The sequence below is a fragment of the Brachyhypopomus gauderio genome, chromosome 1, assembly GCF_052324685.1.
Source record: "Brachyhypopomus gauderio isolate BG-103 chromosome 1, BGAUD_0.2, whole genome shotgun sequence".
Taxonomy (NCBI): Eukaryota; Metazoa; Chordata; class Actinopteri; order Gymnotiformes; family Hypopomidae; genus Brachyhypopomus; species Brachyhypopomus gauderio.
This window is the reverse complement of record NC_135211.1, coordinates 29,073,949-29,210,081: the sequence shown is the minus strand read 5'-3', so window position 1 is coordinate 29,210,081 and position 136,133 is coordinate 29,073,949. Positions and strand designations below refer to the sequence as shown.

Genomic DNA, 136,133 nt, shown 5'->3' with positions numbered 1-136,133 from the left:
AACTGCAGTATTTGTGCTGAGACAGACTGAGGCAAAAGCCGCTCATAGGCACAGGCTGAGGGCACAGAAACATGAGCAGGGTCATCAGACGGACGACTGGCATGTCCCACTGAGAGCAGACAGGCAACACAGCAGACTGCAGAAAGATCTTTGATCCTCCCTCTCTCTCCTGCATTCTAAAATATCCCTTTCTTTTTTTACTTCTTCCTTTCTCACTCTATAACTTTTTTGAAACAGGAAAAGTGCAGCCTTGTGCATTTTTAATCATCGATATCACAGAAATCATAAAAGCACACTGTTATACTGACAACATGGCTGAGCATTTGACTGTGTGGTGTGTAAACAATGATACAATGACTTGTTGAAAACAGTTCTGAAACACAAAGATGTGTGACGGGCAGGGAGTGCGAAATAAAATGGAAGCGATCACTCCAAGTCTCAGGGAAAAAGGATGGTTTAATGGAGAAAGTGCGCAAACCAAAAACCCGTGACTCGATCCAAATTAAGGATATAATGACCAACTGGTACAAAGACAAGACATATATAGACAAACAAACAACCCTCAGGTGAGACGGATCGCGGGCCCCGCCTACCTGAGGGAGGACTACAACACATCAATAACAAGACAACTGCCGCTGTAGACGGAGGCAACCAGTAGGGGGCCCGCCATACTGTGACAGTCCCCCCCACCAAGCCACACTCCCCTCCACTGGGTGTGTGGCACACAGCGGCAGCACACAAACCTTGATGGAGCAGGAAGGCAGGGACACACCCCCTGCAGTCCAGGAGCTGTAACACAGAACACAAAACACAGATTAGCTCACCTCCCTGTGCGGGACCCTGGACCGACTGGGCCGTCAACAAGACAAAACCCCTAAAAGTCCCTAAAACTTAAAAAAAAAAAAAGAAGTTTAAAGTTTGTGTTTGAAGCTTACTGCATCCGAGGGAATGCATCCTGATTAAAGAAAAGTGTTTACTTTAGGAATTTATCAGGAGTCATTAAAATTGTGCCCTCCATTGTCTTTTAAGTGTACATGTGTGCGTGTATATGTGTCACACCCCCCAAACACAAACTTTCATACCTTAGGCTCTTTAAAGATTATCGCTTCCGTGGGAATGTTTCATCTGCTCAAAGAAAAGGTTATAGAAAGTTTTATCGATGACCCTCTTGTCTTTAAGAGTTCATCAGGAGTCACTAAAACTGTTTAACTATTTGAAGTGTAGAGTACATGACCTGTTTTTAAGCTAAAAGAAAGATTATGCTATTAGTACTTCAGGTTTACCTAACAAATGTTCACCTCCACCTGCCTGTGTTTTCTGACATATGTAAGACCCAACCAACCATTCACCCACCACACCCCACCTACCTGCTAAAACTTTCACACTTAGTTGTTCTCTGAAGTGAGGATAGCACATGGGCTATCCTGATTTTAGGTTATAATAGTCCATTTTCTCCGATGTGTTAAAATTCTCAAGCTTAAAGAACCTTAAAGAAAAGTTATTATATTACAACATTAACTAACCTGACATTAGAAAATTATTAGATCTCTCTAAAATCTTTATGATTTTTCACACTTCAATTGTTTTTGAAGTGTAGGGTACAAGTCCTAACCTTAATCTTAAAGCTTGTGTTTTTGTCACATCCACGTCCACCCACATTTCCTAACACAAGGAAATCCCCCAAATGATTTGACCTGGCTCACCACCTTCCCGCTCCTGCCCCATCCGGTGACGACATGTGCATGGTATTTGACAGTTAAGAGCTAATAAACCGCTCTTTGATTTGAGTGCATATATGTACATATAAATCTCTTTACTTCATAATTTTCTTCCACGTTTCTCTTCATCCTTGCTGTTATACCCTGCATCCTAGACCGGGGCATAACACACATAAAGGTTTTGAATTGTTTTATGATAAAGGCTCGATGTTTGCCACAATCGCATTGGGTCATAAGTTACCATAGAATATACATACATTGCTTTTCTGTGTAGCTAAGCTTGTCCCATGAAATGAAGCTCGTCACTGTGCCAACAATTCCTTCTGTCGACTGCATTTCTAACCATAAAGAAGCAGTTTGATTATAAGTGAGCAAACAAATGCGGCAGCTGCAATGTGTTTAGTGGATTCCTGTGCAAACAGTTTTGCAAATGCGGTGTGTGCAAAAATAGGTGAATAGGAAAAGGGTAGAGTTTGACTGAACCAGAGTTCTTAACTTTGATTATATATTTGATTATATTTTATGTGAAACCATGAAGAGCAAAAAGGTATAAAGTTATTTAGATGTGAAACCCCAATCTCAAGAAACAAAAAGATAACAGTGATCAAGATACAGGTAGAAGTAGAAAGTGTTTTCCATCTTACGGCAATTTGATACGTGATTCGTTAATACATTTGAAATAATTAATTTGACACTTGTTTTTGGTACATTTACCTATGGAAGCCCATTCCTGTCCATATAGTATCTATAATTAAATTAATATCTTACTTACAATCTCATAATTATGACTTACTTTCTCATAATAATGACTTGCAATCTCTTATGACTTAGTATCTCATATTTATGACTTAATATCTCATAATTATGATACCAAGTCATAATTATGAGACACCAAGATTGTAAGTCATTATTATGAGATATTAAGTCATAATTATGAGATACTATATATATTATGTAAATTAAAAAATGTGTATTTTTGTCAATTGTGATTTTTACTCCGCAGTCGAAATTTGTCCTCCGCTTTTAACCCATCTGTGCAGTTAGAACACACACACACTAGTGATTACTAGGGGGCTGTGGATCACACGTGCCCAGAGCGGTGGGCAGCCCTAGGCCAGCACCTGGGAGCAGTTGGGATTAGGTGCCTTGCTCAAGGGCACCTCAGTCATGGCCTCAGGTCTGGGAATTGAACCCACGACCCTCTGATCACAAGACCAGTTCCCTACCACCAGGCCATGACTGCATGACTAATATATTCTTATTGTCACGGTGGGTCGGCCTGGACGCCACAAGAGGGCGCGAACACGCACCCCCTCTCTCACACACACGTCCACAACCACACAGAGCACACCCTCTCATTCCCGGTCACTCCTCCTGTCTCAGTCACCTGAATACTGACACCTGCGCCTAATCAGTTCAGGGTTGTATTTATTCTCACAGGTCGCGCTGTCCAGTGCTGCGCATTCAGCCTGCATCCTCGCCTCTCGTCGTGGGACACCTTGCCCTGTCTTCTGACTCATCCGTGCCTGTTGGCTTCTCGTTTGCATCGTTTCTGCCTTGTGGCCTGAGTTTTTCTGTTTGTTCATTATCATGGATAGTAAAACCAGTCCTTCTCAGCCCCTGCCTCCTGCTGCTTCTGTCCCGGCGTCACAGACGTCACACTTATACTAAGTGTTACAACATTTGTTTAACTGATTCTCTTATACTGGCACAACAGGCCAACTTGTATGGATTAAATGGAATGTCATTAATTCCTTTTTTAACCCATTTGACATTTTAATCTAATATTAAAATGTATAACACTGTGCTTTGTAATAGACCCTAGATTGGTGTTGTAAGCTTAAAGAATGTACAATTTGTAACTTTTATAAATCAAAAATAAAATAGAATGAATTTAAAACATTAATGTTTAGGACGTGTTTTTACACAGATGTACAATGTATCATTCAGATTAAAATTTCCCGCACGTGTGGACACAACTATGGACAGCAGAGCTTTGGGGTTAGGTTAGGTCAAAAAGATAGAACAAGCACGTGTCCGGACTATGTACGTTAAGGAAGGTTTCGGCTGTCTGCAGGAGTGGGAGTGTAAGGTTAATGCATCACAGCTACAGTTCTATCATGCATGCAAACTATGTGTTTATGTGTTTTAAATATGTCGAACATCAAAAAAGGGTTTAGGAAGCTAAAATGTTTATGAAGGTTTTATTTGCACTTTATTAAATAACCAAATAAAACAAAAAAGTGTAAACAGATGTGCACTTAAACAACTTTTTTTGGAAGAGATGTAAAGTTTATTTTAGTTTTTAAAGTAAAGTATATTTTAAAGTAAAACTTTAGTCAGCATCAAAATATGTTTATAACCGGAAGGAAGAAGTTTTTCACTTGTTTACATCAGTACAACAAATGTTTTACATGTAAAATGAATGGTTGTACGAGATGTTGAAATGCCACTGTGTGACGGGCAGGGAGTGCGAACAAAAAGGAAGCGATCACGCCAAGTCTCAGGGAAAAATGATGGTTTAATGAAGAAGTGCGCAAACTAAAAACCCATGAGTAGATCCGAATTAAGGATATAATGACCAGCGGTCAACTGGTAAAAAGGCAAGACATATATAGGCAAACAATCACGGGCTCCGCCCACCTGAGGGACGCGCACGACGTAACAAAACAACAACAGCCGCTGTGGACGGAGGCGACCGGTAGGGGGCCGCCTCACCGTGACAGACCCCCCCCCACCAAGCCGCCCTCCCCTCCACTGGGTGTGTGGCACACAGCGGCTGCACACAAAACATGAAGGGGCAGGAAGGCATGGACAAGGCAGGGACACACCCCCTGCAGTCCAGGAGCTGAAACACAAAACATGAAACATTAATTAGCTCACCTCCCTAGGTGGGACCCTGGACCGACTGGGCCATTAACAACACAAAACCACGCCCCGGTCGGTCACAGGGCCCTCACGCCCTAACCGGTCTTCGGCCGCTGAGCCCTACAGGTATGAGGACGAGGAGCTACGGCTCCTTTCGCGTCCTTAGTGTATGTGTGTGTGTGCAGGTTACCTCCCCGAGGTGTGGCTACTTCACCTCCTGGACCTACCTCCTCCCAGAGCTAACCCCTGCCTTCTGCTAGGGGTCACCCCAGCCTCCTGGGGAGCCAACCCCTCCCGGGGCCCCTCATCGCAAGGTGGACTCCTCCACCCAACCCAGGAGTGCCAGAGACCGAGGCCCAGAGCACCCCCGTCGCGGGCTGGGGAGCAGCCCCAAGGGCCTCCTGGTCACCCTGGGCAGGAGGGAGGTTCTCCATCTTCAGCAGGAGCTTCTCAGACCGGAGACCGGACGGGCTACAGCTCCTTGTCCGTCCGGGGTGTATGTGTGCAGGTTACCTCCCTGGGGCATGGCTACGTCACCCCCAGGACCCCGTGGAAGGGTCTCCGTCTTGTGCAGGAGCTCTTCAGACCGGAGCCCCATGGTCCCCAAACATCCGGGGGCCCCAGCCCTCTAGGGAGGGGCTCTTTATGACCAGGCTCCGGTCACCCCACAACATAAGGGGGCTCCTGCCAGGTGGAGACCCCCACAAGGTCCAGGAACACCACGACACCGCCAGGGGGAAGCACCTGCACAGAAAACACACACACACACCCAACCACACACCAACATAAAACACAAATGCGCCCCTCAGACGCCCTCCGTGCCATACCACGTGGCACGAGACCACAGCCGGTCTTCCCCCCAAACACACATTTAAGGGGAGGAGCAAGCGTGGAATTACATATAACAACAACATTTCACGAGCACGCTAGGACACAACGAACACGCAAAGACTAGACAAACAAAAAACCATGTACAAAACGATGAACGAACGAGACCCACACATGCGCGCTCGATACGTTTGTGACGTGCCGCTCAGGTTCGCAGTTGCTCCACCACATAAAATACAAGACGAAAGGGGAGCAAGGTGACAGTAACAAGTGGCACCAACGTCACACACAAAACACAGAACACAACCGAGAGACGGACACTGATCTACGTTGCCGTTCGCGCGTACACACTAACACCACACAAGACGAAGAGTGTTCCCAGGAAGACTGCCCTGGTCCTCGCCGTGCCACAACCACAACACATAGGCACAGCGGATCTCTTCAAACAAACAAACAACAAACACGAAGAGTGTTCCCAGGGCAGACAGCCCTGGTCCTCGCCGTGCCACAAACACAACACATAGGCACGGCGGATCTCTTCACGAAACACTACGCAGACAAACACTTACCACAAGACATGACCACGAACGAAGGAGAAAGTAAAGGAGACTGGCGGCTTCCGAAAGTGGCTGGTCATTCTGTGACGGGCAGGGAGTGCGAACAAAAAGGAAGCGATCACGCCAAGTCTCAGGGAAAAAGGATGGTTTAATGAAGAAGTGCGCAAACCAAAAACCCGTGAGTAGATCCGAATTAAGGATATAATGACCAGCAGTCAACTGGTACAAAGGCAAGACATATATAGGCAAACAAACGACCCTCAGGTGAGACGGATCACGGGCTCCACCCACCTGAGCGATGCACACGACGTAACAAAACAACAACAAAAGCCGGTGTGGACGGAGGCGACCGGTAGGGGGCCGCCTCACCGTGACACACTATCATTTGTGACATCAAATGTAACGTCAACCGTTAAAAGCAAATGTTTAGATAGAAATATTTAGGATGGCGGTTTATTAGCTCTTAACTGTCAAATACCATTCACATGTTGTCACTGGATGGGGCAGGAACGGGTAGGAGGTTAGCCAGGGCAAATCATTTGGGGGTTTTCCTTGTGTCAGGAAACGTAGGTGGACGTGGATGTGACAAAAACACAAGCTGTAAGATTAAGGTTAGGACAGGTACCCTACACTTCAAAGACAATTGAAGTGTAAAAATGGTAAAGATTTTTTTTTCTTTCTAATGTCAGGTTCATTAATGTTGTAATATAATAACCTTTCTTTAAGTTTCTTTAAACTTGAAAGTTTTAACACATCAGAGAAAATGGACTGTTATAACCTAAAGTTAGGCTAGCCCATGTGCTATTCTCGCTTCAGATAACAATAAAATGTGAATGTTTTAGCAGGTAGGTGGGGTGTGGTGGGTGAATGGTTGGTTGGGTCTTCCAATGGATGGGTAAAAGTTTTAGTGACTCCTGATAAACTCCTAAAGACAAGAGGGTCATCGATAAAACTTTCCATAATCTTTTCTTTAAATCAGCTGATGCCCCCATCGCCTGTTAGTCATGATACATTCCCATGGATGCCGTAAGCTTTAAAGGCAAGGCAAGTTTTTTTATATAGTACCTTTCCTATAAACTGGCAATTCAAAGTGCTTTACACAAGAAAAGAAAGATTATTACGACCCGAGGTCTATGACCTTGGGAAGGTGTTGCCCATAAAATATAAAAATTAAAAACAAGATTTTAAAGGAAATCAAATAGAAATTAAAATGATTACAATATAGAAAAATAAATGATAAAATGATTAAAAGAATTAAAGAAGATAATAATAAAAAACAATAAAACTGGAAACAGAAAAAATAAGAAAATAAGAATAAGTAAAAGATAAATAAAATAATTAAAATAGGCTACATTTACGGTACCTTCACTAACCAAAAACCAGTTCAAATATGTTTTTACCTTGGATTAAAAAACTTCTAGTATCTTCCTACAGCATAATAGCTAAAAGCTGCCTCTCCTTGCTTCGTTCTGACCTTTGGCAGGACTAACTGATTAGTTCCTAGTGACCTAAGATTTCTGCCTGGCTCATCGCTCTGCAGCATGAGAACATAAGGTATGAAAGTTTGTGTTTGGGAAGTGTGACACACATACACGCACACACCTGCGCACAAACACGCACACATTTACACTTAAATGACAATGGAGGGAACAATTTCAGTGACTCCTGATATATTCCTAAAGTAATAACACTTCTTTAATCAGGATGCATTCCCTCGGATGCAGTAAGCTTCAAAAACAAGCTTTAAACTTGAGATTAGGTCTTGTGACCAGACATTGAAGCAGGCACAAGTTCTAGGGACTCCTGATGAATCCCTAAACTAGTTCAAATTAGGGGGGGGGGGGGGGGGGGGGGGGGGGGGGGGGGGGAATGCTTGCTGCAGGTATGTGTGTGCGTGCGTGCGTGCATATATCCATGTGTCTGAGACATGACATTGCAGGTTCCAGAAACATGTTTTCAGTTCAAGTCATGCAAATAATTCATAAATAAAGTGATCCTCCAAAGTTTGCATGTTTATTAGAATTGTGCCCAAAAAATCAACATCTTGTAATATAACAGAAGAGACATGAGTAGTTGACATGTAAATAAACAGTAAAATTAAGAAAATAATATTTTAAATCATTTTTAAAATAATACTAATCATCCTAAAATACAGACCACATACCTTAAAAATGGAATACATTTCTGTAAAAAACATTTCTACAAATTTTATGAGCAGACAAACCTCGAAATTTGAATACAGAAGACGTGATAAACACCTTTTTAATTTAAGTAGTAGTGATATTCCATAAGACAGCAAATACTGTAACTAGTAGCCTATGATTTCACATCATAAACTTAGCCACCTATACTCAAATGTCTCAAAACTTCATTTATTTTTGGTATTAGCTGGTTCCCAAAGTCCAAAAGCCTGTAATCCAGTGTAAGGTTTTCCTTTCCCCAGCCTCTATATTCCACATCACTGAACTGCAGAACCCTAGCCATACTGTTAGGAACATGCAACGTTTCACCATACTTGTCCAGGGCATAAAAGACAGCTGTTTGCGTAATCGCTCTTGGGTTCACAATCATCTTGGTAGATGTAAACTCATCTGGCCCAACAGGAATTTTGTGAACATGCTTAAAGATGTTAACTCCAGGTACAGATGTCCATTCTGGACAATGAAAACTATCTTCATCGTTTGAAACTGATGTGGGTAGAATGTTGGTCTCAAAACGAAATTCGGTCACGTCAGAGTGCTGATTCTGAAGTTCTTTCAGAAGCGATGGCAAGGTAGCATGTTTGTAAGGCACAATGATCTGCTCCAGGTCAGCCAGCAACACATAACGGGACTGATCCATGTTTCTGTAGATGCAGTCATCCATGATCGTTAGCTGGCCAGAGTTGTGAACCTCACCCTTAAAAGACCAGTCAATGCCACTCACAATATACTGATTTATTGGCCATGATATAACATCTAGAGAATGTTCTTTTTGGTAGTGTTGTAGGACCATCTCCACTTCAGGGCTACAACTGTTGTTGTAGACCACCATCTTCTGTACACCCAGAAGCTTATAGATCTCCATGCTCTGGATTAATTGAAGAACGTTGGTGTTGGCGCAACCAAGCACATTGGAAAAACAGACAGTGATGTCAGAAGGGAAGCCTTGCGCTGTGATCTGTTTGTTTTGAATTGGCAAATAGAGCAGTGCTGGATTTCTATCTTGCAAATATGGGATAACGTTAACATGTGTTGCATTGCATGATGGGTGATCTGGGCAAATGACATGGGCATCAGTATAGGAAAATCCATAATACACACTATGAAAAATGACCTTGGCTTTTATAGCTTGAACAGTTTCTTGAGCACAACAGAAAGTGCAGTAAAGTGGAATCTGGTGGTCTCGATTTATAATGCTTAAGACACGAATAAATCCTCCTTCTCTGTGGTCTCTGTAAGCCGAAACTACGAAATATTTCGCCTCCCTTCTGAAAGTTAGAGTTTCAGTAGATGTATGCATTGAGCATTTCTTGTTGTAATGGGGGTTGTTCATATGTAGAAAAAAATAACTACTTAGAATGTACCATACAATAGCCATGTTCAGAAAGCCCATAACAAAACATTTCCAATGTCTGCTTGGAATTTGATTTACTTGGATCATTTCCTGCCTTCGTTGTTGTGATGCTTCCTGTCTGTGGTGGTATAAAGACAAACAAAAAAAAAAGAGTAGCACATTAAAATGTAATACTTATTTTCGTAAATCACAAATCCACAAGTTATAATCAACAATGTGATGTGGTGATGTGGACAAGGAATACTGCGCCGAGCATTGAAATCTAAATAAAAGTCACTTCACACACTTGTCTTCACACTGTACACATCTCTCTTACATTTTCTATGTTCCTGTGGCCAAAGAAGAAACTAGAACCAGACATCCTGAGACAGCCAGGTGTCCCAGAAATGAGACACCGAGATCAACAAGCCAACCTCCTGATAGCCAGGATCCTGATAACCAAGATCATGAAATTGTATCTTCTGTTGCTAGCAGGTGTTATATTGTGCTTCAGTTTTTGCTATGTTTTTCATTGCCAGAGATATTGTTTCATTATCATATCTGACTGCCTGTGTCTAAAAGGTGGTCTTACACTGGTTTGAAAAGTTGATATACAAGCATGTGTGATCACTGCATCTGTAATGTCTACACATTCACGCACATGGGTATTCATACACATTTGGGTTTATTAATATTAGACTCAGGTTTATTATTATATATATTGACAAATGTGAGCCACCACTATTAATCTCTAAAACATTTACATAGTTGATACAACACTGCATCAGGAAGAGTTTCAACCATCAGTTCTATTAGTTAATGTCTAACCAGGATGTTCACTGACTTGATCACTCATTGATCAAACATTAAATATGTAAGTAAAACAGTTTGATCAAATCAGCTACCTTCTTAAACTTTGCTAATTTTCTCATGTGTGATTTTTTGATGAAAAGATTATTCTGGTGTTTAGATATAAGCAGAATTAATTCATTAATTTACTCCTTTCTTGTTTGGCAAACTTCTAAAGCAGTAGTCAGAGGCAAGATTATTTTTGTGTCATTACAACATTTACAAAAATAATTACTCAGTCCAATGAAATTTTGGACATGTATTTGAAATATTCCATGTCATATTCTAGGGCTTCATAAACAAATAAGGTTAAACCAACATGGTCAAACTATTTGCTCGGCAGAAATTAGAAGTAGAAGTAGTTTATAACGCACTTAATGTTATATTTTCTCAGTCATTAAAAATATTACTCAGACCTGCACTCAATTTTAACATCACATTATAAATATTAAAATAAAAGCAAAACAAACTGCATACCTCATTTCATCCTCGCGACCATCCATTGTAATACTTGTTTTGACTGCTAGTGCGCTGGGTTTCAGAGTGCTCTATGCCAAAAGCTACACACCAATCAGGACAAGGGCCTCCATTGTTAGTAGTTACCATAAACATAAACACACACACACACACACACACACACACACACACACACACACACACACACACACACCTAAATTTTTTATTTCTCTTTATTTAATGTTACTTACGTCCTGTGGCATTTATTTGCAGAGCCTTAAGAGTGCTGTTTCATCATTATACAACTGCCTGTCATCTTTTTGTCACTTACCTTTATATACCCACTGCTCAGTGGGTGGAGCTAATGTTAAGATTGCCAAAGGATTTCTATAGAAGTTTGTCAATATCTAGAGGACAAGAGTTCAAAATGAATGGGGATCTGGATCCCATCTGGATCATAGATACATTTATAAATGTAATTCCATATCAAACAGTATCTTGTTATTGTCTCTGATATAATAATAATAATAATAATAATAATAATAATAGTAGTAATAATAATAATAAAATATTTATAAGCACCTTTCACAACACTAAAGGACACTTTACAAGAAATAGATCAAACAAATTATATTATTATAGACCTTATATTCTGAAACTTTGGTTATTGCAACATAGGTAATGTGATATAGGTAATGTGATATAGGCTTTTTATTTATTAATCTATGAAAGCTGCCATTTCCTAGACATGACATTTTCATTCATATTGATAAATTTTTCTTTTGAAATGTTACTTCTGTGATTTATAAAATCTTAATTCACAGAACAGTACTGCATGTCCTAATTTGAAAACAGGGAGTGTAACCATTGCACATTAACTGATGTTTCGTGGGGTTGCTTTGGGTCACTGGCCCAAGCATGTTCAAGATGAACATCACTGACTGGGTTCTTTTCAAGTTAAAAGGGTCAAAACGCACTGATGCTGAGTTCGAAGAAGATGTTGCTGATTGAGCAGATGCATCTACAAACTCAAAAGCATGCAGTGAGGTACAAATTGCATGGATGAAGTGCGTCCTCAGCAGTATATACGTCCCCAGCTGGACGGGTCCAGCAGCCAATGAGGAAGTTCAGCAAGTGGAGCTTGGCTGGTGCCCAGCAACAGGCATTAGGACTGGACGGCAATGTCACACGACACAGCTGAGGGAAAAGTGCTACTGATGACAGTCGATCTACTGCTGAAGCAACGGTAAGAACCCTGATAGTTTATTTATTACATTAAAAAATGTACACTATTAAATGGCAGATTTGGGTGGGATTGTTGGCCCAGCTAGGTCACGTCTTTTTCTAGTTTATTAGTGTATAGAAATGGTGTTTTGCATTTTGTATACACTAGACTTTTTATATCCTTCCCTCATCCACTTCTACGGCCATGTTTATTCTATTGCAACTAATAAAATAGACAGACAGAGAACCTGGAAATGGGAATGAGTGATTTTAACGGTAAACAAATTAATAATGGATAATGGAGTAATGACATGACAAAAAAATACCCCGCAAATGCCCCCAAAATACACCAGGTACAAAGAGATTGTCATCTGTCTTTTGTCGTGTACTGAACATAAAACAGAAATCATATAAATGGAATGCTGGTGTGTTTAGCTTCGGGGCTGACCCAGGCCAAAGCCCCTGAAGAGAAAATACCCAATAACTGACCCTGTCCAAAAGAAACATATGTTTGTAAGACACGTTAACAGAATACAAATCCAACGAAAATGCCAGCCACTCCCTACATTACCAGCACTCACGCAAACATACACAACGCTATTCACAATACTGCATTGTTATAATCTTTCTATTTTTACGAGATAGCGAAACTGCTGCCACCACCTTTGTTAAACCGGGAAGGTCCGGTCCCTGAAGCTGGATATAACCACACATACCACCGAGATAGTTTTACATCACTTTATTAATTATAACAAAAACATATAGGTCAGGTCAGGCAATCGCTGTGTCCGTAGAGTCAGAGGCCACGCTATCTTTAAGGTATCACACCACACCACCGCAATCCTCGATACCACTGCCACCGCAAACAGCCAACCCAATAAACCACTTAAATAGCACACCATAAAATGGGCAAACACCATCACATCACACAGGCTTTAAGCCTGCTTTATACCTCCGGACACGGACGAATTTCGTCCGTCCGTACCAAACGTAGCCTCCGTAGGGGGCCACTATACCTCTTTCCGTTTCCAACGTTGTTATGATTTTTTTAAATACATCCTCTAGAGGGCAGTATAGTCAAATTTCCGGCACCAGCGCACCAGCAATCTCCTCCCAGCTGTTTTTGCATCGCTGTTTATCGCGATGACCTGGCACCGTAGCAGAATGTAGCCTCTAACCAACTCGCAAAGTTTCTCTTCTAACTCGAGCGTCATTTTTTTAAGTCCAGTACTCTTCTTCATTGATTTTCCCGAATTGGTGTACGCCCGATGCTTCTGACTCTCTACTGCCCCCTGATTTGCGGTTTATATTGCTCCGTTACTACGGATTCGTAAGCGCTCTGGCAACGGACCCACTGACGGATGAAACGACCTCCGGAACCGGACGAAAGGGTCCGTATCCGTAATTACCGTAGGGTGTGAATGGGCCTTAAAGGACCCCCTAATCCACCCCACAGCCACCCGCCTTCCCGATCCTTTAATCTAGAACACTAAAAACAAGCAACAATACAATTGTTTCTAAAACCGCTACTTATCTCGCCGGTGAATAAGACCCTCCCCCGGGGTCTGAGATTACGGCGTTGTTTAGTTCTTTCACAGGCTAGGCTCCACAGTGGCACAGGCAAGTCCTACACTAATTCTCCCGGCTATCTTGCTACAGGAAGTAATTACTCCTCCCCTCCTACCGCAGGAACATCTAGGCCGGCTACTAGCTATCTTTATCGCCAGCTGCTCTAACCGCAGCGAACGATACCCTCCCGCACCACGCTAAGCACCGATGCAGTCTCGCCAAAGTTTGCCCAAACAAAAACTTGTCTTCCTCACATCGCCCATCCCCTTATCTAGCTCACCCTCATCAGTCCCCAATTACTCACAGGTGCACTCAATGCGCTCTCTGCCCTGAACCCACCCCTTCACAGCTCACTACAGTATGTTCAACAGCATACTGTAGTGAGCTGGTAGTCAAGTGGGAAATACAGTCTTGCAGGCTTAGAACAAAAGAAACAGCCACACAAAAAAAAGTAAATATCTCCAATTATACATGAATGCAGCACAAGCTGCCCAAACAATCTCTCCATCTCTATCTCTGCCCTTCCGATCCCCCCTATCCTCCTAATGTCTTCCACAAGAAGTCTTTGGGTCTTTTTGTAGCGAAGGAGGGCAACCCAGGCATCTCTTGATTGGACAAAGCACTGGATCTGAAATCAGACAAACAGCTCCACACACATAGATGGACACGTATATGGATATGTACAGGGACACAACACCCCCATAGGTGCAGACATCTGGGAGGTAGTTCCACAAAAAATTCAACAAGCTTCAAAATCTCAAAAGTGCAACCTGACGTCACCCAGCACGAGAGCCTAACTGAAACTGTAACGGGCAGAGATGTTGCTAAGTAACTGCCTCGCTGGGGAACATGAAGTAGTGTGTCGGCAGGGGAGATAAGACACACTTGAGTGTGTCCTCCCGTTAAACAGGCTGTCCGCAAGTTTTTGAATGAACAGTCCACTACTGTTGTCTTTCTTTTCTTCTGAAGTGCTTGTTAGTTTCATAGTTTCACCGGTCTATGGTGTCAATGTCAAGTGTTTGCAAGTGTGTATTGCTAGTGTCGGTGTGTTGTGTACGGTTGTTGTGAGTTGTCTGGCTTTATGAACCTTCGAGTCTCGTGCTGCGTGCTTGCTTGTTTAATTTTAAAACCGCAAAGTTTCAGGGTTGCCAACTCTTACGCATTGAGCGTGAGCCACACGCATTTGACCGTCTTCACACGCTCTCACGCCACACTTCCAATTTCTCACGCCGGAAAAAAAATCTAGTTTATTTACCTCTGATCCACATCTATGATTCAATGAGTTACTAGTTTGCTCTGGCGCCAACCACTAACAATCAATCGATTTACGTTCGCCAACGATTTACGTTGGCAGTGGGCGATCTGTGACTAGGGATGTTGCAAATCACGGTCATTAAAAATATCTTTAAAAAGGCCAAATTCCAGTGCATACAAACCCTGCCTGAATATTTGATGGTGTTGTGGCCAGGGGAAGGGCACTCTTCACAATACTTGGCAGATCATAAATGGTCATTGTCACTGACTACTTGGTTCAGGGACGGTTGTAACAAGGCGTTACAATCGTCCCAGTATCACCAGTTATGTTTTCAGCTCATGTGAACGAGCCTGACTGCTAGTAATTCTAATAATTGTGACGTTCAGCTCAACTGGAAGGACGAGGCAGAAATCCTCCTCAACAATACAGATGTCACTTTATTTAACGAATAAACACAGCGCAGACAGCGCACACAAAACGGCTTTCACACAAACATGAAAGACTCAGACAACGACGAGCACAGGACACTGCGCGAACGCACATTAAGTAGACAAACCACATCAACCCCACGTGGTGATGAGACGAGCTACAGGTGAGACGGATTATCACAAGACGTAACCGCACCCACGGAGACACACAGACGCAGACGAGCAGACGCAAACGATGTAAACACGCCCAAACGGAGGGGTCGGGGAGCTCAACGTGACAGACTCCCCCACCAAGGGCACTCCCCATCCCGGGGTGCCAACAGGACCCAGTGCCCGAACCCACAACGACGGGCGGATCCGACGCGCTCAGTCCTGCGTCTGGGAGGTGACCACCCTCGGTGGAGAGTCCGCCACGAAAAGCCTAGAACACCCTCCCTGGGAAGACCGGGGAAAACACGTTAGACAAACACACAGGCACATTAACAAACACACAAACAGGTACATTTACACACAGAGGCATGAAAGGGAAAAGGGGATTCGGCAGACACACGGGAATACATACGAACACTGGAACACATAGACATGCAAGAGGCACCAGGCTACGCGCCAGTAGGAGAGCGGCCAGCGGGGAGAACCCGGGAGCTGCGGGAGCTGCAGTGGGCGGTCCTCCTCCCACCCTCGCCGCAAACCCTCCACCGGGTGCAGCGTGGCTAGCGAACGTGGCAGGTGCAGCACGGGTAGCAGACGCGGAAGGTGCAGCGTGGCTGGCGGACACGTCAGGTGCAGCGCGCCTGGTTCCTCCAGAAGCCCCCGAGGGGCGCGTCGCAGGATGACTCCGCCCACGCTCTCTCTCTCCTCTTGGCGGGGGCTGCTGGGAAGACTCCCTCCCTCTGGGTGTGAACCTTCCTAACCTAACAGTGGGGGCACTGTTGGTGACTTCCATCTCCTCCTCCTCCTCACTGCCCAGGCTCCAGCTCATAGGCTCTGCCAGACTCTCACCCCGAGAGCAGTCTATACCGCTCCCCTCGGAGTGGTCGGGGGAAGTGCTCACCTCTGGGGTATTCCTCCCCTTCACGGTCCTCGCAGAGTGCTCCGAAGCAGCCGAACTACCCTCATCCTCCGTATACAGATCGCTGTCCGTGCACACGGACGGAGGATAGTCTTCTTCGCCCTCACCGTAGTATTCGGTGGGGGCGAAGTATACGGAGAGGGAATAGCCGTCGCCCACTTCGCTTTCGCCGTGGTCTTCCGCGGGGGCAGAGCCTACGGAGGGAGGATAGTCGTTCTCCTCCTCCTCTACCTCCTCATCCCCACTGCACTCCGCGGTGGGGGAGGAACACACAGAGAGGGGTGAATCCTCTTCCTCCTCTTCATCCCGCCCGTAATCCACGGTGGGGGCGGAACACACAGAGGGAGCAGGTTCTTCCCCCTCCTCATCTTCCTCGCCCTCTGAGTCCTCCTCCTCGAACTCGCTCTCGGGGGTCTTCTCTGTGGAGCGGAGTTCGAGGAATCCTACCCTCAGGGGCGAGAGGTCTTGGGAATGAGGAGGATGCAGTTGTTTCCACCTCTGTTCCGCGGCAGCTTTCCGCCAGCTCGGCGTTGCAAGCTTCTCGAGCCTGACGCAGCATGATCCTGCAAAACGGGTCCTGCTCCAGCAGCTCGAGGGGTATGGAGGTGTTGTGGTGCTGTGCAGGGGAAGAGCCATGGTGGTGCTTGCTGGGTCTCTTCCCCTTCTTCGCACGGGTGGTGTAGCCTGGCATTCTTCGGTGTCTTGGTGGCTCGTCGTTCTGTGATGTTCAGCTCGACTGGAAGGACGAGGCAGAAATCCTCCTCAACGATACAGACGTCACTTTATTTAACGAATAAACACAGCGCAGACAGCGCACACAAAATGGCTTTCACACAAACATGAAAGACTCAGACAAAGACGAGCACAGGACACTGCGCGAACGCACATTAAGAAGACAAACAACATCAACCCCACGTGATGACGAGACGAGCCACAGGTGAGACGGATTATCACAAGATGTAACCGCACCCATGGAGATACACAGACGGAGACGAGCAGACACAGACGACGTAAACACACGCCCAAACGGAGGGGTCGGGGAGCTCAACGTGATAATAATACTTGTTTGGATTCATAGATATTTGATCTCAGGACAGTATCCAAAAAATACCTCTGATAGAAAAGTAAAATTTTTACCTCAAAAAAATACTTTTGGTGATTACCTTCTCTGGGTGGCTCCTTTTTTGATAGCAAGAAGACAGTCTAACTGAGCATGTGCACAGTGAGTGTAATCACTCTAGCTTGATTCTGTTTGGAGGAATTTGCGGTGTTACAACCGTTCCCTGTTACAACTGTCCCTGGTCTCCCCTACATTCTATGCTAGGTATAATAGCATGATAATAGGTGTCTCAGCACAGAAAGAGATGAGAAACGAGTGAAGAATCTTTTTTTTTTGCAATGTTTTATTTTTTTTCTCAATGTTTTAATCCCCTTCCCTCCCACTCCCAGTGAAGCAAGTTCCCTGTCCCTGGGCCTAGACGCTTGTGACTCTGGCAGAGTTGGTCACGTTTTTCTGAGCGGCTTCTTTAGCCTGGTGAGCCTGGAGCACTGCGACGGCCTCATCAACCTTGGAGCGCAAAAACTCGGGCGACTCCAGCATGTGCAGCAGCTCAGAGTTGTCTATCTCTAATAGCATGCCCGTGATCTTGCCCGCCAGGGTGGGATGCATGTTCTGGATCAGAGGGAACAGCCGCTCCCTCAGCATCTGCTTCTGCTCCTGCGGGGGGGCGGCCGCCAGAATGGAGACCATCAGAGGCTCCTGGCCCTGCACATGCACGGTGGACTGCTGCATGGAGACCTGGGGCTGACCGCTCAGGTGCTGCTCGGTGTTGTGCACACCTGCGGCATATTTGTACTGCGGCACGTTGCGCACTGGGGCGGTGGGGGCCGCGGCGGCCGCCGAAGCCACGAGAGGGCCCATGGTCTGCGGGGCGACACGCTGGCTGGACATCATGCAGGGCACCTGGGAGGTCGGCCGGACGGCGCTGAACGTCTGTGGTCTGGCGCAGACGGCCTCATGGTGGCAGGCATGTTCTGGAAGTGCTGAGGTCTAACGCCCTGCGTGGTCCAGCGTGGACTGGGGCGGAGCTGGGCCAGCTGGTTAGTCGGGTAGTACGCAGCTCTGTTCTGGGCCTGCGAGATGGCGACCATGAAGTATCCGGAGGGCGGGGCGTGCTGGTAGGGGTTGAGCACGGGGTTGGGCACGGCGCACACGCTGGCCAGACACTGCATGTACTGGTTGCTGAGGTGGGCCTGACGCTCTTCCTTGCGCTGTGCCAGGGCCACGTAGAGCCAAAGCCCTTGCTGCAGCTGCCGTCCATCATCACCTTGGCACTGGTGATGGTTCCAAAGGGTGAGAACTCTTTGCGCAGGCGTTCATCATCGATACCGTCGTCCAGGTTCTTCACATAGAGATTAGTGCCCTGGTAGCGTGTCATGCGATCCTGCTTCATCTGCTCAAATTTCTGCTTCTGCTCCGTCTGCCGCTCCACTTTTCTTCTGAGCGCGGCCTACGTAGATGAGCTTACCATTGAGCTCCTTCCCATTCATCCCGTCTACGGCCTTCTGAGCATCCTCATGCCTCTCGAAGCTGACAAAACCGAAGCCTCTAGATTTGCCGCTGTCGTCTGTCATAACACGGATGCTCATCGCGTTGCCATATTTGCTGAAGACCTCCTTCAGTTTTTCATCGTCCATGTCTTCGCCAAAGTTTTTGATGTATACATTGGTGAAGTCCTTGGCCCTGGCCCCGTGTTCTGCCTCGCGCTCTTTGCGAGATTTGAAACGCCCCATAAACTTTTCTGTCATTGAGCAACATGCTGTTAATTTTCTCAATGGCTCTGTCGGCTGCCTCCTGCATCTCCAAGTGTACAAATCCGTACCCTTTTGAACCATTCTCATCACAAACCACCTTGCAGGACAAGATGTTGTCAAAAGCAGAGAAGGTGTCATAAAGGGCCATGTTGTCAATTGACTTGTCCAGGTTCTTGATGAAAACGTTGCCCACACCACTCTTCCTCAGCGACGGGTCGCGCTGAGACCACATGATGCGCACAGGTCTCCCCTTGATCACATCAAAGTTCGTGGTGTCCCACGCACGCTCGGCATCCGCGGGTTGTTCGAAGTTAACGTAGGCGTTGCCCAGTGAGCACTGGGTGATCTTGTCCCGGCACTTGTCCTGAATGGAGACGATGTTTCCGGCGGGGCTGAACAGCATGGCCTCGGTCACCTCCTGGTGGAGATCGCCGATGTACAGCGAGGCCATCTGATCATTCCTGCCCAAACTATTTCATACCACATAGAGCACATATGTCAAAGTCAAGGCCCGCGGGCCAGATCCGACCCGCGAATTGATTATCTATGGCCCCCTGGATGATATTTAATTACTATTAGAACCGGCCCCCAGGCCACAGCCGCCCGATGGTGTTTTGCACGCACAAACACTACATTCCCCACAATGTAACGGTAGCCCGCGAAGTCACTGCAGCGCACGCAAGCGGCGAGGGTCTGAGATAGTTTATAAAGTTTATAAGTTTAAACTTTAAACTGAGATAAAGTTTAAAGTCAGAGATAAAGTTTATTTATCTCTGATCCATATCTATGAGTTACTAGTTCGCTCTGGCGATCTCGATATAATACTTAATTTGTGTCCATTTTACAGGCTGCCCGGTAACAACTTACGTTCGCTAACCCCCCCGCTAACGTTCGCTAACCCCCCCCGTCAACAATTAATGTTCGCCACCCCCTCCAGGTTCAAATCTCACTCCAAGCGATCTTGAAAAGTTGGCAACCCTGAATAAATAGGTAAATAGGTAATTAGTAATTAAAATGGACTACGAAATAGAGGAAACCATACAACATTTACTCCCTATTGCAATGTACTCACAAAAAAGCAAAAACACACCGCAACTTCCATCGCAATTTTTTTGAAAAACACCCGCAACATCAAACATTTTAGCCCGCAACAATCACAAAAAAAGCCCACGAAATCCTGGTGGGACTGAAATAAACTAGATTTTTTTTTCGGCGTGAGAAATCGGATGTGTGGCGTGTGAAGACAGTAAAATGCGTGTGTCTCACGCTCAATGCGTAAGAGTTGGCAACCCTGTGATGTGTTTTCTTTCCTAATCTACCCTATATTGAGAGTAATTGCTTACTACACCAGCAGAGGGCGCTAATTGGATTAGGGAGGAGGGACGCAGGAGGGACCTTCCCAACACACGCACTGGTCAAGGTCTTCCATTTCTCATAATGCATCTTCTCATCTCACATATGTGGACACCCCTCCCAATTACCGAGATCTGTGAAGAAGTAGAACCATGTGCCTCTCCCATTGCAAATAAAAGACTGAAATATTTTCTCTTAAAAACATAGCAAGAACTAAATGATTAATGTCAAGACATAAACAAACCTAAGCATGCTTTCATCTCCAGCAAGGTTTGAGTACTGGACCCTTAAGCAGGCTTTCCAAAAAGATCAGACAAGATCTACGTTTCCGGAAAGCTGTTGAGAGGTTTTTTCAAACCGAAGATGACGGTGCATGTTACTCACATTAAAACATACACTGAGTTTCATATTCAGAAGAGGCTTTTCTTTTGTAGTATAGACTTGAAGTTTAGAAAGAACTGAATGGAGTAGACTCACAATACACTTCCCACATGCTTAAGAGTATAAAATCAGGTTATCCAAAATAGATACAGGTTATCCAAACAACTGGAACCTCCAGAAGAACTTAGATATGCACCAAATGTAGCTATTTATAAAACAGACTACAAACATTTCTATTCTTTAGTGCCTATAATTGAGTTCCAAGATTGCATTGCACTGCATTTTAATACATTTTAGTTCAATTGTGCAATAGAAATGTGTATTAAAACCTAAAATACACTTGTCAGCATATGACATGGGTTAAAGCAAGAAATTTTCATTTGACTGAAAATTTTTCCTGGCAAAAGACAATGCCAGCAATTACTGAAAATGTGGTGTAGCCTCTTTTGTCTAATTCTACACAATAAACACATTTATAAAGTATATTTATCTAAACAGCCTGTGTAATGAGAGAAGAGAGAATCTATGAAGCGACAAAATGCAACACCTGAGCTATAAATGTACATAAATGTTTTTATAATGGAGTTATCTGGGGGTCCTCTTCCAGAACATTGTTTAAAGATCAAGTCAAATTTAGTGAATCCTGGTGAGTTTTAAAATGGTATGAAGCTCTCTTGTTTTTATCAGATTCACTATCGCAAAAACATAAGCAGTAAGATTCTGGTTTATCTTACAAAAAAATTTTATGTCCAAAAATGGCAAATTAAATCGCACCACTGGATGGAGCTTTTAAATACAAACAGAACAACACCATCCATGTTAAACTGGCTTAGAAATAAAAAAGTTGACATTTCAAATGGAAGAAATGCGCCTTTTTTCTTCGACTATTAAAGCTAAACGAAGAAAAGTCTGTGATCGGTGGAGAGATTCTTCAGTATAAATAACCATAACTTCTATATTTCACTACAAATTCAAATAAAATTTGAAATGTAGTCACTTTATAGTATGGACATGACAGTATAATATTCAAAATGAATGAACAAATGAATATTTAATGATTAATCTTTAAATTAATTAATAAATAAGTCAGGTAATCATTATGGTGAAATAAAAAAAACTACATTTCTATTAATATTCTGAGAAAACGCTGTAACCTAAAGATTCTGTTAACACAATTAAGACACAATATGATAAAAACAGGCGTGTAGGCATGATTAATTCATTATTTATTTATTTATTACTGTTATTAAAATTATCTGATACAAGACAACTCAAAGAAATTATGTCAATAAAGTTTAAAAGTATTGCAACTATTATGATTATAGTTAGTTTAAATATATAAAATATTTTATAAATATTTCGTGTTGGTTTATTAGGACATAAATTATGTGATTTTGTATTACGCCTTACGGTCTGACCACCTGTACCGGCTCAAAAAAAAACACTCTTATATTTCTGATAAAAATTTTACTTTATCAGAATAAGGATAAAATACTGAATTTATCTTACATCTACCTCTGAAGCTCTTCGGATGTCTGAAATACAGGCGGTCCCCGGGTTATTACGACGTCGTGCGTCGTACACGGAACTTGGTGTTTGGTGTGCGCGGCTCGAGACCGAGGACCCCTCAGGAGGACGGCGTCAGGATAGGATAACTGCGTGCAGTACGTTATTCGCGTACAGTATGTACCTTTGTTCCGACAAAACCTGGTTAAAGCAAACACCCACACTACGCAAAGTAAAGCCTGTATCCGGAGGCTTTAAGATGGCGGAGTGAGAGGAGGGTTTTTAGCAGGCTCTGTTGAAACTTACTTTTTTTTTACTATTTAGCCAAATCTCTTGACATTTTGCCTTAGCAGTAGATCTGTGCTAAACATACTTTTTTTGATAGTCCGTTTGAAAGCCTTTTTGGTTACTACTTCACTTGCTACAGCTCCAAATTGTTAGAAGTTTGTCGGTATCATGTCGGATCATGAATACAGCCTGACTGCCCTACGGGAGCAGCACAACGAGGATGACTCTGATGCAATTGAAGTTGATGTCGATGCTACAAATTTTGATCCAAACATGTCTACCGGTAAAGCTGATAAAGTAAACCGAGACCACACTCCATTAAAAAACAGAGCGGCGAAGAAGTTGAGGACGACTGGAACTGATCTCGGGGGAGATTCCGCAACAGCCATTTTACATGCGATACAGCTGTTAAACAATAAGATGGACTTTCAGACGGACATCTTAACGGGAATCGAAAAGCGCATCGAGGCGAATACTGTGGCAATCCAAGACAATAAAAAAGAAATTTCCGAGCTTCAGTCCCAGGTAAACAATCTCCGGATCGAGAATCAGAAGCTGAAAAGTTCCTGTGCTGAACATGCCCGGTATAAGAGGCGGTGGAATCTAAGAGTGATCGGTCTGCCGGAAAAGGAGGGGGAAAACTTGCGTGAAACTATCATCGGGATTCTCACAAGAGTCATCCCGGTATCAGTGGACCGGTTGCGTGACACAGTGGACACTGTACATCGGCTGGGGAGGAGAACCAGCGCCGCCACTTCTGATAACGTCCATCGAGCTGTTATTATACAGTTCAGTATGCGCACTGTTCGGGACGAGGTCTGGCTAAAATCCAAGGACGCTAAAGTTTGCAGAGATCTGCATATTCGATTTAAGGAGGACTTTTCTATGGAGGACAGAATTGCCCGAAACAAACTTTGGCCTTTGGTTCAGGAGGCCAGGAGCAGGGGGAAGCGTGCGTACTTGAAGGAAGGGTATGCGCTGATAGATAATGAAAGAGTGTTTTCTGAATAACCATTTTCTGTTTATGCTGAAGGATTCTTTGTTTTTTCGGTTAAAGGCTTACTGCAAGGCTAACTCTGATGTTTAACGGCTAAGTCACTTTATACGTTCCTGCTTACCGTCATCTTTTGGTGAATTTATTCACGGTTTGTTTTATGTTTTCTTTATTAACGTTAAATTCTAGGGGACTAAGAAACAATGTTAAACGTAAGGCTATTTTTCTTTATTGCAAGGAGCAAAAAGCAAACTGTTTTTTTCTGCAGGAAACTCACTCTTTAAGGGAGGATGTTCCTTTCTGGCATACGCAATGGGGAGATCTCACCTATTTTAGTCATGGCACATCTCATTCAGCTGGTGTGATGATCATGTTCCACAAGTTTCCGGGATCCATTTTGGGTCACTCAGGGGATACGGATGGTCATTGGTTAATGGTAGCAGTGGAAATTGACAGAGTTAAATTCATTCTAGTTTGTGTGTATGGGTATAACAGCAAAGTAATTAACAACATTTTTTATTCAGATCTATGTGAGAAGATAAAACAGTGGAAAATAACGTACTCGACAGAGGAGGTGATTATAGGAGGTGATTTTAATGTAGTTTTAGACAGTTCGGTTGACCGTCTTCCCTCTCGAGGGCGGCATAATCTCATTGATGATAACTTCAACAACTTAGTTTCCAACGCTAATGTGACTGACTGTTGGAGGTCAAGAAACCCTAATTCCAGACAATACACCTGGTTTAATGCTTCAAACAACGGTCAGTGTTCAAGATTAGACTACTGGTTAATCCCTCGTAATAGGTTGGATGGAGTTGTGAAATGTGAAATCTCTGCATCTCCCTTAACTGACCACTGTGCTGTTTCATTACTCCTCTCCTTGAACAATCGTAAATTGCACACAAATTCAATTTGGAAATTCAATAGCAAGCTTTTGTTAAATGAGAACTTTTGTACAGAAGTTAGAAAACTCTTGGAGGAAATTTCACTGATGGAAACTTCATCATTGAGCAAATGGGAGTGGTTTAAATTTAGCGTTAAATCTCTTGCAATTAAAATAGGTAAGCACACTGCCAATGATATGAGAGCAAAACAATCACAAATTATAAATAACATAAATTCTATGTGTGCTAAACCTCTGTTAACATCGGAGGAGAGAGGCCATTTAGATGATCTCAAATCTCAACTTGATGATTTATTTTTAGAAAAGGCAAAGGGCGCGTTTATTCGCTCCAGGGCTCGTTGGATTGAGGAGGGTGAAAGAAATTCCGCATATTTCTATGGTCTTGAGAGGCAGAGACAGTCCAAAAAGAGAATCTCCAAATTATATGTTAATGGCAGTGTTACTGAAGATTCGGATTCAATATGTGACAAGATTAGTGCCTTTTATAGCAATTTGTACAGTTCCAAATTTTCCAAATTTAAGTGCCAGTCCTTTTTTGAGGAAATTAATGATTCCATTGAATTAGTTGACTCTCAATTTAAGGAAGCAATGGAGAAAGATTTGACCATTGATGAGTTGGATTGTCACGGTGAGGCGGCCCCCTACCGGCCGTCTCTGTCCACAGCGGCTGTTGTTGTTGTTGTTTGGTGACGTCATGTGCGTTCCTCAGGTGGGCGGAGCCCGTGATCCGTCTCACCTGAGGGTCGTTTGTTTGCCTATATATGTCTTGTCTTTGTACCAGTTGACCGCTGGTCATTATATCCTTAATTTGGATCTATTGCACGGGTTTTAGGTTTTGCACACTTTATATTAAACCACCCTTTTTCCCTGAGACTTGGCGTGATCGCTTCCTTTTTGTTGCTCACACCTGCCCGTCACAGAATGACCAGCCACCCTTCGGAAGCCGCCGAGTCTCTTTTACTTTCTCCTTCGTTCGTGGTCATGTCTCGTGGTAAGTGTTTGTCTACGTGGTGTTTTGTTTGAAGAGCTCCGCCGTGCTTTTGTGTTTTGTGTGTGTGTGTGTATGTGTAGCACGGCGAGGACCAGGGCAGTCTGCCCTGGGAAAGCCCTTCGTGTCCGTTGTGTGTTGAGAGAGTTCCGCCGTGCGTTTGTTTGTGTGTGGCCGGTGAGGACCAGGGTGTCTGCCTGGGAAAACTCTCGTGTATGTGTGTGTGATAAGTGTGTACGGGTAACGGACCGGAGGATCAGTGTGCGTGCGCGTCGTTATGTGTTTAGTGTTTAATGTGTGTGACGCGGTCGCCGCTCGTCACGGTCGCCTCGCTCCCCGTGTGTCTTGTGTTTAATGTGGGGAGCGACTGCGACTCTGAGCGGCGCGTCACTATTGTGTTTATGTAGAGCACGCACGTTTTGAACCCGTTCGTTTACTGTTTGTACACCGTTTTTTGTTTGTCTAGTATTTGCGTGTGTGTTTTGTCCTAGCGTGTTGTCTAATGTTTACATGTAATTCCACGCATGCTCCTCCCCTTAAATGTGTGTTTGGGGGGGGACCGGCTGTGGTCCCGTGCCATGGGGTGTGGCACGGAGGGCGTCTCTCCCAAGGGAGGCCCTGAATAGGGTAAGGCGCGTTTGTGTTTCCTGTTTGTATGTGTGTGTGTGTGTGTGTGGTTGTGTTCTTTGTGCAGGTGCTTCTCCTTGGCAGTGTTCCTGGACCTTGTGGGGGTCTCCACCTGGCAGGAGCCCCCTTGTGTTGTGGGGTGACCGGAGCCCGGTCGTGAAGAGCCCCTCCCTAGAGGGCTGGGGCCCCCGGATGTTTGGGGACCATGGGGCTCCGGTCTGAAAAGCTCCTGCTGGGGATGGAGATCCTCCCTCCTGCCCGGGGTGACCAGGAGGCCCTTGGGGCTGCTCCCTAGCCCGCGTCGGGGGTGCTCTGGGCCTCGGTCTCTGGCGCTCCTGGGTTGGGTGGAGGAGTCCACCTTGAGATGAGAGGCCCCGGGAGGGGTTGGCTCCCCAGGAGGCTGGGGTGACCCCTAGCAGAAGGCAGGGGTCAGCTCTGGGAGGAGGTAGGTCCAGGAGGTGAAGTAGCCACGCCTTGGAGAGGTAGCCTGCACACCCACACACACACGAGGGACGAGAGAGGAGCCGTAGCCCCTCGTCCTCACACCCATGGGGCTTACCAGCTGAATGCCGGTTAGGGCGTGAGGGCCCTGTGACCGACCGGGGCGTGGTTTTGTGTTGTTAACGGCCCGGTCGGTCCAGGGTCCCGCCCGGGGAGGTGAGTTGAGTAATGTTTTGTGTTTTATGTTTCAGCTCCCGGACGGCAGGAGGTGTGTTCCTGCCTGTCTCTGCCTTCCTGCCCCTTCATGTTTTGTGTGCAGCCGCTGTGTGCCACACACCCAGTGGAGGGGAGTGCGGCTTGGTGGGGGGGGTCTGTCACGGTGAGGCGGCCCCCTACCGGCCGTCTCTGTCCACAGCGGCTGTTGTTGTTGTTGTTTGGTGACGTCATGTGCGTTCCTCAGGTGGGCGGAGCCCGTGATCCGTCTCACCTGAGGGTCGTTTGTTTGCCTATATATGTCTTGTCTTTGTACCAGTTGACCGCTGGTCATTATATCCTTAATTTGGATCTATTGCACGGGTTTTAGGTTTTGCACACTTTATATTAAACCACCCTTTTTCCCTGAGACTTGGCGTGATCGCTTCCTTTTTGTTGCTCACACCTGCCCGTCACATGGATGATGTAATCCAGCGAATGGCTAAGGGGAAATCACCAGGCCTGGATGGTCTGACAGTTGAATTCTATCTTTTCTTTTGGGAAGATATTCGGTTGTTATTATTCAATGGCCTTGTAGACTGCATCTCTAACAAATCTCTCTCTCCCACCATGAAGCGAGGACTCATCACCCTGATTCCTAAGGTCAACAAGGACCCTTTATCCCTGGAAAATTGGAGACCTATCACTTTATTATGTATAGACTATAAAATGCTAGCGTTTGTGTATGCAAATCGCTTAAATAAGGGCTTGGCTTCTGTAATTAGTGAATGTCAGTCTGCCTTCATGAAAGGAAGGAATATACATTTTCATACCAGATTGATTCTAGACATGCTGGACTATAGAGAATTTATTAATAATGACAGTTTTATTTTATTCCTTGATTTCTACAAGGCGTTCGACTCTTTGGAACATTGTTTCATTGCCGAAACCCTGGAACGCATGGGTTTTGGGGAGAAATTTCGTAGTATAATCGAGATGTTTTATACTGATATAAGTAGTTCAGTATCCCTTGGTAATGGTATGACCCCAAGCTTTAGTGTGTCACGAGGCATTCGTCAAGGATGTCCGATTTCTCCTAAATTATTCATCTTGGCAACTCAAATGTTTACGCTATCAATTTATAGGAATTCAAATTTGCATGGCATTAATATTTTGGGTAAGGAATTTAAATTAAGTCAATTTGCCGATGATACTGCTATTTTTCTAAAAGATAAAACCATGGTGGAAGTGGCTCTAAATCTGGTTTCGTCTTTTTCTGGTGCTTCAGGTCTGCTTCTCAATATCCAAAAATGTGATCTGCTCCCGATCCATTCTTGCTCTGAGGAATCTGTTGCTTCTATTTCCGTTAAGTCTGAAGTGAAATATCTGGGCATTACGATTTCTAAGGACCCTGTTAGGAGAGAAGAGATCAATGTTGATAAAAGGGTGATTGATATGAAGAAATCCCTGGGTCACTGGTTAACTAGAGATCTTACAATTTTCGGTCGTGTTCTTCTTTCTAAAACTGAAGGAGTGTCTAAATTGATTTATCCTTGCCAGGCGGTTTTTACTTCTAAGAAATCTATTCAAAAGGCAAATTCAATATTTTTTCATTTCCTTTGGAAGAATAAAACTCACTACTTGAGGAGATCTCAATTGATTAAAGATTATAATAAGGGTGGTATCAAAGCCTTAGATTTTGAAGCATTACTTGGTTCTTGTAGAATTAATTGGTTAAGGTCCCTCCTGTCTTCTCCGAACTCTATGTGGTTTCACATTCCTAGAGCTTTAATTAAAATGATTGGTGGTATGGATTTTTTCCTACGGTGTGATTTTGAGATTAGTAAGATTCCGGTTAAGTTATCTAAATTCCACGCGCAAGTCTTGCACTACTGGAAAATGATTTTCTCTCACAACTTTTCACCACATGGTTCTTTATTGTGGAATAATAGAACAATACTGGTCAACAGGAAATCAGTTTTTAAAGCTGATTGGTACGAGAAGGGTGTTTTGTTTGTAACTGATTTGATGGATGCCAGTGGTTGTCTGTTGGACCACAGGGATTTTATGGACAAATATAATTTGGTTTGTAATCGTAAAGATTATTTGAAAATGTGTAAAGCTATTCCAGATGCTCTGGTCTGTCTCATACAAAACACCCTTCTGTATGCTAAAGTCTCTTCAACCCTTCCTAATTTGGTAATAAGTACTTGCAACGTAATGGACGAAAGGTGTAATACTGCTGTTCTTACGTCTGCCTTTAAATCTAAATTGTTTTATGATTATAACATAAGGACATCAGTCCTGGCAGACTCAGCTACAGCATTAAAGTCCAACTCTAAATATCTGAGATATCCTGTCTCACCTAAGGTGAAAGAAACTCATTTTAAAATTTGTCATAACTTTTATCCAGTTGCAGATTTTCTACAAAGACGGTTTAAATTCGAAGTGGAAGGTTGTTCTTTTTGTGATAGTCCAGGTGAATCCTTAGAACATCTGTTCTTCACTTGCCCCATCACTAAAATTTTTTGGAGTGACATGAGAAATTGGTTATCATTAAAACTTGAGAACATTCCGGTCTTTAATCTTAATCATGTGTTGTACTTTTTCAGCGATCTTGATCACAGAATATCTGATTTGGTGAATATTGTTTTCTTGCTTGCTAAATACCACATACACTGCTGTAAATGGAGACGCTCAGCCCCATGCTTTGCAGGCTTCCTAGTTGACTTTAAGCGGTACTTCTCCTCATTAAAATGTGTAAGATCTGAGTATGCCAAAAAAGTGGCTCTTGATGTTTCTAAATTTCTTTTGTTCTAGTGTTTTTAGTGTTTAGAGTTTTTTTTTTCTTGGCCCCCTAGTCCCTCTTTGTTTTCTTGACGTTTCTGTACCTTGTTTTCTCCTACCTTTACGAGTGATGTGTATGTACTTGTTATTCTTCAATAAAAAAAAAAAAGTTTAAAAAAAAAAAAAAAAAAAAAAAAAAAAAGCGCCGAAAATGGCGTAATCGCGGTGGCTCCACCCGTGCGCGAGAGCCTCGCGCGCTGGCGATTCGCGAGGTCGTGCACCTCTCGAATTTTGTAACTTCACTTCGCCCGCGCCGCGCTTCAGCGCAATGAGCTAAGTCATGTTTGCAGGGTTCATACACCTTTACAAGGTGGAATTAAAACACTTGTACGTCACTTTCAAGGTCCATTTCAATATTTCCCAGCACGTTAAACTTAATAAAGTTAAATATTTATACATATACTCGAAACGATTCGAAATAATTCGCGTTTTATTCACATTATTTAGGGGTTGTTTATTTTCAAAACGCCCGATCTTAACGTCTTCTCTCATGTTTCGTCCTGGAATTACAAGAGGCTCGTATTTGTTAACGTAATACAAGAGAATTGTTCAGTCAGATAGCTATTTGTTGTGAAACGAAGTAGATACAATTTCAAGCATGTTCATTTAGCCTAAATTCCAGCACTTATTGTCCTGAAACACAAAGCAACATTAAAATTGGTCAGGTGAATGTTCCCTCCCCAGTTTTTGAGGGCTGTTTCTTTATACTACCACATATCGTTTCGGACAACACTGCAAAGAATGCGACGCGCCAAGTAGCCACCGCCGTCATCCATCCAGCGCTGACGATCCAGTGAGAGGATCATATTTCGGACACAAAACAGATAGCACGCCTGTGTGGTTTATTATGATTTGACGGATTTTTTCCCCAAAAAATTCAAATGACGGAAATCCGTCGTAGTGACGGAGAACTTTAACCCATGGCATATGATGTATCACAACAAAGTATAAAACATGTAATATTGAGATATTTGTCATGAGTGTGATTATGATTTTAGAAGTACAAGAATGAGGGAACTCCTAAGATCTAATAGATTATCTTTCTCTTTTATCTTTATACTTAGAAGCTAAAAGGTTCAGAGAAAATTCGCCCAGCTTCAATGTCAGCTTCGAAACAAAAGGATAATGCAGACTGTTCAATATAATGAAAACATAGTAAAATTTAATCAACCATATAAGCCAGAATATCTTTTGCCAAAACACACTAGAAGCAGTAGAGGAAATATAGTACAATAAAGTTAAACTTCAAGAGACTAGAAACCATTCTGCATTTTACCCATTGGTTCCACTATAAAAATGCCTATAATCTTACACGTGTTTAAAAAAAAAACAAACAAAAAAAAAAAAAATCTGAATTGGTATTACCATGTGTTATGGGTACTACAAAAGCCATGTGACCAAATACAAAATGATGAAGTTAGGGGTGAGTCTGGCTCAAAACATCCATGAATGATGAAAGTGGAAAATAGTTATACACAGCTAATGAATCTCAGACTAGAAAACATCCACACAACCAATGTTAAGAATGGAGTTCAACGTTTGAGCGACAACACTTTCATTTACAACATCTACACTTATAAACGTGTGATCATGCTGTATTCCATTAGGGTACCTATAATCAAACCATTGTCCTTCTTACTCAAATGAGCTGTACTGGAGATAAATACTGCTGAAATCACTCCTACACATTCGTCAGCCGTTCTCTCTAGAACACCACATGGCATCACTGCAAAGTTCTGAGCTCGGCTGGAACTAAGAGAAATTATTTTCATGTTTAGTGAAGTTCAGTTCACTGCTGAAAGAGCGCTATGGTACCAAAGTACGGGGCTCTGTCCCAGTCTCATGTGCCTTTAAAAGTCCTTCCTCAGCCCTCTGGAGAATTCAGTAGGACTCATCGCCTTTTACTCTCTGTTTTGCAAACACCTTTTGAAAGAATTGATTCCAGAGTGGTTGGACGTTTATGATTAAATTTTCCCATGGTTCTCTAAATGAAAAATACTGTGTTTTTGTTTGGTTTTATGGTTGACATTTTACTTAACATTCCTGAGCAATACTGAATAGTTCTACTCAGGCTCAGGTAAATGAAGCTTTCTCCTCAGATTTTCTGGAATCAAACAGACGACAGTCTCCTTTCCTCTCTCGCTCTCCCCTTCTCTGCCTTGGCTTTCTTCAACTCCATAATTCATCTGGTCCATAGCTTCACTCACTGAGGATGGCGTTGCTGGTACACTCCACACGGGGTTACAGTTCTTCATTACAGCATTCTGCAGCTGGACGACGCAATCAATCAACAGCAACACATCAAGAATCAAATGACAAAGAAATGTAATGGCAAAAAGCACTTTCAAAAGATCTAGAACTTTGTATTATATACATTGAAAACATTATTTTGTTTTCACTATGCAATTGCTGCCACCTACTGGACATTACAGGAATCTGTCCCTGTATGCCAAGACTTTTGCATCTACAAGATCTCCACATATGAAGTGCTACATTTGCCTTAGGCAACTGCCAGAGACATTTGAAATGGCACACATCATAATTTGCAGCGCATCAAAAAGATTAATGTCAGTAGCACATACATAGAGGAAAACACCATCCACCCCCACTATCCAGATCAGCACCATTATGAAAACTCAACCACCAATGAAACTGTGAAACACCTGCAGGTTTGGTCTGGCGGGTGCAGAAGGAGTGGTGAAGTGCAGTGGAAGGTGAGTGTACCTTGCTCAGAGCTGCTGTGAGGAAGAGGCCTCTACAGGAGCACACAGTTGGATTTCTTTCTCGCCTTCTTCTTTTCCACAGGCGTTTTTCTATTTATCTGTCTGACCAAGTCATAAAAGATCTACAGGAGGGGGGGGGGGGACAACACAGACCAACCTATGGTTACAAAATGGACAAAACAAAAAGCTGTCTCTGTAACCCTGGTGCCCATCAGTAGTAGAGGAAAGTGCACCAATGCGCTCTTACGTCCAGCACGTTGATTTTCGACTTGGCTGAGGACTCGAGGAAAGCACAGTGGCTCCATTGGCGGGCCAGGTTCTGTCCCTGCTCCTTCCCCACGACCCGCTCATCCTCCAGATCACACTTATTACCAACCAGGATCATCGGCACCTGAGACACGCACACGGGGACACAGACACAGTGAAGGTGGCAGCGTGGTACGAGTCAACCAGCCTGTAGGATCATGCTGCAGACAACTAACACAGCTACACAATTATTAGTTATTAGCGAGCTTCACTTATTATAAAAACATATGTAACATTAGACCAAGGACATAATGCTACTCAAGACTAAACAGTTCCAACCAGTACTGGCTGTGCAAGTGATTTCCATTGTCTACGCACGTCATGACTTCACTAACACTACCGTCATAGTGTAAACATGTGCCTCCAGCTGCTGAGTGCTCCACGCCTCATAGCACAGATCAGCGAAGCAAGTTCACTGGAACAGATGCACACACGCGGCCCGAAGATGATTTACAGATCAATACAGTGACACGTAGGGGCACATCAACAGCCTGCTTTTCCTGCTTAGACTTAAGAAAGCAGGCCAGGCCAACACTGCCTCTGAAGAGCAGGGGGGACAGCATTAGCCATCAGCCAACTGCATCAATACATACCGCTCTACAAATCAGGCTGAGAAATAGTTTATAAGATAATGTACATTCATTTAAAATCTTGATTCTGATCTGGCTCATGTTTTAAGGAACTGTATATTGTGTCGGGCCAAGTGTGAAAAATGTAAAAGAAATGTTTAGAAGCAAAAAGGAAACACTTGCAGGTCCACCCATACAGGATAACATCTACTTCCTGTCTGCATGTTAGCTGTCATGTGCCCACATGATGGGGATGGAAAAGAAAGAAGGAAAAAAGTGTGTGTGTGTGTGTGTATATATATATACACTTCTTTCGGCAATTCCCGCTTAGGGGTCGCCACAGTGGATCAAACTCCTCCATCTGGCTCCATCATGGTGTGTGTGTGTGTGTGTGTGTGTGTGTATATATACGTAGGGCTACGCCCCCCTCTCCCGTGTCGGTGTTGTTCCTTGCCCGGTTATCCCGCCCTGCGTATCTGTTGCCCTGGTTTCCCTCTGTCTGCCACGCCCGTGTCGTCATTGTGTTCAGCTGTGTCTAGTTTAGTCCTGTGTACTTGTACCTCTGTGTTTTGCCCGTTGTCGGTTATTTGTGGTTTGTTCGGTTTTGTGGATTATCTGTCATCGCTGTTCTGGTATTTTCCGTCTCCGTTGTGTTTCTCCGTTGTGAATGGCTCTCCTGTTACGACTCCTGCCTGTCCTGTTTACCATTTGGATGGCTCTCCCATTTTGAACCGTGCCTGTACAAACGACTTCGCCTATGGAACTCCCCTTATTAAATCTCGCTCTTCTCAGCGTTTGTGTCCGCCTCCTCGCTCCGCAGCGCTACGCGTTACAGTTCTTTGATATGAAGGAGTTCAAATTCCTTTTTGCACTTTTTTATTAAGCAAATGTTTGGTCTTTGTTGCTTATTAAGGACATGTTAATGCATTTATATGCAGAAAATAGATGTATGTTGGTGCAATAAACATACAGATCTGAATTCATTTAAAATGTGTTCTTATTGAGAATAATTTGTAGTGTCTTTCATATCCAATTATTTGAAGTGCGTGGTCATGTGACCCTCCAATAATAGTGCTGAAAAAAATTTGGCCCTCTTTATCATGGAAGTTGCCCATCCCTGATATACACACACACACACACACACGCGTGCGTGTGTGTGTGTGTGTGTGTGTGTGTGTATAGTCAGCAGAAGCTTGGTTCATGTATAGAAATATTTCCTTCCACATTCTGTAGCCTCACAGGAGTCACAAGCGAAGCGACTCTGCTCCCCCACCACTGTTGAAGCATCAGACGAGCTAGAGGCTGCCATGTTTGGACTGGCTACATGGAGAATGTTTGAAATCCAAACAGGCCAGGGGCAGGAAGCCCAGCAGTAACCCAGGGGAGCCACAGGTATTATAACAGAGGCTTCCTTAGAGCAGTCAGGGAGGAATGCCCCGACTCGGTTACAAACCTCACAGCACCAACCTGTAAGGTGATGGTGGTGGTGGGGCGCTTTACTAGATGTTTTCACACAACATAGCTCCACCCAGATGCCCCTTAGTGGTAGGTGGTTATAACTAAACAAATCTAGATATGAACACAAGAGTACAGTTGATACTTTTGACTGGAGGTACATAAGTAGTGTATCCTTTCACTGGTTGAAATAATAATATAAATATACTAGCCAGCCCCCATTAGTGGGTTTGGATCATTCCTGCGGGGGGAATGGGACGCGGCTCCAGCACTAGCATGGGGGGAGAGAGAAAGCACTGCAGGTGGTGAAATGGCCAATAATAACAAAGGCCAGTTCTGTTCACTGCTATAGCTGCGTGCTCCTACAGGCCAGGGGTTTACCCTCGTCTCAAAGGGCTTTCCATCCACACACAGCCAAAAAAGGCATCCTTCGTCTACTCAGACCGAATCAGTGTGGGGACAGAGAGGACATTTGCCTCAGCCGCTGGACTGGGAAGACACATACACACACACAGGAAGACAGACAGATACACACACACAGACAGACACTCACATCCTCAGTGTCCTTCACACGCAGGATCTGCTCACGGAGGTCCTGCAGGTCATTGAATGTAGACTGTGCTGTGATGGAGTACACAAGGGCAAATCCCTGACCGTTCTTCATGTACAGGTCTCTCATCGCTGTGAACTGCTCCTGTGAGAAGAAATCAAAGATGGCTACTTTTCTTTGTTCGTTTACCAAGACAGAAGATTAAGCAGTAAACGGTGATTAATTATCAGTACTGTGAAAACATGACTGGCAGTTTCATTATGTTTTTCCTTTGTAGCTGTCTTTAATAATGAAGACTTGGTTTTGAAACAATACCAGTCATAAAGTAGCCATCCAGTGAGTCATCCGTTATGTGCCCATATATAGGCACACGCATGTACAAACAGAAACCTAAATGTTCTTGACAGGTTCAAAAGGACAGAACCAAAATTGTACTCTGTAACTTCTACATTTCTACTGATGCATAGAAATTACACTCAGAATTGAGTTTTGCCATGTTTGCTAGTCACATGTCAGCATTTCACCAGTTATCACTAGGAAATGGCTGATAAAGATATAAACACTGACTGCTATACATGCTGTTTGGAGTTTATCTGCTGCAGTTACTGTGCACATCATGTTCTCAGAAGGCTAAGATGGTTCAGAGCCTTTACACACAATCTACCAATAAGCAGTGGAAACATACAATAGATCATTCGTTATGTAGCTGTGCAGTTGGTACACTTGGTATAAAGATCCGCAATGTGCCCTGCCCCGCCCCCACCCACCTTGCCCCGCCCCCACCCACCGTGCCTGCCGTGTCCAGGATTTCCAGCATGCACTGCTGTCCATCTACTTCCACTTGCTGAAAGAAAAGAGAAATGAGAGAGGAAGAATGAGAGAGAAGTGGGAGTAGGAGGTGGGCTGAATGAAACCGTGAGGGGGCGGGACCTGGGCCATGTTCTTCATATGCAAAAACGAAATGCGTCAGATATGCTAATGGTGATTAATCTAAACAGGATCGTTTTGGAATTTTGGTTCTTCAACAACTGTGCATGCAAACTAGCCGGATTGAGTTGTTTGAGACAACGGCACACTCCTGCGTTGCTGAGAAAGTGCATGCACACTGGGACTTGAAAGTACAACAGATCAATGGTTGGCCAATGAGAATGCTGAGAGAAAGTGCTCAATTCTTGAAGCTTCTTCCTCCCACCTTCTGACTAGACAGGGCTTTAATGTGTTTATGTGTAATCCATTGCTCCCATTACATTAGGGACCCATGAGAAGGGGGGGGGGGGGGTTATTACATTGTACCTCATCAAAAATCATATGTAACTACCTGCAATTGATAAAAAACAAACTCAGTAAAGACAATAAAAATTGGAAAATTCTTCTTGAGAACCAAGAATACTTTTATGACAGCAAAACATTGTGGTATTAAATTTCATAACCCGTTTTAAGTCTTGAAGAACTGCAAAGAAATACATTTTTGGCACCGTTTTCAATGTGTAAATGTATTGTATTGCTGTTATGTCCTCATTAGACCTCAGAGCATAAACGATTCCATCGTAACCAGAATGGTGCCTTCAATGAGAAAAAACTATTGAGGTCTGCCAGAGGGTTTTGGCCAGCTCACAACACACATACTGCAAACACTCTTATTTTTGTTACCTCTATTTGAATGGGCTCCTCCCAAAGGAATAGTGAAGCTGTGGTTAGGGCAGACATCTTTTACAGAAAACACGATTTAATCTCGTTTACATTAAACAAGACCAAGATTGCTCTTGAGCAGATTTGAGATCATGATGTGGTTGTGTTGTCAACAAGACCAACAGCAGCTTGTTAGTCAACAATTGAATACAAGGCAATAATCTACATATGACGAACAGGGTCTGATGTTCAAAATGGACACGAAGCAGAACACTGAAGCATCTTCTACCTTTCTGTATGAGTCTTCTATTGTAGGGTCGTACTTTTCCACAAAGATTCCCTGGACAAACTGTACTGTCTGCAAGAGAACCACATAGCATAGGAGACACAGAAAGATTACAGAAAACCTTTAGATGATACAGCACAACATGAAATATTAGGGGTGTGGATTTTTCAATTCAAATCGATCTTCATTTCAATGATTCAATATCGATTTATTAAACCTGAGATCGATCTTTAGAATCGATCTTGTGAATCGGAATCGAATCGAACTGGGAAATCAGTGGTGATACCCACCCCTATGAAATATACACGCATCCAATTTAGAATGTTGGAATAAATATTATATATAATAGAAGAATCACTGGTCTTGTTACACACAGTGCCCCCATTTCAGGATTCCATAATTAACTGGCCAAATTTGTCTTAAACACATTCATGTTTTGCACACGGTCCTAATCATGCAACAACTTGACATCTACAAGCCATAAGTATCACTGCTCATGACTCACCATTTAAGAATTTTTGATAACTAGCTACAGACTTCAGATGCAAATTACACATCTAGAATCAAGCACAGACCTCCTTTAAGCTCTCTGCAGGAATTAAATGATGCTGTTAGCTCTTTGCATGAACTGTGCATGAACCAATAACCAATGATGCAATCCACACAGCTTTCCAAGAATCAACAATCACAAGCCTGATTACAGAGCATCATAAAATGGAGGGGAATTATGGATACCAAGAAGTGATCCCACACTTTCACGAAAATCATACCTATGTGTCTTCAGCCCAACCAGTCAGTTTTTTTAATTATAAACATGTCATGTCAGAGTTCAGAATCTGAACAACTCCCCCCCCCCCCCCCCTCCCCCCTCGGCCAAGGGCACAGACTGCTGAATGCACTACTCACCAGAGCGGATTTGCCCACCCCTCCAGAGCCCAACACAACCAGCTTATATTCACGCATTGTGCAGTGGCTTCCCCACACAGCTCAGCAACCTGTAAGAGAGAACGTGAGAAGAAGTCATCAGGGACTGAGATCAAGGGAATAAGGGAAACAGATCCTCTACTTCTGCACACATCAGGCCTGCATGAATGAGTTAGGGCAAAACTGCTACGATGTCGGGAGTCACCCTGGAGCAGGGCCCATGGGTGGGGGAGAGAAGGGAGCATGAGCCCTTAAAGCAGCTGGGGCTTGGATTGCAGGTGCGTAGTCAGGAGGCAAACCCTCTTTATGACATCAGCCATTTCAACATCTCATGTCACAGCACCCTAAACTGTCTGAGGACATGTGAGGAGATGTCATAGGCAAGGTGGCAGAAGAAGTGTAAAGAGAGGCAAAAAGCAGGTTGGCGTACCCATTTGCATGTGTGGGTGCAGGAAATGCAGAAATGATTAACCACCAGTCCGCCTCAGAACCACTACACTGGTGCTGTGAAGAATGCTACAACAGCAGAGTGCCAGATACGATCAATGAGGCATTCCGCATGGCAGCACTAAGGTGTTGCGCGTGTAGGCATGTGTGTGTCTGGGAGGGGGTGTGTGGGAGGGGGTGGGTGGGTTTACAGCAAAGCCAGAAAAGCTCCAGCCTACACTCTACTTTTACTTTCTCAACACTGGTCAGTCACACAGGTCTCTACTGATGCTTTCAGGACTTCCTGGCTAATGCTGTGGAACATCAGCATCATCAAGAATACACAGGCTCACTGGATAGAATGAGAAATGGTCTAGACACTATAACTTGCCAATAAAAACAAACAAACAACAAAATACCCCAAAGAAAAACAACCTTCAAGTATCTGTCAAAGACTCTTAAGACTAGATTTGCACAATAATCAAAAATCATTATTATGGCCTCTGCAATTACTCCAGCATGGATGTCTATATCTGTTGTAGTTTCAAAAAATCGATTTGTTTTTGGGTGCGGGTGTGCCGTCTCAGCCACCGTAGTGCTAGGCAAAACAAGGAAACAGCTTTGACTATGTACAGGCATGCGAGCCTAGGCTACAGAGCGTTGTGTAGTGTACGGTATTTGTTGTTGCGCCGTTAAAGTATGGAGGATGAAGAAAAAAAATCCAACCGGCTCCACGGTCTTTGAAAGCAACCATTTGGAAACACTGGATTTTACCGTCAACCCGGCCCGGGTAAAAATGGGCTTGACATGACTCATGCGATTTGCAGAAATTGCAACGGTAAAGTACTTCAGAGCATGTAGATCAGCTTATTTTCCTGCAGAAGAACGTACAGATTTGATTACTGCCAATTTAATTGTGTCAAGCATTTTTGTGATTTGCTGTTAAGAAAAAAAAGAACAGTATTTATTTAATTTCATTTTGCATGCTCTCAGAAATCTAAAAGCAATGCCTATTTCTTTATAGAGGCTGCTATAAACCTTTTGTTTTGTAGTTTTTACACAAAGAAGGGTTACAGTATATATGTATTATATATATAGTTCTGGCAGCTAACGTAAGCCTACCCATTTTATTAATGTAACAGCACTTTTATTTTTGGAAGCACTTTGATACATTTTTATATTTTTGTGATTTATTAAGGGAAAAAAGTGTAAATTTGTTTCTGGAAGTGGCATGTTCTCAAAAATAGGCAGCTAACCTAAGCCTAATTCTTGTACGAAGCAATTTGGTTTTTTTATTTATTTTTTTTTTTTTTACAGAAAGAGCAGTATTTTTGTATAATTTAATTTTGGAGTAGTGGCAAGTTCTGGCAGCTAGCCTAAGCCTAACTATTTTATTTATTTTACTACAGTTTTATTAGTTTAATGTAGTGTTCTAATAACTGTGAGCAGTTCAAGTAGCTTGAGTGTCAGCCTCAAAGATATTGTGTTGTGTTTGTACAAGTAAAAAAAAAAATGTGTGCAAAAATAAATAAATCAGACATGGATTTACCTTTGTGTTTCCATCATTGCAATATGTTGATAAGACCTTTACAATTATAATATCTTTATAAATGTACTCTGCTTTCATGCAAGCAGACCGGAGTAGCTCCTGAGACCTGAGAATCGTTTCGAATCGGAACATTTTTGTTTTTGAATCGGAAAATAATCGTTTTTGAATCGAATCGTTGGGATCTGAAAGAATCTGGAAAAAAATTTAAAATTGAATCGTGACCCCAAGATTCGATTCTGAATCGAATTGTGGGATTCCCAAAGATTCACAGCCCTAATCAAAACGCGTGTAAGACTATTAACCACAATAACATGCAATTCATAATAATTATTACATTACCAATTTGGCCAACAACGACATAGGCTAAGCTACCCCTTCCCACTAGGGATGCAAATTATCGATTAATTCATTAATCATTAGTTGATTGATCTTATCGATCGACTTTCGATTAATCGATAAGCAGCGTTTTCCACCTGAATTTCAGTGTTTCAATAGGGCCTTTAAAAATATCAGCTAAATAGTTAAAACACTTTGTTCAAAAAGTATATATTATATTATATTATGATAATTATATTGTATTATATGATATATTGCTCAAGTAATTATGCATTAGGAAATTTTTATGGTATAACACAACACATTCTTTCATTTAAAAAAAAGGAATAAATTAAGGACTGGCTCCATTTGAAACATTAGACATAAAAAAAAAAATTTTAAGAAGAAATTAAATAGAGAGCCAAACAGAATATTATTGAGCCCATGCTTGGACAATGTTTCTAGCGTTGTAGTGAACACACGCTGTAACGCGACCGGAGAGTCCCCAAGTCTCCACAACATCATAGAGCTTGTCAGCTAAATTGTCAGCGGTGTGTCTATCCGACATGTTCGTCGTAATCAGCACTGCAGATTTTAGCTGCCAGTTCTCGTCAGTGTAGTGGCACGTCACGGTAATGTAACTTTCTGTTGTTAGAGCCGTCCAACAATCTGTTGTAAGTGCTACAGCAGTAGCAGTAGCTAGCTTTGTTTTTAGCTCACTCTTCTTTTTTCGTAGCGAGCTTCGAAAACGCTCGCCTTCCCAGTGTAGCTGTGATTTTAGGTTGACCAGGTGCACTGGTGATATGCAGGACAGCTGCATGCACAGTGTTCAAATGATAATTGAGTGAACTAGTGGAACTGTTGTACTTCAATACCGCATTACACAGAGAACATCTGACTTCTTTGCCTAAATTAACAATGTTGAAATGGTCCCACACCGCACGTCTTTTCGCCCGCTTCATTTTGTTTTCCACTCTGGTCTTTCGCGACACGTGTTCGCCTCTCGTTCTTACGCTCTGTTCAAGTTACTACAGGAGCGCTCTCTAACGATTAATCGTGATTAATACATTTTGATCGAGTAACCTCTTGATCGACAATTAATCGAAAGTCGATTAATCATTTGCATCCCTACTTCCCACAAAACTAAAGTAACTTAATATTTGATATAATTAAGTAATCTGATAACCAAGTAACATTGCAGTTTCCCCAATGTATCACTCCAACACCTCACTGCACAAACTCAAATTCTCACCATTATTATTACCTAAGTAAATTCATGAGGGAGCATTGAGAAATACTTTTTCCATTTATGGTTGGAGAGAAGGGAGAGGCAGGCAGCGCTCCAGAATCACACTGAATGAAATCTCCCTTTAGGGAGACCACTACCACCACAAGCTGCATTGCAGCTGATTATATGACCATCTCCTTCTCAGACGTGATTTGGTACAACCCCATGTAAACCCACTAACAGCAAGCATGGGAGTTACAGAAGGTGAGGGAGTTTGACTGGTAAACTAAGTCTTTGGCAAGTAAAGACACCCAGCTTACACACTAACTGTTAACTTTCAATCTAAACTAATCCTGGGCCCAAATCATGCACACATACTCAGCAAACTACACAAAGCCACAAAAAACATATGAAGCACATCCAGGAGAACTGCCAAAGACAATAATGAATTTCACCAGGACACAAGCTAATCTTTGGGGGGAAAACCACAGCACATGAAGGAGAAAACTGTATTATAAAACATCCATGCCTTTTGAGACTTGATTTCCCCATTTATGGGGGACTAGTGATGGGGCTTCAGTTTCACAAAGGCAGAAGACTGGGCAGAGACCGCGTCAGTCTACAGGCCACCTGGATGTTGTCCAACAGATCAACTGCCTCTTAAATCCACATAATCTAATGACATCCAGCCCCTCAAAAATGACTTGTGATTTCCAGACTGAATGTATGTAAAACCTTCCTCTCTACTCATGGTAATCCAGCAAGCTCATGAAAAACTATAGCTAAATTCAAATTAATGTAGAATAGACTCAATATAAATAGAAGTTGGAATAACACAATTAAACCACCAGAACACCTTAATTTTCACCAGGGAGTGGTTTTAACAGTCTGGCTGAGAGAGACCGAAATGAATGTGTTCTCAGTCAATGCACAGAAGCGTGGCGTGTCTCCTGAGAATGTGACAATAGGTTTTATAAATGACCAGGCTAAGATTAGAAACAACTTCACACAGTTATAACAGGGTCCTAAAGAAAGTCATTATATTCAGCTTATAGCAAGTAATGAGAAATTCTGTTATATATGGTTGGTTGGGTTGGTGGACTATGTCTGACTTCCCACCAGGTTTCCATATTCACACAGTGATGCAGTGACTACATGTTGACTTTTAAGAAGTAGTAAACGCAAGAAAAACACAGACACACAGCTAGTCCAAGCAAAATATTAGATGCCTATATGTATAGATATATTAAGATCAGTTTTTTTGTCCACAGTATAAACTGTATAAACAAATGCACAAAACAAATACAAATAAATGAATAAATTATACTGATAGTTGGGAAATCAAGTCCTGCCTTTGGATTCCCCCTAGAAGTTTCCATACTGTCAGCTATTTGGGTCCTGATGAGTCAGGCTAAGAAACCCAACCAAACTTGCATGTCTTCATCCTGCCTGTTTTTCAGATGAAATGTCATATCTAGAAATGTGGTCTGGTTTCTGTTTCTCAAAATGACAAAGTGTCACAGTACTGGTGGGGTTATGCATTACCCATTGGTTAAGCCTACTGAGATTCAAGCATCAACTATAAGCCCAGCATTAATGTGCATGACCCAAAACTAACTTAAAATGTCAAACAAACACAATGTTAGAAATGAGTTAATAGGAATATAATAGGAAAACCATGGCCCACCTCACAGAAAGCTCTTAAACTGTTAGCTTATTTCTTGCATGTTAAGGACATCAACTACATGCTCAGTGCATTTGCTTCTCCTGCTGACTGTTAGAATCTCTTATCATGAGCAAATTAAAAATGTTGGTGAGAAATAACTGGACTATAGTAAACTACCATACAAGTGAAGGTGGTGGTGGCCCTGCAACCTGGGTTAAGGCTCCTCAAATAGAGAATCCAAATTTAGCAAGTATACATAGACCCTTATCACTCAAATATGCACACAACTTGAAAACTTTAAAAAGAAAACACCAGAACATGTAAGACCACTTACTTCACAAACTATATGTGATTAAAATACTAAATCAGATGTAAACCAAAGGCCAAAGACATTTAGTATTTGATATGGTGTCGATTCCCTGTCTGTAACAAGATGAAATTAGCCTACTTCTCTGATACAATTATGTGTTATAGGAGAGCAAATACGCGTCATTTAATATGTCATTACACACCTTGTTAGCATCCCAATGACTATTTCTGAACTAGAACCGTAAAAGTTTCAGCTAGCAGAACCATAGTCTACTGCTCGCCTATGGTTAATGTGACAGCGGAAAACTAATTTAATGTCGAGGTTTAAATTCCCATTTAAGCAGTATTGGCTAACCTGGTGAAAACTTGGTGAAGACCTCTAACCGTTATACAACAACAGTGACAAGAATAAGAAGACCATTTAAGTCTCTAGAACTTCAGATAACTATGTAGCTATAAAAATGAACCATTATTACAATATATAAAAAAACAAGCCGTTTACAACCTACAGTTAAGGCACAGGGCACAAGCTACGCGTTAGAGAACGTGTACGTTATGTTAGGTAATTAACGCACTGCTTAAAGTCAGGGAGATGGTTTACCAGCGAAGTTTGCTGTTAAATTAGCCGGAGAGCTAGCTAACCCAGCCAAGTCAATTTGGCACCATCGAGTCGATAAACGCCAGCGCTAGCCCATAGCATCTGTTGTAGTGCAAAGACGGCACGAAGTCGCACCCAGCGTGCACTGAAAACACATTTAACTAACGACAGCCTGTCGGATAAAACAAATGAGATGTACAGCACCAGTGCATTCTGCTATATGAGGAGGGAAAGAACACAACGGCTGCTGTGCTAGCTAACCGATACGTAAGCTAGCCGGCTAACGTTACCTACCCTTGTACCCGGCCCAGAATTAACGGTAACGTTAACTTGTTCTGTCTTCGACTAAGTGAAAATCCCTCCTCACTTTGATGGATTTAGGGCATTCCACGTACTGAAACCGGAGACCTATAACTGCCAAACAGAATTAAACTTGTCCTACAAGTATTAAAAATACAATATATAGATATATATATTGATATATATACATATATATATATTAGTTAGTAAGCTAGCTGGCTATCTGTAGTTGTATGCGCGAGCGTCTACTTCTGCCTTCTCGTCGTCGCTCGCCTGTCATTCAGGAGCGCGAGCCGTGTTGGTCTCTTTAGCTCAAAAGCCCCACCACAGTTTCCGGTAGAGCGGAACTGAGGGACGCCACCACAGAAGGGAGGGCTGCAATTAGGGGAGGAGACAATTAGGGAGTAGTACGGTTTTTTAAAAAGTTAACAATGGATGTAATTGCCTAAATAAAGTAAATGTTTTGAGTGTGTAATGTATTTAAATAACACATTTATCAAGATAAAGTATCAAGACAAAGGTTTTCTGAAATGTTGCATTTTTTATTTAAACGTGCAAAATGAATCAAAAATCAAAAACTGTTATTATGGAAATGCAACCGTGCTTTGAACCACAAACAAGTACTAGAATGCTGTTAGATACATCTGTAAATAGTGAGATTTTCTCACGTCTGTCCATGGAAGATAAAAACCACAATATTTTTAAATTGCTATATAAAAAAATACAAAGTGCAAAATTGCTATATTAGGTAGATAGGTCAGACGCTTCAGAAATATTAAGGCTTTGTCCACACATAGAATGACGAATAAGCACTTTCCTCGTTAGGAAGAAAGTCCTTTTCTTCTTAATGATGAGGTTTATAATAGTTATCATTATGGTCTTGACTTTCTAAAATATATATGTGTAGCATTTGTTAAGTTACTTTAGGCTATATGTTACATGTGTATCGTGCGTTACTAAAATTTGAATAAGATTCTGTGATTCTCGTTTATCATGAAAATGACTTTGGGAATGTTATATTCCCACTGTATCATTTACTAGGCTTGTATTTTAGAATTTTGTTATTATCAAAGTATCGTTGAATTACAAACTCGTAGCTGATTTTATTCATGCTTGTGAAACGACCTTCGGACCTTTAGTAACAACGTGACAACGATGGAAGGACACTTTAATCTTGAAGGGTTGAGGTTGTATTTGGCCTTTGAGGCTAGCTTCACTCCACGTTTTCTGTTAGCACAACAAGGCCTGGAAGATGGCAACGTATGGAGAGACCGACAGAGGTTCTCACAGCATGGATAAAAGCATCGTACTTCCACCAGATGAGATTTTTCGGAATTTGGAAAATGCCAAGAGGTTCGCAATAGATATAGGTATTAACGAGCATTAAAAATGTCATTTTTGTTTACTTTTGTAAAACAGCCACTTGTGGATCCTGAGGGAAGCTAGTAGGCTATAGTTGTTTGGTTTTTGCTAGCTGGCCGTTTTGACAGTTCAGCCCACGTAGTTGGAGATAAATAAAAGATTGTTTTATAGTCAGCGACTAAGGTTTAAGGTTCATAATGTTATCTGACTGAGACAAACGTATAAACTTGAGATCTGTTGTTTGGGTGGTCGCTAGTATCTAGCTAACAAGCTAAATAATGCCAGTTAGCTAGCTGGCTAAATATATTCCCGAGTTTTAACGTGAACTAATTAGCCAGCTAGCCACACAATTAGACCACGTTATGGGGTTGATTACTTATATTATTATGGAAAATGCGTACGTTTGTCAGTACACAAATGAACGTTGACTGCCACTATTTCATGAGCGCTTTGTTTTATTTAATCCCACAATTGCGCTGCTGAAGTTGAGTGTTTCAGTAACAGCGTTTTTCTCTGTCAGGTGGTTCTTTGACAAAGCTTGCCTATTACTCCACCGTTCAGCACAAAGTTGCCAAAGTTAGATCATTTGACCATGCAGCAAAGGTAGGATTTCAGGTAAGACGTTTATGCTTCCTCTTTAAACTAGGATAATTTGCGCTTTTATTTTTGATAGATTTAGGCTGCGTTTGGTGTAGGCCCAGCTAGGTTAGCTAGCTAGCCCTAGCCACTTCAATGTGCTAGGTGGGGCATCCTTTTTGTGTTTTTGTTGTTTTTTTTTTAATAGATTGATATGCATTTTTAAAACAAAGTAAAGTATTCAAGGCACAGTTGGTCATGTCGTTTTAAGAGGAAAGGGGAGCCTTCTGCACAGCACATGCCAAAGTTCAAAATGCTGGAATTATTAAACAACCAGATGTGACTCACTGGTTGGTCTTTAAGGCAAAGTGATGTAAGGACACTGTTGTGGTTCATGTTCTGACCTGTTTCCCTAATTTTGGGGGTGTAGCACGAGAGTGATGGAGATCCTCTCTATGAGATCTCGGAACAGGAGGAGATCACAGCCCGTCTTCATTTCATCAAGTTTGAGAATACATATATTGAAACCTGCTTGGATTTCATAAAAGACCACCTGGTTAACACGGAGACCAAAGTCATCAAAGCCACAGGAGGCGGGGCTTACAAATTTAAAGACCTAATTGAGAAAAAGTTAAAACTTAAGTGAGTTAAATACATTCACAGACAAAATCTGCTATCTTTAGATAAGCTATTGGACATATTCCTCTGTGATATCTGGTGTTACTTGAAGGTCAATCTAGTTTGAAATGTGTCTCTTCGCAGGGTGGATAAAGAGGATGAAATGTCTTGTCTTATCAAGGGCTGTAACTTTGTGTTGAAGAATATTCCTCATGAGGTTTTTGTGTATGCAAAGCATGCAGACTCGGAGTTTCGCTTCCAGAATACACACCCAGACATCTTCCCTTATCTACTGGTTAACATTGGCTCTGGAGTTTCTATAGTGAAGGTAACCTCCTGGGCCGTCTGTGTGGGGTTTTGCATCCATGTGACATGACCTAACTTGGCTTGGTTAATTATTCTAAGGTAGTGATTTGTTCTGTCTTTGAAGGTTGAAGCGGAGGATAAGTTTGAACGTATTGGTGGAAGTTCTATTGGTGGTGGTACGTTTTGGGGCCTGGGTGCTTTGCTCACTAACACAAAGGTAAATTGCTGGCTGAATCTCACATTCATTCTATGCCAGTCCAAGAATAATCTTTAATGTTTATCGCTCCGAATACTAGAGTAGTTATTTAAGTTCCATTCCACAATGCCAGAGATTTGATGAGCTGCTGCAGTTGGCCTCCAGAGGGCAGCACACCAGTGTGGACATGCTGGTTAAAGACATCTATGGAGGTGCATATGGATCTTTAGGACTGACTGGGGACCTCATAGCAAGCAGCTTTGGGAAGTCTGCCACTGCAGACAAAGGTGACCCACACGAGCCTCAAGCGTGTGTGCAGGGTGCAGCTATTTTCATCCTTTGTTATGGAATAATTACACTGAAAGAGAATTAAATATTTTTTGGTTTGCTTTTCCAATCTAAAGCAGCTGACCTTTCACTGAGTTGTGTGCCCGGTCTCTTCAGGTGTTAAGAACTGGAGTAAAGGGCACACTCTTTCCATGTAGTTCTGTTATTCAGACTCTAAAGTACGGCATGAGAAGTCACACAGCGAAGTTAGACAGTATACAGCAGTGTCTGGAATGTACAAAAATAGCAGCATATGATGTTGTGTGCTGTGTAACATCCTTGCCTTGTACTGTTTGTTACAAGTGATTTGCCATCTACTATAAGAGATGTTCAGGCAGCTTCCGTCAATGTATATTCCTGATAAATTTAGAAACCTAGAGCACATTTAAAGGCCCTGTCTGTCTTTGACATTTTTGTAAAGCGTTTTAGTGTTTAGATTTTTAGATTGAATTGTGGTCTGTGATTTGATCAGAGTTCTCCAAAGAGGACATGGCGAAGAGTCTGCTGCACATGATCAGTAATGACATCGGGCAGCTGGCGTGCCTGTATGCCAGACTGCACAACCTCAACAGAGTCTACTTCGGGGGCTTCTTCATACGCGGCCACCCGGTCACCATGCACACCATCACCTACAGCATCAACTACTTCACCAAGGTGTCCGTTCACCTCCTGTCAGTTCAGACTTCCGTAGTAGCAGGGAACAGCTAGCCTAGCATGTCTTCTTCTAAAATCATAGCGATATGTTACTCCATATGTGGGACTCGGATGCAGCTGGCTGTAAGAGTTAATCCGTTAATCCGCTATTTCCGAGCAAGATTAAATGTTACATTTTGATTTTACTTTGCAGGGGGAAGTACAGGCTTTGTTTCTAAGACACGAAGGCTATTTGGGCGCCATCGGAGCCTTTCTGAAAGGTGCAGAAGAAGACAGTAAGTCGTTATTTAGGATCAGATGATCGAATAAGGCATCGGGATGAAAATGTGGGATTAGAGATGCCATAAAAAACAGGATGAGATGGCAGGATGTGATATTAGTTGGTGGACGGCTGTCTAGATTGAACTTGTCTCAATTGATGCGAGAGCTGTGGTTTTCCTATTCCTGTTCAGATCCAAACCAGTACTGCTGGGGGGAGAACTATGCTGGTAGTTCTGGCCTCATGAGTGTGTCCCCCGAGCTGAACCCCATGCAGAGAACCCGCAGTGGCACAGTAAGGACACGCACACACTGGAGTTCCTACTCTGGAGAATCACGTGTCACTAGCCCTGCAAAGACCTTTGTTTTCCTTTACATACCTAACAAACATTTTCTACATTGTTAATATGACTTAAGAAAATTCTCCATCATTGACACAGTAGTGTTTGGAGTTGTCAATAATATTTATATTTCACTTTTTTCTATTCATCCATCCTCTCCCTCTTTCCCTAACCTTTTCTCATCAGTTTGTCGTAAGTACCTCTCTACAAGCTGTATTTGTGGCTTCCAGCTCCCCTGTTCGGAGTTGTCCGCTTTTCGGTTTCGAATAATACGTGTGCTTTTGGCATTATTTATCCATGTGTTCATCCCCTCCTTCTCTCCTCCCTTCACTCATAACGGTAGATAATGTTTTTTCGTTTACATGCGTATTTGTGGTTTGTGTAATGCACACAGCCATGGGTCTAAGAGAGGGGACAAAAAATAAGTGGAGTGGAGTGAAGCCTTTGGATGCTGCCCTGTGATCAGTATCTGTATAGGCCAACATTCATCTACCGTCATGTCACTTGCGCAGCTGAAAATGCTAACCGGCCCTGCGGCATTTCGAGCGCTAATGCTAGAGAAGCATCCCTCCCACCCATAATGCCTCCTTCCAGAATGGTGTCGCCCCTCAGATATGGCACCCGTGTTGATGAGCTGACGGTTCAGGGTTGCCTGTGTGCTTCCGGCTCTCTTCCCTCTTGACTCCAGTTTGATATGTTGGAGATGGACCGTCTGGAGAGGCAGCTGGTGAACTTGCCCTTGCTCTTTGACCCCTCCTCCTACATCCCAGACACGGTGGACCTGACAGAGGACACCTTAGCCAGAGAGTACTGGCTCTGCTGCTTTGAGGAGGCCCTGGATGGGGTGAGGCTGTGTTCAGAGACATTTAATGAAGTTGTATATGCCGTAGTTCTGTAGGTTTTGAGGCTTACTCAATGTGTACACAGCGTATTTAACTCCTTAGAATCAAACAGGACAACAAAACGGAAATGCTTTGTTTGGGTCCTTCTTTGTTGTTTTTAACTTTCTGCGCTGTGTGTTCGTAGGTGGTGAAGAGAGCTGTGGCCAGTCAGAAAGACCAGCCCGGAGCAGCCGAGCGGGCCGAGAAGTTCAGGCAGAAGTACAGAGACAAGCTGCAGACGCTGCGGCACCAGCCCTTGTGAGGACACACACACACACACACACACTCAGCTCTCATCCCCACTGTAATCCTCATCAGCACTGCCCCACAGGCATCCAGAGTGACCAGAGGGGTGTGTATTTCACAATAAAACAAAACCACATGGGACACACATGCTCATATTCTCATATGTGGTTGGAGATGAGATGAGACCTTGTGACGGTCTGAGCTGTCTGTGTAAAGCTGTTTGTTTGCCTGATTAAGATCTACTTACAGCTTCTTATTGACTTCTAGGACACAGGCAGTATTGCCATAGTAGATAACAAAAGGTGTATTGACATCAGCTTATCTGTCCTGATTCCCACCATTTAACCATTATCTGTGTTTACTTTCTTTTACCATTTTCTGAAGTGCTTACGGGTCACTCACTGTTCGGAGTCTACTGGACACACGAGAGCACTGTTTGAATGAATTCAACTTTCCTGACCCCTACTCTAAGGTTTGCATCAGTCTTTCAGCTGCTTTGTTGTCTCTTGAAACGCTTTAAATAACCAGTGCTTGCAAAGTGTACTTTGAAGCTAGTTTATTCACACAGTAGCAGTGTGTTGCAGCAAAGCCGTCAAAATGTCGTCTGTGTGTGTGTTTGGGGGGAGGGGGTGTAATTTTTGGTAATTATTATGAACAGAACTCCTCGTATTTCTTATAAACGCCTTAATAACCGCTGTGCGTGGCCACTGCAGATCAAACAGAAGGAGAACGACATGGCCCTGAAGTATTACCAGAAGGTGCTGAGCTCTCTAGAGGAGCTGAGCTGGGAGGAGAAGCAGCTGGCCCTGGTCCGTGGCCTGCTGGCCGGCAACGTGTTCGACTGGGGGGCGAAGGCCGTGTCTGAGTGAGTCACCACGGGAGAGAGCGAGGGGAGTGGTGCGCGGCGTTGAACGCGTGTGTAAAGCACGTGCTCATGTGGCTACTTCTCTTTCACAGCGTCCTGGAGTCAGATCCAGAGTTTGGCTTTGAGAAGGCAAAGCAGCAGTTGCAAGGTACTGGAATTAGCCATCTCTCCTCCTGACCAATGAAGTGAGGGCAAAGTTGTTGTTTTCCGTAGAATCATATAGTACAGGTGCTGCATATGAGAAGATGTATAAAACATTTCCTCTCCTTCTTGAGATCTCCTTCGTCATCTCATTGTGTGTGTGTGTGTGTGTGTGTGTGTGTGTGTGTGTGTGTGTGTGTGTGTGTGTGTGTGTGTGTGTGTGTGTGAGAATGAAAGTGAGAGAGAAAACACTCAACACCCTTTATTTTGGTTGAACTGCGTGTGACCATGTTATCCACTGAGGGTTTCGTTTTGTGGAGGTTTCATTTTCACATCCTTCATTTCACATTCCGTAATTTCTTTAATTGTGCCACATGCTCTGCTTCAGAAATCGTGTACTCTAGTGTAAGGGAGCATTTGAGGGCCAGCGTCATGTGGCCAGCATCACGCAGCCTTCTCCGTGCAGCCGGTCGCCCATGCGTCTGAAGAGCTCAACATCATCCAATTGCACAGCCAGAGAGCCAACTGCAGTTCTAGACCTGCAAATTTAGACCTGCAGTTCTAGACCTGCCGTAGTTTTATACATGCGCCACCTAGCGGCTCTGAATATAGCTAACGACAGCCAACCGCAGTTCTAGACCAGCAGTTCCAAGGCGTGCCGTAGGTTCAGCGGCTTGTATATTGTAATAATCCATTGTTTAAAGAGCTTATTTGTTAAATATGCCCATTGATTCTCAATTGTTTTAGCCAAATCTTTGACAAGTTTTAAACAATAATGTATACCACATTTTGTATTTAAATAGAAGTAGTACACCTCATTTCCCGTTTTTTTAGGTTTGATTAATTTGGTCATTTACACACACAGCTTGTCTCCTGAAGATATTTTATTTTTAATTAAACTACAGGATTACTGGCATATTTTGTATTAAATATCAGCAAAAATATCTTAATGTCTAGATACTTTCAGTGAGTAAGCATACATTTCCAGAATGTTGGTGATTTATTTTACTCGCATTCCTTTACTGGCATGCAACTAGCAAATTACAGATATGGTACTTGGGGTTTCTCGCCACAGTAATTTGCACTGGAAGAGAACTTCACCCATTTTAACTGATCCCCCAAAACCTTCACTATTTCTTTAGTCATAGTAAATCTGAATAATTAGCTTCAATTTAATGAAAAATGTAGTGGCTATGAATAAGTAGTATAAAAAAACATGCAATTACATTTCTGTTTATTTCATATAACACACAATTAATCCTCAGTTTGCATTTGACACATTCTTAAATAAACATTTCCATGACATCCTGAAATTCAAAAAGGAATAGAAATGACTCTCTTGCTAGGACAAGCATTTCTATCAAAGTCAAAGTAGCTACCAAGTAGCCATAAGGGTAGCCAGAACTAACGAACTAAGACACACTGATTTATCCTTCATGACAAACATTACGATAACACAAAAATGACCTTCATACATTATCATATATCTATCTATCATATATTAATATGCTCAATTGTATCAATATTCTGAACATAGTCTGGGTTCTTAGGGGTTAATAATGATGGGAAAATGCTACTTTAGCTTGCTTACTACTTTTAGTATTAATAGTAGCATATAGTGCTAATTCCCTTCCTTTAAGTTGTTCCAAATTTAGTCACTACCAAGTAGCCATAAAGGTAGCCAGAACTAACAAACCAACACACACTAACGCTAGCCAGATTCATCCTTCATGACAAACATTACGATAACACAAAAATTACCTTCAGACATCATTATATATCTATCATATATTATTGTTGCTTATAAATATCTTTCTTCCATCTGTTCCCGCGACATACCAAAACACTATCTGGATATTACGTTACATTCAGAGCCGTTAGGCTGCGCATGTCTAAAACTACTGCAGGTCTAGAACTGCGGGTCTAGAACTGCGGTTGGCTCTCCAGCTGTGCAATTGGATGCATCTCGAAGAGCTGGATTGCTTAATGCCTGCCGCTTCTTGTCCTCTTCTATCATTCTAAATGAAACATTCTGGTGGCGTGAGATTGCACAGACATGCTTGTTTCTTTTGGCCTTTGAGAATGACATCATTACCCCTCCAATTAACCTTTACATCATTAGTGGGTATTTACTAGGAAGAAGGAGTTCAGGTAAAAGCGTGTCATGTTTTTAATGTTTGTGCCTTCTGTCCCCCAGAACGACCCTGGCTCGTGGATTCCTACAACCAGTGGATCGAGAGGTTAAAGGTGAGAAGGTGCTGTGACCTGCGGCACTTTGAAATGTCCCGCAGTCCTGTAGCCATTCTTCAGGCCAGCACACTTCCTGCTGGTCCTGATGAAAGCAAGGCTGCCTTTTCACACATGTCCTGTTTCCTGTGCTGCGGAGAGATGTGATTGAACGCCAACGCTGACTTTCTTTTGCAGGGTCCCCCTCATAAATGTGCGTTGTTTTTCGTAGATAATAGTGGGATGGACATCATTCTGGGAGTTTTCCCTTTTGTGAGAGAACTCCTCAGCAGAGGCACAGAGGTAAGACAGAGGTGTGAGTGTGAGAGTGTGAGAGGCTGTGTCCCCACGTACAGCCGGCGCCTACAGTTAAAGTTGCGGACATATTGTCTTTCAGGTTGTTCTTGCCAGCAATTCGGGCCCCGCCCTGAATGACGTGACCAATGGCGAGCTCCAAATCCTCACGGAGAGAATAGCGGCCATGGATCCAGCCATTCAGTACGCGACTGCTCGCTCACACCCACATCCTCCCTGGCGGAGCGGCGTGGAGACTTGAGATATCATTGGTTTTCTATGTTCCCCTTTGTTTACAGGGACAGTCTGAACGAGGACAGGCTCACCTTAGTTCAAAGCGGATCCAGTTCTCCTTGTTTAGACCTGAGGTAAGAACATATCCCCCCCCCTTTTTGGAGTAGCTAGGATTTTTAAACCCCTGTTCACAGCTGTCTTCGTTCCTCCAGTCGTCTGGACAAGGTCCTGGCCACGGTGGTGCGTGAGCGCGGCACAGACCTGGTGATCATCGAGGGCATGGGCCGTGCCATCCACACCAACTACTATGCAGCCTTCAGCTGCGAGAGCCTCAAACTGGCCGTTATCAAGAACTCCTGGCTGGCCGACCGCCTCGGAGGCAAGATCTTCAGTGTGGTCTTCAAGTACGAGGTTCCTTCCATAGCCCATGGGCAGCATTAAAGGACTTTTCTTTCTTTCTTTTTCTTTCTTTTCCCTCCTCCCACCTTGACTCAGTCGGGAGGTTATCATGGCGAACACCATCAGCCATGGCAGCATGTTGGCACTCCTCGGTATGTGTGCTTCTCCTGAGGTAGATGTGGCGATTGTGGATGAGATGGTGGAATTGGTTTTTCAATCAAAATCGATAATAAGTGGGCGATGGTTCTCACATGTGTGTGCCTGCGCTGAAATTGAATGTGCTTCTGAAATAACCACTGTTATTATATTTTGATAGCAGGGTTTTTTGTGTGTGTGTGGTGATGAGATTGAATTTAATTATTCTTGCACCAGATTCTGTCAGTGAAAGACGCACCATAAGATTCAGGTAAGAATGAAATAACTCTTGTAATGTTGGATTTCAAGATTGGTCTCTGAGCTGTGAAACCTGCCAATGTTAAGAAAACAGTCGATATTAAGCGAATACAAAGTACGTTAACAGACGCACGGATGAAAACACGAGGCGGCGTTCTCTCCCTCTCATACTGCGCCTTCGCTAGCGTTTGCTACACTTCGAGTGGTCGGCTGATGGCTGATCTCTGTGGAAGTTTCTGGTATTGAACTGACTTCCCGCTGAACGCGGTTGTTGTTGAGGCGGTTGCTGCAGGACCGGTCACCCACGTCTGCTCACTCTGCGGTCGGCAGGGAACGGGTTTGTTTTGGGGATTTTTTTTTGCTCCGAACACAGCGCTTCTGGGCTAGTCGTGATTTTGATAGGTGGAACTTTGCCTAATGTGTATGTGCCTTGAGCCGCTCTCTGTATGCTGAGCAGTTTGAAGAGAAGATTGGGTATAATCACACACATCTGAATGATCTGAAAAACATTTGTTGTTTTTATTGTCTGAAAAGCAGAATTCAATGCCTCTGCAAAAATTGCAGCTAGACACTTGTGCATTATTTTCTCTCACTGCCATTCAGGGATGCAACGTGTGATAACTGCAAAGTTTCATTTAAATCAAGTACATTCATCAAGTACATTTAAAAGTAATTTAATGGGGTGATTTCAGCCGTTTGGAGCTCTGCACTACCACCAGGTGTCAGTATTTCACCATTCAAGTGAAGCTGCTAATGGAATTCATAATTTGTTTTTAAATTTGAATGATGGATGCTGAGGTTTGTTTTACAGCATTTGTGACTAATTGAACTGCTGCTTTAAATGGCTGATTTTCAGCCTTTGGCGTTGTTTCATCTCCACACTTGGGCAGAGGCTACTGCACTGGGTGGCATTTAATACAAATAGTTTGATTCTGTTGCCTAACCCACTACAACTCAAGACCTGAGCTGGTTTGTGTTTGATGGTAGGAAGCAGTGATGCCATGTTGGAGTAGGTCTAAGGTCTTCCGTTAGGAAGGGAAGCGCTACGTCTGCAGTGGCACTGATGCCAACTCACTGCAGCTTCAGCTCATAAGACAGCACTCTGCTGCTGGAGGTGACTTGTTTGTTAAAAAAGGGTTGTTGAGCCCAACATTGCTGTGTGTGTGTGTGTGTGTGTGTGTGTGTGTGTGTGTGTGTACCTGTACGTGTACTAGGCATCGGAGCATCATACGTGTTGTGCTCTCACTTTTGTGGTGGTGTTGCGTGGATAAAATCAGCCCCCATCATCTTGTTTGGCACAGAATCATGCACTTGTAATGTTCTACTGTGTACTGTCATTTTCTCTCGTGTGTGTGTGTTTAAGAGGAGGGCAACATGAATATTATTTTAAGGGGTAGCTGTCAAAATGGGAGCTATCTATAAAGTTTTGTTACAAAATCATAATAAACCAATTGCAGTCATTTAACAAGTCATCACTATCTGGCATCCGTCACTGTAGCTCTTATTAGTTCTAATTCAGTTCCTCTGAAGCTTCATCTTGGAATTTAAAATAAGAAATTCTTGCAAACGTGAAACAAATGGGCAGTTTGTAATGCCAGTTTGCCTTGTGAGGAAACACTAGTACCTGTGCTCTCTGTTCAGGTCAAGTACTTCCAGTTGGGCTGAAGTACTTGCAGTTTGAAGGCACTGTACCAGATGTTTGCAGTAGAATGGGTACATTTAATTAAGAAAGTCCTCAGATGGGCTTTGAAGGTGATGAATCTGCCATCAGAAAATCAAAACGTGTTCTTGCTCACTCTCACGCACTCTATCAGACCAAAGTTCTTGCTATTGTCCTCTTTTTCTGTGTCTATAAGTTGTCTTGCTTTAACTGTAGCCTCAGTTTATGAGATGATGTAAAATCATGTGTAAATGTGTACATAAATGTTGGGTTAATTTACATTGCATATGTTTGAGATGTACTATATTTTAGCAAAAAAAAAAACTAAACAAAAACATATATATATATATATATGTTCTCTTGACAATCAAATGTTATTCAATGTTAAATATATTTTACAATGTGTTTCCACAATAACTTGTCTTGTCTTTTTTATTGACTATATTAATATGTTTGGTTTTGGAGGGGGGGGCAAGCATGAAACTATAAACTGATTTGTCGTACTTTGACTTAGTTTTTTAGCACTGCAGGTGTCTTATTCCTTTACATTCAACCTTGCGTTTATATTATTTAAATATAAACGATTGTCTTCAAGGCAATATAAATTAATCTAAATAATTTAGTTGATAAATGTAATGCATCTTTCTCACCTTCATTGGCAATTGCGATACCTTTCGTTTCTTGCGTTTCACCATGTCTAACTGAGTTGTTCTCCATGTGGGGGTTGCTGAGCAGATCCCAGGGTACACGGTCCACCAGCTAAAGCACCAGGGCCCCAGGGACATCCAGGGCAAATATATGGCTGAGCAACAAACCCAGTGCAGAGTTTGTTTTGTCAGATAGCCCGAGCAGAGCACAGCAGTCCTTCCACAGTAGGCTGTTTAATGTGGCGTCACAGACGGGATCTTTCAGCAGCCCGCTGTGCTCTGAAGCTACTGCACCTCCTGCTGCTAATCAATGCACTGTTGGCTGTTCTTGCAATTGAGGTTTGTCTTCCCCTTCCTTTTCTTTTTATGTACATATTCACCACATCTTAAGACAATGTCAAAAAGGGTGAATATCCCTTTATGCTGATGTCTGCTAACTGACTAATCCTTCTATCGTACTCCAGGACAAATTAGACCTATTTCAGGATTCGGGGTCGGAGGAGGGCGATATATAACACGTACAACTTACAAAAAATTTGGGATATTTGGCTTTCAGGTTAAAGTTATTTGAAAATGTTAAAGGTTCAAGCTACAGCGATGTGATATGAAAGTATGGCATTTAAGTAGAAGCATGCAATGATGGTTTCCTCGTCTTTTTTTATTGAAACAAATGCCAACAGTGGTGGGTATATGCCAACAAAAATGTCAATCTCTCCATAACTATGAGCATCAATTACAGCTTGACAATATCATATCATGCTGTTCACAAGGCAACGTCTTGTCTGCTGAGGCTTGGCATCCTACAAAGGGCAGCCCTCAGGTCATGGAGGTTTCCAGGGTACAGAGGTTCGAGCCTCTACACATTGCTGATTTCATGGCTTTTCTATGGGATTCAGCAGCACGTTCCCTATAATGTGACCTCAGAGTTGGAGCATTGTCGTCCATGAAGATGAAATTAGGCCTGTGTCATTAATGCAGTGGCACAATGACTGGATTAATTATGTATGATGTCACAAAGTGTAGGGCAGTTGTATTGACTAGACACACCAGCCCACACCACCACTAACGCTAAAGGCTCGTCTGGCAACAACAGTGCATAGCTCTCTCCTTGATGTCTCCAACATCATTCGTAGCCATCATTTCTGCTCAGCGTGAATCAACTTTCATCTGTTAACAGCACTGAGGCCCACTGATGCCTCGTCCAATGTAAAAGCTCCCTGGAATGCAAGACAATGACATCTGTGCCTGGTGGTGTCGTCAGGGACTCTTGCAGGTCTTCTAGCATGCAGACCCCTCTGATGTAAACGATTTTGAATGGTCTGACATGACACTTGGATGCCTCTTACCTCCCTTAAATGTGCCTCTGTGCCATCCGCAGGGCACTGTTGACAACAAAGAGGTCATCAGTGTGGGATGTGGCCAAAGGACATCCACTTCTATGCCTTTGTGACTGTCAGTCTGTATCTCTGTTGCAACCTGCTGATGATACTCTGAGCTCAGTGGCTACTTCTATCTGAGAACATCCTGCTTGGAGCCTTGTAATGGCGAGGTACTGTTGATCAACTACTAGCTGCTGTTGTGGACTCATAATGTCAAATTTTGAACAGCATGATAAGAAGGATGGTTTAAATACCAATTCTAATTGAACCAGGAAATTTACTGGTCAAGTCATGAATCAAAAACCTGTTGTGAATTTTGCCGTTGTGTTCCTTGTTGGAGAACAGCAAGTTATACAAAAGGCTGAAGATCTCTGATGTTGTTCCTGGGATCTGCTACAGACAGCAGTTTGGCACACACGGCCCCTAGTGCTCTGATCACCGTGGGAATCACTGTTGCCTTCACCCTCCACATCTTTTCCAGCTCTTCTTTCGGCCCTTGATGTTTCTCAAGCTTTTCGTGATCCTTGTTCCTGATTTTGCTTTCACTTGAGAAGTCCCACTCGAGTTTGAATTGAATTCTTTATTTGTCATATGCAGGTTAACAGGTGAACAATGTGATGGAAAGCTTTGGATGAGAACATCCATTCAACTCGCCAGAGACAGTAACATGCAAAGAATTTTAAATAAAAAGTTTGAGCTCTGTTTGCTCGGTCATTCTTCACCACCTTTGGGCTGTATCTCAATTTGACTCCCTAGCCCATACCTGTTTCTGTACACTACACCAGTCACTTGATTATGGTGTTCCAGCTTTGCTCTCTCTGCTAGCATCTTGCACCCCCGCTGTTATGTGCTGGATTGTCTCGGGGGCATCTTTGCACTGCTTTCATCTGGGGTCCTTCTTGCTCTGGTAGATCCCAGCCTCTACTGATCTTGTATTCAACCCTTGCTGCAATGCTGCCATGATTAGTACCTTCGTGTTAACTTTCATTTCAGTCTTTTACAGCCATTGGTAGGATTTCTGCATATCAGCTACTCCCAGTATTTCCTGGTGGTACATGCTGTGCAGGGGTTTATCCTCTCATGATAGCCTGGATCTGGTTCTTTCCATTCTTCTCAAGACTTGCCTCACTCTTTGTAGGTATTTTACTATAGCTGCTTTCCTCATGGCCTCTTCAAATTTGGCATTTGCCTCTGGAATTCCAAGGAACTTGTAGCTGATGTCAACATCTGTTCTGTATGATATGATCCTCTGTTCTACCTACCATTCCTCTCCTAAAAATGTTTCCTAAATATTGTAAAATTTTAAATCTACGTTAGTTTTTTTCCCTGTTTAAACATAAAAAAGCTTTTTAAAAGTCTAGACTGAATCAGTAGCCTAACCAAGCATTAATTTCAGCAGTTATCTTGCTGCAGGGTGCCAGCCGCTACAGCCCGCGTCAAAGCATGTGCATAGCCTATATCTACCTTTATTTGGTATATAATATTCGCATTTCAACTTAACAGTATTCAGAGGTAATAGTTGTTAGGAGCAACGAATAAAGGACAAAACACCAGATTTTAAATGTTTTATTAATCACAGTGTGCGATATACAATGACAATGCCGTTCATGGTTTTTCGCAGAGAAGAAACAATACTTCTCTAGCTTTCCTTTCAGGGAAGAGGCGAGACAGGACCTCCGTCCTGCTGCGCTGGAGACCACGACATGGGGGTGGCAGGCCTGGAACCACGAACTAAATTCTTTCACAAGTCACACGTGCACAGTCACGTTTCACGTGCAGCACGAATGCGTCACGTTTATGTGACGTGTCATACATTCAATGCATCCCATAAGGTCCTTCTGTAATAAAGGAAATCCACTGCAATCTAATATGGATTTTAAATTTTGCATTTGCTCATGTAATGCTGATGTGTTTCTGATAAAATGTACTCCTTGTCTAAAAAAGTTTAAGGGAACATGAATACGACTCTTTATTTTTCCTTTCATCTTTCATTTGTCCATTTATTCATAATGAGAAGTCACCAAAGTGTCTATGAAATACACACAGGTAATCCAACGGAATATTATACATCCATAATAAAATGCTCTAACTTAAGCTTTGTAATGAAATTGCCTACAGACTTTTTTCCTATAGTAAAATAACAAAATCCAAGTCAATTTCTTTGTCTGTTATTAGTCATTTTATTACATAGACTACAATCTGAAAATGTGTAAAATCAGGGAACTGTAATGTTACCCTGTTGTCTTTACGTTTAGGAAATGCAGACGTTATAGTGTATATGTTCCAGCCTTTTTGCTTTGGGGAAATGTATCTGATTATTCCTCAACCTCTGAATCTCACACAAAACATTTTTTGAAAACACATATTCTTACAGAAAATTGCTTTTGCCCAGTCGATGTTATTGCTATTATTATTATTATTATTATTATTACCAGCGTGCAATAATAAGGTTAACTTTATATTAAAACCCCACTGTAGGCTACATAAAACAGGATTTAAACTGCTCAACGTTATATCGACAAAAATGAACGTATAGACTAATAAACATTCAACGCCATACGTATAAGGTAATATCGGAGTTTATAAACTGATGAAAATGAACGTTGATTCAACCATTTGCTATCTGGGATATCTTCTTAACTTTACTTTGCATTCGGACAAATGTCACCGAAGCAATTTAATTCACGTCTAAATCCGCTAATTAACGAAGAGCTGCATCACAGTCTCTTCACTGAAAATTCCACAATTGATTATTCAATGGCAGTCGTAACGCCTTTTTTACTCTCCCGTCCCACAACCTAGACAGCTATGTTACTAAGATACTGTTGCGAGCAACGACGCTGACATCAGTTCATACGGACGCGCGCTAGGGAACGCGCTTAAAGCTCGGACCCTTCCAGCGCGCACTGACGGTCCCCTCGTTCAGCAGCCGCGTTTCTGCCTCCGCGAGCGTCGGCTTCGCCTATGACCTGTTCCCCAATACGTTCAGCGTTGTCAGCGGATTATCAAAATACGGGGGTGAGCACGTTCTCGTTATATTTTACCACTTGCGTATAATTCGTTATCTTTAGATGAGGAATTCTTCCGGTGTTGGTAGTAGACCAAGCTTATACGTTTACTCTTAGGAATATCTATAGCCTAACCCTTGGTGTCTTTTGTTTGGTTGTGTAGAATGAATGGCTAAATAACTTTATCGGGTTTATTTGGGATTTCGTTAATCTTACGAACTGCGTTAAAGTTGATTTAATAAACTTATTTGTTTTTAATTGCGCTTCGCTGGTCGCGGTCATGCCGACCGGTGACATGTCTTATCTTTTTCGGTAATTATCGATATATTGCCATTTGGTGTTGCCATTTGCGTTTGATTTGTGCAAAAATAAAACAATAAAATTAGTTTCTTACAGGCTACTTATAACATCAGTATAAAATACTCGTGCAAATGATGTTATGCCTAATATTCTAGCTACCAACGTGCTGAGACGGTCAAAATTGTGCGCGCGTGTACAGTAGGCTACTGCACTTATCTGAGCGCGTTGTTTAGAAACGGGTGAAATATCAGACAATTACTGCTGAATTTATATCAGACGCAGTTGCCTTCCAGACAAAGCGTTCGTTAGAACCTAGAATAATCAGAATATTCAGCCTCAGCACATGTAGCTATCCGTCTCTAGTGAACCTTATCAACTTCGTGTGAAGATAACTGGTGGTGATCAGGTACCATGTCACGTTCTGCCTTTCTGCGTTTTGAAGAAACTGGTCCATCATCAGCAGCAGTGAGACAGCACTGGGTTTATTGTGTATTGTACCTCTTCCCCCCACCCCCATCTCACCCTCTTGTGCCAGTGTGTGGTGGCATCAGCTGGTGCCAGGGTTAATATTGGCCACCACATTTAGCTTCATCACAGTCACAGATCGCTTTATTTCTAAGAACAATGTCCCTGACTGGATATGGCCAGAAAGTTACGAACCGTTCTTGGGAAGCGATTTTTGGTGGTGTGAAAATGGCATGTGAGACTCGTTACGTGGTTGTCAGAGTAAAGAGAGACGACTCCACTGCTCAAGGATTATTTCCCATATTCATCATGGATTGATCCACCAGGTCTATTCATGTCCTCAGCTGAAGGCTTCAGCCTCACAAGGGAAGTTTAGCGTTCCTGAAGATGGTGAAGGTCAGACACCAATAAACGCGACCGAGAGTCCGAAGAGTTCCTTCTCTGACCGTGTGAGGCTGAACGATGGCTCACTGAAGTGGTCTGTGTTGTCGGGCCGTGTTGCTCATTTCATCCACAGAGTGGATGATCTTGTGTTGTCAGACCGTTTGTCCAAACTGGGAAACTTATTTTTTTCACACACTATTAATGATCTCTGATGTGAGAGAGAGAGAGAGAGAGAGAGAGAGAGAGATAGAGTCTTTGTGTGTGTGTTTGTCTTTGGTCCCCTGCTGTGAGTCTATGGAGCATTTCTGCCAGTGCTCCCAGTCAGATGATGAGGGCCTGTGCAATGGGAAAGCCTGACCTGTCTGTCCATGCTATTGGGAAACAGTGACTATAGGCCTACTGGGAAATGATTGCGCTCCACACCTGTTGTACCTACGGCAGTTGCCCCACCTCCTTCTTCTTTTCTTTCTCTTTCTCTCTCTCTTTCTCTCTCTCTTTCTTTCTCTCCTTCCCTTCTGAACACTTGGCAGCAGATGGGCTCTCCTTATGGTAATTTTGACACCTATGCTGTGCCACTGGGTTCCCAGTCTTAGACACATTTGAAGCTGCCAAAAGTAGCAGCAAGGGGTGTGAAATCCCTGATATCGTCTGAGAGGAGACAACAGCTCTGTTTCCTGACAGTGCCTTGTATTCAGATGTGTTTCTTCTCTCACGTCCGTGTTTGGCTCGGATGATCCATGGCTCGCAGAACCCTATTCCATTGAAGACATTCACAAAAGTTCTTTGAAGTTCTCACGCAGCACACAATGTCAGAATTGTCTGAAGTTTGCTAAACTAGACGAGAAAATTCCTCTGACGTCGGCGAGGTGTGAATTTTCAAAGTCATGCTTGCTTCTGCCGCCTGTATCGATATTGCTGGAGCTTTGTGCTTCGCCTTTGTGCTACTCTCTGCTACGTTTGTCATGCTTGTCTCCTGACCGTGTCTAATCTGCTCACCGCACGACTGGCACTCCGCCGAGCACTTTGCCTCTTTATCTCCCTGACAGGACGCCTATTGCGTGGCTAAATCTGCCCTCCGTCCAGCCCTTTTATGTCTTATTTCTCGCAAAGCAGGGAATGAGAGCCGCTTCAGTGTTCCTCTGACTTCATTTTATGACCCTCATGCGCTTGGTTTTGAGGGACCAGCCAGTTGTAGACGCAATAAAAATGTAACGGAAAATTTGGCAGTCTGATGAGCAATAATCTTAACCTTATCATGCCAGCTAGTTTTTTTGTTTGTTTTTTGTTTTAAAGAACAGTTACCAGTGTTGAAAATAAGTCATTGTACTACAGAGAGAGCGAAGAACTGAAAGAGAAATAGAGTACTTTATCATCCATATTTTCAAAAACAACATTTATTTATTCAACAATTTATGTTTCTGTTTTATTTAGGTATAAATAAAGGTATTCAGCAATGTTGTCACATCACCGGTGATTTATAAGGCAGAACGTTGTTGCAGGTACAGGGCACTGCAGGTGGAGGCGTGGCCACCCCCACCCAGGTGGGGGTGTGGACTCCTCCGCCCAGGTGGAGGTGTGGCCACTCACATTGCAACTTTAAGCTGCAAAGCATTGCTCAGGTTGAACAATAGGGGCTCCCAAGGCTCCAAAGCCATGGTGGCATCTCCAGAGCCGTAGATGGCACCAAGTTCATGTGTCACACAAGTGCCGCTGAAAGTGTCGCTTCCAGCGTCCTCGGGGGCAGAATGTAGCAGCTCCTCCACCAGCACACAGAGCAATTAAAACCGAAACCTAATTATTTCATGGACCCGGTTTACTTTCGGGGTGTTTCTCCCTCTTTGCAGAAACACTCTCACCCACCCGCTGGCTTAGTGCTTTGTTGAATAACACATGAAATCTCCTGCTGCCTGCTGTGAATTAAAACAAAAGTGAATCTGTAAAGTAGAGAGCGGTTTTTCTCCTCCCATTTCACTTCGCCTGCCATCTCTAGAACCTATTCTGGAGATTTAAGACGCTACTGTGATTGGCTGATTTTATGTTCATAGTTTTGTGAAGAGCTCTTTTATACTGCCTATATAGTTTAGATGTTTTGATAGATGTACTTACCCCATCAAAGTCATTTGTACTGACACATGAACATACGCTAAATGGTTAAATAGTTCAATCTCAGGGGGGAGAGGTCAAGGTTCTTGTCCTCGCTGTTCTCTGTGTGACACAAAACAGGTTAATGAGGCGCAAACATAAGAGTGAGGATGTGGAGTTGGCAGTGTCCTTCCTCGTGAACTAACCAAAGAAAAAGGCTGTGTTTACACCTGTTTACCACCCCTCTGAAAGACGGATACGACAGATATTAACTGAATTATTAATTTCTGAATTATAGAACACTGAATTATGAATTAACATCCACAAATTGGTAAAACTCACCACCAAATATAAATCCAAGGAACATTCTGGGCAAGTAACTGCAGTGTGCTGAATGAACAATTTAGAGATGTTCAAAATTGCAGTGAAAAAACAACAAGGTTTCCAGGGAAACAAGACATTTCAGACAGGAACAAAGTGCTTCTAAAGTTCTGGGAGGTGGCACCAGTTTACAATAGAAAACATAGATGTTCATCTCATAAAGCTCTGAGGATGTAGATCAGTTCTTTTACTTTGAGTTTACAAATGTCACCGCTGCCATATCTGCTGTATCTGTAAACTTGATCCACATCCTAGACCTTCAGAAGCACTTCGCTTGTACAGCTGATGAACAGCTGATCCGTTCAAAACAACCCCTTTCTCCAGAAACCTTGTGTACTTCTCATATATAACATATATAAACATCAGTCAGGCCTTCCTACTTTTGGTGTCTCATGTCCAAAGCATGGCTGGAAGATGCCCGGACCCCACATGCTTCCTGTACCAAGTATTGTGTGTGCTCATGGAACCTCTTGTTTAACAGCCTGTGATGTCCAGGCTGTGAGATGTCCTGATGTGCTCTGGGTTGGAGCGTTAGGGGTAGGGGGAAGGGCGTGTGGTGTGTCAGGCCACCATCCTCCACACCCTCTATACACACACGTATCTCTCCCTCCCCCCATTGGACACAGTTGTACTTTGCTTTGACCAATGACCTGCTTCGAAAGCCCCACCTGCTTGGCATGATGTGACAGGCATATCTCATGATCAGTGATGCTGCAGCACAGCGTTTCGGCTCACTGGAGACCCGGAGAGCTTCTCTGGGTTTTTCTGGTCCCTGTGTGCTGTACACTTTGATGGGTGTGTCTCAGTGCAGTCTAGCAACAATGGTGCGGTCGCAGCGTCTATGGACGGACATAACCGAGAACCTCTCATAAAGCCAAAGCCGACGCTGGGGAACTATTTGCTGCAAAGATGCTGCTTGTTTCCGTAATTACTTTCTTAACTCTTCGTCATACTGAGGCGACACCATTCATTTCATCTGTGGGAACTGTGGTCGTTCCTCTTGGTGAAGACGTGTGGTGCGGTCGTCGCACTAAATCCCTTCAGTGTAGCTGAGAAAGGTGCACAGCTGCTGGAAGACAAATGGGAGGGTCAGCCTGAACTCCCTGATGAGCTCCTACAATAGCACTGCAGATTTCCCCTGACACCTTTCATGTCCCCTTTCTCATATGCAATTTCCTCCACTTATCCTGTGCTGACGAGCTCTTAAATATTCCTCAATAAATGTACCTCTGGACACACTCCTTACATAGGACATACATGTATATGTATATATATATATGTATATATATATATATATATATATATATATATATATATATATATATATAGGGCAGAATCATTAGCCGCTGCTATTTGTCTCCTATACACTGCCGTCTTCCCCCACTAGGGTGACGCTGATTGACATTCTCTGTGCATTTTGACACACATGAGCCACATGTGAAGCCTAGACCCCACCTCCCCTCAAGTGGACTACTAGAGAGTAAGTGTACTACTAGAGAGTAAGTGTTCTATTAGAGAGTAAGTCCACTACTAGAGGGTGGGCAGTGTGTGTTGTATGGTGTTGACCAGAGCAGGATGGTCTTTGAGTCTTGGTTCCTCTCAAGGTTTCTTCTTCACGCTCAAGGGAGTTTTGCCTCACCACTGACGCCTTTGGCTTCCTCACTGGGAGGTTGGACTCGGACATGTGTAAAGCTGCTGTGTGACAGTGGCTGTTTTAAAAAGCACAATACAAATAAATTTGACTTGACTAGACTTGACATTCAATAAAATGTTATTCAGAACCTAAGGCTGATGTGAAGATCAGCTTTATAATAGCAGTTAAAAGGTGATAGAGAATATGACGTCGCATTTGTTCCTGTTCTGCTCTGCACTAGTCAGTTGCACTGAAAGCATGCAGTTACATCATCCATCACTATTAATAATACAGTTGTATCTTCCACTACTACTACCAATCAATCATATCCTCCACTTTTACTACCAGACAGTCATAACCTCCACCACTACCACCAATCAGCCACATGCTCCTTCTGTACTCCCAGGAAGTGATTATAGCAGACACAATACTGAAAAGCGATTGCATCGTTGCACCCCACCCACCCACCCACCCACACAAACCCCCCACCAGTCAGTCCTGCTTCCAATAGAAGTGCAGAAAGAGTTCTGAAATCTTGGCAAGGACTGTGCTGATGAAAAGCCCTTGACAATTTGGCCAACATTGTTCAGAGCCAAAAAGCATCATAACACAAAAATCATTGCTAAATGGTAGGGTGAGTAACATACCGAACACTCTCTGATTTAAGATGCCATGCTTTATGGAAACCGGGAATGTTGATGAATAAAATTACACCATACACAGACATGAACTCAATAAAATCTGATTGCAGGATTGTGAACCTGAGCTTTGGATTGTTGTCGACTGCTTATAGAGTTGTTAAATTAGCAGGTTTACCACCTCACATACTTGCCATGCACAACTGATCTGTTTCAGCACCTCATTTGACCTGTTATGTTCATTTGTGGCCAACAGGAGGTGCTGTAGGTGAAAATGAAGCCTCTCAGATGGTGCCTCTGTTCGGTCTTACTGGTCACCACCCTCACGTCTTCTTCGCAAAGCAGTGAGAACCTGCGTTCAGGAACCCGGCGGGGCCAGAGTCAGGCACCCCTCTCTCGCAGTAACGTGGCGCAAGAACCCAACCTACAGAGTCTCCGCACGGGACACCTCTCCCGCCCACCCGTCTGGCCAGCCGCCCGGCCCGAGGATGACACCCCGGGCCTGGAGGGTATGAGCCCCGTACGGCTGGAGATGGGACCCATGGAAAACGCGAGGGCAAGGGAGGGAGGTCGCGGTGGGTACAGGGGTGCCTCGCACATGAAGGACAACCACTCCCCAGGTGGGGGGTTTCCACGCCACGGCAGGAGACAAGGGCACCAGCTTGAGCACAGAAGACATGGCCGCAGGGACAAGACACGCCAGAAAGGTGCCTGTACAGATGGGGCTCACATATTGATTAAGGAATTCATTAGTATTAATGAGAACATGTTATAGTCGGGGTTTGACAGGTTAAAATGTATTGGCTAAAAGAGGCGTTTCTAGGTGAAATAAACCAGTGAATGCTATGGACACTCCAGGCCTGATTTATTGATTTATTGAATAATCATGCATACAGAGCTCCTCATGACAGCATTAGCTATGAGCATTCTTACTACTCATTCTTACTTTCTCTCTCTCTTTCTCCTTCACTGACCCTAATACAGGATTAGGATCTCTGATGAAGGGCGTGGGCGGGCCGGATCATAACCCCTTCACTCTCACACCCAATCATGATCCAGCCACACCCGCCGGAGTGCCCTCCCCCACCTTTCGCATCCCAGTTGCCACAGCGACCAACGAGCATCCCCCAACTCTCCCTCCAGCCGCCACCAAACCCCAGGTATCCTCCTTAGCCCAAAGTGTCCTTGAACACGGTCTTTTGTGCTCTGAGTGCTTCTAAAAGCTTCACTTTGGGGCTTTTTTTTGAGCTTGCAGAGGGATTTATCCCTGTTTGTAACGCACCACTGAGATCTGTGCTTTCCGCTCGACGTGTCGGAGCAGTGCCGTCATTGTAGACGAGGGAGTCAGAGAAAATACTGCATTTGTTTGCAGAACAGAATTGGGAAAATGGGCAGCTTGCCTGGGTTCAGTGGATTTTTTAAAGGTTTAATAGCATTCTCTTGACTCTGTGTTCCGTTGTGAAAAGTTAAAGTGAAACTTGAATTGTCAAGTTTGGTTATTTTTCATTTATTCCTTTTTTTCTTCTTAATGATTTTTTAGTTTCCTTACAATTCTTTGTATGTGAAATGATGCAATAAACATGCTGTGAGAAGGCGAACGCTCTTGTCCACTGGCGTGTGTAGTGTAGAAGTGCACACTTCACATAAAGACCCTCAGGCTGTCCCCTCACTACAGGGACACTACACATGAGAGACTTGATATGACAGGTTTATTTGGCCCAGCCTTTGTTTCTCTATAGCAGTGTATGGTGTGTCTGGGGTGGGCCTGTGAGAGGATCTCTCTCTTCTCATTACTTGGGCCAAATTACCCCTCTCCCCTAGTGAATTCTGGGTAGGGGGCAGGGGTGTGTGTGTGTGTGTGTGTGTGTGAGGTTGTATGTGCATGAGTGTTTGGTGGGAGTGCATAGTGTCAGCAGGGCAGGAGGGAGGTGCAGCTTACCACCCTCCTCCACCTCCATCTGTTCTTCTCGTCCTCCTTCACTGGGTCCGCCTCCAACATGGCCCTCCCTCTCCCACCGATCATGTTCTTTTTGGCTTCGCGTTGTTGTCATTCACGTATTCGTGTATGACGAGGATCATGTTTGGTTACTGACGGCGCGTTGAGATCCCTTTGTCCAGAGAGAGCATGTGCGCACACACATGTGCACGCGCGGGACCACACGCTGCGTTCGAGTGGATGCCTGGTGTGTTTGCATGCGTTGCTGGTTAAATGGGGTGCAGGTGTAGTCCAGTATAAAAGCATTTACAATCCTCTAGTTGGAGGCAGGACAGTCAGACTTGGTACCTGGTAGGGCCTCGTGTGCTTGTATAGATCTGGCATCATTGCCTCAAATTCACCCTGGGCTCTCTTAATTAAGCTTCGATCAGTGCCAGCACTTAGATTAAGAACCCAGCGAACCACAGTTCGTTTGTAATTAATCTCCCTGTCCGTGACTGCAGGTGGCTCTCAGGAACATTACAGAAGCTTGATAAGTGTACACTGCTGGAGAATCTCGTAGAGAATATTTCCAACCGGGCAGGAAGGGTTCAGTTTGTTTAATTGGAAGAAAATTAGACACATACTCATCACTGTGTTAAATGAGACAGAAGTAAGCATAGGTTTGTCTACTGGGTCGTAACTTGTATAAATACATGAAATAATTTTCTGTCTCTGGAAATACTTAATTTGGCCCTAACAACGTAAGACAATGGCCTACCTGTAAAGCTGTATTAATGTTTGTATGTTTCTGTGTGTGTGTGTGTGTGTGTGCACGTGCACCCAGAAGGCAGAACGTGAAAGAGGTCAGGGTGAGGTGTTGCCTACATTGGACATGGCTATGTTTGACTGGACAGACTATGAAGACATGAGGCCTGTGGAGAACTGGCCATCTAACAAGAAGAAAGGTTGGGCACTGTACACACTGTACACTCTGGGATCAATACAGGCCACTGTCTTTCCTAAGCTCACAGCAGAGATCGATACAAATCTTTAATTAATATGAACATTAATCAATAAGATGAAAGCAGATGAACATTTGTCTTTTATAATCATTTGTCTTTTATAATATCCATTATTGATCTAGAAACCTGAAGATGAGGCTCCTGCTGTAATTGGACTCTGGGAACTGGGAGTGACTATAACGTGTTTCTTAGCAAGACTCCCATATTGTTTACATTCATGTTTGTATTTTGGTTTATTTGTCTGGGACAGACAAGCGACGCAGCAAGAACTTGAGCAGCACCAACATGACCGTCGGTGGTGATGTCATCGAACCATGTGACCATCACCTCGACTGCCTCCCTGGTCAGTGCAGCTACAAACTGGCCAATGACTGTCCAGCACGATTAGACTGAAAGCTGAGCCAACCAATCTCTAAAGCTTCTTCCCCCTCTGCCACACCTTTGTAGGCTCCTGCTGTGACCTCAGGCAGCACGAGTGCAAGCCCCACAACCGTGGCCTGAACAACAAATGCTACGATGACTGCATGTGTGAAGAGGGTGGGTACGACGCCATTAACGCCATCAAACCGATACTTCCTGTTTCTGTTTGTTCTTGTTGAGAAGGATTGGGCAGTCCTGTCTTCCAGCACTGTGAGAAGTGTGGGCATTGTTCCTCCAGAAGGAAATAGTGTGTTGGGTTGGGATTTTTTCTGAAATTGGCCGTCAACTTGTGAGCCTCGTGAAACTCGAACTTGGCCGTGAAGCCCACGTGTGCTCAGCTCGGTCGTGGGTCGGGATGAATGTGACAGGAAATAAAAACTGAAGTGCCTGTTGTTCTCTCTCGCGCGAAGGTCTCCGCTGCTACGCCAAGTTCCACCGCAAGCGGAGGGTGACGCGGAGGCGCGGCCGCTGCGTGGAGCCCGAGTCCGCCGACAGCGACGAAGGGGCCTTCATCACCATCTGAGACAGACGAGGGACTGAGCTCAGACCCACATCCTTCTGTCCCATTGACTGTGAGATGGACTGAGGCTCAGTTTAGCAGGACAGTGGGTCAATAAAGCAGCCTGTCTGGTCCAGTGTTCGTGGTGGTTGAACATACGCTGACAGTTAACAGTCAGAGGTCCACTTCTAACCTACATGTCCAACTGTACTTATGAGTTTGTGTTTGAGGAGAACTAAAAACCTTTTTTGTTTTGATAGGTTTTACACACTGTTTCCTGGCACGTTGCTGTATTATTTCCAGTAGTGGGTGTTTACCTGTTGGTCAGTTTAATTTGTTGCTCATTATTTGGAGACAGACAGGAGCCATTTGCTGAGACTGAGACTGGCTTTAGCAGGAGACGCCCCTCTAGATGGAGAAGCCAACACAAATGGTCTATCCCTCTAAAGCAGTGTGGATTTTTTTTGTCTTCTGTCTTCCCTTCCTGATTTTACTTTAATGAAGTTTACTTTAAGGGGCACCTGGTCTTTGTGTAGTCCATTAGCTATTCCTCTGCACCCAGGGGAGCAAAACTGAATTTGTGCTTTTCTGACTTCAGTATCCTAATTAAACTTCCACAGTGACTCATTGATTTTCTTATTGCATAGAGGCAGAGCTGCATTATACCAGCTGAGCCATTCGGTGGTACAGGGGCACAATGTCCATTCTCACTAAGGACCGTCCTTCAGTTTAATTGACTGAGAGGTTGTAGGTGGGCGCTAACAATGTAGGTCTGTTTAGAAGTATTCTTTCATCTTAGGAATAGAGTATCCTGGACTATGTAAGTTCAATTGAACCATAGGCAACGATGTAGATAAGCATTTGAAATTCTGACACTTCTTAGCAGAGGGACAGTCATAACATGAGACGATGGAGTCACCGTGACACTTTCAGGCCACTGAGACATTGAGGAGGTCCAGCAGACACACAGACCACATCACTTTTACCTGCCAAAGAATTTAAAACATGATCGCTTGTTAACATCCCTCGGCCTTTGGGTACTAGGGTGTTTAAAGATGACTGTCTGGACGTCTGACAGCTCAGGAGAACGCACAGCTGTTTTCTCTCCATAATGACGTTGGAGCGTGGTGGGGAAGGCGTCTGGGGGCCCGGAGCAGTATTGGGTTTGTCATTGAGTCGTGTGGGCCATGGGCAGTGCAGGAACTCCAGTGCAGATTGCACAGAGGAGCGATGCATATCCACATGTCATCCACGCTGAGAAGTAATGCGTGCCAATATGGCCGTCTTGGGACTGCAACACACTCCACCTGCAGAGCCAGTGACCTTCTTCTGCTCTCTCTCTCTCTCTCTCTCTCTCTCTCTCTCTCTCTCTCTCCATCTGTTTCTCTGCTTGCTTGTTAATTTTCTAACACCTCTTATGCTCCTTTCTGATACATCACTCTCATTCATACTCTATTAACACACAATAGACTTTTGAAAAGTTAGGAGGAAAGGCATTCTTTCTCTCCCTCTCTCTCTCTCACACACACACACACATAGACACAAACTTGTTTGAACTGCTTGCACATAAGTCTCCCTGATAGTTCATATTTTTCTCTCTACTACACACACTAATCAGGTCAGATCAATACCACTAAGTGCTTGCGAGAATAATATTAGTGTTCACCCAGGTCAACTCCCCCTATGCCCTTCAAAGGAAGGAAGAAAGAAATAAAGAAAGAAAGAGAAAGAAGAGACCAGCACACTGAATCACATGGAGATACAGTTGATTGCCTTTTCCTAATGTATTTTTAATACTGTCTCGACATGCTGCACCGTACTGCTAGCGAGACGTCAGGACCATGATAGATCACACCCAGACGTACACTGGCTGAGCAGACTGGCAAAAAGGAATAGCTCCCGGACTTGCCTCGAATGGTAAAATACTCTCTAAAGCATGAGATAAGGAGAGAGAGAGAGAGAGAGAGAGAGATGGACTTTCAGGAACAGTGACACTGCACCATCAGAGTGGGTATCACTCACTTAGGGCTCGTCTAACAGATTTAAAGAGATGGTTGAAGTTAAAGTGATTGAGTCAATTGCAACACGCTAGGAAATTTCACCACATCTCATGAGGAATGGATTTCATAATGAGCCCTGCTATTTCTTCCTGGGTTTCTTTTAATGACGTGCACTAAACCAGTGGACGACGCCTTGTACGCAGACATAAATCCTCGCTGCGTTCAAGCCCCACTATCCATCAAACATACTGAACCACATGAGACCAGCTCCATTTGGACCCAAAGCTCCAGCACTGTATTACATAGCCGAGGGCTAACGGAAATCAAAGGTCAAAGGTCACACCTGCCACAGCAACCTTGAGTGAGTAGGCAGGACCCATCTGGTATACGCGTGCCACACAACAAAGGGGTTCGTTCCCCCCAGGGCACGAGCGAACCCCCAAAACGACCCTCCTTTCCTACGGAGCCAACTAACCTCGTCTCATTCATTCGATCGAACATAAGAGTGACTTACACATCTAATGAACTGTCAGTGTACGGACAAAAGCCTACAGAGCACATCTGTCTAATTGAAAAGACTGCGTGATCCATCAAACTGTTGACAGGGTTAAATATAACAGTTACGTGACGTTCTCTTCGTAAATAAAACATTCATTTAAAACGTGCGTTTTGTTAACATTTTAACATGCACATGATGACATTTCATAGATTTCGTTTAGCTTTGACGAACCTGCATCTGAAACGAACCATTCTAATAACCCAGGACAAGTACAACAAATAGAAGAAATTGAACTGTCAGTGCTGATATTTCACGGACGACAACCAACGCGTTTCTATTTCAGGAATCCCTTGATGGAATCTAAAATGTCACGATGTAATGTAACTCGGCAGAGGCTCATAACAAGGGATTTAAGAGCAAATACGGAATGCAGAAGGTTTGCAGATATACATTTGAATTCATAGCCACTGGAACCCCACAAAGGTCTGTGAAGTAGTGATACTTATGTTTGTGTCGTTTTAGAGACCGATCCATCAGTAAAATATCAAAGTAAACAACTATATCCAGTTTCAGTCATCGAAATTGTATTCGATTCAGACGCAGATAAACAGAAACATGCACACACACGTACCGCCCAGTTATACCCCACATAGAGCAGTTTCATGGCCTTGATGTCAGGGCACACGCTGCAGCACTAAGGGGAATTCAGAGTCACGTGCGGTGAGTCAGGACGTAGTCACATGGGTTGTGTTGTGCGCTCCAGCGCTGCTCAGTCCTCTGAACGCCAAAGTTTAGTCGCTACTAATGCGGCGGTCGAGGGACCTGTGGACGCTGCAAAACAAGAATTGACCGGGTGAACATGGAAGTTCCAGCCATAAATCTCAAGGTAACCTCTTGTCTTTTCGTTTAATGCCGAGAGGTAGCAGAAAGTTTACTGTCACGAACTTAAAGGAGTGTTTCGTTAGTGTCATTAATCTCACAGACGTGTTCGCATTAAAATCTGACATGTTGATAAACAAAGACGCCAGCCTGCTAGCTATATTTTGATCGGCTTTAACTCCTAAACGTTTTGCATATATATATATATATATATATATATATATATAACTGGATAAACCAAGCGGTTCCTTCTAGTTCTTCCTTTAATTTGTGACGCTGTTCGCGGTGCTGTTCATTGTGCTTTCGTGACTACTGACACGGCCACGTTCCGCATTTAAACGTAAAAGTCTTGGGATGGATTAGCGAACGTGCTTGCAACCTGCTGCGCCCTTACTGTGTGTGTGTGTGTGTGTGTGTGTGTGTGTGTGCGTGTGTGCGCGCGTACGTGCGTGCGCGCGCGTGTGTGTAGGCCATCCTGCTTGTCCACTGGTTGCTGACCGTCTGGTGAGTGAATTAAGTTTCTACTTGGTGTTTTTTCACATACCTGAGGAATTTCTCAAGTTATCCCACTCCCAGTCTTTCTCTCCCCCTTTCAGAAGCCGTTTTCAGTGTGGTGGAGTAGATGGAATAGAGAAAAGAGACAGTTGGAGTAGAATTTCTGTGTTGGAAGACCCCAATGCCAGTATAGAATCAAATGATACAACCTCCCAACCTGTAATGAGATCAAAACGAAAAATAATAAAACTTACATGCTCAATAACACATTGAGAGAAGCATCTGTTCATCTTCTTTTCTTTGTGACTGTGTAAGGCAGATTTTCCACCTGTGTACGCTACAGTTGTTCAGAGCAGAGATTGAATCTGACCTTTTGTCACGCTTCAAATGTCACCCGTGATTTGAGGTAGTCGAACTAGTGAAACAATCTGCCAGGATTCCACAATCACCTAAGTAGCCCCACAAAATGCTAGTCTATCAGGCTCACTGTTTGTTATAAATACTTAGTTCTGTAACATTTTGTTCTGTTGCTCTAAAGTGTTGGCTTGTGTAATAATTCTGTGTAATAACAGGGGTTGCATGGCTTGGCTGCCTTCCTCTTATGCGTGTGGGAACTTCACAGTGCTGGCTGTGGGTGTGTGGGCCGTAGCTCAGAGGGACTCGGTGGATGCTGTACTCATGGTAGGTCATCCATACTGTTTCGTCATTCTGTAAAGCAGCCTCGGTGTCCGAATGTTCTAGAGCCAGTCACAAGCGCTTTAGTCCGTGGTTTCTCCTCTCACTTCTGTTTTCAGTTTCTGCTCGGAATGACTTTAACGATTGTTACTGACATCGTCCATTTTGGGATCTACTACTCTGCGTACGAGCGCATCTCGGGCGGGAACACGTTCCGCTTCAGCGCTGGCATGGCGATCCTCAGCCTCATCCTTAAGCCTCTGTCCTGCTTCTTCGTCTACCAGATGTATCGCGAGAGGGGGGGCGACTACAACATTAACTTTGGTAAGAGCTTGTCCTGTCCTGTAAGCTTGTCCTGTCCTGTAAGCCTGTCCTGTCCTGTCCTGTAAGCTTGTCCTGTCCTGTAAGCCTGTCCTGCTCGACTTCAGAGCCGTTCCAGCTGTAAATCCATGGAGGGGGCGGGCCACACGCAGCTCTCAGATGCACACGCTCCTGTTCGTGGCCTCGTGTAGACGTTGCCTCTGGCTGTTTGTTTGGAGGGGTTCGGGTTTTTCCTCTGTGAGTGTGAGGAGCATTGATTGAGATGATGCTGTGAGCAGAAGAAGCAGCACTGTTTCTTTTTCACACTGGGTAACTTTGTTTGGAGAGAAAAGCAAGTGAGCTTCTCATAAACAGACTGCAGCGTGCTGAGTCCATGCAGGTCTGTAACTAGTTTAACAAGACGGTCACAAGACAAATGCTTGATGTGGGATCTAAGCAGCCAGGCCTGGTGCTCAGCAGAGTTCCACAGGGATAAAGAATCTGATCAACTTTATGGTTCTACTGTAGGAAGAAGGACCTGCACAGAATAATACGACCATAAGCATAATTTAAGCACTGACTCATTAAAAATGAGTCTAAGGAACTGAAAATGTAATTCATTTCATATCCAACTACCCGTTGACTACACACTTCTGATAATGTAACTTGTGCCTTATAAGGTTTTTCGTTCTTACGTTTACTCACACGTATGACACGGTGTCTAGTGTCCCTCAACTGCATAGGCTGATGACCAGCCCAACCTCACACAGGTGAAATAGCGTCTGGGCCTGATGAGATTGATGATGAGGTAAGAAGAGCTGTTTTGGAACAGAACGGGCTCCTCCGTGTGCAGTGTGTGACCACCTCAGGAACAGGCTGGGAACACAGGAATAAACCAACAGAAAATGTTTGATTTCCTGTGTGTACTGTTATCATACAACTATTATGTCATGTAGCTGTTATTTCATCATGTGCAATAATTAATGTCTAGTGTCCTCCACAAGGATATACACTACCGTTCAAAAGTTTGGGGTCACCTAGACAATTTTGTGTTTTCCCTGAAATCTCATACTTTTATTTATCAAATGAGTTGCAAAATGAATAGAAATATAGTTCAGACATTGACAAGGTAGAAATAATGTTTTTTTTTTTTTTTTGAAATAATTTTCTACTTTAAACTTTGCTTTCGTCAAAGAATGCTCCCTTAGCAGCAATTACAGCATTGCAGACCTTTGGCATTCTAGCTGTTAATTTGCTGAGGTAATCTGGAGAAATTTCACCCCATGCTTCCAGAAGCTGCTCCCACAAGTTTGATTGGGTTGATGGGCACTTTTTTCGTACCATACGGTCAAGCTGCTCCCACAACAGCTCAATGGGGTTGAGATCTGGTGACTGCGCTGGCCACTCCATTACCGATAAAACACCAGCTGCCTGCTTCTTCTCTAAATAGTTTGTGCATAATTTGGAGGTGTGCTTTGGGTCATTGTCCTGTTGCAGGATGAAATTGGCTCCAATCAAGCGCTGTCCACAGGGTATGGCATGGTGTTGCAAAATGGAGTGGTGGCCTTCCTTATTCAAAATCCCTTTTACCTTGTTCAAATCTCCCACTTTACCAGCACCAAAGCAACCCCAGACCATCACATTACCTCCACCATGTTTGACAGATGGTGTCAGGCACCCTTCCAGCATCTTTTCAGTTGTTCTGCGTCTCACAAATGTTCGTCTGTGTTATCCAAACACCTCAAACTTTGATTCATCTGTCCATAACACTTTTTTCCAATCTTCCTCTGTCCAATGTCTGTGTTCTTTTGCCCATATTAATCTTTTTCTTTTATTAGCCAGATATGGCTTTTTCTTTGCCACTCTGCCCTGAAGGCCAGCTTCCCAGAGTCGCCTCTTCACTGTAGACGTTGACACTGGCGTTTTGCGGGTACTATTTAATGAAGCTGCCAGTTGAGGACCTGTGAGGCGTCGATTTCTCAAACTGGAGACTCTAATGTACCACTTCTCCTTCTACTCTGGTTAGAGCCTGTCTGTGCTCTCCTCTGAAGGGAGTAGTACACACCATTGTGGGAAATCTTCAGTTTCTTGGCAATGTCTCGCATGGAATAGACTTCATTTCTCAGAACAAGAATAGACTGTCGAGTTTCAATTGAAAGTTGTTTTTTTCTGGCCATTTTGTGAGTTTAATCGAACCAACAATTGTAATGCTCCAGATTCTCAACTAGCTCAAAGGAAGGTCAGTTTTATCGCTTCTCTAATCAGCAAAACTGTTTTCAGCTGTGCTAACCTACTTGCACAAGGGTTTTCTAAATATCCAATAGCCTCCTTACACAGTTAGCAAACACAATGTACCATTTGAACACTGGAGTGATGGTTGTTGGAAATGGGTCTCCATGCATCTATGTAGATATTGCATTAAAAACCAGATGTTTACAGCTAGAATAGTAATTTACCACATTAATAATGTATAGAGTGTATTTTTGATGCATTTAATGTTAGCTAAATTGAAAAAAAACTGCTTTTCTTTCAAAAATAAGAACATTTCTAAGTGACCCCAAACTTTTGAATGGTAGTGTATATGTATATATATATGTATTGTCAGTCACCCATCCTCTCTGCCTTTGTTTTCATTCTCCCGCACCTGTGTCTCTTTTCTTCTGTCTGTCTGTCTGTCTGTCCATCCATCCTGTCTCCTGTCCCTGTGCCCATGCTGCTGCTCAGACCTGGAGACGTCCGTGGACAGCCGTTGCACCACAGACAGTGCAGACAGCGCCCTGCCGGGTCGGCGTTACTGAGAGCTTTCCTTTCCTGTCCTGCTCCTCATCCCACTGTTTATGTCTTTATGCAGGTGTTTGTGTTTTTGTTCTCCGTTGCTCTCTTTCAGCGTTTTGAGCTGTGAACAAACTGGTCTTCATCCCATGTTACTGTTTGGGGTTCAGTCATTTTGTTTCTGTTATTTATGATTTGGGTGAACGTGTTTGACACAGTGTCAGTGAACGTGTGTGTTGACATACAAATATTTTTTTGTAAAAATACAGATCAAATTTCAGTTTGAAATCCAAAGACGCACGTGTTCCTCGCTAGTCTTCCAGGCATTCTATCAAACCTTTTGAGAAATTATGTGAAACCTCATAGGGAAACTGTTAATATTAGAGGGAAAAGGAGACAGTTGTGTTGAAGATCAGAGATTGTTGCTTCACGAGATGCCTGAGTATTGGTCTGCTAGTCCAGATTTTGTTTTTAAAAATGTGGTTTTGTGTATAGTAAAGAACTATAGGAACCGACTGAAAGCTCTATGGTATTTGAGTCTCCTGATGCCAACCTATACAAACGAGATGTTCTTCTTGTTTTTGTGCTCTTGGAGTTTATTGTTGTTGTTGTTTCTTGTGCCACTGACGGTGTTTTTTATTCTTTTATAAGTTATTTCTGAGTTACCCTTGCCAAGATGCATTTTAATAAATGTTTTATAAGAAAATGAGGACTTGTTCTTTGGCCTTGTTTGGTGTGAACATGCTCTAGAACTTTCCTGGTTAGCCCTCTGAGGCCTAACACGTCACTGGTGATGTAAAAAAGCATGTTTGTGACAACACTCAGGACATGCTGCCTCTCAGGGACATACAGCTCACATGACATGCTCCCATTAGGGACGTGCTGCCACTCAGGACATGCTGCCATTAGGGATATGTTGCCACTCAGACCATCCTGTCAGTCAGGACATGCTGCCACTCTGGTTATGCTGGGATTTGGTCAGTAACATAATAAATATGGATCTGCAGCAGACTGAAGCTACATCCTGCTGCCATGCTTTACTTCAGCTGAGGAGACATCATTGAGCTTCTCAGAACTTATGCACACAGTCCAGCTGCTCAGAGATTAGGCTTCATGTCAGCTGATTTGCAGAAATCCAGTTCCATTCATTTATGATAATCCATATAATCATAACCTAACTAATTTAATAGGATTTCCAGTTGAAATAAAGTATGTCAAAATCGTAATATTTTTATGATTTTATATGTTGTGGTAAGTACTTCCTGTCAAAAATATATGTATTATTGAATAATATACTGTTGAGTTCAAAAGAGATTGGAACTCTGAGCTGAATGTTAATTGCTGGAATGTTAATTCTGTAACCTGCTTGACTGGAGTGAAGTATTGGTGCTGACTCAGTTGAGTGTGTTGTCTGTGTCTGATGGACAGGTGTATTTGTGTGGTGGACAGATGCGTCTGTGTTTGGATAGACAGGTGCATTTGTGTTTGGATGGACAGATTCATATATGTTTTGATGGACAGGTGCATCTATTTGGATGGACAGGTACATCTGTGTTTTTGAAGGACAGATGCATTTGTGATTGGATGGACACGTGTTTGTGTTTGGATGGACAGGTGCATCTATGTTTGGGTGCATCAAAAATGTACCCACCCCTCTCCCTCTGATCTTCTGTCCTCAGGTTTTCCCAGCGTGACACGCAACAGAGACACCTACCAGTCCATCGACCAGCAGGGCCCGCCAGGCAGCTCAGCCAAGCCTTTTGTCCACAGCGAGGACCAACACCCCAGCATCCGTTCATACTGATGGTCCTGTTCATGAACAACTTATCTCCTTCTCAGTGATTGCTTGTTTATACTTTACTGAATGGCAGCAGGGGAACCAGTGCAGATTAAAGGGCAGTGATGTCCAGCTCTGATCCTCAGTGTGAAAATGGTCATGTTCAGTGTTTACTCTTGAGCCTTAAATATGATTGGACTTTCTGGATCAATGGAATTGTGGGTGCCAATGTATCAATGTTGGTTAGTCATGCTCACTGGATCTCTACAGCAACCAGGTATTGAGAGTTTTTAGTTGTGGGAGTCATAGATATATTACATATATAAGACATTTAATGAAAAACAAAGAACTCTATAAAATTAGGTTCATGTAGCATCAATAAACATCCAGAATGTTGTATCTCTATCATGAATTCTGTCATTTTTACTTTGCAGAAAACTGGCAATGAGCCGCAGCCACAGCTGCGTTGGTAAAGTCCACCTTAAGCCCAGATGTTGTTGGTAAAATCCACCTTAAGCCCAGATGTTGTTCGTAAAATCCACCTTAAGCCCAGATGTTGTTGGTAAAATCCACCTTAACCCCAGATGTTGTTGGTAAAGTTCACCTTAAGCTCAGATGTTGTTGGTAAAGTCCAACTTAAGCCCAGATGTTGTTGGTAAAATCCACCTTAAGCCCAGATGTTGTTCGTAAAATCCACCTTAAGCCCAGATGTTGTTGGTAAAGTCCACCTTAAGCCCAGATGTTGGTAAAGTCCACCTTAAGCCCAAATCTTGTTGGTAAAGTCCACCTTGAGCCCAGATGTTTTTGGTAAAGTCCACCTTGAGCCCAGATGTTGTTGGTAAAATCCACCTTAAGCCCAGATGTTGTTGGTAAAATCCACCTTAACCCCAGATGTTGTTGGTAAAGTTCACCTTAAGCTCAGATGTTGTTGGTAAAGTCCACCTTAAGCCCAGATGTTGGTAAAATCCACCTTAAACCCAGATGTTGTTGGTAAAGTCCACCTTAAGCCCAGATGTTGTTGGTAAAGTCCACCTTAAGCCCAGATGTTGGTAAAGTCCACCTTAAGCCCAAATCTTGTTGGTAAAGTCCACCTTGAGCCCAGATGTTGTTGGTAAAGTCCACCTTGAGCCCAGATGTTGTTGGTAAAGTCCACCTTGAGCCCAAATGTTGTTGGTAAAGTCCACCTTGAGCCCAAATGTTGTTGGTAAAGTCCACCTTAATCCCAAATCTTGTTGGGAAAGTCCATCTTAAGCCCAGATGTTGTTGGTAAAGTCCATCTTAAGCTTAGATGTTGTTGGTAAAGTCCACCTTAACAGACAAAGTGTCCACATGAGCCCTTGATCATGCTGACCGTTCTTTTGAATAATCTAAGTGTGTTTATTGGGAATGTTGTGGAGGGAGAATGCTGGGTAATGTGGAGGGAGAATGCTGGGTAATGTTACTCCAGTCCTCCACACTCCTATTTATTTATCCAGTCCTCTACAATTTTTTGAAAAAGACACGCTGTTGCTTGGTAACACAGTAGTTTTATCTTGCTGGGCAACACTCATATGAATATCTTTCTTTGTTCCTGTTTGAGAAGGAAGTTGCCTACTGACAAATAAAGCCTAGATGTTGAGTTCAAGTCTACCTCGATTGGCCATTGAAAATGCCTGTGTCAGGTGCTGGGGTTTGTGTGACTTGGAAGACTGATCTGAGTCACCAGTATTGCCACGAAGAATCAACAAGAAGTGAGTGTGAGGAGCTCTGAACAGTTCTGAGCAACAACAGTCTGGAGACGAGAGAGACAGACGAGGTAGAAGAACTCCATCTCAAATATAATTTTATATAATTATATAATGTCATTTTAAATAAATAATAATAACAATGGTTATAATAAAAGCAACAACTATAATAATAATAATTATAGTTGTTGTTTCTATTACTGCAGTGAATCAGGTATGCCTATATGTGATATGTATAGAATGAACATCTTCCATCTGAGTGTAATGCATTGAGTTCTGTTCTTTTTTTTATAAGACCTTATTGCAGGTTAGTGTGATGCAATCGAACTGGAAGGCTGTGTCCCTGGAACAGAGAAGGTTTTAGAAAGCCTATTAGCAATTGGTCAAAATGATCTCCCCAGAGAAATGGGAGGGTTTGTAATGGCGATTCAGTGTCCAGAGTGAATCTTTGCCATGTGTTTGGGTTGATGGTACAAGGCCTCGGCCATGACTAACTGTTGCCATCAGTCTTGTGTTTCAGATGCCTGAGTTTGAGCCTGCAGCGCTTGGTCTTTTTTATTTCTTATGGTTTTGCTTATTTTCATCCAGCTCTTGTTGTCCTTTCCGCCTGTTTGAGACGTTGGTCCTTGTGCTTGTGTTATTGTCACACATTAGGACCATTAATGGTTTCCATAGGAACCATGTAGCATGCTATGGAGACAGCAATTTATTCGCTGTCACACCAATTTGTTGCCGTGCTGCGTTGTCGCTTGGCGAACATGAAGCCGCGTCGTGATGGGCGATGAAAGGGGAAGGTGCACGGTTGTTTCAGGAGAAGTGGACAGGAAGGTGGTGGTCAGAGAGATGCTTAACAAGCTTCTAACTCTGTTTAGACCCCCACACTCCCTCAATTACAGCTCTGCTCTCAGTGCCAGTGGGGAACATTTTCACTAATCCGTGCCTGAGGTGCTGATCAGAGACGCTGAGGATGAAATCTGAGCTGAGCTTTTCTTTATTTTGTGTGATATGATTACCAGATGTATTGATGATGAACAAAATAAAACAATCACTTGGAACATCTGGACTTCTCACTGTACATCAGAACATCTGGACTTCTCACTGTTCATCAGAACATCTGGACTTCTCACTGGACATCAACATTTCAGAATTTGTTTCATTTCTTAGTTTTTTTTTACAATTTTGTTTTTTGCTTTTGATTTTAACTAATATACCTTGACTAAAGGCAATGATCCCTCTGTCCTTTAAGATGCATATTGTTGCTATAATTATATTTAAAAAGTTTTACTTAATAAATGGCTACATTTTTATTGAGCTGCACTTATAGACATTTGAATGGAAAATATCACAGTACTGGAGCATCGATAAAGATCAATTCCTATGAGACTATGTTTTGGATGCTAATTAGTGTGTTGTTTAATAAAAATAGTAGACAAAGAATAGACTGATTCTATATGGAAAAAATGGAGATTAATATCTGAACACAAAAATGCATGAAAATGGTAGCTGACCCAATGAAACTAATCATCTACAAAACACATCCCAAAAAACCAACAGCAATTACAGGTTTGCACAATAAATGTAACTAAAACAAAGGATGGGAGGAATGGGGATGTAGCCCACCACCCCAGCACTTGTGGTGTAGCACCCATTTAATGGGTCGGATTTACTGGGTCGAAGAGTTACGTATGCTGAGATTTCTAGATATTATATTATGTATATTAATGAGAAACAGCTCATAGTCACTTGGAATGCACATTGTTTTTATAGACATATTTATTTACATCCAAATTTCATGTCAAGCTTCCCAAATAAATTTTATTAGCTCTCTCTCCCCTACATGTATGTGGGTGCTTGGGAGAGATCTTAATTAACAAGTAGTCGATCTTGAAGTGATTTCTTCCTGCTTAACCGTTAATGGGCAGCACACCCTGATGTCCACAAGGACACAAGTGACTGACAGTGTTCACAAGACACTGAAATGACTACCACCTTTGCTACTGCAACACGGAACAATTAAGTAAGCTTTGTGCTAGTGTCCTGCAAATAGGGGAAGTTAGATATATATGGGGAGATAGGTATTGTTAAATTTTGCACTTCTCAAAAAGTGTTGAAGGAGCGACAAGGCATTCAGCAAATCGTTCAAGCTTTTTACTTTTAAATAGTGTATAAAAACACTAAGTAAAGTGTTTTTCAATGTAGCTGTTGAAATTTTCAACAGATATTTTTATATGGGTGTATGCAACAAAAAGCAGTTCTGATCCCCCAATGCAGTGACTCTCTCAGGCCCCTGAAAGTGTCCTGTGGTATCTGGCACCAAGACGTTAACAGCAGATCCTTTTTGCTTTTTGCTTGTGAGCTGTGTGATGGGGCCTTCATGGACCAGACTTGCTTTTCCAGCACAACCCACAGATGGTCAATCAGACTGAGATCTTGGGAATTCAGATTTCAACACCTAGAACTCTTGTCATGGTGCTCACGATTCCTGACACGTTTTTCAGTATGACATGGATGCACTGACCCACTGAACGAGGCCACTGCTGTTCGCGATTACTGTTGCCAGTATGGGGTGGACTTGGTGTTTAGGTAGGAGTTATGTGTCAACGCACAATCCACAGGAATGCCAGGACAGATGTTTTTGCAGCACAACATTGTCCAGAGCATCCCACTGCCTCTGCTGCCTGGCCTTTCCCCCATAATGCATCATTCCCAGGTAAGCGATGCACATGCACCTGGCCAGTCAGATAATGAGGATGAGCCAGAGAGGTGCTGAAATAGACAACTTCTTTCTGGCTCTAATATGATGAGGTTAATAACTTTATGGCTTTACTGTTCCGACTACATGACATAGGCTGCTAAGTTTTAAGGTGGACTGCCGAGTCTTAAGGTGCACTGCTGAGTTTTAAGATGGACTGCTGAGTTCTATGGTGGACTGCCGAGACTTAAGGTGCAGTGCTGAATTTTAAGGTGGATTGCTGAGTTTTACGGTGAAATGAATTCTGTATAAGAAGCTGGAAAATAAGCTAATGTCAGCTAAAAATGTGATTTTGGGATGCTAGAAATAATAACCATCTTTTCATTAGATTATAAGATTAAGTTTGTATATGTTTTAAGTAGGGTTTTACTCACTTAGTGCCTTGTGTGTGAGGTGTGTAGTGTGTAGAACAGCAATTTAATGCTGAAATTCACAACAAGAGGAAAAGTCAATATTAAGTTGATGTGGAATTACAGTTGCATTCAGCTATGAGAAAAAAAATGCAAATTAAAGTGTAAATTTCTGGAATATTTCAGGAATCAGTGAGTGAGGCATTAATACTGAACACAGAGAGAGAGAGAGAGAGAGAGAGAGAGAAAGAAAGTGTGGGCATGGTGTGTGCATTTGTGTGTGCGTGCTGGGGGTGAGTATAGCACAGCGGAAAAAGTGGTTGAAAAATAAAGGATTCCCACAGACAACTGAACCACAGCTCTATAGCAGATTTTGATTAAATATTGGATTGGTATTGATATTGGGCAACAGTCAACTGCTAGATCAGTACAGAAAAATTGGTATTATGCCATCGCTAATCAACATAGCAACTCAGTCTACACAGTCTCGTATACAGCACGCTGCAAGACACAGTGTGTTTTGAATCACTTTTTCAGTAGTGTTTACCTCTATAGCTCTTCTGTGGGATCAGACAAGATGAACTAACCTTCATTCTCAACACACATCATTGAACCTTTGGCTTCCGCGATCCTGTCACCTGTTCACCAGCTGTACGTTCTAGAACCACTCATGGTCGCTAGTACCCATTGCATTCTGGGAACGCCCCACAAGACCTGCCTTTCTGGAGATGAGTTACCTAGGCTGAGTTACCTAGGCCTTCTCAAAGTCCCTCAGATCCTTACACATGCACATTTTTACTGCTTCCAACACATCATCTTCAAGAACTGATTGTTAACCTGCCTGGTTTTAATGGTGCGGTATATTATAAATAGACATGATATTTAATTGATTCTGCTATAATTTCAGAGTTGTGCTGTTTTGCAGCGATCCTTTGAAGGGTTCAGCTTTTGAGCACTTTTCTGCTGGTGCCGTTGGACTCTTCGTTGTCATGATTTTCATAACAGCACTACTTAAAAAAATACTTTCAGAGTTAATAAGATTGATGCAGTTGTGATTTGGCCATTACATGTTTATCTCGACTGAAACGCAAACAGCATGGAGAGCAAACCAGTCTAGCCTTATGACCTCTGAGAGCTCTTACAGACTGGTGTTAGACCAGCAAACATAATTTTACAGAACACGTACACTCTCTATGTTAGGAAAGCTGTCTGCCTTCCATAACGTTGGCCATTCAGGACCTACTCCACATGATGCATTTACACGATATGGCTGAATCTTCCTCTCCATATGGGTCTGTCGTAATTAAATTAAGGACATCTGTAGTCATTCTGAGTCCTAGAAATAGCATGTGATGGTAATTAAATCTGAAACAAGTGTCACAATCTAATGATACAGATCAGCCAGAAGAGGGCATTAATGACAGTTATGTAACTGGTGCAACTGAGACGCTGTACTGCTGACCTACTTTCTGTGGTCCTGGTGTAGTTTCTCCAAATGAGGACAGTGGATACAGGTGTGAATTACAGTATTCCCAGATTACACACGTGGGTGATTACTACAATGGGGGAGTTCTTCCAAGAGTACAGTGGTGCAATTGGCTGCCATAGGTGTATGAGAGGGAGTATGAAAAATTGTGACATTAGGTCTCAGTGGACATGGAAAAGGTGGAGAATGGTGGGGCATGTATGGTGGAGGATGATGTATGAACATTGAGGAACATTGAGGGGGGGGCTCAACCACCCCTCCCCCAGCACAAGTTCTGTCTCCAAATGCATTTTTAATGAGCCTGATCCCCTTGACTTCTGTGCACGGGACGACCTGCTCTGAAGGGTCAAACTCACCCATGTGACTGAACAGCCTTGTCACACACACACACACACACACTGCAAAAACACGCTCACTCCTGCAGAGAGGATGTTCACTGGGTATACAAAGTTATGACAGTACTAGAGCCCTTTTATTCAACAAGGTTACGCTGAAGTAAAGCGCATTTTTGTGGCTTGCCTTCCACTCTTAACACAATGAATGATTTCCAATGTAGGAAATTCTTAAAAACATCACGAGAATAAAAGATGGCACAAAGTAATCGAGGACGTTTGCTTGGAGAAACAGTTTTTCATTTCATACCCTAAATTTAAGCTCAACCTGCAGTATTTTAGTACACCATAGTCATAAAATACGGACTGAAAGAGAAAAGGAAGATGAAGATAAAGTGAAAGAGAGGAGGTGTGGCCTGGTTTCACCCTGCGATCCAACAGGCCCAGTCTAGCAGCCTCTGCATCAGACCCAGCACCCCCAGCAGTGCAGAGGAGACACAGGACACGCAGGAGCCTGCTGGCTCCTGTGGGGGGGTTGAGGGTAGGAGCTTCTGTTGGCTGTCGTGTTTTCTAGTTCAGCGTGATTTATGAGATGATCAGCTATCGACCCCAGCCGCAGTGCGCAATCGCTGCAAAATGGCTGCTTGTTTTGGGCACTGTACTAAGGTTATCTGGAGCTGAACTTAGTAAGATGTTAATAATGCAACAAGGTTGTTTTTTTAATGATCTGTGCTTTGTAATGTCTCCTTTTGTTAGTTAATTTGAGCTCATCTATAACTCAGGGCAAGAGATTAGTGGTTGCCCACATACGTCACTGTTAGCATGCTGCAGAAATCATTTATTTGTAAATTACTACCCTCAAGGGGAAGACAAATACAATTCTAATCTCCTTATGGAAATATTAGCCCAGATGTTATAACAGAAAGCATTGTAAATATAACTGCCATGTTTGTGAACATCCTCCTACGTCAGAATATGTTTGTGCGTTCGTTGTGTGTCAGTCTGCTTCCTGTTCTTCAGCTGACGTAATGTGAGTGGTGGTGGTGATGTGGGTGGTGACAGGTGCTCAGAGCAGTGCCCTCTACTGGTCCTCCTCAGACTGGGCGGTGACATACATCCCCTGCACACTGGATTCGATGATGCCCCACACACATACAATTAACTCACTGAACAATCTCTGCACTGCTGCCCCAAAGTTCACATCAGCGCTCGACTCTATGTCTGAGGATGTCAACGCATTGCAGTGGACATGCAGTCAATCCAGGCTTTTGCATCTTGGGTTTACATTAGTATACAAGCGAGTCTTTATTACAGCTGTGTACCAACACCATTTTGTAACAATGCTCTAAATACAATCGGCAGATTTGTGAGCCAACCTTTAAAAGATACGTAAAAGTAACCAACAGTTAGAATTCTAAAGTTCAAACTTGAATGTTGCGGAATAGTCTTTTTCAGCACACACACGGGCATTATTTAGGGAAGACTTTGGTCTCTATTACGTATTCATATTTAATTATGAACTGTAATATTTTTTTTCCCTTGAACAGCACTTTTCCATTTTTATTTATTCCCCCTCCGTTTTTAATCCAGTACATGAAGAATTTCATTCATATCGTCATCAATAAACCAATTTTAATTTCCTTTTATTACTAGCACTGTTTCAACTAATTTAAAGCACACTTAAAATACCTTTGAGACAAAGTTGGTTTTTCATCACTTACATTTTCCCAGTCATCCATTAACCCGAGGTATACACACTGGTCGTGTCTTCTCCACAGTAATTAGGAACATAACTCTTGTCCTTTCTGTGATTCTTTCCCTGTGATGTAGGGACCATCATCCATTCAGCACATCTTCATATTATTCCTGTTCAATTTTGTTATTTAATTTACATTGGCCTATAACGGTCCATCATTGAGCATGTATTATATAAGATGTCCTTCACATAACACACTGCAAACTCCCTGGGTTTATGGTGGCAGCTCTGTGTCAGGACATATCAGACGTTCCTCTGCTTGCGTGGCCAGGAGTAGTCATTGCTCTTCGCCGGGGTCTCTTCAGGTTGGAGGATCAACGTATTCTTACTCCTGTTTGAATCCCAGATGCAGATGGTGGAACAGCCTTCATCATTACTAATATGGGAAGAAATGCCAAGAGCATTAGTAGTTTCTCTCTCAGTTCCAAATCTGCGATTAAGGTAAACAATAGACAATAAATAATTCTTAAAAATGATCATTCATATTTTATTTAGTGAACAAGATTACCCATCTGGTGATTTAGTAGTCGTTGTGGTATCCTGATTAATCTTCAGCATTGTTTCACTGTGTTCAACTTCATGTTCTTTCAGAACATGGAACCTAAAACCATTCAACACCATAGCAGTGTATTCGATGTTTATTAATATGGTTATAAATGATTCTATTTGGCTGAAGGGGATGAGATGGGAATGAAAGAGTCCCGAGGCTACCTGGGCTCCAATCGTTCTTTTACTTTTGCTATGGAGGAGATATATGGTCCAATCTGACGTGCGATGGTAGTCAAGTAGGAGTTTTCCTGCTTCAGTTGGAGAAGGTCATGGAGTTGTGCTGAAACAGAGCAGCATGTAAACAAACTGTAAATAAACAAGCAGTAAACAAACATTACATCGCTTTCCACTAAATCCACACCTCTAGGACAGGATGAAAAACACCAAGAACATGATAAGGCGCACTGACAACTTCCCTTACCTTCATAGACATCTTGCTCATTTGTTACCCTCTGTAAAGTGTCTTGCCATGTCTGAAAAAGAAGACATATGCTGAGATGAAGCTTTTTCACTCTTTCTCCATGCTACCTCAGCGCAGCGATGGTGGCTACTTGGTTATGATGCTTCTTGGATCTACAGCAGGGATCCAAGATTTCACCTGCTCGAGCATGGCCCTGTGGTTCTGCACGGCGGAACACTGAGAGGCAATCTGCCCGTCGATGTGCACAGAGCGCTCCAGTATCTCCCCCATGGCGTCCATGTTGATGAGGGAGTGGTGTTTGGTCAGGTCGCGATGCATCGCCTGCACCTGGTTCTTCAACTTCTGCACCTCTGTCTGCAGGGCCTGGTCCAGAACAAAAACAGGCTGTAAACCGACGCAAATGTGCGGAACATGGGCAAACGACTTCAGCCTCACAAAACCAAGCCAAGAAGCGAAGCGGCGAAGACTCAAACTGATTGGCTGTCTCACCCGGTAGCTGCTCTCATAGATTCGGCAGTGCTCTGTGAAAGGCGTGTCCCCATCCTTAGCCAATAAGACTTTAGTACAGATGTATCGGTGAGGGGCAGCTGTGTATCCCAGAGAGGTGGACTGTGGCATGGCACCGAGAGAGGGAGACTGGCACGACATGGACCAAGCAGCCCACAGCCTGTGGAGGGGACAGGTGGTCACCATCTCCTAGATGCTGACCTAATATTTAACACGCACCGGCCACATTGGGGGCCTGTTCTCCAGAGCATGCTAACACTGTAGTCATGGGAACTGAGGGGAGGAAAGCTGTCTGCTTTCACCGGCTTTAATAAAAGCAGCTGAAAGCAGAAAATCATCACACGATCTTCTTTGCATGATGGCTCCTTCTGTCTGCTTGACAGCCTCCCCCTCCCTCGTCTTATTTTGTGCATGCCGATCCTCAGGAAATGTGGCCTGCATGGAAGGCATCAGCCTATAAATCATGGGTAAGTGTTCTGAGATCAGGCATTCTGACAGCCCTGTTTACAATGCCAAGTGCCAAACAGCTATTCAGGAATCTTCAGTGTGCACCTCAGTTTCACAGGACTGTTCTTAAAACATAGTGTAAAAACTATCCCTTTTAGCAGCTAGGTATTAGCATGCTCTGAAAATAAAACAAAAATAAATAAATACATAAAAAAAGAAGAAAACCACCTTAAAAATTAGTGAAGTTAACTAAACTGAACTACAGAGAATCACTAGGCCTTCCACAAGTCCATTCAGAAAGGAAAGAGCGTTCTCCCTACGACGCACTACCTGAGGATCTCAGAAACCTGTTCCTTTCACCACCTGAGGCTTAGTCAACCAATTAAAACAGTGCATGCTCAGGTCAATCCATATGACAATAAAGTCATTAAAACTGGAGAGAAGGTGAATTACCGTAATAGTGGGGGTCTTTAGGCTTTCTTCCCTGTGTGAGTTATGGTGCCCTCTGGGAAGAGTCTGTACGTGCTGCTCCATTTCAACCTGACACCTACACTGTGCACTGTCTGTAGGCTCCGCCCACTCATTTGACCCCTACCAATTTAAGACATCGCCACTGGCAACGGCATCGGTGGCATGGAACAAAGGCTTGAAGAGTTCCGTGTAATTATGATATAAATAGTGATGGGAGTCCAAGAGCAGGCTGTTGCCATGGCTGTGGGAGACTGGGGACAGGGGGGCTTGTGCACGGAGGGGCGGGGCCACCCATGCACAGGATGCGTGATTTATGTGGAAAGTTGCTGGGGGGCACCTGCGTCACCCGCTGTCCACAGAGAGGTGGAGGGGTTGAGGAATTCATCGCGGTCACCTTTGCGTTTGTCAGCAGACACTGCACATGCGCGACACTGTAAACACGACTTAATGCCAACAGATAGCAGAGAACAACAGGGTTGTGGGGGATGGTGGATTGTGTGTGTGTGGGTGTGTGTGTGTGTGTGTGTGTGTGTGTGTGTGTGTGTGTGTGCGTGTGTGTGTGTGGTGAGGGTTCCAGGAATGAGAAATCCCAAGGAAATGCTACCGTTCATGCTGTGGAAGGGCATGCAGACCCAACTGTGATGACTACAATAAACCTTAAAATAGAGACTGGCTCAAGCCAATGAGTCTGGTGCCACACTTTACCACTTCAAACGTTTACATTTCTCAGAAAATATTTATAAAAATACTGACCGATATATTAAGCCAGGGATAGGTACCATAGCATTACAAAGCCCCAAGTCACTTTTGGATTAATCCATCTGCTTCAATGTAGAGAACTGGAGATTCCCCACACAACCTGTTTTTCTCAAAGAATGTCATTCCTCCAACACTTTTCCTGGACCAAATCCTTATTCTCATGCTAGCCATGGCCACCAAGTGCCAAAAATCAGAAGCAAACTAGGAACTGAGCCTTTTGTCTGAAATGATTAGTGACAGTCGATCAAATAGCAGGGCAGTAACAGCAGGCCTCAGTCCCTGGATCAGAGTTTTCCTAGAACTGTGGCTACACTCACCTGAGAGGCAGTGTTAACACCCCTGCACCATGGCAGGCACATACCAGACTCATACCTGGCACATCAGAAAGGGGTTATAAAGCCGAACACCTTAGTGACTAAGCAAATGACTGAGCAAATGATAACGTTACCTCCTTCTTCCTGTTGCCTGTTGTTGATATCTGATCACTAAACACATTAGGATTGAATCTTAGTCATCACTTTTTTTCAAGGTTAGTTCTTTAGAGACTTAATATATTTCTCAACCCTTTAATGTTTGCAACTGTCAATATATAGATATACCAGGAACACTAGTGCTACATATATGACTACAGATTTATTTATCTGATTTGTGTTGCCAGCAGCTATTTGGATTTGGAACTTACAGGCTGCCCCCGGTGGCTCCCCGGGATACTGCACCAGTCTTGGGAAGTCCAAGCGGCAGGAGGGTGCCTAGACAGTGGGCAAACTCTCTGCGGAAATCTGTGTTGATCTGGCAGAGAGGAAAGCACAGTCAGAAAAGGCCACCATAGTCACACAACTATCAATTTCATGGAGAAGAACTTACATTACTATCATGCTTGAGGATAAACATTACATTTTTCTTTCAAAAATCTAAATGCTTTTAAATGCATTTAAATGACAGTTCCATTGCCATTTTTAGAAGACGACAGTATCTAGAAATTGATTTAAATCCTATATATGGAAATCCCTTACAAAATAATGTTTGGGTTATTGTGTGAACCTAAAAACTACCACCATTTCAAATTATTATTGACACTCAGCAGATATTTTCTTTCTTTTTTTTTACTTGGTGGGTGACATCATAGTCCTTCATGCTTCCTGATTCTCCCATTACAGACTACAACCACCTACACTACACTTCCCAGAAGCCCAGTCACAGCCTGGAAAACAACAGCCAACCAATCATAGATTTACCCCCCATTCCCCCACCCCCCTTTCCTATCATCACCTTACTGATCTCAACTGTTATATATCCATTCCTATATATATCTGTGTGTCACCAGCTTTCCTTGCAAAGTTTTGCCAACATTTCTCTGAGTGTATACTGGGTGATTTTGCTTTTTTTTCTGTCTGAGTTTTTGTTGAACGAAGACAGCCATTTTCTATCTCTCATTTGTGATTTCGGTCTAATCTCACTGTTTTTATTCTCCCTCTGGCTTTGTTACATCTGTTTTTACTGTCTTTTACCCACAAGCATCTCTCCTGTTCTGAAGTGTAACATTTCCAAAATATTCTGTTTTGTCTAATGTAGAAAACCCATTGACCTAAATGTATGACAGTTATTCAGAACATGCTCACACAGTAATTCAGCACAAACAGGAAAAAGTCAATGGGATGCCACTTGATGTCTCAGGCAACAGATAAATCTGGCAAACACACATAATGCCTGTGGGATTTATGAGAGACACTACTTTTTTAACCCAAAGGTCACCCATGCATGAAAAATGTTTTTCACCTTCAGAAAACCTTTAAGTGATCAATCAATAGAGGTTTACAGACCCGATAAAAGACTTAAAAGGCTGAATTGTTGGTGGGGAGTTAATGTGAAGAGCGGTTGGCTTCACTATGTTGAAGACAGCCACTGAAATTCTTCCCCCTTTGGACAGTGTAACAAAACTAGATCTAACTGTTATGACACACGTGCAGGCACAGTGAAACATGAAAAATACCATTACAACTGGCAAGCAGACGTTCAACCTGGCCAGAGTTTACAGTCCGTTTACAGTTTAGTCTTTATTTACACACTGTACAGAGAGGCCTGGCAGGGAAGTGAGTTATGAACGGTGGATATACAGTGGACATACAGTGGACATATGGTGGTCATACAGTGGACATATGGTGGACATACAGTGGACATACAGCTGCTCTGTAAAAAGAAGGCTGTTTGGGCAAAACTGGAAACTGGCTGATGAGGTCCATCACAATCCTGTGGGAGTTGGTAGCTAATGTGGGCGGCTGGTTTTCTGGGTTGCTGGGTTTAGCTACACTACACATGCTATAAGATGGCTGGTAGATGGCAGAACCTCCTTGGGATGCAGGATTGTAGCCACTCTGAAACAAGCTCAGATGCAGAAGGAACAATTTGTTGGTGCTTATATGTCATATACCTGCACACATGATGGTGTGATGGTGCACACCTGATACCTGATGGTAGGGTTGTAGTTACTGGATACTTGTTGAAGCGGTCATTAGCCTTTATAGCTGATTAGGTTGGTGCTGGTTCTATATAACCCTGGGCTTTCTGTAGCCCATACCATGATGTCAATTTAGGAAAGGCTTGAAAGGAATCACTAGATCCTAGCCAGGCAGCCCCCCCCCCCCCCCCCCCCGACTGCCCCCCTTAGAGAAAGCTGGTAGCAGCTATGAGAGGAGACGGGTCACAGTCAGGGCATTCAATACCTGCCTTGTCCTCACTTGACTAAGATGCTCAGGATCCTATGTAGATTGGAGCAAAGAAACTCTGGGATGTCACTTGGGTATATCTTTGATATGAAGGCTGATAGCTGTGTGGCAGGGTATTGGGCAACTGTCAGGGACAGGTCGATAAATGGAGCAAGATTGCAGCTGCTATGGAAGCTGAAGCCGTCTGCAGGTTGGAAGACCAACTCCACACCTGCTCCTCACCAGTCATTACTGACCTCACTATAGAGGAATATGGTGTAATGTGAAGTCATCCGGGTAAAAGGCCTATCTTGGTAAACATGCTGTCTGTCATGCATGTCTGGAACTGAGTGGATAACTTCTGAAGTAAGGGCTTCTTTCAGACTGCGAAGAATCTTGCATGGTTGCAATGGCAGGCTGACGGGCTTCCTCAAATTGCTTGACCGATATATTAATAATTGTAATCATAATAGGTGTACAGTCAATCCAGATATAAAGAGATCTGCACTACCTTTGCTTACAAGGTACATGCAAACGTTCATCTTCCGATACTGTTGAACCATCAATGGATGGCTTGGCGTTTGAGATAACAACAGCATCCAAGCAATATGTACAGCCCAACTGTGTAAAGTAATTCCTCGAGCTACGTGAAGCTACGTCAGAGCTTTTAATAGCCACTTTTTTTGCGTGTAGCTAGTTTGAGATTAGGAGCCGGCATGAGGAGACTATTCAGACAGGGGCGCAAGTTCTTGGTAGTTCAGGTGCCCTGAAGGCCCGGGACCAAACTTCACAGGTTGTATCAGCCAGATAGGCTTGGTCAGTATGCCAAAGTCGAGTCAAAGTTTGTGACCTTGGCTGAGAAGCTGCAGTAGCCATACGGACAGCTGTCAGGTATGGTTTGATGGATGTGGCACATTTGTAGGTTGGAAGACACTCCACTCCTGCTTCTCATGTGAAATGTGCCTTATTTTGTCAATTGTGCTTTTTTACCGCAATTGAAATTTGTCCTCCGCATTTACCCATCTGTGCAATTAGAACACACACACAAACACACACACACTAGTGATTACTAGGGGGCTGTGGTGCATACATGCCCAGAGCGGTGGCCAACCCTAGCCCGGCGCCTGGGGAGCAGTTGGGGTTAGGTTCCTTGCTCAAGGGCACCTCAGTCATGGCCTCAGGCCTGGGAATCGAACCCACGATCCTCCAGTCACAAGACCAGTTCCCTACCACCAGACCATGACTGCCCCGTCTTCTGGACAAAAGGCCTTTCTTGGAAAATGTTCTGGATTATCAGAAGTTATCTGAAAACAAACACTTTTGGTCTTAAAACTAACAAAGACTATGGTCATGTCAAAACTTGCTAAAACAAATAATACCTACTAATGGCTATAGGGGCCAAAGAAATATGAAGTAGCCAAATTTCAGGCATCTCTCAACTATGTGGAATCATAACCAACACAGGATCTGGAGGAATCGTCTTGTTTTATAAAGATTCACACAGAGCCAAGTGAAACGTGATGAACTTGAAACATCTCCAATATCCTTGCGTGTTCTGCATCAGGAGTTGGTAGATCGACCTTGTAATGGATCAGTATTTAGCTGTCCATCCTGGCTTTGTAGCAGGTTAAACCTCTGAATAATGTTTTGCAGCTTTGGGGATTATGTGTAACCACTAAGCTTCTGTTGCACACTTGTATAAAGTTAGACACTGAGCTATTTGAAGCCACTTCAAGACCAATGATTGGTCACTGTCTAAGCCAAATCTGCATCAACTCTCCCAGGGTTACCGCTGGGAGTCAGCAATTAGCAATTACAAAGGGGCCATTAATTTTACATTCTAATTCAAACTTTTTAAAACGTACTTTAATACCTTGATATTAAAAAGAGTGGAAAACTAGCTACTAAAATTCCTTTGAAGTGGTTAACATACTGAGAAACCTGAAAGTCTTATTAAAGTGTTAAAATTCCGAACTCACAAAAGCAAAAAACAGTTTAAAGTCATAGCCTTTACATTTCAAATGTCTCAACTGTTTTAGTGCTGCAAGGACCAGGGAACTACTCTATATAGCTTGATTCACAGGTTGGCAAACTGACAAGTCCAATTAACAGCCCATTTCAGTTCAAAGTGAATCACGGCTATGCAATTACATCTGTGGAAAGGATCATTTCACACAGCAGACTTGCCTCTCAAAGAAAAATTGTCATTTATGCACAGACTGAATAGTCATGTGATTGGGGTGGATTTTGGAGTTAAACTAAAAGCTTGTGTTAAGTCACAGTAAGAACCATATTAATTCCTTATTTCAAGTATGAAGGACGCTTTGTGTCTTTTCCCATCAGTTTGCTCATATGGCACGGAAGGTAACTTGCCATTTCATAAATCACTGTCTCTGCACTCAGGGGCAAAACTGATTTTTGGACCCTCAAAGAGATATCACAATGGGCCCCATTACCCACTAATATAATAATCATGGTAATAGTAATGGTAGTGGTAATATGACATTTGTTCTGGCCTATCTTATTTTTTATTACAGTACAGATATTTGAAGTCCAGTTAGTCAAGTACTAATGATTAATGATAATTCATGCTAATAGCTGCTTACAGAGGGAATTGGCTGATAGTTCTGGGTTGTCCCAGTCATACCACATTCTGCAAAACATGTCTTATTTCACTTTGGAATCCAGGCAAAGTTTTATAAATGGGGCCCCTGTTTGTTTGTTTGTTTGTTTGTTTTGTTTTTTTATGCGGTGCAGTGTGTTAAAGCTATAATTCTGGATGCTGCCATTTTGTCCCATCTGTGTCCTGCTGAAGACATCTGTATAGGGTCCTAATGGTTGTCAGCTAGGATTTGAATAAATGAATGTGATGAGTGTGTCATGCGGCGCTGTGGGGTTACCCTGCAGCTCTGTGCGGGACAGAGTTGGACAGGCAGCGTCACAATCCTGTGCAGCCTGTCCACCAGCTGCTGTGAACGAATGAGATGCAGGATGAACAGAATTCCCGCACGAGTGCTATGGAAGTGCTATGCGTCGTGAGAGTGAGAGAGAGAGAGAGAAATGAAATGTGACATATTTTGTCAATTGTGATTTTTACACCCCAATCGAAATTTGTCCTCCGCTTTAAACCCATCTATGCAGTCAGAACACACACACACACACTAGTGATTACTAGGGGGCTGTGGATCACACGTGCCCAGAGCGGTGGGCAGCCCTAGCCCGGCGCCCGGGGAGCAGTTGGGGTTAGGTGCCTTGCTCAAGGACACCTCAGTCATGGCCTGTCTGGGAATCGAACCCACGACCCTCCGGTCACAAGTCCAGTTCCCTACCACCAGGCCATGACTGACTGACTGAGAGAGAGAGAGAGAGAGAGAGAGAGAGAGAGAGAGAGAGAGAGAGAGAGAGAGAGAGAGAGAGAGAGAGAGAGAGAGAGAGAGAGAGAAGAGAGAGAGAGAGAGAGAGAGAGAGAGAGAGAGAGAGAGAGAGAGAGAGAGGAGAGAGAGAGAGAGAGAGAGAGACTGCTACTTACATAGCCCATGTCAAGGAAATCATACTTGCTGGCCAGTCTAAGGAAAACCGAGCAAACGACCAGGTGAACCTGCAGGCGTAAGAGTCAGATTGTTGCTATTCTAAATCCTGAACTTGCGCACACTGCTCAGGTTTCGTGTGTATGGAAGGGAAGACAGGTGGGGGGCGGGGCTGGCGTACCTGGAGTGTGGGCAGGAGAGCAGCCAGGTAACCGAGCTGCTCCTTCAGTACCTCCTCCTTCTCCTCATGCTGGCTGCAGATAACGGGAATCTAAACCATTTTCGCTAATGAAACAACGCATGCGTAGCACACACACACACAGACTCCCGTTTTCTCATACATATTCAGCGCATATATAAATCCCTGATGACTTTTGGTGGGTCAACTCAGATGAACTGATAAAAAAAACTGCAGTCTGGTATAAATGGCCTTTGGCTAAATTTCTGGAACTTCCAACCAGAGTGAATTCCATGCAGGAAAGTGATTGTGATGAAGGGCAGAGGGTTTAATTTAAAGAAGTCAATAAAAGACGCCTCGTGGTCTGAAGGGCGTCCGCTGCTCGTAGCGCATCTTACTGGTCTGCGTAGTGCCCCACTGACGGAGCTTAAAACATGCGGCCAACATCCGTGAGTGATTCATGCTCCGTTTTATTCAAAATGGCTGAGAACAATCTGTTTACCTCTGAGCAGCTTTTAACAGGATTCTCTTCCTCTCTGCAAGTTTTTCCTTTGTGAAAAACAGAGTAATCATATCACAAAACCTAAAATCCATCCACATTAAGGATATTATTATGAGGTTGTTTTTGCCAGTGGTCATTTGTCATCGGTTTTGAGTGTTTACATGAATGGTGTATCTAACAGAAACTTGTAATGTGTCACCCATGTGCTGTGTATGCCACCTGCTGGTGAAATGTCTAACCTGCATGCTGTTGAACAGGGTGCAGATCGCAGTCTCCTCCTCCTGCACATTAGTATGCACTTCTCTGATCATGGCCTTAAGCTGGACAGTGGCCTCCCAAGCCGATGTCTGGAGCTCTTTCACCGCCTGTGGGGATGAAGGAAAATTCAGCTTAGGGCCAATGCTGCTAATGCACACTTAAAGGTAATACACTATGCTCTACAACCTTGTGCCCTGCATACTTCGCTGCAGTTTGCTTCCACTCCAGAGAAGGGCACTAACCGCACTCATGCCAAGTGCCCTTGTGTAGCATTAACCTGAAGTGGCACTCGTTCGTTAATGGCAAGCAACTCACGCTCTCACCAGCACGGCCTGATCCAGGATCCCACAGCCCTGCGCGTACGCCGTCTCAATGTCCACACAGTGCTTTCGGCTCGGCCTGCCGAAGCACACAAGCACACAGGTCACATTTGCAGGAGCGCAAAAGCACGCAGGTCACGTTTGCAGGAGTGCAAAAGCACGCAGGTCACGTTTACAGCAGTGCAAAAGCACGCAGGTCACGTTTACAGCAGTGCAAAAGCACGCAGGTCACGTTTGCAGGAGTGCAAAAGCACGCAGGTCACGTTCACAGCAGTGCAAAAGCACGCAGGTCACGTTCACAGCAGTGCAAAAGCACGCAGGTCACATTTGCAGGAGTGCAAAAGCATGCAGGTCACATTTGCAGGAGCATGCTTAGGCCACGTGCTTTGTGATGGTGGACGTGCTTACACCTGCATGTCCCTGAAACACTTGATGCAGAGCATGGATCTCTTCTCCGTCGAAAACATGACGTAAAGCTCCTCATGGAGGGCTAAGAGAGGAGTCAAAACAAACATGAAATGCACAGTCTACTACAGGATTTACAGGTGCGTTACAGGTCTGTTGCAGGTGTGTTACAGGTGTGCTGTGTGTTATTTCTTGAATGTGTGTTCTGAACTCCTAAGGCAACTACAAAGCTTTTAACAAGATAATCTGCCTACTCTATACCATAGAGTAATGTGTGCTGCTGAGTTGCTGTGGACACCTTTTGCATGTTTTAAAAGCAACGGAGTGAATTTCTGGTCTTGTGTGCTTAGGGTTCAACTGTGTTTTTTCCTGTTCTTCAACAGAGAATTCAATCAGTTCATTATCAGTTTTAGCAGGTCTAATTGAGCTTTAAAGTTCAACACACTCTGCTGGATATGGGCTCTTCAGAACTAGAGCTAGACAGTCTTGTTTTAAAGCACAGGTTCACTGTTTGTTAACTACACCTCATTAAAATTTCCCCTGTATTGCCAAACCACTCTAGTGGCTGTAGTCTGAGACATTTACCACTTCTTAACACCTCATTATGCTATATTCAGTCAAAAGATCTTCAACAAATGCCCTTTTTGAAATGTTGTGGTACTGTCGTTCATGTCTGATTCTTTTCTGTCAGCGTAGCTGTGCTGTGCAGAACAGAACAAGACTCCACACAGAGCCGTGGAAGTGGGCCGATGTGGTAACTCACAGCACTTGCTATGGCAGTCCTTGGCCCGTTTGGCTAGTGAGACGATTTCATGGCAGGAGAACATCCTGGCTCTGTGTGTGATGTCCCTGCAGGGGCCACACAGTGGCTGGCTGCACGTGTTACAGTAATACATAGCCCCAGTGTTCTGGACACACACCCACACACACCCACACCCACACCCACACACACACACACACACACACACACACACACACACACACAAAACATTTCAGTATGAGAGCTATGTCTATTAGGGTGAAGAAATAATTTTGGTTTGAGGATTATGTGTGAGAGATTATGTTAAGTTTGTGTGTTACTCTAACACAGAATATACAGTATGTTTGTTATGTGGCTTATGGTGTGTAGGTATGCATGATTATTGCATCATTTGTTAAGAAATTCATGAACTTTTAAAAAGTGTAACTTTTGTTCATTCATTGTGTAACTTTTGTTCGTTCATTCATTAAAGTCTTGATGACTTGACTTGACTGAAGTCTGAAACTGTGCATGTGTTATATAAGATGTTGTATGATGTCTTTTGTGGCATACCTGTGTATTGCATTCCATATCACAGTTAGCACATTGCACTTCACTGTCAGTGGAGTCATGCACCAGGAACTTCAGCAAACGGTCTTCAGGAGGGAGAGTGTTTATACCCTTCACAACTGAAGCATATCTGGTGAAAACACACACACACACACACACACACACACACACACACACACACACACACACACACACACACACGTGCATACAGTGAAACTACTGAGTTATCCAGTTTTCTGATATTACAGACTTTTGCGTCATGGCTATTTTTACACAAGGCAAACCTACTAGCAGCACTTCCCAGACATAATCAAGCACACGCAATAAACTTTCACGGATATCAGGTTTTTAGGTTGGTGAATATATTGTCTCTGTGCAGCTTCTTTCAGCAATTCTTGCTATGTTTCCCAACGTACTGACACGTGTGGTGTCACTCTGAGAGAGTCATGGGTGTCAGACATGAGGCCCAGGGGCTACAGGCTAAACCACTAGCGTGTTCGCTCTTGTTCCCTGTTAACACTGACATACTTCCCCTAATGCCTCAACATAAATGATTCATAATTCACTGTATCCTTTCATCCAATTACAAGATAAATGGTTTTTTGATGAGCACTGAAATTAATCAGAGCTAAGCAGAGATTCGGAGAACCGCATCCTATCCTTCAGCTAATGACCTCAATATGTCTGCCCAGACATTGCCCCTCTTGCCTGGTTTGTCTTGTTTTCATAGCAACGGGCTATTATGTGCCACTAACAGCAGTGGATGCAGCAGGAAAGAAACAATCAGGTAGGTGTGAAAAGAACCTGTGCGATGGTATTGGTTCAGAATGGGGGACTGGGCCACGCCCTCAACAGCGGCATATTTACAAACTTCAAATCATTATCATCAATCGGGCTAGATCATACCATGAAAACAGCATGGTTAAGATGGCCTGACCGGTGAAGCTCTTCGGCTAATTCTGGCCATGCAGGAGAGCTGTTGTGGTTGTAGAAGAGTGATAGCAAAAGTCAGACTCATCATACCCGCTCTCCTCCAATGGACAACAAAGGATAAATATAGACGTATGGATCTGCAGTCACCTCCGCTGTCTGAGAGCAGAGACACTCTTGCAGCAGTGATCGGTGAAACCGTCTGCGTGTAACGACACCTCCACTGTCCAAAGTTACAATTAAAGTTATAATTATTAAATAGTGGTTTCTGAAGCCAAAGGTTAATGAAGTCATTCTTAAGTACTAATTTGTATGAGAAATGTATTTAGAGGTCTGGTGGGGTTTGGTGCAAAAGGTTTGTAGAAGCATTTAAGTCAGTTCAAAGGTGTCAATTCTTATAGCACATATATTTTCTAGGATTATAGACCCATTCACATGAAATAACATTTTTACATGTATGCCCCTTTTCACAACTTTGCATATGAGATAAACAGGTTTTATAGTGTAGATATTTTTGTTAGTTTATTTAAAATATTTTGTATCTAAAGAAACAGTGTATTTTAATACGCAGAGCAGTTGTGTTTTAATACGCACAGGTTAGTTCTGTGACATTTATTTTTAAAGTAATTTGAATAGTTTATATGATTTCTATAGAAGTTCTAAGGATATACTAAACATCACAGAATATTTTCCAATGCCTGCTGTAGCCTCTTACTGAGAACTGGGTAGCACTTGAACTTTTTCATCAGGTCATGATGCTTTTGTTCTACCACAAACAATCCATAACCATGACAACCCAGTTCTACCAATCACATGTATGTCATAACCATAGCAATGCAGTTCTAATCACCACATATATACCATTACTATAGTAGCACAGTTCTAACAACCACAGATATACCATTATATAATATCACATTTCTAAACCACAGATATACAATTACTATCTCAGCACAGTTCTAACAATCACAGATATACCATTACTATAGTATCACAGTTCTAACAACCACAGATACACCATTACTATAGTAGCACAGTCCTAACAACAGCCACAGGCCACATGTGCACAATATTTCCATATTAGTGCAACAACATATTACAGTGTGTCATGCTTGACTTCTGGATAGGAGATGAAATGGGTCATCACCAGAGCTTTTTTAATTGCTCTGAGCCTCAGGATCAGTGCATTGCAGCGGGCGCTTGCCAAGATGCCAAGATGTCGGGACTCCGACACAGTCACAATCTTTAAGTCTAGGTTGAAAACCCACTTATTTAGTTTAGCGTTTGATAATTAATATCCCCCCTTAGATTAAGGTACAGATCCAGGGGTTCACAGGCGAAGGGTTTTATGGTAGACTGGGGCGCTGGTGCTGTCGTCCTGTCACTGCTCGTGGTCACTCAAGTTTGTTGACAGTGCAGTGGACGGATGCCATTGTCTCAGAATGCCCCCAAGCCTATGTTACCTTCTGGTTCTGCCTTTTTAGCTAGGCTGTAATAATTTAACTTAATGCCGGAGTTGCTGCCACACTCCGGAAATGTTTATAATTTCACCGGTCCTGTATATGTCCTCATACAGAGCTAATTTTCCCTGTTTCATTTCTCCACATGGCTGCCCGCCTGCTTGAGGAATAATGAGATGAGGAGACCAGCGATCCATCCTGGGCCAGCCACCTCCTGCCTAACCGGATGCATACAGTACATCATGATGGACATTATTACATATTTTTCCTTTTCTTTCTCTTCTTTCTGTCTAAATTGTTGTTGTTGTCATGGTGACCGGTGTCGGCCAGAGGAGGATGGGTTCCCCCCCTGAGTCTTGGTTCCTCTCAAGGTTTCTTCCTCATGCAAAAAAACTAGAGAGTTTTTCCTTGCCACTGTTGCCTTTGGCTTGCTCACTGGGGGCTAGGACTCGGCACTTGTAAAGCTGCTTTGTGACAACAACTGTTGTAAAAAGCGCTATATAAATAAAATTTGATTTGATTTGATTTGATTTGATTTGATGCCTTCTGTGTGGATCCGTTGAGGTATGATCTTATCGGAGCACCCTGCCATGCCAGGGGTTTGCCGCGGGGCTAAAACCAGAGCTGGCTGCCCACTGCCCCTGCAGCTGTTGCCACTACTCAGCACAGGGCACCCCTGCCTTTTACCAAGAATGCACCACTCCTAGACCCATCTCACCCCAGGCGTAGACAACGGTGTTTGGGCTGAGGCTAGACCGAGCACTGGGCTGCCGCACTCATGCAATGCAGAACAGATTACCTAGAATAAAGGTGGAATAAAGCATTTTGAATTTGAATATGTATTGGTTTTAGTAATCTTTTACACCATGACATTTGAAGCAATATTAAATTAGCTTTGCTTTTATTAATGGAAAAACTCAAGTGTAACTGCCTGGCTTAAAATGTAGACTCGAGACTGAAATGAATGAAAATCCAGTTGGCCAGCGTCAGCAGTTCTGGAGTTAGGGGCTGACAAAGCCTCTGCTTTAATCCTGCTGGACCCGGGTCAGAAAGATCCAGCTGGCAGCAGAGGCGCTTAATGCACGAATGAAACCCATTAAGCTTGGCTCCGTCCTGCCGAGGCCATACTGGAACCAGAACTGCTGCCGTCGCTCCCAACCGTTCATCCTGTAAATCCAATGTAAAGATTCTCTCCGCATTCTGGTCTAATTAAATCCTTTAGTTGCTCCCAAGTACACACCAAGATGCTAATTCTCTTGGCACTTTGAAAGTTTTCCCATAAATGTGTTTGTGTTTACATGCAAGACGGTTGGATCCATCATCAGATGTGAGATCTGCTATATATATATATACACACGCACACAAACAACGATGTACTTCCTTCTTCACACGTGGCACTGTTGCATTCTGCACTAGGGCTCAGTTGAGCCCGTCTGCCAACCTGTGATTACACTGGGAATGTGGAATGATCTGGGATCAGTTCTTCTGTAAAAATCCAGATAGATAGATAAATCGGTAGGTTGATAAAACTGGGCACTGGCCTTCATTTCCCTTCATTGTGCAATTATAATTATTCATTCCCCTCCATTGTGCAACTGTAATTATACCAGCTGCAATAATGCCACTGCAATGCAGAGAAGAAACACAGCACTTAAATTGGTTCCCCATTATAATGAACTTCACCATGGAATCATTTCTCAGAGCTTCTCACAATGTGGATCCCATTACATGACATAGTCTGGCACGCCGGTTAAAGATTAGAGCTAGAAACGACTTTGCACAGTTGCTCAGGCTCAGCTGAAATAAACACATCTGTTTGATCTGCCTTCACTGACTCAGAGGCAGACTTCAGTACGTACCCACAGAAGGGGCAGAGACTTCAGTACGTACCCACAGAAGGGGCAGAGACTTCCGTACGTACCCACAGAGGGGGCAGACGAGACGATTGTCGTTGGCTCTGCCTTGCAAGCACCTGGCACAGAAAACGTGGTAGCAGTCCAGAAGGCACGGCTGCCGATACTGATACTGCTCCCGGCACAGTGGACACACCAGGGGGTAGAGGTTGGCACACTCGGGTTCCCACAGATTGTCAGGAGGTGTGAGAGTAATACCTGCCATCTAAAGAAAATGTCACCGGGGAAACGCCTGCCAGCCAAAAATGTACATGAATGATGTCATATTGACAAGGTGTGAACACAGCAATAGTTTGATTAACACTCTACCACAATATGTTCAGATAAAGTCTGTGTTGTTTTTCATTTTATCCAAATAACAGTAAGTTTATTTAAGCGCCTTTTTTACTTAATTGAAGTAAAACTATTTTAAAGAAGAACCACAAATCATTGGAAATCATTCCTTATTCTGATTATATATATATATATATATAATAAAAGTGTTGTCAGTAACATGATGCCATGAGATACTGAGATACGATGCTATGCTAAGAATTAACTAGTGACACGCACACAAAAACGTGCTTATTACTGGCCATTCACTTTCTTCAGTTTTATACAATTTGTGATCAAAATAATCATGAAGTAATCACCTTTTACACAAGATTTACAAGATTTACAGTATTTACTGCATTAAAACCGCACAGCTTCAAAGCTTTAGATGCTATGTTGCTTACCTCATCTACTTTGGAGCAACAATTAAGATAATACACACAGCAGTCCAGCTTGTCCTCGAACTGTTTGATGATCCCATATCCTACCACTGCTTATGGGGTCCTGTGTTTCTCACAGGCAAGAGCACTCAGTCCCCCTTGTGTACCTTTAAGTGGTGGCACAGTGATCAAGTGAATGTGAGGAAAAGACTCCCTCCCTATCCACACAGCCAGCGGTCCACGGTGAACCGTGCAGAGTGTGCAGGGAGGGGCCACTGTAGTTTCCCTCCCTGCTGTCCTAACTACTATCTACTGGAGGAATGACAGCAATGCTGGGACCTTTCAAAGGGAGTGTGGAACCAGACAGCTGACTTCCCTCTGGCTGAAGCCAGTCAATGGCATATGGACAAGACCTGAACTCCGCAGCCTGACCAAAAAGAAACCAGATACAAGTGCGTCTGCTTGCAGGTGCTAAATTAAATCTACACTTAAATTCTCTTTTGCTGTGAGGCATCACTGTCCTCTCATTGTTACATACACAGCATACACAGGACCGAGGACAGTGATTTTGTAGGCCATCACTGCAGAGAGACAGATGAGACCTTAATTCTTAATGTGGTCATAACATGGTCACTTGGTATCTGTTACAAACAGATCCTAACCAAGGAGTGACCTAGTTGATCGGTAAAGGTACACTGACTGTAAATGGATGTGTGGAATAATGATGAAAGAAGAGGTTATGTTTGGGTTTTGATGGATAAAGGCTAAGTTTCTAGATGCAAGTCAAAACTTTAGAATCACAGAGTCGATTACTTCAGTGTTTGTACATATATAAATAAGTAAAAGAAATGGCTCTGATTCATTCTGTGGGTCTTAGATGCAATAACATCTATTTTATCAGCAAGGCCATCATAACAGTAGAATAAATAGAATGTAGTTTAGTAGCCATGTAATTATTACTCAAAAGCAGACTTATACCATATATATATTTTTTATTTATTGCCACTCCAAACAGAATTCTGTCACTAGCCTCGCGAGAACTGCTACACAGACTACTGCAGGTGGCAGTTCTCGCGAGGCTAGTGACAGAATTCTGTTTGGCGCGGCACATGAATGCTTTTAAAAAAATAACAATTGAAAACTCGCGGGTTTAGTCACATTTGTAGTTCAAAACATATTTGGGGTGTTTTTTCTTCACTTTTTGCCACTCCAAAGATGTTTTCGTCTCTCCTACAGCCTCGATTGCAGCTATATGCAAATAACCGATTATGCAAATTACGCGATACGCGATTACGTCAGATACGGGAAATGTCTCGTATTATTAAATACAAAACTTGACTGGTATGTATTTCACATGTACATAAATCTCTAAATTCAATACTAAGAATAGCTAACTGAAGTTGGGTCATATAAGACAAATGACAAAACACATTTGGACGTTAATATTCAGTTCAGAGTAGCGTAGGTCGCTGCTTGCTGCAGGTGAAATCAGAGGTGGGGACTCGAGTCACATGACTTGGACTCGAGTCAGACTCGAGTCATTAATATTAAGACTTTTGACTTGACTTGAAAAAATATTCAGAGACTTAGACTTGACTTGGACTTTTACACCAATAACTTGGGACTTGAATTGGACTTGAACCTTTACTTGCAAAGACTTGATTTTTTTTTTTACCCCAAATCTAAATTTTAAAACGCATATTAATATTTATAAAGTGCGCCCCATTAATTTCATTTCCGTCCTTCTGACGCAGACCAGTCCTCTGCTTTTCCACACTCTGTACGTGTGTGTGCATGAGCTGCAGCACAACCAATCAAATGGGGGGTTGGCGAACGTAAATTTTTACCGGGCGGGGTGTAAAATGGACACAAATTAAGTATTATATCGCGATCGATCGATCGCCAGTGGTTGGTGCCAGAGCGAACTAGTAACTCATTGAATCATAGATGTGGATCAGAGGTAAATAAACTAGATTTTTTTCCGGCGTGAGAAATCGGATGTGTGGCGTGAGAGCGTGTGAAGACGGTCAAATGCGTGTGTCTCACGCTCAATGCGTGAGAGTTGGCAACCCTGGGTTCTGTATCTGAACTCGGGGAAGAGAGCCTCTCTCTGTCACCATCATAATATCCAGTTCTATCTCAGCATGGATTGTGTATTTGAACATCTACGTCGAGAAAAAAAATATATTGACAAAAGTGGAGCGAGTTTTCAGCTATGGGGACATCATTCATCGTGCACAAATGACATACAGACTTTTGGCCAGCAAATGCAATGCAGAATAGTTTACTGAAATGTCTAAAGTTGCAGATTCCTGTTAATTGTTCAGTTCTTATATTTGTTTGTCTTGTGTCACTCACACATGTTCTCCAAGAAACCAGATAAGAGAAGAGAGGGAAAATGCTGTTATGGTTCTTTGTATTGTACTGTGAAAATATCAGCACTTTTTATTTGAACATGGAGTTCTACTTATGACTTTTTCACAGAATATTTATTTCTGGAAAATTGTAGTTTAAAGTATGAATATTTTTGCAGCTAAGTTTAACAAATTGAACTGTGCAATAAAGAGGTGTAATTTTATTTTTTTTTATACTTCGTGTTTTCAGTTGCACATGTTTTATCAAGATTTGAGGAGAATACAGATTTAAAAAAGAACGCATGTCTATTATTTACATTTAAAATTTAAAATATACCTGCAACATTAGTAAAAAAAAAAAAAAAGACTCGAAAGGACTTGAAATTCCAAGTTTCAGACTTGGGACTTGATTTGACTATTGCCTGTCTTGACTCGAGACTTGACTTGACTTGAGTGTCTTTGCTTGAGACTTGACTTGGGACTTGAGGTATAAAGACTTGGACTTACTTGAGACTTGCAAAACACTGACTTGGTCCCACCTCTGGGTGAAATACATTTCAAGTTGTCCGGAGTCAAATTCTGGCAGAAATCGCAAACCCCGCCCCGTTCTCAACTAAGGAGTCAAATTGAGCATGCACAGAGGAGTTGGCCTGGCCTTAACTAGGGTTCAACTACAATTTGTATGTTTTGACAATGCAGGTTGTAAGGTCAGATCAACTTTTAACAAGAAACTCAATAAAGTAAGCTGATCCAATTACTTTGTTATAGTTTATGGTGCAATTAATTATTTTTGGCTCAGCTAAACTAAAAATCATAGTAAGGTGAGCAATTTTAAGTTCTGTTTTTTACAGTGTGGCCAAGGTAGCAGCCAAACCACAGATACAATATAAAAGTACAAAATACAATACAATACAATATAAAAATACAAAAAGTCTCAAGAAGAACAAGCACAAGTCTCCATCATTACATTCTTTAAGGCAGCTTTAAATCTATTTAAGGACATGAGTGTTTCTATTTTAAGCACTTTTTGTAGATTATTCCATCCCCAAGCTGCCGAGTAGGAGAATGCAGTTTTTCCTAATTCAGTTGACACTCGTGGTACATTAAAAAGCAACCACTTATTAGAGCGAAGCTTATATGGACCAGAGCTAACTGACAGAAGATTACAAAGGTACATTGGAAGTTTGCCAAGTATTGCTTTATAGATAAAGATATACCAATGTTGTTGTCTACGAATTGTGAGGGATGTCCAACCAACTAAATTATAAAGAATACAATGATGAGTAAGAGACCTGGAATTTGTAATAAAGCGTAATGAAGCATGATACACTGAATCCACCTCTCGCAGTATGTGGGATGCTGCATGCATACAATATATCACCATAATCAATCACAGACAGAAAAGTAGCTTCTACAAGTTTCTTTTTAGCACTGTATATAAAACAGGATTTATTTCTAAAATAAAAACCAAGTTTAGCTTTAAGCTTTTTAACTAAATTCGTAATATGTACATTAAAATACAGCTTATCATCTATCCATATTCCTAAGTACTTATAAGAAGACACTCTCTCGATGAATTTCCCTTCTAAGGACAAGATTCTAAGGACAAGATATTAACATTTATTTGGTTTAATGTTAGCAGTTTTGTCCGTATAGGCAAGATGTCTAAGAGTTAGATGTCACATTTACAACGAACTTCACTATGGAGTCGTTCCTCAGAACATCAGAGCAAATATTTTTAATTTAAAAATATTTCGAGATTCAAAATGTTACTTTCGGTCGCGGCATTCAGCGAACTTCAAGATAAATTAATAACAGCTTAAAAAGTTGAATCAATGTTACTGGTTGCACGGAAGGATCACTCGATTACATCCATTAGATCGGTGATCGATTTTCTGAACCAAGTTCAAAGCGCATGCGCGCCTTTTCTTCTTCCTTTCTTCCAAAAGTGTCGGCCATGGCCCCGCTTGTAAGTACTCATACGTCTGAAATACTCAAATATATAGGGTATTGTCCCACACCGGTTGCAGAAAACGACACTGGGTTTGATTGAAGACAACCGTCTCTCTAAGACAGTGATTTAAAGCTGCTAACACGAGCGTTGCTGTTTGAGAGACGTTTGTTTATAGGTTGGTGTGTAAGCGAGGCCTGTTCATCTCAAACCACGTTGTAGCAAATCACCGAAATGAGTAGCGCGTTAGCTGCCGTGGCTAGAGCAGAAACATGCATGTTGTTGCCAACTGTGTAGCAAAGCAACCAAGATAAGTACGTTTTAGATATTAGTGTGTGTGTGTGTAGTTTGTAATCACGACGATATTAGGTTTTGGTAGCCACAAAAATGCCGTTCCGTCTGTGTTAGCCATACGAGTTGTGATGGCGACAGCGGCTAGCTTGTTGTCTAGATGTGTAACGTCGCCTCTTTAACCACAGGGTGGTAATGGTGACAGGCGCCACACTTATAGATTGCCTGCTTTACCATCTATCGTAGGTTATGTCGTAATTCCACTGAGTGGTACATAATTAGTGCGATTTGTGCCTGTTAGCCAGCTAGCAACAGTAGGCCAGGTTAAATGTAATTCAGAATTTTAGCATCACTGGTGGTTGTAACATTATGTAAACTAAAGTACTTTAGTTTTTAGTTGTTTCGTGTGTGCTATGATTTTGTGAGTTTGATTTAAGAGAGTTAGGTCTACTTTTAATTTGAAATGTTGAGTCATGCTTGATTCCCACATTAGAGATGACTTTTCATTGCAGAAGAAGCCAGTAGTAAAAGGTGGCAAGAAGAAGAAGCAGGTTCTGAAGTTCACCTTGGACTGCACACACCCTGTGGAAGATGGTATCATGGATGCTGCAAACTTTGTAAGTACACAACAATTTTGCTGCCCTGTCCATGTCTGTTGGGACTTAGTGCAGTGTGGGTTTTTTTCTTCAGTTTTTGAACCATACTTTGGTATGAAATGGTATGTTACGTGACACACACACACTCTTTCTGTAAGTTGTTTTGTCCTTTTGTAAAGTCTCAAGCAATGCAAACACATGCTATATTACAAAACATTATACCATATAAGTATAGTGATGCATGCCTGTGAAATGATGGGGCTGATGACCAATTGTGTGTGCGGATCAGTCTTCCTTTACACCGAATTGTTTTATGCACTGTTGACTGCAGATTTTCAAATCAACACTTTTGGTCACAGTGACCAACTACAATTGGAATATTGCAATGTATAGCCAAAGATTGTGCTCATCTAGATTTTTGTCCTCATATTTTCTGCTTCAGGAGCAGTTCCTGCAGGAGCGCATAAAGGTGAATGGGAAGGCTGGAAATTTGGGCGGTGGTGTGGTCTCCATTGAAAGGAGCAAGAGTAAAATCACAGTGACCTCTGAGGTCCCCTTCTCCAAGAGGTTAGTCGCTGCGCACTGCTCACATGGTACGTTTGACCAAGCTGACAGGCTCAGGATGGTGATGAAGTTTAAACCTGCAAAACCCAGATCCATGTTGAACTGGTCTTGTGACCGGAGGGTCATGGGTTCGAATCCCAGACCTGAGGAGATTACTGAGGTGCCCTTGAGCAATGCACCTAACCCCAACTGCTCACCGGGCTAGGGCTGCCCACTGTTCTAGGCACATGTGCACAATAGCACCATAGTAATCACTAGTGTGTGTCTGTCTGTGTTAACTGCACAGATGGTTAAAAGCGGAGGACAAATTTTGATTGAGGTGAAAATCACAATAGATGAATATGGCACATTTACATGTTGAAATGTCATTGAGTTTTACAGTAATGTGGGGTTTCAAAATCTCATGTAGCTTAGCCTTATAAAAATGTTGAGATCCTCAAAAAACATTTGACAGTTTTTGCTTGTTTATAATCCTCTGTAAAATAAAATTAAAAGTCAAATCTGTTGAAAGATCTAAAATGTTAATCTTATAGCCTGTTCAATTTGACTAGTGCTAAATCACAAGTGTTTACAACTGAAAACAAAATGGGATGTTTCTCAACAGTCTTCAATTTAAATTATCTGAACAATAGAAGTGTTACAGTGGTAGAGGTAAGAGGATATGTGCATTTGTTTTCCCTCAGATTACAATGTTTCAACCATCATGTTTGTATCTAAGTCGTCCGAGTGTAGAGGTCAGACAATAACAACGAACGTGACACTTCAGCAAAGGTTCCAGACTCTTGCATGGTCATCACAATCATTAGCCCACAGCTTCAAAGAATTTATACTCTACCTAGGTAATTCCTAAAATAATGTGTGCACGAGAATAAATAGAATTGATCCCTCTCCCCTTTTTCTTAAAGGAAATTAAAGCAACAAAAGTTAAACAGTTCAACATAGGCACAGGGTTTTAGTTTACTTGGTTACTTACTGTCTGTACAGTCTTACGTTCCTATTCTCCTTGTTTGGGAACTTTAATATGAACCAATGCGGATGGCCCGTCCTGCTACAAGTCCTAAGGTCCTGGGTGTCCAGACGGAGTCTCACTTCTGTAATGAACTTGGTGGACTTTGCACTTAAAAAAAAAATAATCAAATTTGTAATTACTGTATTACAAATAGGCAAGGTGTACTGTTTGTTGTCACATGTCAACTTCAAAGCATGATGTGGCCAATACCATCTGCAAGTGCCACATGAGCATGACATGTCCACTCTCAGTGCCTCCATCTGAGAGGTTGGTGCTTCCATCTGAGGTGTTTCCCAGAGGCGTCGCTAATACCACCTGTTTCAAGGAGATGCATTTTCCCCGCGTTCTAAAATTCTAAAGTCACTTTTGTCTGATTTCATTTTTCAGATTATTAATATAGTGAAGCGTTTGTGCTGTTGAATGCAAGAACGATGACAAGTGTTATGTCTGATGTCGAGAATGAATGTTGCACATTATGTCTGCCGCTTGGTTCCTGCAAATCTGTTGTACTGACACAGGCTTCAACTATGCAATGTACATACTTTCATCTTCCACAGAATTTCTCTACATTAAGGTTCTGGAGGTGGGAGTATTTAGACCTTGAGCTAACACTTCTTTATTTAAAAAATGATAATTTTAAAAGGGCTGTTTTGATTCCTGTAGACTTGGCTATTTGTAGATTCTGAGGCACAGATAGCAGATTTACAGAAAATGTCTTTTCAAAGACTCTTGTAACCAATCAAGCTTTTGGTATTGCACCATCATGTGCATGTCGGTACAAAGTTCTGCATTGTTAGTTGGAACTAGGAACGTGGTCCAGTAATGTTCTCTGGTTCTGTGTACTGCAAATGATGCCATTTCTTATGTTTTCACATCGCCTTTCTTGCTTGGACAAGAACTTTTGCCGTGTGTGACACTCTGCTCTCTCTGTCTTGGTCATCTGCTTTCAGAGTAAATCTGAGCTCTGACTACATCTGGTTGTTGTGATGAGTCAGGCAATTTGCATCATTTGTAAGGTTCTCTTGCAAATGATCACATTAACACTAAGTCACTCGGGGATAAAAGTGTCTCTCTGTCACTCTGGTCTGATCTTCAAGTGGCCATTACGGCTTGCCACGCAAGGGCCATCCATCTTTTGACGCATGGAGTTAAGAACATGAATAAGGGTCCACCGTGCCTCACACATCGTTGCACCTACATGGCCAATGACTCCATCAGGTCCTTTTTATCCAGCACCATTTGCGTGCCTGTCTGGTGTTTTATCAGTCAGCCACAGCTGCTTTACGCAGTCATCTTCTGTTGATTATGACTTTCTAAAAGGCCATTGACCTAAATGGGAAAGACAACAAATATGTATAATGCCCATGTCTAAACACATGCAGGATAGACCGTAGGCATATGTTTGATTTTATCTCTATATTTCGCAGCATTTGATCGATCAAAATTCCACATGCCGCATCAAAGCTCTTCCCACTTACAGCCCACATATTCAGCAATGAATGAAGTGGTTTTGTAGTCGCACTTGGCTTCTTGGTGGTCACTTTACTCCCTGCACTAAAGTGTGCGAAGCGGTCAATAGCATGAAGATGCCACACTCCTGGCTCTAGTTCATGTAAGTTCACTGCCACTGTTTCATTGAAATTTGAGGCCCTAGGCAAACCCACAATTTTGAGAATTGAAATGCGTTCACCATCAATGTAACGTGAGCAAGCCAGCAGCTTTTGTGGCTCTTATGTTGAAACATGTCCAATCTGCCTGTGTAGCTTCAGTGGCACTTTACATTTTTTTTCCATTCAATGTTCTGTCAAAATAAGAGTCTCATCATGAATTTCATTTTTACAAGGACTTCCCTTATCTTAACACAATAGTGTCTTGAAGTTAGTTCAAGTTGACCTGGTTGCTTGAACGTTATGGCTTTCGTTGTGAATATACCTGCTGTTTTCAGTGACGTTTTGCTTAAAACCAATGGAATATCAACTGTGACTGTTTGACACTGTGACTGCGACTGCCTGTTCAATCCCCTGTCATACTGATAGTCATTTCTCTCCACACACTATTGGGTGCAGACTGGGTCAGTGACGGCTGAACCTACCAATTCCACCATGAAAATATCTGTTTTGGACAAGAAAACAGAGTAATATGGCACTCTTCTACATCCTGTGTGAATTTTACACATTTCCTTTTTTAGCAACGGCCTTTTGCCCAGTGAAAAGTGACTTAGCCGATACATTGTGCTTGTGGAAGAATTGTGTTAAAAACATGTAGCCTATTGTACATCTGTTCAAACTCAACAGTGTGCTCAATGGCTCACAGTTCTCTTAAAATCTGGTCAACGTTGAGGACCTTTTGTCTTTTCCCTAATATTGTGCTCGTTCCATCGTCTTTATCTAACTGAATGTTTAGTGCAGCTTCTTGTTTGTGCCAGTGCTGCATCTGAAGCTTAGTTTTTTTGTGCAGTTCTGTAACACACATACACAATTCATTTTTTGCACCTTTTGTTGGATTTAGGTGGGGGAATTTTATACACTCAAGGAGACACCATCTGCTATTGATGTCAAGACAAGCATGTGATACTTTACCAACGTTTACTGACTCACCAAACATTCCTCAATGTTCCTCTGCATAGGTAACACCTTAAACAGAAAGTGCACAGAACAAAATGTATCTTAACATGGTACACAAGACCAGTGTCCAAAAAGTGAATTATTGGTCTTAGTTTTGCTCGATCTTGGCCATTCGTAATTGGCCTTGTCTCAGGATAACGAAAACATGGTGATTGTTCACGAGACTAGATGAGTAAACACGTCCATCTGAGGTCATTGGGCGATGATCTTTTTTGTGTTATTTAATATCAACAATATATTCTGCCAGAATAAAACCTCCCCTCAGCTGCAGCTTTTGAACAGGCTAAGTGGAGGATGATGTTAGCTCACTAACATATAAATTGATTTAAACATCAAGTTTTTTTCTGTTTATGCGCTTTGTAAACTGCCAACTGTTTGTTCAGGAGATGCTATTGTAGCTAGTTGTCAATTTGTATTGAAAATGATGCATAAAGGGAGGTTAATTATGTAGGCTAGTTATTTTTTAGGATGGGCTTTTGCCCACATGCCCATCTTTTGTTTATTTTATTAATAAAACTACATCCACTTTTGCTTTGGTCTTTGAATATTTAAGGATTTTTAAAATGTTCTTGGCTATAGTGTCTTCGTCTTGATTAATTCTGGTATCAGACTGCAACAAATTCAGTTCAGCTTTGACACAATCTTTAAAGGCCCAAATACAAGTGTTGGAAACAAGCAATGGGCCTTGTGGTGTGATGTAATTGGAGAGCAGGGATGCGGCATCTGGGACACCTCATGACACCCTGATAAAGTCTAGCATGTTAGAATATTTTGTATTTTAATGCCCATGTTGACAGGTCCTACAATATTTTGCTTCATTGCCATGATTGATGATTTCTTGACCCTCTACATGACCTGTGATCTCGCACAAGAATGTCAACCATTGGTCGACGTCAATATGTAGCGTTGCCAAGCTTTCCGACTACGATACTGAGAGACTGCATGTCTCCAAAAAGGACACCAAAAATAATAATACACCTTCATTAGCATAGTATGTAATTCAATAATGTGCTGTTTTAGACTCTGTCAGGAGAGTAAAGCTAATTCCCTCCAAAATCCCTCTCATGTCCCAAGTGGGTGGGGTTAACCAAACAATTGATAAACTAATCTGTCTCCGTTAAGTTTTCAGCTTTTTTTCTCCCCCCAGGCTGAAAGCTTTTATAACTGCTGATGTTTCTAGAGACCAAGAGCGGTTGTTGGAGTTATTTGGTTATTTTATTTAGTGAACATGCACTCGGATGTCTGTACCAACTGTTTCATCAGCCGTGAGGTTAGGATGCGGTCTGTTTTGAATGCAGCGTAGTGCAGGACTGCTGCTGATTGCTGAAATGCCAGAAATGTGCTATTCTTGCCCATTGCGTTTGCATGGCAGGAAACTGGACACCAAATTGGGTGAGCCCAGATGCGCACTCCTGCACTCTGCTTCTGAGATCATGTGTTTTATACGTCCATGTTTCTCACCCTACCCCCCTGGACATGTCATTGCTGGCACCCGTTTAGAATATCAAAGGATTAAAGCGTTCTAGCAGAAATGGCCATTACTGAAGTTTGGAGGCCGTGGAGTTTTTCATTGTTCTTGGAGCTCTCACTTATCTTTGTGTAAATTGGCGAGTTTACTTGGTTCTCCCCAAGTGTTTGATTCATTTGTCTTTTAACTTTTTAACCATTTTTGCCCCAAAATAATTCCATAATCAACTGAATATGCAGTGGTATATGAATGCAGACTCTTCACGTCTCCTCTGAAGATCGTTTTTGATTGTAGTCCCACCAAGACAAGCTCTTAACTGGTTTCCATTTACTGGGTTATGACTTGAATGTTCCTCGTAGATGGACAGAGTACTGATAATGGGTTTTCTCGAAATGTTGTAAATTGATGAATGGTCTGCAATATAGCCAACGTGACAACATGACATGGTTGTTGAAATGGGCTTTGATGGTAATGTTCTTTACACCAACAAAAATGCTTCAGTTACCAAGCAGTTCCATGTCAAAGTCTAGAACTTTGAATTGCTGCAGTGACAACACTGGCTTTAAAAGCTCAGTTGCTTGAATGATCAGTCTGACGATTCCCCCAGGACTTGACCCTGGTGTTGGATTCCCATTAGGTTTAATGTCCTCCTGGAGTGTGCATCTTCTGCACTGGTCTTTTCTGTTCCAGATTATTTTGGTCATGTTCTTACTGTGAGATCAGTCTTCTGTGCATATTTTAGTTTTCCCAATACTTGGCACACTGATAAGTTATCAACCAATTATCGAGATCTCAAGGAGTCAAAAACAAATCTTCACGGAGGTTGGTGCATGAGGAGGCTCAGGTGTTGTGGACGGTGCTGATGACATGGGTGTGCTGCAGGATCTGTGATCGACAGTGTTTCCTGTACTGTGTCCTCTGATCCTGCACCCTCCCTGAAAACTCACGGAGGGCTTGTTAATCAGCTGTGTTGGAGTAGGGCACTGCTAATATTCAGGATTACTTGAGATCAGAACTGGGGAGGCTGTTGAATACAAGCTTAATCCAGGGCCAATAGATAGCGCCGAAAAAGACGTTTTACTCAAAATGTGCTTTAAAAGTGTATTGCATAATGTAAGAGTTTACAGAAATGTGTAATATGAATACTATAATCATATTAAAAATGTCAAGGCTGATTTAAAAAAATGTTAAATTGTTACATTGGTTTCTCATCATGCTTATGTATGAGGGTCTGTTTCTAGGGAAACTTGAGATGGCTAGGATCATTGTCTTGTCAGTGAAGTTGGACTATTTCTTTTGTTTCTCTGAAGGTACCTGAAGTATCTTACCAAAAAGTACCTGAAGAAGAACAACTTGAGAGACTGGCTGCGCGTGGTGGCCAATACCAAGGAGAGCTACGAACTGCGCTACTTCCAGATCAACCAGGACGAGGAGGAGGAGGAGGATGAAGATTAAACCCATGTTATTCTTTTGTAAATTCAATAAATTTTCAAAAGAACCCATTCTTATTTGTCGTAATTGCATTCTGAGATAAGCACGTGTTATGGAAATTGACATGGCTGTGTGACGTCACTTTACGCGGTCCAGAGAGCCCCTTGTGTATTGAGTAACGGGTCTCGTGCTTATTACGATGATGCTGACCTGTTGTTACCCCGTGGGTCCGGATGCTCGGCCCGAAAGACCCAGAAGCCTGCGCCCTTTAGCTTCATTTAGGGAGAGTTGAGCTTTTTAAATGTCTTTTATTTTAGTGGAGAGCTTTGCGCACTAGGTGCACCCGCTGTAATAATCGCTGTAATATTCCGCCATGGTGCGATGTTTCTTTGTTCGGTGTGGTCGGGTTCGCTGCGTGTTGCAGCTGTGGTAACCTTGACAACTGTTCGTGACTTGCTGGTTGCCGTAAGCGAACGGTGCGTACGACGAATCGGCACCTGCATAGGAAACGTTTATGAAGGTTTACGTGCGTTTGCACCCGAGATGAACGCTCCGAGTCCTTTGCATGCAAGCACAAGGCCGTTTGTTGGAATAAAAGCTCCCCCGATCTGCGTGCCCCGCAGACACCTGTAAACCAGCCACGTCACTGCGAGAGAGATCCCCCCCGCTCCGCTTAGTCCCGCAACCGGAGGAGAGGGAAACAAATCCGTTCATGTGATCCAAACAAAAGACGCGTTTGTCCTGCGCTGGTCCGCTCTGCCCGGCGGTGTTGCGAAAGCGCCGCCAAACATGTTTCCATTTACGAGAGGAAACGCAGACGGCGCGCAGCCCGCCGACAGGGACCCGGGCAACTTTGTATCCCGGTGTAACCTCCGCGTCCGCGGACCGAGCCGGGGAAAAAGGACAATACCGGCGAGGGACGGGCACGCGCCGGGCTGTTGACACGCGCGCCGGGCGTTCTGTTCACCACTAGTAAAACTGGTTACTAGGGGAGCACTACTTAACTAGTTGTGTCGGAAATTATGGGATGGATTGCCATGGCAACAGACCAGACGTCACAATCTGGGCATGTGTGTTCCATTTTTGTCTCTTTCTTATTTTCAGTCCAGAGGATTTGGATAGAGAAGAGAAAGAGGTTTTTTGCGAGGGTTCAAAACAGGGCAGCCATCTTTTTGCGAACTGTTAAAATAAAATTATCATCACCTTTGCTGGATATATCCTGCTCCTCGGCGAGGCGTTTAAAGGCGTAGCGATATATTGGCATTCAGAGGGTTAAGTTTTACGACTTTATTCTGTAGCTTTGGATGTGATTTTTTTGTTATGCAGTAAAGATGCCCGGGTCATTAAGCAATGAAGAAGAGGGCCAAGACGATTTGGATTTTGAAGACGACATACCAGGTGAGGCAAGTAAAGTGGCAGAGGCAGGAGGGAGTTCCTATCCATCAGAGCCGCACGGTTGCTGCTACGCCTAGTTGAATGCGGGAAAAGGGCTTGCCCGCGCTACTGTAGGCTACACTAGTGTGAAGGGGGCGACAGGACGCAGTACGCACTGCTGCCCTGTCCAAATGATTACAGCGCGTGACCTGTGATGGTCTACTCCGTTTCCTTCCTCAGCTCGGACGCTCTTACCCCCAAATGTATAGCTGTAGACGCAGCTTGGTTTATCACGGCCGACTGCGATTGTCTGCAAGTCTAGCATACAATGCCCATGTTTCTGTACCTTCGCCGAATGGTTTTTTTGATGTGTAGTTATAATCAATTCAGTTGTATAAAAATTGTAGTAATAGACGCAATTGTCTTTGCATATAAATTGGATGTATGCACACCATTTTGTTTTTCCATCAGTTTGCGTTGATATTGTTGTGCACGTTCGTCAGACCTGATAACGCTGCATGAAAAGTCCATCTACAAAAAAAATCCATCTTCCTATTAGCACGTGCAACACTTTGCATGAGTTTATATACATACCATTTAAAGGGTTGGTGTATTATGTGGTGATTAATGCATTGTGTTTTACGTATAGAGTTAAAGAGCAGAGAGCTTGTTTGTTTGTTTATTTATTTATCTATCTACAATGTACTGTCGTGGTTAAAATACAAAAATAATGCTTCCAGTAGCCAAGTGTGATGAGAAAACACCACTGACTTCACCACCTCTACGCAAAGGGCTTTTTATTAACACACTTTTCCCTTGCAGTCTGTAAATGAAAGGACAGAAAGCGGACCACTACTCTGAATTCATAGACTTCCACTCATCTGAAACACTTACCAAGTCTTTCACATCTGTGGGCATGTGGGAGACTACATTTGGCATTATGTAGCCTATTAGATGTGTCCAAGGTCAGTGAGGAGCTGGGTTCTCCTTCATGGATCCATTATATAACGCTCCTATAATGCATTTTTTTTGTTTTCATCCTGAATGGATGGACGTCTCTGCAGCTCATAAACAAGAATCATCAATCTGGCAGTGAGATCAGTCCCACCTCCCTGGGGTGCAGGTGCCATGTTAGGCAGATGTGATGAAGTGGTTGTATAGCTGGGCCTCAGCCATGGCTGCCTGCTTTTTATACCATCATGGCACTTGGCTCAATCAAATCAATACATTCGTGGATTCTCACATTCAGCCAGTTCAGGGCTCTGCGTATTAATTGCGAGTTGGTCAAAAGAGACACCCTAAAATGACTGCTTGAGGTCTGACTGTCATTGTTATCGTCTCCTCCCAAAAACATATAGACAGGAAATATCCAGATACTATAGGAGAACATCGAATAAACATTTTACATCTGAAGAAAGGAAGTTTTAGGAGTCAGTGGCCAATCGCCCTGAGCAGCTGGACAGGAAGTGTCCAGAGTGTTCCATGTGCTCTGGCCAGCTAAGCGACTTCCCTGATTTCAAGAAATGCAGCCCAGACCCACTGAAGGTTATTCGGATTCGGAAGGCCAGACTGCCTTTTATCGCTTTCAGACGTACATGGCAGAATTCCAGGGGGAAAATTTATTTTATTTGAGCATTTTAGCATGCACCCTAGCCCACTGGCAGATTTAACATTTCACAAATAGCTGTAACACACTGGAAACCTTTCTATCTCTGTGCCTGTTTCCCAGAAGGATGGTAGTTTAGAGATAACCTGCGGGTGCTGGGAAGCTCCACATTCTTTAGTACAAACTGCTACTTTCTCTGTTTAAAAGGAGTGGATTTGAGATATTTAATTATGTGTTGCTAAATTCTTAACAAGCACGCAAGCTTAATAGCATCCCCCATGACGCAGCCAGTTACTGTCAGAGTAACTGTAGAGTTGCATTCTGGATTGTCCACAGAACTGACTACAAGCTTGACACACTGCAGAACTCATAACCAACACCCTCAACTGGAGCAATGAAAGTGGTCGCGGGCAAACGCCCCTAATATCTTAATATTTAAATACGATAAATAATGCACCCTGCAAAATGTAAGAGAGGAGGTCTGGGAGATGAATGCTGTCTGTAGGAAAGTACTCAATATGCCTGACGTTTCTGCTCATTGTGTGCACATTTTAATGAGGTACCTTTCTGTCGAGCACCCAGAAGGCATGATCAGGTATGAACGTTGCAATCGGTTGCCTTTGAAATCCGGTCAGCTGAGTCAACGTTCCCACTGCAGAGGGGATCCAGTGAGGATCCAGTAAGGGTCCAGTGATGGGCATGGAGCGTCATGCCACCCGTGGGAGTCCGGGCTTTCCCACGGCTGCGGTAAAGTGCAGAGGGCGTTCATCTCCGAAAAAGACACAGCAGGGCTGCTTAACTCGGCAAAGGTTCAGGACTTCCACTGTCTCACCTCACAGAGCTGTCCGGCTGTCTCTGCTGCCCTGACAGTGTCCACTTACCTTTCTGAGCCCAGCATTTTGCACTGGATGTGTGTGTGTGTGTGTGTGTGTGTGTGTGTGTGTGTCTGTCATGCTTCCACTTTCTGTTCACACTGTGCTGCATTCAAATTTGCCCTCGGGGACCAATAAACTGTATGTATCTATCTATCTATTTATCTGTCTGTTTGAATATTTGAAGGTGGGAGGCAGCGTGCACTGCTTGCTACTGTCTGTCCTTGTCTTGTGTCTCTCATTTCAGCAAGGTTTTCTTTTACATTGTTTTGTCCTGCTTTGAAATTGAAAGATTATCAGTAGGTTTTGCTGTGCCTGTGGAAGATGTCTCTGTGAGCGGCGGGGGCTATTTTTGGATACTGCACCATGAAAGCATACACCCAATCTGAGCTAGAGATTGGGCATGTGTGTGTAATGTTTGCATCACACAAGTGTGTGTCAAGCACACGGTGCCTCCGATGCAGTGTGCGATGTTTAATGAAATTAGAAGGGCAGCAAAGATTGTGCAGCTGCTGGAGTTTACGTTTGATGGCACAATTTGCCTAATTTGCATTTATAATTAGCAATTACACTCCGTAATTGCAAATTATAAATGACTATCTTAAATTGTAGGAATCTGTGGTTACTGGAGCTGGTAAAGTTTTGGTACAGCAGCCAAAGGGAGTGACTACAAAGCCCACAGTACATGTACAAATGGCGTGAACAGCCTGCGGTGAAGCCACTGAGCGACAGGAAGGTGTTTTTGCTCTCTGCTAGTTAACTAGGAGGTAATTTGGGCTAGGAGTGATGCTGTTACTGAGAATAGATTTTGCTTTGCATGATCATTTCAGGCCTGGACTAGTAGTTTGAGTGATGAGACTGCATCTTGGGCCTGTGTAGGACCTGTTAAGAGCAGTGGAAATTTCACATGGTTTATTGTAAGTAGCTCACCTGGAAGATGTTGCTTGTGTGTGTGTGTGTGTGTGTGTGTGTACCTCAGAGATGGCGGGCTGTGGTGGGGGATGGGTGTCATGGGTCATAAACGCCTCGGTCCGGACCCATAAAGTCTGGCTGATGAGGAGTAATGATGGAGGATGAAGTTGCTTCGCACTTTCGGGTCCTGGGAGGGGAGACGTTCCTTCTTCGCCGCGCCCCAAAAGTGTAACAGGGCTGCAGGTGCGCTAACGATGAGGGGCGAATCCACAGCTCAGCGTCTGCTCGTGTTAACAGAGCGGCCCATGGGGATCCCAACGCGCTTTCCCATAAACCCCCCGCAGGGCTCTGCTCTAATGGAGCAAGCTGTCACTCCAGCTCCACCGGACTAGCTGGATCCGTGCTGGGTCCGTGGCCAGGGTCGGCAGGCCCCGGGGGGGCCGTGTGCGGCGCGGCGGTTTACCACGCCTGGAGCTCCTGCTCTGTCTGCACGCACAGCGGGTCACCCGGGCAGCCCTGCCACGATACGCGATCTTCACGGTTTTAACTTGCGGGGGATTTCCAGAAAATTAGCAGTGCTGATATCGAATATTCCTTAAAAGGTGTCATTAACACCTTTTGAAACTGTGGCCGGACACAGACAGTGTGCTGGTACCTGCTAGCGTTCGTGCGCTGGTTCGTTTCAACCTCGCCGATGGCAGTGCCGGGGCCTCAGTACACTGTCCAGCAACCTCCCGGTTCTGCTGTACGTTCATATGCAAAGGCAAATTCATAAAATGATGACAACAGCAATGAAAAAATCCCCCCCTCCTCAGATAACTCTGGATTGCTGTAGGGGGTTGCTGAGTGGACCTGGAAGCCCAGAGCGTCTGCTCTAAGTGCCGCTCTGAGCCTTCTCAGGTAAATGGGGGTTAAATGGGTTTTAAGGATTGTGCAGTGCGTGAGACGGGGAAAGCCCTTCGTCTCGGGCGGCCCCCCGGGGTAGCTGACTGCAGGGCAGGGTCTTAGCTGGCCGCCTTCGACCCGCGAGCTGCATATTTCATGGGCTGAGCCACAGGCTGTGGGGGGAAGGGATTGTCAGCACGTCTCCACTGTTAGCGCGTCTGCTGCTCACGTCTCCTGCAGCCCATGACAGCCCGGCTGCGGTGGGTACTCCATCTGCGGTGATGTGTCATCACCACGCTGTTTTTGTTTACAGTGTGCAATTCGCAGTTCAGAGGGTGACGGGCGACCTCACCTCTCTCCCCCTTCTTTGTGCGTCGTCGTCTGCCGTCACCACCATCTCGGGGAAGCTCGTCTGGCCTCTGCTTCCTCCCCGGCACGCCACACACACACACACACACACACACACGCCATGACTCCAGAGTAAGATCAGAGGAAGTGTGGGTGGAGAGAGGAAGAATGCACAAAGAGAGGTGTGAAAGAGAGCTGACAACATGCTGCATGTGTGTGTGTGTGTTTATGTCTATATACAGATGAGGAAGAGGAAGGTGAGCGTGACGGCGTGCTTCTCTCGCCCCTTGAGCGATTCTTCTCCGACGATGACACGGTCAAACAGAAGAAGAAGAAACCTGGCAGGGTGAAGGAAGGGAAGATGGGCAGGGTGAAGAAGAGCAAGAAGAGGGAGGTGAGGTTAGCATGGGGTCCCGTCACCTGCGTGCTCCCGTCAGCAGCGTGGGACCGATGTCGCCGCAAAGATCACCGCGCAACCCTTCTCTGCTCTGTGGCTTTTGCCATCACCAATCCCATCCCACTGCCCCACCAATCCCACCAATCCCATCCCACCAATCCCACCCCACTGCCCCACCAATCCCACCAATCCCATCCCACCAATCCCACCCCACTGCCCCACCAATCCCACCCCACCAATCCCACCCCACTGCTCAGGTGTCCCTCTTCTCCCACTTTGGAATGGTGATTGTGGGTAACAGGGCCAGTTATGCACTCCTGGAATCCAGCCTGGTGTCAGTGTTCTTTGAGCTCATCTCCGGGCGAATGTGACAACCCTTAGAATGTGGGACACAACAGAGCCTTTTCTGACAACATTAAACATTTATCGTGTTTGTTTTGATATGTGGATTTGCCTTTAAAACACATGAAAAGTTGGCTAAATGGTTCCTGGGCCTAATGGGTGCGTCAGGATGGGCGGAGATGTGGCTAGGCTTTACAGATGTGTGCGGTATCTGTCAGCGGAGATGCGTGAACACCCTGACAGCTGAACTTTCCTTGCTCTTAGATCCTGACATGCTCTCAGCAGGATTAAACCGACGCTAAGCCATCCTTACATCCTTACATCACAGAGTGTCTGTCTGAACCAACACCGTAGCTCAGAGGGGCCGCTTTGTGAACTTGGGCTGATATTAAGTGTTGATATTAAGTCTATACAAAGTCTAGAAATTATATATCAGCAGGAAAATACGTGTAAAATCTGCTGAGGTCGATATGTGGTGTTTTGACAAGGTCGTGCTCAAATGGGCCGTTCTGTGTGTGTGGGGGGGACCTGCCCAGCTGGGGACTGTTCAGGGAGGTGTAGCCATGGTCATCGTCCTCTGGACCTGCCACGCACTGAGCTAATAGACTTACACACAGGAGCTGACTCTTAACCTCACACTCTCGTTTTCTCTCTCTCTCTCTCTCTCTCTCTCTCTCCCCTTGTCTCGCCTATACACCCTCACCTTTCTCTCTCCTCCAATCACTTGTCACGCATCCCTCTTTTGCCGTGTTTCTCCTTTGTTGGATTTCTTGCTATTTTTCTCTTGTAACCCCCCCCCCCCCCCACACACACACACACACCCCAGCCCTTCTAAGCATTCTGCAAACGTTCCTCAAATTGTCCCGTGAAATGTCCTGCTAAACACCAGGCAGGTCTGCTCTGGGCACACTGCACTCAACCCCAGGCCCTGTCCTCCAGCTGCCAGTCTCCCTCTGCATGTGGTGTCTGACTGGACGCGACTGGATGTCTCTGGCTGGATGCCCACCGGTTGGGTGGGTCGGGACCACGGCGGGACGGCAGGATGCAGGTGTCCTGAGGGTCTGACAGTAGCACTTTCTGATCGCAACGTTAGAAAAAGTGGGTTTTTTTTGTTTGTTTTTTTAGCACGTGAGTCATGCCGTATTTCAGATGCATTCGCACGACAGCATTTCAGCGGGGGGAGGGAGACGTGAGCTCGTCGGGCGCCATTGCTTCCTGTCAATCCTGCTTCTCGTGCTAAATGTAAATGGCTTTATATGCATTGAATATTAGCGGACTGACAGCAGCCTGGTTTTCTAGCGCTCCTGTTTTTGGCTGTGTGTGTGAACATTGCTCTCTTTCTTCCAGCCTCTCTCTTGCTCACACTGCCTCTATCTCATCTTGTCTCTCTCCCTCCTTCCTTTCTCTCACTTCTTCGGTGTCTCACTCTCTATTTAATTCTCTCTCTCACTCTCCCTCTCTCTTCCCTTCTCCCTCCCTATCTCTCTTCCTCTCTCCCCTTCACCCTCCCTCCCTATCTCTCTCTCTCTCTCCCTCTCTTTCTCTCTCCACGTGTGTAATTGAGGTTTGTCTAGACGGCCCTTTTAGAACAGCCACTGCCTCCACCGGCCTCAGCAAAACATGCTCGTTATGCAGACAGGCCTGATTGAGTGGCGCTATTTCATTGGCTGTTGCAGCAGTGAAAGAGAGAGAGAGAGAGAGAAAAAGACACCCCCCCCCCCCCCCCAACAGCACTGCACAGTTTGGTTACCATGGCAACACAGATGGCCCGCTGGCGAGGCTAGAATGTGCTGCGGCAACAGCGGCTTCCCCTGCACCTTCCAGTGAGGCGCGTGTGCATGGCAACCACGCACTGGTCCGGTCCACTGTCGGTGTGGCACGGGTGAAAGGCCTGCTGGCCTCCACAGTGGGCTTACCGGGCCTTACGTTCACTCTGCAGCAGCAGTTCTGGACAGACTTTGACATGTATAGGAACATTTGGGTCCAGTGATGGCCAGGTCTGCTCCTGGGGATCTGATCTTCTGCAGCCTTCATTTCCAACCCAGATCAAACACACCTGGTCCTGCTAATCCAGCTCAGTGATTTTTCAAACTTCTGGACCAGGTGGCTGGATGAACACCTCTTCAGCACCTCCAGGAGGAACAGGGTGTGTTTTAGGTCACATAGGGAGACAGGATGCACCATGGGCCATGGAGACAGCCGACTGTGGCATCAGCTGTGTGATGACTTTGTGAAAATGAGCCCTGGCATCCATCAGACCAGGGACACATGTGTTAGACACACATTTGAACAAACCCTCCAATGCCCACGCTGTCACACTGTTTAGATGCAGTTGGGTGAAAGACGTGCCGCTCATTTTTTTCTGTCTCTGAAGTTTGAATAACTTTTAAAATGTGATAATTTTAAAATAAAGCTATAATTTACTTTGAAATATCTTTTTCTTTGGGCTGCTATCTCGACATGCCTGATTTTATTACGTTCTGAGTTAATATTGAGAGAAAATGGGCAATATTGTCTAAATGGTGTAACCATAAAAATGCAGCACTAAGAATATAAGTTGTTGAAAAAATGTGTAATGACGTTCTAAACAGCCTCTGAAATACACTGGCATAATCATAAACAAGTATTTTTTAATATCAAATAATAACAGAGAAACATGGCAGTTCTGAAGATTTCCATTAACATGGGGAATCATGTCTGCCAAGTCAAACGTCTGGTATGTCTACTGGTGTAACCACCCTTTTTGGAGCCATTTTGAACATTTTGAGCCAGAAGATCATGTAACAGTATGTGATGTCAAACAGAAGGACCTCTGAAGACCCCAACTGCCACAAGTCAAGATTAGTAACACTCTGTAAAATTTGACAAAATAAAGCAGATTCAGGTCATGTATGGAGTCAAATTAGGGTCTTTAATGGTGACGAGAAAAAAATATATTGCAAATATAAGATTAGCATTTTGCATTTTACGTTACTATTTTATTTCTGCAATGCTTTCCCTCTTTTGCATTTCTTTCTTTTGTTTGCGCGTCACACTGCTTTTCTTTGCGTTTCACATTTTATGTTGCTGCTTTTTTGCAATACTTTCTCACTTTTGTGTTTCTTTCTTTTGTTTGCGCGTCATGCTGCTTTTCTTTGAGTCTCGCATTTTACGCTCACAATTTTTTTTCGCGCTTCTTTCTTTTCTTTGCTCCGGTTTTACCCTCTGTGTGGGGCGGGGAAAGAGGCGTGGCCAAGAGTGAAAGGCGTGCTGTGAACGTTCCGCATCATCAGTTGGAGCCACCATCACACAGCGGCAATTCGATTTACTGGTATCATGGCAGACGGTCGCCCAGCTGGACCACAGGTATATACACTTTATAGATTGATGGTAATAATTGAATTTTATAGATAATAATAGACTTTTATATTATCTAATTTGGTAGCTAGATTTGTTTTCACTTACTAAATTGTGCAGTGTGATCAGGACTGTGAGAAGAGTAGGCAATCTAGCTAACATGGAAAACATGGATAACAGTTCCACTATAGCCTATAGCCAAATGGTTCCTGCCCATATGATTATTATTATTATCACTATTAAGATCTACCATCCAGATGGGATTGATTATTACCATCAGTCTATAAAGTGTATAAACCTGTGATCCAGCTGGGCGACCGTTTGACACCAGTAAACTGAATTGCTGCGCTGTGTGACGGTGGCTCCAACTGATGACCGAAAGTTCACGGCATGCCTTTCGCTTTTGGCCACGCCTCTTTCCCCGCCCCCACACAGAGGGTAAAACCAGAGCAAAAAATCGACAGACCCTCCAGAAATTCACGATGCTGCGATTTGCAACTTCAACGCAAATTCAAGCAAACCCCGCAAATTCAGGGCGGTGTTGCAACTTCAGCCAATCACCGCAACTTTCCTGCAAATTTGACCAATCACTGATGTTGTCTTGATGTGACGTCGACAAACTCCCGCCTTACTTCCGTATATACGTTCAAGAGGAGCAGACTGAAAGCTTTTTGCGACGAAAATAACGGCAAAAGATCGGGAAAAGCAGTATCCTGGTACACTGCATGAAAGCGGGAATAAACTGGTTTTTTTTTTGTTTTCAGTGTTTTATTGTTTCACAACGATGAGTTCATACATGTATTTCCAACAAGTTTAACATTTCTAGTACCAGCCCATCCACTCCAAGTGATTTTTCATAGTCTTTTAAGAGACGGAAAGTCCATTTCTGACACCGAGCTGTTGCACTTCGAGGGATCATTTCAAGAAAGTGAGAGGGATCATTGTGCATTCTCTGTCCCAACACCTGTGTTTCAGAGGGCGGGGCATACAAAATCTTGAGAGGGATCATTCCTGCCCAAACTATTTCATACCACATAGAGCACATATGTCAAAGTCAAGGCCCGCGGGCCGGATCTGGTTTTTGATTATCTATGGCCCCCTGGATGATATTTAATTACTATTAGAACCGGCCCGCAGGCCACAGCTGCCCGATGGTATTTTGCACACACAAACTTTTGCACTACATTCCCCACAATGCAATGGTAGCCCGTGAAGTCACTGCAGCGCACACAAGCGGCGAGGGTCTGCGCGGCGAAAATGACGTAATCGTAGTGGCTCAGCCCGTGCGCGAGGGCGTTGCACGCTGTTGATTCACGAGGTCGTGCACCTCTCAAATTTTGTAACTGCGCGCACCAGTTAAACTTAATTAAGTTAAATATTCCTACATATAGTCGAAATGTAGGGCTGGGTATCGATTCAAATTCCAAGAATCGATCCGATTCCGATTCTGAAGATTAAGAATCGATTTATTTCGATTTAATCCGATTCGATCCAATTCGGGGTTTAGTGTTATTAAAAATGTATTTGAGCTGTTTCCTGACTATGTACAGAAGCAACATGTTAAAACTAGTATTATATCGATATTAATCAGCAAATATTTACTGGTAGTTGGTAGTTACTGATGGCTGGAAGACTGGTGAAAAGGGTAATCATAAATCTACCTTCAAGAAAGGTAATCCAGGACAATAAACAGAGGACATCTTTGAGGTGTCTATATCTGCAACAGTGGACTCCTACTGGGACACTAACCAGTGCATTATTATTATGATTGAAATAATTAAGAATTCACCCAAAAGCTGTTGCTACCAAATGCATTTTTATTTTAAAAGTGCTCACACTTAATAAACTGAAAAGTGTTTTTTTACTCATTTTCTTCTCTCCCAACGTTATTCTTTTAGAGCTTCAAAAACATGTATTATGCAAATTAGGTGATGACGTTATTTAGCGACTTCTAGCGACTTTTAGGACAACCAATAGCGACTTTCCTTACTGAGGAGTTGGCAACAGTGTCCGTGGGTGCGGGTGCGTCTTGTGATAATCCGTCTCACCTGTGGCTCTCATCACGTGGGGTTGATGTGGTTTGTCTATTAATGATGGGATTTTCGGCTCTATTTTGAGATGCGGCTCTAATGGCTCTTCTTACTGTGGAGAGCCGGCTCTTTCGGCTCCCAAACGGCTCCCCATATATATTTTTATATTATTAATTAATTAATAGCTTAAACCTAATTTTATAACATTTTGTTTCATTATTGACATTGTTAAGTAAAAATGCTGCATAACAATGCTTTATAAATAAAAGTTTTATTATAACCAATTCTTAAATTATCACAAAATAGAACGCAATACAGCTTGGCCAATTGCCTGCCGTTTCCACAAAAAAAGTGGAGACTTTTTGTTTTCAGTGTTTTCCTGCCACATTATTAACTGAAAGCTGCGTGTGATTGGTCAGATATGTGGAGCACACGCTTGACATGCGGGCAGTGGAGAAGTTCTTTGCAGTGTTGTCCGAAACGATATGGGTGGTAGTATAAAGAAACACCCCTAAAAAACAGGGAAAAACAGGATTTTACCTGACGAAAATTAATGTTGCATTGTGCTCCAGGTTTGAAAAGTGCTAAAGTAGGCTAAAGTACTTGAAAATGTAACTGTATTTTGTTTCACAACAAATAGATGTCTGACTGAATCGATGTGATAAAAAAGCGAATTATTTCGAATAATTTCGAGTATATGTATAAATATTTAAGTTTAAGGTGCTGGGAAATATTGAAAATGGCAAGTGACGTACCACTGCTTGAATTCCACCTTGTAAAGGTGTATGAACCCGGCATACATAACTTTGTTCATTGCGCTGAAGAGGTGCACGACCTCGCTTCGCACGGGGGTCCTCACGCAGGGGCGGAGCCACCGCGATTGCGTCATTTTCGGCGCACGGACCCTCGCGCTGGTCGCGACGCGACAAGTATGCTCTACCATTGGCAGAAACAGAGCAATACGCGCAAGGAGAGGGAGAGACAGCGAGGCACCGAAGGACAAATAAAAACGATGTTGGAAAAAAACTGTGGCACTGTGGCACTTGCAGAGCACAAGCGCAATACTGAAGGAAAAAGCGGCTCCCAAATAGGATCCTAAAACGGCTCCCATTGTGGAGCCGGTTCCAATCGTTCACTTCAAAGAGCCGGCTCTTAGAGCCGGATCGTTCGCGAACGACACATCACTATCACACTCTAGGGCGTACTCACACTAGGCTCTGTGATCCGGGCCCGGGCACGGTTGCCTGCCGAAGCACGGTTCGTTTGGCTAGTGTGAGCGCTCCAACCGTGCCTGGGCCCGGATCAGTTAACCGTGCTCGGGCCCGCTTTGAAGAGGTGGGCCAGGGCACGATTCATGTGGACTCGGGCACGGTTCGCTTCTAGTGTGAGCGCTATCCGTGCCCGGGCCCGCTTGGTGCCTCGTCTGATTGGTTCATTTCGCTGGAACTCAAACATGACATCAGTGATGCGACGCTCACGTTAAACAGTCATAGCGGCAAAGCGATTAGCAGACAATCGTTGTGTTAAATTATCGATAAATCTGTGCTTGCACCGTGTTTCTGCACTCCCAAAACGACTCCAAAAATACAATAAAAAGAGAATCGTGAACTCTATAGTGTTGTGCGAGCGCGCTTTTTTCCAAATAAAGCGGCGTTGTGATGACGTAAGCGTGCTCGGGCCGGGTTGCTGAAGCGAGTGTGAGTGCAGGCCAGCGGGGGAGTGGGGAGGGGGGATAACCGGGCCCCAGCACGGAACGAGCAAACCGTGCCTAGTGTGAGTACGCAGATTGCCGATTTGACTATCGTCGTTACCGCCATGTTGTTTTACCGAGCACGCCTGCATCTTTTTTATTCACATTATTTAATGGTTGTTTATTTTCAAAATGCCCAATCTTAACGTCTTCACGTTCTCTCATGTTTCGTCCTAGAATTACAAGATGCTCGTATTTGTTAACATAATACAGGAGAACAGTTCAGTCAGACAGATATCTGTTGTGAAACGAAGTCGTTACAATCTCAAGCATTTTCAAGTACTTTAGCCTAAATTCCAGCACTTTTCAAATCTTTATTACTTTATTCATTTGTACAGGACATGTTTTCTTTGAAGGAAATTTGTTTTTATCCGTTTGCTTGTTGAAAAATGTTTTCACTTTAAATTACTGACTTATTCATTTAAGCATTAAATAATATACACTGTGTTAGGTCTTGCTTCAATAGGCTATGTGCAATCATTTCAATATGTTTTAATAAACATTGAACCAGTCCGGCCCTCGGCTTGTAGCAAATTTGGTTTTTTGGCCCTCGGTGTATTTAACTTTGACATCCCTGACATAGAGTAAGAGAAATCAAATCATTGCTTGAAGTGTTAAAACCAGGGGTTTTATAAGAAGCATAATACCCATAAATAAATAAATCAGGGTTGCCAACTCTCACGCACTGAGCGTGAGACACACGCATTTGACCGTCTTCACACGTTCACACGCCACACTTCCGATATCTCACGCCGAAAAAAAAATCTAGTTTATTTATCTCTGATCCATATCTATGAGTTACTACTTCGCTCTGGCGCAAACCACTGGCAATCGATCTCAATATAATACTTAATTTGTGTCCATTTTACAGGCCGCCCGGTAACAACCGCTAACCCCCCCCCCCCCCCCCCCTCCCATTAAGGTTCGCCACCCCCTCCAGGTTCAAATCTCACTCCAAGCGATCTTGAAAAGTTGGCAACCCTGAATAAATAGGTAAATAGATAATTAAAATGGACTACTAAATAGAGGAAACCATACAACATTTACTCCCTATTGCAATGTACTCACAAAAAAGCAAAAACACACCGCAACTTCCATCACAATTTTTTTGAAAAACACCCGCAACATCAAATATTTTAGCCCGCAACAATCACAAAAAAGGCCCGCGAAATCCTGGTGGGACTGAATAGAGAGAAGCGCAAAATAAAATTATGAAAGTAAAATGCGAGACGCAAAGAAAAGCAGTGTAACGCACAGACAAAAGATAGAAACGCAAAAGGGAGAAAGTATTGCAAAAAAAAGCAGCAACATAAAATGTGAAACGCAAAGAAAAGCAGTGTGATGCGTAAAGAAAAGAAAGAAACGCAAAAGAGGGAAAGTATTGCAGAAGCAAAATAGGAACGTAAAATGCAAAATGCTAATCTTATATTTGCGATATTTTATTATTTTTTTTTTCTCATCACCATCAACTAATTTGACTCCATAGTTTGGTTTCAATTTGAAATGTCCTGTGGAGTAACCGGGTTACACCATTGCACCATTTCCTTTATGAGACAAATGTTATCAATTTATGGACAATATTTCTACTTTTGTAGTTTATTATTATTATTATTATTATTATTATTATTAATAATAATAATACAATTATTTAAATTATTGTTGTTATTATTAAAATTATAATATACCATAATATGCAGCTTGAAATGTAGTTTAAAAAGAATTATAAAATCTTTAAATGAAACTTAGTTTTTAATTTCACATTTCTATAGGATAGTGCACATAAACAAGAAGTATGTAGGTGGAAACCTGTGTATGAAAAAAACAAACTCTCTCCTCTTCTAATAGATGCCTCTTACAAGTAAAGAAAAAGTGGCTCGCCACAGAGCGGGTGTTAATGTGGATCCTGCTGCAAGGGCAAATTATCTTGTTAAAATAAAGCAAAGATACACTACATACACACTCACATACACTTGCTAGTGTTTCATGAGAAAGTAAAATCAGTGATGTAGGTCTCCTAAAAGGGTAGTTTTATTGAGAGGTTTGAAGTCAGAATGGAAGGCAAATTAAGGCTCTGGACATTAAACTAACAGTTTTAGTCATCTTCTGTACTTTAGCTATCAAAGAGAAAGAGACAGGGAAAGATCACAAACATCCAGCCACAGATCTGCCCAGGGAAACACAGGTGCAGGTGAGGGAAGAGTAGAAGCAGTATCAGAGGCAGTACAGAGAGAAGAGAAGAAGAAAAGGGTGCTTGCTGAAGTTTTGAACCTTACTCCTCTATCACTGAAATCAACAGATGAGCAGCTTTTAATGACCCTCCAGAGCCCATAGTGTATGTTGCTGATCATGACTATGTGCAGCCAAGTTTAAAGAGACCACAGGCATCCTCCACTCATGTGAGGGTAGAGCAGAAAAGTACCAGCAAACAGAGCTGAAGAAAAGGGAGAAGCTAAGGTTCATAAAAATAAGGAACATGAGTGAAAGAATGAAGGCAAAAAAGCTGCAACAAGTTGATGAATGCAAAGAAAAGAATGAAAGTGCATGTGAGAAACAAGACGAGAGACAAAAATAAAATTGCAGAGGAGAAAAAGGAGAGGGTTGTCACCTTTCTCACTGAGATATGGATGTTTGGAATATTCAAAACATCTCATATGCACAATGTATGTACAATTTGAATTTAGCTTTTCTTCTGTCTGCTAGATATCATCTTACATTTGATTGTTGATTGTGTTATATGTAATATGATGAATAAGGTGTATGAATTGTTCTTAATGTACTATAATCAGAGATCAATTCGTTTCTTCATTGTTAAAATTATTGTTTTATATAGTATTTTAAAAATCTATTAAATTTTGTTCACATTTATTAAAATACCTAAATCACTTACCTTCATGACTTTATTAAACTTTAATTGCTTGTCGTTTGCTTATCGTCAGTTGGTGTAACCAATAAATGTTGATTGGTGTAAACAATGTTTCTCTTAAAAATCTAATATTGCACAAAAAAGTTACTATGAATATGATATCAGCACTGTACTACACTGTAAAAATTAAATTTTAAATTATTTTAAACTAGCTGACCCAAGATTAGAGAGAAAACATTAATGTCTATGGCATACTGACTTGCTCAGTACACCAAAAACCCATATTATCTTAGTTTAGAAATAAAATATTTTTAATATAATTTGAAATGATATTTCATAATAAATCACTTATTTTCATCAGTACACTTACATAACATCTAGAAGGTTGAATTATTTCATACTTGTCATGCTTTTGTGGTTACATCGTTTGACAATTTAATGTGACTGATTCTTTAATTTATTAAAAATGGTAGAAATGTCATAAAATGCTATGGCACCAACAGAAATGCAAATTATACATCTAAACAAACATCTAGCATGTTGTTTTAACATGTTTAAAACATAGTTGTGATTTGTCACTGACCCAGTTGCTTTATTGCCCGCATGTCTGGTAGCATCGGCTTCATGGGCCTCAAAGATGTTTGTGCTGAGATGAGACAATGACCTGAACGCATATTTATTTTCCCCAAATATTCACCATTTCTCAC

General features: G+C 43.2%; 7 protein-coding genes and 1 pseudogene across 24 annotated transcripts in view; 5 read left to right on the top strand and 3 right to left on the bottom strand.

Moving 5' to 3' along the window:
* Positions 1–17,795: 17,795 nt before the first annotated feature.
* LOC143527105 (polyadenylate-binding protein 1A pseudogene) lies at positions 17,796–19,620 on the bottom strand (annotated as a pseudogene).
* An 11,212-nt stretch (positions 19,621–30,832) lies between these two features.
* On the bottom strand, positions 30,833–44,858 carry rap1ab (RAP1A, member of RAS oncogene family b). Of its 7 annotated transcripts, XM_077007823.1 has the most exons (9): positions 44,773–44,858; positions 44,518–44,637; positions 38,115–38,203; positions 37,212–37,280; positions 36,081–36,137; positions 35,297–35,437; positions 32,661–32,804; positions 32,415–32,535; positions 30,833–31,960 (listed from the first exon to the last, which is right to left on the bottom strand). In XM_077007823.1, exons 3-8 carry the CDS (start codon positions 38,169–38,171, stop codon positions 32,446–32,448), a joined length of 558 nt encoding a protein of 185 aa, XP_076863938.1. In that variant the 5' UTR covers positions 38,172–38,203; positions 44,518–44,637; positions 44,773–44,858; the 3' UTR covers positions 30,833–31,960; positions 32,415–32,445. The 7 variants fall into 7 exon arrangements, with proteins under 7 accessions (XP_076863938.1, XP_076863964.1, XP_076863948.1 ...); XM_077007849.1 differs by lacking the exon at positions 44,518–44,637 and having other exon boundaries at positions 44,797–44,815; XM_077007833.1 differs by lacking the exon at positions 44,773–44,858 and having other exon boundaries at positions 44,591–44,766.
* Positions 44,859–45,710: 852 nt separating this feature from the next.
* On the top strand, positions 45,711–56,870 carry pank4 (pantothenate kinase 4 (inactive)). Of its 7 annotated transcripts, none has more exons than XM_077007782.1 (19): positions 45,711–45,893; positions 46,406–46,488; positions 46,892–47,103; positions 47,224–47,407; positions 47,510–47,602; positions 47,715–47,868; positions 48,381–48,562; positions 48,756–48,837; positions 49,015–49,115; positions 49,850–50,005; positions 50,188–50,300; positions 50,673–50,760; positions 51,002–51,153; positions 51,246–51,301; positions 53,492–53,541; positions 53,719–53,823; positions 53,918–54,018; positions 54,114–54,182; positions 54,261–56,869. In XM_077007782.1, exons 1-19 carry the CDS (start codon positions 45,776–45,778, stop codon positions 54,487–54,489), a joined length of 2,328 nt encoding a protein of 775 aa, XP_076863897.1. In that variant the 5' UTR covers positions 45,711–45,775; the 3' UTR covers positions 54,490–56,869. The 7 variants fall into 7 exon arrangements, 6 of the variants coding, with proteins under 6 accessions (XP_076863897.1, XP_076863917.1, XP_076863923.1 ...); XM_077007777.1 differs by having other exon boundaries at positions 45,712–45,893; positions 46,406–46,500; positions 54,261–56,868; XM_077007794.1 differs by having other exon boundaries at positions 45,752–45,876; positions 54,261–56,870.
* A 4,445-nt stretch (positions 56,871–61,315) lies between these two features.
* Positions 61,316–71,899, top strand: draxina (dorsal inhibitory axon guidance protein a). 2 transcript variants are annotated; one of them, XM_077007757.1, is made up of 7 exons: positions 61,316–61,544; positions 67,674–68,124; positions 68,402–68,577; positions 70,183–70,300; positions 70,608–70,700; positions 70,805–70,894; positions 71,188–71,899. In XM_077007757.1, exons 2-7 carry the CDS (start codon positions 67,692–67,694, stop codon positions 71,298–71,300), a joined length of 1,023 nt encoding a protein of 340 aa, XP_076863872.1. In that variant the 5' UTR covers positions 61,316–61,544; positions 67,674–67,691; the 3' UTR covers positions 71,301–71,899. The 2 variants fall into 2 exon arrangements, with proteins under 2 accessions (XP_076863872.1, XP_076863864.1); XM_077007749.1 differs by having other exon boundaries at positions 61,346–61,544; positions 70,180–70,300.
* A 2,595-nt stretch (positions 71,900–74,494) lies between these two features.
* agtrap (angiotensin II receptor-associated protein) lies at positions 74,495–81,078 on the top strand. 2 transcript variants are annotated; one of them, XM_077007769.1, is made up of 5 exons: positions 74,495–74,661; positions 75,124–75,158; positions 75,722–75,830; positions 75,944–76,148; positions 78,849–79,605. In XM_077007769.1, the coding sequence occupies exons 1-5, from the start codon at positions 74,635–74,637 to the stop codon at positions 78,920–78,922; spliced, it is 450 nt and encodes a 149-aa protein (XP_076863884.1). In that variant the 5' UTR covers positions 74,495–74,634; the 3' UTR covers positions 78,923–79,605. The 2 variants fall into 2 exon arrangements, with proteins under 2 accessions (XP_076863884.1, XP_076863879.1); XM_077007764.1 differs by lacking the exon at positions 78,849–79,605 and adding an exon at positions 80,576–81,078 and having other exon boundaries at positions 74,503–74,661.
* Positions 81,079–88,935: 7,857 nt separating this feature from the next.
* rnf207a (ring finger protein 207a) lies at positions 88,936–106,647 on the bottom strand. Its single transcript, XM_077007745.1, has 18 exons — positions 106,448–106,647; positions 105,740–105,963; positions 101,432–101,558; positions 100,883–101,027; positions 100,123–100,204; positions 99,718–99,793; positions 99,376–99,501; positions 99,137–99,183; positions 98,638–98,710; positions 98,459–98,527; positions 97,830–97,898; positions 92,910–93,016; positions 90,533–90,710; positions 90,221–90,406; positions 90,044–90,095; positions 89,785–89,902; positions 89,582–89,674; positions 88,936–89,449 (listed from the first exon to the last, which is right to left on the bottom strand). Exons 2-18 carry the CDS (start codon positions 105,934–105,936, stop codon positions 89,317–89,319), a joined length of 1,878 nt encoding a protein of 625 aa, XP_076863860.1. The 5' UTR covers positions 105,937–105,963; positions 106,448–106,647; the 3' UTR covers positions 88,936–89,316.
* Positions 106,648–110,649: 4,002 nt separating this feature from the next.
* On the top strand, positions 110,650–118,782 carry rpl22 (ribosomal protein L22). Its single transcript, XM_077007738.1, has 4 exons — positions 110,650–110,746; positions 111,532–111,636; positions 112,058–112,182; positions 118,591–118,782. The coding sequence occupies exons 1-4, from the start codon at positions 110,693–110,695 to the stop codon at positions 118,733–118,735; spliced, it is 429 nt and encodes a 142-aa protein (XP_076863853.1). The 5' UTR covers positions 110,650–110,692; the 3' UTR covers positions 118,736–118,782.
* Positions 118,783–119,297: 515 nt separating this feature from the next.
* chd5 (chromodomain helicase DNA binding protein 5) overlaps positions 119,298–136,133 on the top strand; it is a 37,417-nt gene continuing 20,581 nt past the window's right edge. For 2 of the 4 annotated variants that reach the window (XM_077007719.1, XM_077007725.1), the window contains exons 1-2: positions 119,298–120,109; positions 124,951–125,102. In XM_077007719.1, coding sequence (XP_076863834.1) covers positions 120,043–120,109; positions 124,951–125,102 — 219 coding nt within the window. In that variant the 5' untranslated portion in view covers positions 119,298–120,042. The remainder of the gene's footprint in view (positions 120,110–124,950; positions 125,103–136,133) is intronic. The other 2 variants (XM_077007731.1, XM_077007713.1) reach the window with 2 other exon arrangements.

Bases quoted from the DNA above. Each gene is read 5' to 3' on its own strand.
- draxina (XM_077007749.1), top strand. From the start codon at position 67,692: ATGAAGCCTCTCAGATGGTGCCTCTGTTCGGTCTTACTGGTCACCACC. The intron at 68,578-70,179 runs GTATCCTCCTTA...ACGTGCACCCAG, and splicing joins CAGCCGCCACCAAACCCCAG to AAGGCAGAACGTGAAAGAGG. The intron at 70,701-70,804 runs GTCAGTGCAGCT...ACACCTTTGTAG, and splicing joins TCACCTCGACTGCCTCCCTG to GCTCCTGCTGTGACCTCAGG.
- rnf207a (XM_077007745.1), bottom strand. From the start codon at position 105,936: ATGGCAGGTATTACTCTCACACCTCCTGACAATCTGTGGGAACCCGAG. The intron at 101,028-101,431 runs GTATGCCACAAA...GTGTGTGTCCAG, and splicing joins ATATGGAATGCAATACACAG to AACACTGGGGCTATGTATTA. The intron at 99,794-100,122 runs GTAAGCACGTCC...GTGCTTCGGCAG, and splicing joins TGTTTCAGGGACATGCAGGT to GCCGAGCCGAAAGCACTGTG.
- agtrap (XM_077007764.1), top strand. From the start codon at position 74,635: ATGGAAGTTCCAGCCATAAATCTCAAG. The intron at 74,662-75,123 runs GTAACCTCTTGT...GCGTGTGTGTAG, and splicing joins TTCCAGCCATAAATCTCAAG to GCCATCCTGCTTGTCCACTG. The intron at 75,831-75,943 runs GTAGGTCATCCA...TTCTGTTTTCAG, and splicing joins CGGTGGATGCTGTACTCATG to TTTCTGCTCGGAATGACTTT.
- rap1ab (XM_077007823.1), bottom strand. From the start codon at position 38,171: ATGCGTGAATATAAGCTGGTTGTGTTGGGCTCTGGAGGGGTGGGCAAA. The intron at 37,281-38,114 runs GTGAGTAGTGCA...GTTCTCTTGCAG, and splicing joins GGGTGGGCAAATCCGCTCTG to ACAGTACAGTTTGTCCAGGG. The intron at 36,138-37,211 runs GTAGAAGATGCT...CTTTTCTTTCAG, and splicing joins TAGAAGACTCATACAGAAAG to CAAGTGGAAGTAGATGGACA.
- rpl22 (XM_077007738.1), top strand. From the start codon at position 110,693: ATGCGCGCCTTTTCTTCTTCCTTTCTTCCAAAAGTGTCGGCCATGGCC. The intron at 110,747-111,531 runs GTAAGTACTCAT...TTTTCATTGCAG, and splicing joins TGTCGGCCATGGCCCCGCTT to AAGAAGCCAGTAGTAAAAGG. The intron at 112,183-118,590 runs GTTAGTCGCTGC...GTTTCTCTGAAG, and splicing joins GAGGTCCCCTTCTCCAAGAG to GTACCTGAAGTATCTTACCA.
- pank4 (XM_077007777.1), top strand. From the start codon at position 45,776: ATGGCAACGTATGGAGAGACCGACAGAGGTTCTCACAGCATGGATAAA. The intron at 50,006-50,187 runs GTGAGGCTGTGT...GTGTGTTCGTAG, and splicing joins TTGAGGAGGCCCTGGATGGG to GTGGTGAAGAGAGCTGTGGC. The intron at 53,542-53,718 runs GTGAGAAGGTGC...TTTCTTTTGCAG, and splicing joins AGTGGATCGAGAGGTTAAAG to GGTCCCCCTCATAAATGTGC.